Below are 142,642 nucleotides of genomic sequence, written 5' to 3' on the forward strand. Positions count from 1 at the left end.
ACCTGAATTAACAAAGCTGGTGAAGGGTCTGGAGCACAGGTCCTATGAGGAGCAGCTGGGAGAGCTGGGATTGTTTAGTCTGGAGAAAAGAAGGCTCAGGAGAGACCTTCTCACTCCCTACAACTCCCTGAAAAGAGGTTCAACCACCAAGCTGGGGGTCAGTCTCTCCTCCCAGGTAACAAGCAATAAGACCAGAGGAAATGGCCTCAAGCTGCACCAAGGAAGGCTTAAGTTGGATAATAGGAACCATTTCTGCCTAGAGCAGTGGTGGAGTCCCCATCCTTGGAGGGATTGAAAAGCCCTGTAGATGTGGTGTTGAGGGACAAGGTGTAGTGGTGACCCAGCAGTGCTGGGTTAAGGGTTGGTGTCCAGGATCTTAAAGATCTCTTCCAACCAAAATGGTTCTATGACCCTAATGCATGCAGAACCTTAAGCATTCCTTGGAGAAGCAAATAGTACAGAAAATGGCTGCATTAGCATTTTTAGCACTCTTGGTTTCCTTCAAAGAGTTTCCTTGGAGCAATGGTTCACATCTAGATGGGAATCTGCATCCAGGCTCCTATTGTGCTGTCCTGCCTGAAGGGTGCAAAGAGTCAAGGATTAGAATCACAGAATCACAGAATATTAGGAGCTGGAAGGGCCCTCAAAAGATCATCCAGTCCAACCCTCCTGCCAGAGCAGCATCACTTGTACCAGATCACACAGGAACACATCCAGGTGGGTCTGGAATATCTCCAGAGAGGGAGACACCACAACCTCCCTGGGCAGCCTGCTCCAGTCTTCTGTCACCCTCACAAGGAAAACATTTTTGCTCATGTTTCTATGGAACTTCCTGTGCTTCACCTTCCACCAGTGCCCCTTGTCCTGTCACTGGGCATCACTGAGCAGAGCCTGGCTCCATCCTCTTGACACTCACCCTGCACATCTTTATAAACATGAATGAGGTCACCTCTCAGGCTCCTCCCCTCCAAGCTAAATAGCCCCAGCTCCCTCAGGCTCTCCTCATAAGGAAGATGTTCAAGCAGTTCCCTGAGGTCCTTCCTGAACTGAGGGACCCAGAACTGGACACAGTATTCCAGATGTGGCCTCAGCAGTGTAGAGTAAAGGGGGATGAGAATGTCTCTTGACCTACTAACCACTCCCCTTCTAATCCACCCCAGAATGGCATTGGCCTTCTTGGCCACAAGATCACATTGCTGGCTCATGGTCAACCTTCCATCCACTAGGACCTCTGGGTCCTTCTCCCCTTCACTGTCCTCCAATATGTCAGTTTCCAACGTATAGTGGTCCACAGGGTTGTTCTTTCCCAGGTGCAAGACACTTGTTGAATTTGATTCAATTTCTCCCTGCCCAGCTCCCCAGCCTGGCTAAGTCTTGCTGAATGGCAGCACAGCCTTCTGGAGTTGTGAACCAGTGCCATTATCCCTGTGGTTAGAACAAGAATGCAAAATAGCTGGGGAAAATGCAGAAATACTTGATGTGAAATTGTATGTATTACAAAATCCTTTCCAAATCCAGCTTTTGTAATAACACAGAAGGGTGCCTCTAGATTTGCCAAAACCAGCAGCAAAGCCACAGGTTTCCCACTAAACACATCTTCTGCAAGGACAATACACCTGTGGGATTAATGCTTATGAGATCAGCTGAAAGGAGCAAGTTCTGCTCACCTGCCAGCAGTCTTTCCTTCAAGCCCTCTGCCATCTCTGCAGATTCTGAACTGGGCACCTTGCCTTATGCACAGCATTGGCTTGGAAGGTGGAGTTTTATGCAGTCCTTAAAGCCAGACACAGAATGGTGGGCTTTGGAAGAGGCCTCCGGAGATCATCTGCTTCAACACCCCTGCTAAAGTAGGGTCACCCACAGCTGGTTGCACAGGATTGTGTCCAGGGAAGTTTGGAATCTCTCCAGAGAAGGAGTCTTCACAACTTCTCTGGGCAGCCTGCTCCAGTCCTCCATCACCCTCAAAGAAAGTTTTTTCTTATGTTCGGATGGAATCTCCTGTGTTCCAAGTTTGTGTCCACTGCACCTTGTCTTGTCACTGGGCACCACCAAAAAGAGTCTGGCCTCATCTTCTTGACACTCAGCCTTTAGATAGTGACAAGCACTGATAAAGCCCCCTCAGTCTTCTCTTCTCCAGTCTAAACAGCCCCAGGTGCGTCAGCCTTTCCTCCTCACACAGATTCTCCAATCCCCTCAGCATCTTTGTAGCCTCTACTGCACTTTCTCCAGTAGTTCCTTTTCTTTCTTCAACCAGGGTGCTCAGAACTGGACACAGGACTCCAGATGACAGCTTCCCAGGGCAGAACAGAGGAGAAGGAAAGTCTCCCTCCACCTGCTGGCCACACCGGCACCCCAGAATGCCATTTGCCTTCTTGGCTACAAGAGCAGACTGCTAGCTCATAGTGAGCTTGCTGTCCAGGTCTTTCTCCACGGAGCAGGTTTCCAGCAGGTCAACCCCTAACCTGTACTGGTGAAGAGGGTTATTGATCCTCAGGTACAGGACACTACACTTGCCTTTGCTTAGCTGCATACTTCCACTCAATCTTTTCAATGTGAAAAATATCTAATAATTAGCATGTGTTTAGGGTCACGTCACAGAATCACAGAATGCTAGGGACTTGAAGGGTCCTCTTGGCACTCGCCCTTTACATATCTATAAATATGAATGAGGTCACCTCTTAGTCTCCTCTGCTCCAAGCTACAGAGCCCCAGCTCCCTCAGACTCTCCTCATAAGGAAGATGTTCCACTCCCCTAATCATTTTTGTGGCTCTGTGCTGGACTCTTTCAAGCAGTTCCCTGAGGTCCTTCTTGAACTGAGGGGCCCAGAACTGGACACAATATACCAGATGTGGCTTCAGCAGTCCAGAGTAGAGGGGGATGAGAACATCTCTTGACCTACTAACCACTTCTGTTCTAATCCACCCCAGAATGGCATTGGACTTCTTGGCCACAAGATCACATTGCTGGCTCATAGTCAACCTTCCATCCACTAGGACCCCCGGGTCCTTTTCCCCTTCACTGTCCTCCAATATGTCAGTTCCCAACCTATACTGGTCCACAGGGCTGTTCCTTGGCCTTTCCTAACTTAACAGTTAAGTTAGATCTTAGGGCATGGGCTTCAGGAGGAGCTGTGCATGGTGTGGAGAAAACCTCTTGGGAATCACTGTGGGCTTGCCTCTTCTTAATCAAAGCGTTGCTCAGCAAAGCTGACATTTCCAAGAGGAACCAGTAATTTCACCTGGCATTGCATATGTTATACACATAGATACACACACACAGAATGAACCAAAAAGTGGCTTAGAAATGGTTATTCATTAGGCAAAGAGAAGTTCTCCAGGGTGCAAAGACTCTTTTCCCAGTGAGGTTCTTGGCACTCTCAGCTTTCCATTACTTTTTTTTTGTTATTAAAAAAGGAATTAAAACCATATTTTTCTCATCTCACTAAGTACCTTTATGATGTCCAAACAAATCCAACAATGATATCATCTATCTCTTTCCTCCAGGGAGGAATTCAGGCCAGGATGTGATATTCCTGCTTATTCCTGGAGCACAGAGCCTCAAATCAAGGCGAAGGCAGCAAGTCTCAATCCTTGAGGGGAAAACGCATGCCACAGCACCATCCACTTCGTACTGAGCCTCTCCCAGATCCCTCCTTCTTCTTGAGAGCTGTTCAACACTGTAAATTAAGAGTCAAGGCCTGGATCCTGCTAAGCCTGATCTCCGCAGGCAGATACTCAAGGCTGCTCTTCAGCAGGACATGCTCGCAGTGAGGATCTGCCCATATGGATCTGATTTCTCCATGGATACTCTTTTCAGGATATGTGCAACACATGGCATAATTGGGCTGCAGTCCTTGAAGCGGCCTCTGATTTCATAAAACAGATGATTCACCTTCAACTTGTCAAGTCCCTCAGCTTAGGAAGGAGGTCAAGTGTGCCTTTGGTTAGCTGTTTGCGCAATGGTAGACCCACAGGGACAGACACAGGTTCAAGTTCCCCGACACTGTCAGGCTCCTTGCAGCCACCTTGCCTCCATGATTTCTGCAAGGGACCCTTTCAAGCAGTGGCACAAACTCCTCCAGCCTGACACTACTGCAGGCTGGCAGTGGATGGAGAGCAGGACTCAATCTGGGCTTAGCTACGAGTTTATCATAGAATGGTTTGTGTTTGAAAGCAGTGTGCCCAGGTTGCCAAGAGGGCCAATGGCATCCTGGCCTGCATTAAGAAGAGTGTGGCCAGCAGGAGCAGGGAAGTCATTGTGCCCCTGTACTCTGCATGGGTTAGGCCACACCTTGAGTCCTGTGTCCAGTTCTGGGCCCCTCAGTTTAAGAAGGACATTGAGACACTTGAATGTGTCCAGAGAAGGGCAATGAGGCTGGGGAGAGACCTTGAGCACAAACCCTATGAGGAGAGGCTGAGGGAGCTGGGATTGTTTAGCCTGGAGAGGAAGAGGCTCAGGGGAGACCTTATTACCGTCTACAACTACCTGAAAGGAGGTTGTAACCAGGAGGGGATTGATCTCTTCTCCCAGGCAACCAGCACCAGAACAAGAGAACACAGTCTCAGCTGCACCAGGGGAAGCTTAGGCTCGAGGGGAGGAGAAAGCTCTTCACTGAGAGAGTCGTTCACCTTTGGAATGTGCTGCCCAGGGAGGTGGTGGAGTCACCGTCCCTGGAGGTGTTCAAGAGGGGATTGGGCGTGGCACTTGGTGCCTTGGTAACAGGTTGGACTTGATGATCTTTGAGGTCTCTTCCAACCTTGGTGATACTGTGATACTGACCTTCAAAGATCATATAGTGCAAGCCCTTTGCAATGTGCAGGGACATCTCCAACTAGATCAAGTTGCTCAGAGCCCCACCCAAACTAATCTGGAATGTTTCCATGCAGCTACCACCTCTCTGGGCAACCTGGGCCAGCATTTCACCATGCTGTTGAAAGCATAAGACAAATCCTTCTCTAAATGCAATGCCACCAGCATTTACTGAAGGACTATGGCAGTAACAAAATGAATGATTACTGCACTATGGAACATGAACATGGAATTCTATTACAGTGTGGAATTCTATTACAGTGTTGCTTTGCAAGGTAAATTTATAGTGAACACAGATTTTGAATTGCTGTCTAAAACTTCCAGTCCTTTTACATAATCCCAGAATCTAGTCCAACCCCTCTACTAAAGCAGGGTCATCCACAGCAGGCTGCACAAGATGGCACCTAGGCAGGTTTTGAATGACTCCAGAAATGCAGACTCCACAGCCTCTTTGGGCAGCCTGTTGCAATGTTCTGATACCCTCAAAGTAAAGAAGTTCCTCCTCAGAGGGAACTTTCTGTGTTCAAGTTTCTATTGTCCTGTTGCTGGGCACCACTGGAAAGAGTCCGGCCCCATCCTCCTACCACCCATCTTTTAGGTATTTATAAGAGTTGAGATGATGTCATCTCAGTCTTCTCTCCTTCAAGCTAAAAGTCCCAAGCCCCTCAGCCTTTCTTCTTAAGATAGATATTCCAGTTCTTGAGCTGGGAAGGCCAGAACTGAACACAGTACTCCAGATGTAGCCTCACCAGGGCAGAATAGAGGGGGAAGAGAACCTCTGTCCACCCGCTGCTGGCCACAGTCTTCTTAATGTGCCCCAGAATACCTCTGGTCCTCTTGGCCACAAGGGCACATTTCTGGCTCCTGATCAGCCTGTTGCCCACCAGGACTCCCACATCTTTCCCCACAGAGCTGCTTTCCAGCAGATCAGCCCCTAGACTGTACTGGTGCAGGGGCTTGCTCCCTAAGTGCTGGGCTTCACAGTATCAAAGTATAACTAAGGTTGGAAGAAACCTCGAGGATCATCAAGTCCAATCTGTCACCACAGACCTCATGACTAGACCATGGCACCAAGTGCCACATCCAATCCCCTCTTGAACCCCTCCAGGGATGGTGACTCCACCACCTCCCTGGGCAGCACATTCCAATGACGAACGACTCGCTCGGTGAAGAACTTCCTCCTCACCTCGAGCCTAAACCTCCCCTGGCGCAGCTTGAGACTGTGTCCCCTTGTTCTGGTGCTGGTTGCCTGGGAGAAGAGACCAACCCTGTCCTGGCTACAACCACCTTTCAGGTAGTTGTAGAGGGCAATGAGGTCACCCCTGAGCCTCCTCTTCTCCAGGCTAAACAATCCCAGCTCCCTCAGCCTCTCCTCACAGGGCTTGTGCTCGAGGCCTCTCCCCAGCCTTGTTGCCCTTCTCTGGACACGCTCAAGTGTCTCAATGTCCTTCTTAAACTGAGGGGCCCAGAACTGCACACAGGACTCAAGGTGTGGCCTAACCAATGCAGAGTACAGGGGAACAATGATTTCCCTGCTCCTGCTGGCCACACTATTCCTAATGCAGGCCAGGATGCCATGGGCCCTCTTGGCCACCTGGGCACACTGCTGGCTCATATTCAGGCAGCTGTTGATCAGCACACCCAGGTCCCTCTCTGTTTGGGAGCTCTCCAGCCACTCCGACCCCAGCCTGTAGCTCTGCATGGGGTTGTTGTGGCCAAAGTGCAGCACCTGGCACTTGGACTTGTTAAATGCCATCCCATTGGACTCTGCCCATCTGTCCAGTCAGTTGAGGTCCCTCTGCAGAGCCCTTCCACCCTCTAACTGACTTACATCTGCTCCTAACTTGGTGTCATCTGCAGATTTGCTGATGACTGACTCAATCCCCTCATCCAGATCATCAATGAAGATGTTAAAGAGGACGGGGCCCAGCACTGATCCCTGGGGGACACCACTGGTGCCTGGCCCCCAGCTGGATGTGGCACCATTCACCACCACTCTCTGGGCTCGGCCCTCCAGCCAGTTCCTAACCCAGCACAGAGTGTTGCGGCCCAAGCCACGAGCTGACAGCTTAGCCAGCAGTTTGCTGTGGGGGACAGTGTCAAAGGCCTTGCTGAAGTCCAGGTAGACCACATCCACAGGCCTCCCCACGTCCACCAGACAGGTCACCTGATCATAGAAGGAGATCAGGTTGGAGAGGCAGGACCTGCCCTTCCTAAATCCATGCTGGCTGGACCTGAGCCCTTGGCCATCCTTCAGGTGCGCAGTTATCGCCGCCAGGATAATCTGCTCCATCACTTTCCCTTGCACTGAGGTCAGGCTGACTGGCCTGGAGTTTCCAGGTTCCTCCATCTTGACACTTGATACTTACTTTTGTTGAACTTCCTAAGGTTCCTCCCTGCCCAACTCTCCAGCCTGTTCAGGTCTTGCTGGATGGCAGCACAGCCTGAAGGTGTGTCAGCCACCCCTCCCAGTCTTGTGTCATCAGCAAAGTTCCTGAGGGCATACACAATCCCTTCATCCAGGTAATTTTCTGATGCACCACTACCGGTATTCTTTGTAGGACTTGTTTTCCTTAGGGAAAATGGGGAACATTAGAAGTCTGGAAATGATGGAATGTTAAGCCCACATTGGGATAATACCTATGGTGATTCCAGGTTAGCCACTGGCTTTTGGAACAGATCCAGCAAAGAGATTTATTTTTATTTTCCTGGAGTAAGTGGGAAGTTTCTGGCAGCTCCGAGATTTGTAAACAGAGCGTGGGGAGGAAAGAAGAGAACTGCACCCAGAATCATTAAGTAGTTCTGATCCTCTGCTTCTTCACAACAGAACCTTGGCAACCAAACAGGCACTTAAAGGATTTTTGTAGCCAGTGAGAGAAACACCACCACAGGAGATGGAAAACTGCATGGTCCTTCTTGAAAAGGTGATTTCCAACAGGAACTCTGTGCATGGAAACAGAAACATGAGCATGAGTTAAGACAAGCATTGGTTTCACAAAGCACAATCAGCTGAGCAGCTAAGGAAAACCCACCCTCACTACAATTATTTATATCCCAGCAGTGATATTTTAAATAAACAAACTTCAGCATTTCTCCTATGAAGAGAGACCAAGAAATTTGGAGCTCTTTAGTCTTGAGAAGACTTAGAGGGGATCTGATCACACCACTCCCATCCTTCACTCTGCAACCCCAGAAATAAAACAGGAGCCATAACAGTTCCAGTAAATGTTTTTCTTCTGCACAAATCTCCAGAGTTCAGGGTTTCCTTCCATCATAATCTTCTGCCCCTTTGCACCCTGCCAAGCCATCACTACCCAGCCAGCCTGCTGCAGGGCCCTAAGTGATGCACTGATGTGCCTGAAAAATGAGGCATCCTCACCCAAAAGGGCAATTCAGAGGCTAAATAATCAGCTTCTGGCTGGTTACAGAAAATCCAAAGGTCTCTGAGCACACCAAGCAATCTAGGCTCTGGGAGTTTGCTAATCAGTGATGCTAGTCACAACTGCATGTCTCAGCTGAGCTCCAAAAGACACTTCAGTATCTGAAGGAGTGTTCCACAGCATTTCCCTGCTCCAGTTTGTCTCAGTGAATCAGTCATAAAGTCTCATGGATGCAGACAGAAAGTAATCTTCAACCCTTCAGACCAACTACATGGCACTGGGTATCAATTTTTCTTCTCTCTAAAGCTTGAGATTCATCTAACCTTGCTTTCATAGAATAGTCCAGGCCAGAAGGGACCTCCAGAGGTCATTCAATCCAACCCCCTCTGCAGTTAGCAGGGGCATCCTCAACTGAATCAGGTTGCCCAGAGCCCTGTTGAGCTTCACCTTGAGTATCTCCACCTCAGAGGTCACAACCTCCTCACAGGGCTGTCTCCAGATAGGAACTCACAGACATTCCCAGCATGGGAAAGATTCATTTTGTTAGTTCACTAAAATTCTAACTCAAATCTCCTGACACTTTGAGCAGCCTGGTCTAGTACAAGGTGTCCAAGCCCAGGGCAGGGGCATATGAACTAGATGATGTTTAAGGTCCTTTCCAATCCAAACCATTCTATGATTCTTTTTCTTATGACAATTTTTCTATATGATTTCTAATCAAAAGCAGGTCTTATTTTTATGTCACTAATACAATTTTGGTCTATTGCCATAGATTCAGAAGATGCAGAGATCTGGGGCATGGTTTAGCACCAGACTTGGTAAGAGTTAGATTAAACTCCATCTTTTCCAAACAAAATGATTCTAAAACACTTTCTACTGACCAAAACAACAACAGTATTGACATGAACACAGACCAGAAAGCACATGCAAGTTGAAGTGGAAAGAAAGAAAAGATATTACTTGGGGTAATTTTTACTGTTCTAATGTAAATTAAGGCTCCTTAAGATCATAAAAATAACAAAATGGTTTGGGTTGGAAAGGACCTTTCAGAAGTCATCTAGTCCAGGGACATCTTCAGTTAGAGCAGGCTGCTCTGAGCCTCAAAAAACCTGATTTGGAATGCTTCCAGTGGGATAGAGAATCTGCCACTGCTCTGAGCAACCTGGAGCAGCGTTTTACCATCCACATCATCAAACATTTCTTCCTTGTCTCAAGTCTAAATCTCCCCTGTTAGTTTCAAACCATCACCCTTTGTCCTATCACAACAGGCCCTGCTAAAAAGTCTGTCCCCAGCTTTCTTGTCAGCTCCTTTAAGTAATGAATGGCTGCAAGGTCTCCCTAGAGCCTTCCCTCGTTCAGGCTGAACAACCCCAACTCTCTCAGCCTGGCCTCACAGCAGAGGGCTTTCAGCCTTCCTATCATTCCTGTGGCCCCCTCTGACCCTGCTCAGTCAGGTCTATGTCTCTCCTGTGCTGAGGACTCTGGAGCTGGCTGCAGCACTGCAAGTGGGGTCTCAGCAGAGTGCAGCAGAAGGGTAGAATCCCCTCCCTCCACCTGCTGTGTACATGCTGGGCATGTAGCCCAGGACACACTTGGCTCTGGGCTGTGAACACACACTGCCAGCTCATGTCCAGCTTTTCATCCAACAGCACCACCAAGCCCTTCTCTGCAGGGCTGCCCCTCATCCCTTCATCCTCCAGCCAGGATTCATACTGGGAATTGTCCCGATCTGCATGCAGGACTTTGCACTTGGCCTCGTTGAACTCCTTAATGTTCACAGAGGCCCACTTCTTCCAACTTGCCCAAGTCCCTCTGGACAGCATCCAATCCCTCAGGCATGTCAGCCACATCCTCCAGTTTGATGTCATCAAAAAGAGGAAAGAAAAAGAAGGGCTCGTCCGGGATTTGAACCCGGGACCTCTCGCACCCTAAGCGAGAATCATACCCCTAGACCAACGAGCCGATGTACTGCAGCTCTGCACAGACTGCACACAGCCACTCCCACACCTCAGGTTACTTAGTTAAAAAACTTAGAAAAATCTGTATTTTCTCAAATAACTGCATTAAAACATCAAGAACTGCATTTGTCAGGCCCTAAAATCACTGTTCCTTGGGACCTTTCCCAAGGGAGAGATTCAAGGAGAACCATAAGTAAGTTCTCATATGGGCACACATTGGGATAGTGGCGAAAAACTTCCATTTTCCACAGGCAAATTTCATCCATTTTTGCCTGTTTCAGTTAGAACTTCCACAATCCAAAAAGCTGTGTTTCATGCTGTCTCAAAATACTTTAAAGGACCTCCACCAGAACACCTTATTACACAGTTTCCTGCATCTTAAGGCAACGTGCAAGTACGACGGGGAAAAAAAAAATGCCACAACAGAAAGCTACCTCCCAAAAGAACATAAATTCTCCAGGAGGCTCAGCTTGACTAAGAAATCCAGCACCACGTAAAAAGCAATTCACATTTTATTTTGAATGGCAATAAACTGTACAAAAAATGTTTCTGCCTTGCCAAAAATAACAGCAATATTTTCAGTCTCGCTTCTAGACAAAGAACAAACGTTTGTTTTATTCTTTCCTGGGTGAGCTTAACAAATAAGACAAGATGAAGCGTGGGGTTGGGTGAGAGTAATGATAAAACCCAACAGATTTAAATGGTTGTGGAATAGATGTTAAAAGTTTTTAGTGTCTTTTAGGAATTTCAGTACTCCTGCCATGCCTGTTAAAAAGCCTGAAGGAAGAGAGAAAAGAAAGAAAGGTTTTGTGTCTCACACAAAGGAATGTAAACAGCCACCGAGAGATTAAAGAGGTTGACTCTTCCAGCCAAACCGCAGACGTACCTCAATACCACTGACGTTTACTTTACACCGAGCACAGGGATTGCACAAGAGCCGAGTCCACTCTCCACAATGCCAATTAAATTCTACACCAAAGGACTTCTGTCTTTTAAAGACTTCAACGAGACTTAAAATCCTAAGTGACACAGAGCTGAAATGGATTGTACTCCTTTTTTTAAATATTCTGAGGTTTATTTTCCTTATCCTAATTCATGATTAAGTATGTAACAGCCCCATCAGACTTACAAACACAATATTGCTTTCTCCAAGATGCAATAAAGTAAACGAGCACCTAATTAAGTTGATCCTATGTAGGAAGCACCAAGAGCGTGGGCTTCCTACAGGCTTGATTTCGTTTGCGTAACACGTTTAATGCAGACTAACAAAACAGAATTTGGGTCACTGAATGATGCTTCTTCAGTTCAAGACCTAAAATGGCAACACAATTGCAGTGAGTTTTGAGATTTCACAAGGGTTTTTTGTTCCCCGCCCCCCAACTCTTCTCAGTGCTGAAACTTAGCTAAGTAAAAAGCTGTTCTGACAGCTTGGGTGGAGCTTAAACAAAAATTAAGCATTTTCTGTTAGTTCTGAGTTGTTTGAGGGAATAAAGTCTTGAAATTCCACTTTATCTGGATAGAGTTTAATGTAGGTGTCCACCATTAAATCCAAGTCATGTTTTATGTCAAAGTTTATGTTCAGCAAAGCGAGGTTGCTCGACCTCTGCTCTGTCAAGGTGTTTTTGAGGTAAGCCTTTAAGCGCTTACGTCCCATTTCATACTTTTCATTCTCCACCTTCATCACGGGGAGTATGCACAAGACCTTCAGCAAGGCATAAACATTAGGGAAAAACTTGATGTCAGGTAAGTGAAGTACTTCATAAATAGTAGCTGGAAGTTCAATGTCTTTCCCTCGGTGCTTCCATTTGATTCTCCAACAATGAAGCTCAGCAGAAAGCGTATCTGGATTAGGCAGATCATTTTTGTACATGTCAGCGTGATGTTCCTCAGATGTACTGAATTTGAGCTGCCCCATGACCGAGGGCACCAATGATAAACACTTAAGAGCTTTCAAATGTTGTTCTGAGAATATATCTTTTAATTCTTGAATAATATGCTCCAATGTGGGGACACTGAGGACTTCTTTGTAGTAGTTTTCCGACGTTAATTCAGAGTCCAAGCTCCCTTGCTGTGCCCTGCGGAATTTTCCTGGCAGTTTAATTTGTACATCCAGTTTTGCGGCCAAATTTGTGGCTTCCTCAAACCAAAACTCGTGGTAAACCTCAATGTTCTCCATCACTTCATTCAGAGAATGCAACACCGCCGTCAGGCTGCTAGCTGCGAAGAACACATCGGATGTTTGCCCCTGGAGGTTTTTTCCAAATGCTCTCGTGAAAGACAGAACATTTTTCAGAATTACAATGGTGACAATGAAATCAAAGTCTGTTAATGCACTGGAAAGCACAAAGGCTCGGCCGACAATGAAGTTGCTCCACCTGACAGATGTGTCACTGCTCACAGCATCCAAGCACAGAACCAGTGCTTGCAGGAGGTCTGCTAAAACCTCGAAGGTATCGTGCCTTCCTGTCCACTGAGAACGGCATATCTGCTTCAGCTCATTACCTTTCTCCTCACTGTTCTGAAAAAGAACAGAAATGGTGTTGTCCAGCTCCACCAGTAGCTGTGGAGACTGGTGAAACAGACAGCAAACTTCTTCGATCGTTCCCAGCGCAATGGAAACACCAACCACGGGAACGGATTTTGCCAGCCAAATGTTTAAGGCACATGAGGAACACAGTGTATACACAGCTTGTGGATACTTCTCCAACAGTCTTGTAGCCACAACTTTCATTTTGGAAGCAAACCCACTGGAGACAATGTAGGCTTGACCTCGACAGTACTCCATGTTTAGACCCCACTTTTCAGTAATAGTTGTGTGGAACTTAACAGCTAAAATTTCAGGATCAGCCTCATAAGGTAAAAAGCCTATGAATTCTTCTCTTAGGTTATGAGAATCATCAACAAACCTCACCAACACTGGTAAATGTTCCTCTCCAGCTATGTCTACTACTTCATCGGTGACAAGAGAAAAGAAGTGCGAGTCTCTTACTTCCCTCAGTGTCTCTTCTCTAACGCAGCTTTCACAGATCTCAAGCATCTGCTTCTGCTGAGTTTTTGAACAATACTCAAGATTGACAGCAGTCATCTCAAATCGTTTCCTCAGAACTTCATCTCCAGCATTTATTCTGTATTCCAGCAGAGCCTGAAAGTTATCCGAAGTGAAAATACCCTCTGGAAGCTCATCCACGTTATGGCCATCCAAAGAAATATTTTGTTTACCCATTAGGATCAAAATTTCAAACAAGGATTTAAGGTAATCTTTGTTTTCTCTCTCTTCCAGCGTTAAGGGGACAGCTTTTTCCTCTTGTTCTTGCCCTCCTTCCTCCGAGACAGTGTTTTGCTCATTGCTTTCATTCAGCCCTTGAGTTGCCTGCTCACGTTCAAAAGCTTCATCAACTAGAAAAAAGTGTAAAACACTGAGCGTCAACACAACTTGAATCAAACAACGTTTGCTTTCCCCTGCTCCCCCCACTACTTTTAACTTACTGAAAGAATGTTTCTAGCTCCAAAGTGAGTATTTCAGAAACAGTTTAGACTGGCTGTTTGAATCAAGCAGAACTCAATTGTCCTCCTGAGATGTATATAAATTTACAGTTAATTGTCCTGCATTACTTTGGCAGTCTTAGTAAACAAAGCTTTTATGAACCAAATTATTTTGTCCACTTACTCTTTTGTTGCTTCAGTGTTCTTATTTCATCTTCACTCTTAAAAAAAACACAAACAAACAGAACCCCCACTTATATTCATGGTAACATTCAGCACATTACCTTAAAGTATTAAAACACATCAAGAGAAGACACAAATACTGTAGATCAGACAAATACTGTGGAGAAGACCTTATTTTGGCCTTCCAGTATCTGAAGGGGGCCTACAAGAAACCTGGTGAGGGACTTTTTAGGATGCCTGGTACTGAGAGGGCTAGGGCGAATGGAGCAAAACTAGAAATGGGTAGATACAGATTGGATGTTAGGAAGAAGTTCTTCAGGGCAGGGAGATGCCGGAACAGGCTGTCCAGGGAAGTGGTGGAAGCCTCATCCCTGGAGGTTTTTAAGGCCAGGCTGGATGTGGCTCTGAGCAACCTGATGTAGTGTGAGGTGTCCCTGCTCATGGCAGGGGGTTGGAACTAGATGATCCTTGAGATTCCTTCCTGCCCTGACAATTCTATGATTCTAATTATTGACCAAAAAGTGCTAGAAGAGATGGAGGCTTCTTAAATGCTGCAACAGGTTGCCCAGAGATGTGGTTGAAGCTCCATCCCTGGAGATATTGAAGGTCAAACTTGAGGGGGTCCTAAGCAACCTGATCTAGTTTATGTCCCTGCCTACTGCTGGGGGGTTGAACAAGATGATGTTTGAGGGTCCCTTCCATGCATCCTGTGATTTTTCAGGTAGTTTATTGCTACCATGACACATATCCACTAACTCCAGAAGTACAGTTTGCTACTACTGATAAAGTTCCCATTCCCATTCAGAGTTCATTCAGTATATGTTTTATAATTTCTAGTGAATAGATTCTATTAAAGAATTGTTTCAATATGACCAGGCACTATCAGTAGGCAGAACAGTCTTTAACTCTATTTTTAATCAGTAAATAGACTCAAACTCTGGAAAAATACTTAGAAATCGCAATTTTCCAACAATTGTAATTGTCCAAGTTCAGGAGATCAATTCCTCTTAACTCAGAGACCCAGAGACACTTTCTCTATAAATTATAGAAAAGAGGTATCAACAAGAAAACTCCACAAAAAAACACCTCTTGATCTTGATTTCATATATGAATGATCTTCTCAGGACAATAAGCCAAACCAAGCATGTCTCAGCTGGAGACTTCAATGGTTAAACAGGTGAACTCAACATCATAATCAGTATGTTGAAGGAATTTCAAGGTACCAGGCATAAGATGTACTCAGCCCACTGATAACAAGCCAAAGGAAGGTGTGCACTTTCTTTGGAGTACTGCCTCCTGTTCCAGGCTTCCCAGTTTGAGAAGGACAAAGAACTACTGGAGAAAGGCCAGCAGGGGCTACAAAGATGAGGGGACTGGAGGGTCTCTCTGATGAAGAAAGACTGAGAGACCTGAGACCTGGAGAAGACCAAGGGAGCATCTTCTCAATGCTCGCCAGTAGCTAATATCAAGAGAATGGGGCCAGACTCTTTTCAGTGGTGCCCAGTGATAGGACAAGGGTCAGTGGGCAGAAACTGGAACACAGGAACTTCCATCTGAACATGAGGAAGAAAAACTTCTTTCCTGGAGCACTGAATGGGATTCCCAGAGAGGTTGTGGAGTCTCTGACCCTGGAGAGATTCCCAAACCTGCCCAGATACTGTGATCCTGTGCAACCTGCTCTAAGAAACCCTGCTTTAGCAGGGGCATTGGATGAGATGAGCTCCAGGTCCTTTCCAACCCCCACCATTCTGTGATTTGGAAGAAAGAATCAGCTCTGATCACCACACTTCATTTTACAGATTTTTATCTACTAAGGAAAGTGTAATGAAATAATTTCTATCAGCATAGTATTTGACTGTTTAACTTAGAGTCAACAAAACCATACTTCTAGTAGGTGGCAGAGAAAATGCAAACACTTATGTGTTAAATATTATTATTTGACACTTCTGTAAAGAGGTTTTGTATGAATTTGTTTGACTTTTTGGTTTACTATCAAAAACAAACAAAAAACAACCACCATAATAAATCTCTATGAAAAACTTACCAGTTCCTTTATCCTTTTCCTGTGTCTGCTGTGGGGGTTGTTCAGGTGACTTGTGAGGTCAAATATAGTTGGCACAGCATTATCCCGTAAAACTGTTCTGTAAGGGCTCTGTAAGAGAACAAACTTCCCCATTAGGGATTTTTTGAAGGAATTCTCACTCTGTGTGCACAAAAACCCACTAGAATTTCACATGCCATGTACCCACCCACCCCTTTTTCTTTTTTAAAACATTTTCATCCTCATTATCAATACAGACTGGGGGATGAGGTGATAGAAAGCAGCCCTGAGGAAAAGGACTTGGGGGTGCTGGTGGATGAGAAGCTGGACATGAGCAGGCAGTGTGAGCTTGCAGCCCAGAAGGCCAATGGCATCCTGGGCTACATGAGAACCAGTGTTGGCAGAATCACCTCTCTGGCTCTGCTGGCACTTTGCTCTACTCTGGTGAGACCTCACCTGCAGTGCTGTGTCCAGCTATGGGGCCCTCAGCACAGGAAGGACAATAACTTGATGGAGAGGGTTCAGAGGAGGCCATGAAGTTGTCAGAGGGCTGCTTTTGGTACAGCCTAGGCTGCCATTGGCCTTCTGGGCTGCAAGTGCACATTGCAGGCTCATGTCCAGCTTCTCACCCACCAGCACCCCAAATCCTTTTCTGCAGGGCTGCTTTCTATCACCTCCTCTCCCAAACTGTATTGACGGTGAGGTTGTTCCAATCAGGACCCTGCACTTGATTTGCCTGGGATGCTGTGGTGTTTCTCACCACTGGTTGATTTCTTTATCTAGCAGTTGAATGTTTCTAGCAGTTAAATAAAAAAATATTAAGTATCATTTCTATTTGGATATACTGTAAACTTATGTTGTCTACGCTGGCTCATTTCCAGCAAGCACACATTTTTAACTGATGATGCTTATTCCTGTCATGAGACTGAAGGATATTTTAAACAAAGTAAGTTTTATAAAGTTTCATTTCAGATGCAGAATTACTTCCAAACTTCATTTATTTGTCTCTGGAATGCTGGCTAATCAGAGACCCTGTCATGCATAATATCCCAGGAGCTAAAAGCCTGACCTGTGTATTTTAATTATCCTTTGTAACTAAAGAACTGACTTTGCCTATTTATCAAAGTGAAATTCAGCCTAGAAATTGAAACTCAGTACAAAGCCCCATGTCCACCATTTCCTACTGCTCTGTAAGCTGTTAATATCAATGTTATCTTGTTAACAGCAAGAATTAAAAGCTATTATATCATTAACAGAAAACAGTGCCGTGATTTTAATTGAATAAAACATAACAGGAACCAAAAGCTTGACAGATGTAAAGAATGTTTAAATCTCCTGGGCACAGCAGTGCTATTCACCCAAATCACACCACGTACACACTTCAGTAATGGCACATTAATGACTTTAGACAATTAGAGGATGCAGACTTACATATTTACACCCAATATATATACCTAATGCTGTGACATCTAGCGACAATAAACAAAATGAGAATTGTTTTGCATGAGTGAAGAACCGCAGTGAGTGCTCCACAGACATTATGACAGCAGGAGCAGCTCTGCTTCTGTCTTCCCCAGCTGCTCACTTCCACCTCACCCTTTGTGCCAACATCTGCAAGCCTGTGCTGTGCCCTGGATCACGACAACAATCTCAGTTATGAGAAGGAGATGAATTTTCCTAGAATCCAGTTACCCAGGAGAGCAAAGGTTAAAATGCAGCATTCTGCTGAAAAATGCTAGTCACATTTTGCAAGATGGAACAACCAAATGTTTTTACTTACACTTCTACATATCATAGAAGTCTCAAAGTGTTTAGCACACAGTCTGTAATGCTTGTTGAGTTGATCTGGAGTCTTATCTTCCAAGTCTGCCCTTCGACAGTTCTCTACCCATCTTTGACATCTGCATGAAAACAAAAGTATTAGCCTAGTCAACAGACAAGACAAAATCCCCTCCAATTTCAAACTGTACTCAAAAATCAAAGTGGACTCAGCACTGCCCTTTATGCGAGACTAAGGAAAGATGCACTGTACCATAAATCACCATTACAATTTATTTTTCTCGTTTTGTCCACCTACTTCACACACAGAAATCTATTCCCTTTTAGATATCCCGGCCTTTGTCTCACACAGGCACACCAGATTGCAACACAGTTGCTCATGAAGCCAGACTGTTAGATTCTTAAGAATTTAATCTTAAAAAAGAAAGTTATAAAAAGAGATGTGCTCATAGGACTAAAATCATAAAGCATTTAAAGGAAGCTATTAAAAGAGTTGTCTTCTCCACCTCCCTCCACACCACAGCATTTTTCTTATGTACTGTGGTCACTGGGAAAATCAGGTTTTTGAAAAGGGTAACAATATAAACAAAATAGGAACCATTCTACAGACAGTGCTCACACATCCCAAGTAAGTTTCTGTTAGATGCATATTTTACATTTACTTCTGCTTTGGATAAGTTCTCTGAGATAAAATACAAAGCTGCTGCTGTGGTGTGAGTTAGAACAGAATCAATTCTGCTCAGTGATGTGACTTCTCAGCTCAGGCTCTGCTCTGTGAGGGCACTTTCTGAAGTTCAGGGCTGCTGCTTCTAGCAGTGAGAAGCTAATGGGGACAGCTACTGCCAAGGGCTGGGCTGCACAAAGGCTCTGGCTTAGACTGCTCCTGTGCAGACCAAGGGCACTGATAAACCTTGCGCACCACATTGGGGTGCAGGAAGAGGTAGCACCTGTAGAGCAAAACAGACAGAACGGGTGACCCTAAATTGACCAACAAGGGATTGCATCCCTTGGATGTCATCTTCAGGATAAACCTGAGGGATCACCAGAGTCAAGCCTCTTCTTCAATGGCCAATGCCCAAGGAGGACTCTGCCTCTGATCACAATCCAAACATTCCTGTATCCAGTTCCAAAATCCAGCTTCTGAACCTGGTAGCCATATGACACTGAGTTCAGTCTGGGACTTGCCCGGTGCTTGCCCACAGTATCAGTGGTGATGGTGACATAACTGCCATCAGGAGTTGGTTTCATTATTTGTTTCTATCCATTTATATAATTTTATTACTATTTTCACTAAAGCTGCTTTAGTTTCTTTCCCAACCCATCAGCCTATCACCCCCTTATTCCCTTTCTCACCTCCTTGGGGAAGGCAGAGGGGTTCAGAGAGAGCATCTGTCACTCACTTTGTGGCCTGCACAGCCCCAACCCTTGACAGCCACAGAAACATTTCCCCTACTAATCGGCCTCCTTTTAGATCTGCAGATGGTGTTTCCTCTAATGAGTAAAACACTTGCAGTAACTGATGCAAATGCATTCAGTACCTTCTATTTCCCCCAGTGGGGTCCTTGTAATCACTTTCTTGCTATGAGTTTCTGAGCAACAACACGCCTAGACCAATTCTGCACAGTGACTCCAGGAAACTCATCTGCTATTTTACTTGTGCAGTAAAAGTATCTATAAATAAATCAACAAGACTCCAGCAGCTATGGATAGCTCTGGATTTAAAAGTTAAAACAGACAACTCCTTCCTGTAAAACTAATACTGCTTCAAATGATTGTTTTAATGCACCTGCTTACAACCCATAGTACAATACAGTGTGCAGTTTGGGGACCTCACTACAAAGACATGGAGGTGCTGGAGCAGGTCCAGAGAGAGGCAACAAAGCTGGTGAAGGGCCTGGAGAATAGGGCTGGTGAGCAGGGGCTGAGGGAACTGGGCATGTTGAGCTTTGCAAAAAGGAGGCTGAGGACAGACCTCATTGCTCTCTACAGTTCCCTGAAAGGAAGTTGTAGTGAGGTGGGAGTTGTTCTCTTCTATTAACAAGAGAATGGGGCAAGAGGAAAGGGCATCAAGTTGCACAAGGAGGTTTAGGTTGGGTATTAGAAAACACTTCTTCACTGAAAGGGTCCTCAAACACTGGAATGGGCTCCCCAGGAAGGTGGCTGAATCCACATCCCTGGAGGTATTTAAAAGAGGCAGAGATGTGGTACTGAAGGACATGGTTTAGCACCAGACTTGGCAGAGTTAGATAATGGTTGGACTCCATGGAAAACATCCATTCAGAAGTTTTTTTCAAAAGAACACTTCTAAACTGAAGGGAGAATTTTCTTCACACACTGAACTGTCACATACTGATTTTGCACTACTTAACATCACACAGATTTTACAGCAAGGACTCCTCACAAATTAAGACTGAAGTTCAGAGAGCACCAGAGAATCACAGAATGGAAGGGACCTCTAGGGGTCATCTAGTCCAACCTCCCTGCTAAAGCAAGGTCACTACAAGCAGACAGAACAGGATCAAATCCATATGCATATTGAATCTCCCCAGAGAAGGAGATTCCACACTCTCTCTGGGCAATCAGGCCCAGTGCTCCATCACCCTTCAAAGTAAAGTAGTTCTTCCACAAACTGTGGTCATTCTTTTGACCATATGAAAACCTGCAGGTTTCAAAGACAGGGTGGGAAGAAACACCACCAAGAGTGAGTCATACAAATAAAAGTTTTAGAGTAGGCAACAAACTATTTTGATTTCAGTCTTCATTTAAAGCATAAATATGTGTCATATGGATTTGCACTTCAAATCCTTGCATGTGTTGGCATCAAAAAGAGGTCTGGTTACCCCAGCTTGAACACAAGGCAGGACACCCAGGACAATTTTGATTACAGACAGATCTGAAAACGCAGCCTTAAGCAGCAGCTACTACCTATGTGAGCTTCACAGAAATCACAGAATCATTCAGGTTGGAAAAGACCCTCAGGATCACCAAGGCCAACCCAGAACCCTATTCTACAAGGTTCAGCCTAAACTATATCCTCAAGCACCACATCCAAACCACCTTCAAACACATCCAGGCTTGGGGACTCAACCATCTCCCTGCCCAGCACATTCCAGTGCCTGACCACTCTTCCAATGAAAATTTTTTTCCCAATGTCCAGTCTAAACCTACCCAATCACAGCTTGAAGCCATTCTCTCTTGTTCTATCACTAATTACCTGTGAGAAGAGACCAGCACCAACCTCTCCACAATATCCTTTCAGGTACTTGTAGACAGCAATGAGGTCTCTCCTCAGCCTCCTCTTTTCCAAACTAACCATCCCCAGCTCCTTCAGTTGCTCTTTGTCAGATTTATTCTCCAGGCCCTTCACAGTTTCCTTGCACTCCTCTGCACTGGCTCCAGCACCTCCACATCTCTCTTGTATCCAAAATACCTAGGGGTCTTCAAATTTTCCAAAAATCAGGTCAAGCAGCTTCAAGGAAGAAAAGGAGTATCACATATAAATCATTGAAAATGCCAGCCTTAATTATGTTCTGTTAGAAGAGAGATCACTGGTATTGCTCTAGTGTCTATGCACCTTCCAAAAGGGTGAGGAGCCAGTTAAGTCATGGTTTTATGAGTGTTACCTAGATTTTAAGGTGAGCTTCTTCACGAAGGTTTCCAGGTTTAAGTGTACAACTTATTTTTCATGGCATTTCCCACAGCCTCTCACTCACACACTTCTCACTCTAGCAGTGCATCACCACTTTTTAGCATTGATAACTGGAATATGCCATTGCTTCTGCTGCTGGTCATGCTGCTTTGCCACCATCATCCTTGCAATCCAGTGACAGCTGTCACATCAGTGTCCTGTCTGTCACACAACCACTTTGTTGTCCAGCACCACATCACCTCAGCATACACAGAACAACTGACAGACTTCTACCACCTGCACCAGTGCTGGGCTTGTATGGGTTCCCCTGCCTTAGCACATAGCTCCTGCACCCCTCCAGCTGCTCCACTCCTCTAACAGCCATACATCCCATCACTGCTCCACACTCCTAACAGATGCATGCCTTGTCACACAGCTTCCACTTCCCACACAAATCAGGCAGCCCCTCAGAACTCTGCTCCCCTCACACCTTCCCATTCGCCTAAGGACCAGGCAGTCTCTCATACCCTCAGACCCCCTCTCGACTCCTGCTCATGGCCAAGCAGCCCCTCACTCCCTCAGCTTCCCATTCCCCTCACAGGGGACCCCCCATTCTTTTCACAACCATGTCCCCTCTTTCCTCAAGAGCCAGGCAGTCCTGACATTCTCAGATGTGTCCCTTCGACCCAGAGCCATGCAGCCCCTCAAACCCTCCTGCTCCCCTCACAGCCAGGCAGCCCCTCACTCCCTCCCAATCCCCTCGCAGTCCCACGGTCTGTCACACCACACACCCGAACCCCTTCCCCTTCCCGCTTCCCCAAGGGACGTGGGGCGAGTGTGGGAAGCGGCGGCGGCCCCGGCGCATGCGCAGCTGTTCGGCCGCCTCCCCACCGCAGGCCGGAGGGTCCCGTCGAGCCCCGCCCCCCCGGCGCCACAGAGCGGGCGGCCTCCGCCGGGAGAGCCGGTAGCTCTGGGCGATCGCAGGCCCTTCACAACCCGCTGCCTGTCCCGGTCCGCCGCTGACCCTCCCTGTCTCGAACCGCGGCGGCTCCCCGCCTAGGTGAGAAGGCGCGGAGACGGGTTGCTGGGGATGGGGAGGGAGGCGCTTTCCCGCCGCGGTGTCTCCTCAGGCAGAGCGGAGGGCCGGCGAGGCTGGAGTGGTCTGGGGGAGAAGCGAGCGCACCGCCCTCCTTCCCTACCGTTACCCCCTCCCTACTGCTCCTCCGCTGCCTTCCTGGGGCAGCGCCGGCAGTGTCCGGCTGGGGTCTCACCTGACCGGGTCCCGGGGGAAACGGAAGAAGGCCAAGTCGGACTGGGTGCTCTTGCGGGTGCAGTTGGGAGCCGCACAGAAGTTCGGCATGGTCCCCCGGATTGGCGCCGCTGCCCCTTTAAATCCGCGGGCCGGAGGGAGAAGGAGGAGGGGGGGTGTGTGTATGTGGGGTGGAGGAGGAGGAAGACGGGGGGAAGGGAAGGGGGGGGGTAGGGTGGTGGGGGGGGAAGCGGCTCTACACTGCTGTGAGCGGCCGGGAGGATTCACCGCCGGCCTCCGCCGGGACAAGAGCCGCCTCCTTCCCACAGTGCACCGCGCCCGGCCGCTCGCCGGGGAGTACGCATGCGCCCGCTCAGCGCCGGCTGGAGGGGAGGACCCGGATGAATGGGGGCGTGCGTCAGTGGCGGGGCGCAGCGCGGTGGCGCGCCTGCGCATAAGGAAATGTCACCCAGGGGTGGTGCTGCGCATGCGCACGAGCTGCGGCGCGGAGTAACTGGTGCGTGGGGCGTCTATACCTTAAAGATGAGCAGAGACTGTAAAGTGAGGTCATAACCTTTTCATCTTGTCTTGTTTTCTGCTGGTTTACTTCTTAGGAAGATGTTCTTCGACAGCCTGGATGGATAACGAGAGATACCACGAGTTTTTTAAGGAATAAACAATATATCCTGTGTGGAGCCTTTGGTAGGTCTGGCATAGGTAAAAATTCCTATAAAGAAAGAAGCAGGATACTAGATAGTTGGAAGCAGGAAAAGATTTACTTGCCAAATTAGGATGAGAGAAAATGGCTTCAAGTTGCATCAGGGGAGGTTTAGCTTGGGTATTAGAAGGAACTTCCATCACCAAGAGGGTTCTTAAAGACTGGAACAGGCTCCCCAGAAGGTCGCTGAATCACTGTCCCTGGTGGTGTGTAAAAGAGGCAGAGATGTGGTGCTGAGGGACATGGTTTAGCACCAGACTTGGGAGACTTAGAGAATGGTTGGACTCTTAAAGATATTTTCCAGCCAAAAGGATTCTGTGAATCTATTAAATGTGGCCTGCTGAGAATTTGAGAAAATACATATAGAAGCTGTAAAATGTATAAATGGTGATGGCAAATTATGTTTGCTTCAGGTATAGACACATTTGTATATATCTTTAAAACCACATAAGAAGCATTTGGGGCAGGGAGATTTCCTGGGCTTTAGGAAGCATAATCCAGACACATGATATAGCAAAGTTATGTGTCTTTTGAAAAAATCATAATAAAGCAAAATCAAAAAGCCCAAACATTAATTTGATTGCTATTAGCTGGCTTCAAACTTGTAAGTTTTTTTTCATTTGGTATGAGGACAATAAGTTTTTCTATGAGAAAGCCTTGTCATCAGGTGCCCTTTAAAGTAGGAGTCTCCAAGCATGTTTCATTGGACTGTTTTCAATTTATTTGGTGTTAATTCTTTGCCATAATTCTAACTTGGGCATGTGGCTGAGTTCTTTCCTTTTAAATAGTCTGGAGCAGTCATTTAAGCCAAAGCTAAAGGTAAGTTTAGCTGCCCCTGACTGCTTTCACCTCACTGGTCAATTGCCAACATTTCTATACAGTGAACTGTATAAGGAAGTTAATAAAGTAACATTTTATTAAATGTGCTTATTTACCTTTAGGTTAGATTTAATTGAGGTAGCTGCCATCTGATTTGCTGTGCAGCATGGCAAAAATGTCCATGCTGACACAAGGGAACACAAAAAAAAATAGCAGGATCATCTTCAATTGTAGTAATAGTTTAGAAGCGTCGCTGTATGATGTTAATGTGAAGCTCTCGCATTTTCAAATGCTTTTAAAGCCTGTTTCAGTGTGAAAAAATACTTCTTCACCCTTGAAGAATTGTTGTCTTTTACCCAAGATTAAAGAACCTTTTCTTCAAATTATTGCACTAAACAAAAGTTCTTGGGTACTGAAATTGCTTCTTAGGATTCTGAACAAGCAAAACCAGACTGGTGCATAAAGTGAACTTAATGAACTTTGCTGGATGGAGTGTTTGTTGGTTTTTTTTAATGCAGAGACTTAATTTGTAAGTGACTTCTATATAGAATTATAGGATCCATTGTTACAGCTTGGAAGGGACCTCTAGAGGCCAGGTAGTCCAACCCCCATATAATACAAACATATAATGGAAAGAAAATTCACTTAATCATTTTCAAACCTTAATAATATTACTAGAAGCTCCTTATTTTTAAAGAAAAATAGTTTGCACTACTACTTAAATAGAAATTCCAGAGTTACCTTCTGTTACAGAGCACAGCAATCACCACAGCTGTTTTTTGGTGGTGGTGGTTGTGTTTTTTCATTGTCTGCAGAATTGCCTTTTAAGTGCACATATATAGTATCACAGTATCACTTAGGTTGGAAAGGACCTCGAGGATCATCGAGTCCAACCTATCAACACAGACCCCATGACTAGACCATGGCACCAAGTGCCACATCCAATCTCCTCTTGAACGCCTCCAGGGATGGTGACTCCACCACCTCCCTGGGCAGCCCGTTTCAATGACGAATGACTCGCTCGGTGAAGAACTTTCTCCTCACTTCGAGTCTAAACCTCCCCTGGCACAGCTTGAGACTGTGTCCTCTTGCTCTGGTGCTGGTTGCCTGGGAGAAGAGGCCAACCCCTTCCTGGCTACAACCACCTTTCAGGTAGTTGTAGAGGGCAATGAGGTCACCCCTGAGCCTCCTCTTCTCCAGGTTAAACAACCCCAGCTCCCTCAGCCTCTCCTCATAGGGCTGTGTTCAAGGCCTCTCCCCAGCCTTGTTGCCCTTCTCTGGACATGTTCAAGTGTCTCAATGTCCTTCCTAAACTGAGGGGCCCAGAACTGGACACAGGACTCAAGGTGTGGCCTAACCAGTGCAGAGTACAGGGGCACAATGACTTCCCTGCTCCTGCTGGCCACACTATTCCTGATGCAGGCCAGGATGCCATTGGCCACCTGGGCACACTGCTGGCTCATATTCAGGCGGCTGTTGATCAGCACCGCCAGGTCCCTCTCTGTATGCTGGTGGGTTTGTGTTAAATAATCCTCCAGACTATTCAAGTATTGTTCACAGTATATTTCGTAGAATCATAGAATGCGTTGGGTTGGAAAAGGCCTTAGGGTTCATCTAGTCCCAGCCTCCTTGCCATGTGCAGGGCCACCTTCTACTACACCATGTGGCTCAAAGCCTCACCCAGCCTAGCTTTTAACACTTCCAGGGTTTGACCCTCCAAAGTTTCTCAGGGCAATCTGTTCCAGTGCCTCAGCACCCTTGTAGGGAAGAATTTTTTCCTAATATCTAAGCTAAATCAAGCTTCTTCCAGTTTGAAGCTGTTACCTCTCATCCTGCCGCTACATGCCTTGGTAAGAAGTCCCTATATATAGCTGCCATGTAGTCCCCTTCAAATACAGGGAGGTTTCTGTAAGGTCTCCCCAGAGCCTTGGTGAGGCAGAACAACTCCAACTCTCCCAGCCTGTCTTCAAGGAAGAGATGCTCCAGCCCTCTGATCATCTTCACAGCCTCCTCTGGACCACTCCAACAGTTCCATGTCTTCCTTCTGTCTTCCTACTTACATTACCAAGTGTGCCTGTTGCCATCAAATGGAGCTTAGAGGCTGCATTAGTGTTGTATTCTCTGGGTAAATTATTCTTAGAGGAACTTTGTGTGTTCACATGGATCTTTCAGTTGCTTTATTTCCCTGCTGTGCTTTTAATGTCTGTATCTTAAATTTAGGATTGTCTCTAATAATAGGAGTTGTAAAAGAGCCTCTTTACTGTATGTCTGGAAATTAACTTCATGTCGCTTTCCCAAGGTGAAATTCAGGATGCCTTTAACTTCTGATTGTGGTGTTAGAAATATGATTGTACACTCCTCCAGGTTTCCTGCTATTAAAAGTTTATTTGCCACAGAACATTTGAAGTCTGTAATGCTTTAATGACTCTTAATACTATTCTCTTGCAAGCCTTAGGGCCACATTGCTGTTGGGATAAGCAGTCTGTAATAACTAAAATGACATCAGGTTAATCATGTAGAGGTGTTTTTGTGTATCTGTATCCTGACTTGCTGAAATTTACATTGACAGGATGAAAACCAACTTAGTTAGGTTACAGTGATCATTGGCCATGATGGTTAACTGCTTAGAATCATAGAATAGTTTGGGGTGGAAGGAGTCTTTACAGGTCATGTAGTCCACATTCCTGCAATCAGCAGGGACATCTTCAACTAGGTCAGAATGCTCAGAGCCCCAAACAACCTGACCTGAATGTTTCCAGAGATGTGCATCTACCACCTCTCTGGGCAACTTTGGCCAGTGTCTCACCACCCTCCCTGGACAGCTTCTTCCTTGTATCTAGTCTGAATCTCCACTTTTGGTTTAAAACCATCACCCCTTGTACTGTCACAATAGGGCCTGCTAGAAACTTCATCTGCTGCTTTCTAAAAGGCCCCTTTAAGTACTGAAAGGCCACAGTAAAGTCTCCCCAAAGCCTCCAGGCTGAGCAACCCCAGCTATCTTATCCTGTCCTCAAAACAGGGATTCCTGCCCTTGCATTGTTTATGTGACCTCCTCTGGACCTTCTCCAACAGGTTCATGTCTGCTGTGCTGAGAAAGCAGTATGCAGTCTGTTGGTGGATCAAAAGTACAGCTTCAGGGAGAATATGTAATCTCCCCTAGAACAACACAAATCAGGTCCAAGTGTGGCTGAGTTCTGCTAAAAGCTAATCTGGGGTGGGTTCTTTCAATTGCAGAAGCATGCTGGAGCTACTGATGGTTTTTAAGATGTGTGTGTGACCATAGATAAGGACAAAAATTGCACCATGGAGCAATAACTTTAATACTTGGCTTTATTCAGTTCTGAGAATTATTCATTTTCTATTCTGAGGAGCTCCTCAGAAGCTTAAGTATTCTTCACTAGCATACCACACTACAAAGAGGCTGGAGGTTTGTATATGCATTCCTGGATTTCAGAAGGTGCTGACTTCAATTCTCTCTGACTTGCTGCAGAATGACACAATGAAGTTGTGTTGTGTTTTCCTCCCACCCCCACCCCCTCCCCCCCCCACTATCTAAGGTTATATAATCAAGTTTGTGCCTCAGTGTAATGCCATTTAAATGTGCTCAGCTTGATGCACAGTGGTGGTGTGATGGATTTAAGCCTTGCTGATATTAGGTACTTGCAGCACTGAAGCTTTTGTGATTTGTAAATTAAATACATAGAATGAATAAGAATATGTACTGTTGTAATGGGGGGGGGGAAGAAATCTCTCTTAACTGACAACATAAAGCTGTCTTCAGTGAAAGTCACTGAAATAGCTTTGTGGATTTAAATACAAATAGTCCTGGGTGACAGTCTCTGTATCTGACAAATCTTTGTATAAACTGCTCCCTCTGGCAAGCTGCCAGCATCTAAACCTTGCTGAGGCTTCTGCTCTTACTTAGCTAGGAGGAAAAAAAAATGTGATGGGAAAGTGTTTGAGGAGGGAGAGAGAGTTTAGGAGTGACAGAATGAAATTGAAAGAGAGGTGCTTGTGTTAGGAGAGCATATTGAGTCACTCAACCTCTTCAGAGAAGTGGAAACTTGGCCATTTGGCTTGGAAACAAAGCAAGACCAAGACATAATTTAACTTCTGTTGTACTCTAGGCTATTTCTCTTTTATGCAAGACAGGGTGGGGAAAGTATCCTTACATTTCTTTAAAAATTTAAATTGCCTACAATTTGGCCAAGAAGGCAAATGGCATTGTGGCCTGTATAGTGTGACCAGCAGGACCAGGAAAGTGATTGTCCCTCTGTACTCACCACTAAGGAAGCCATACCTCCAATATTTCACTCACTTTTGGAGCCCTCACTACAAAAAGGGCATGGAGGTGCTGGAGTGGGTCCAGAGAAGGATAACAAAGCTGGTGAGGGGTCTGGAGAATAGGTCTTGTGAAGAGCAGCCAAGGGAACTGGGATTTTGTGGCAATGCCAGCGAGGAGCAGTGTGAGCAATCTGGCAGTGCAGGCCTAGAGCCTGACATGGTGGTTGGCCATGCTCAGCATAAGTGCAGAGCCAGCTAGCAGTGGAGCAAAACAGTGCTGTGCCTGCAGCATGTAACTAAAGCAGGACACTGGTAGCTATAAGCATAGAAAGTTATCTTGGGACAACAGGACATGCACCTGCATCAACAACCTCGGTGTGTCATTAGTAGTTGGACCAATAATCTATAATAGTGCCATGTGTGGTCACTCAGAGGGAACCAATGAAGCCATGCCAGCAAGGCTCTCCCAGTTTATATAAGTTGTAGAAGTTCCCTTGCTACACACTTCTGCCTTTCCTTTCTCCTCTTCTTCTACGCTTTACTTTGTTGTGTGATACTCACACCACAGGCCTGCACCATAGGCCTGCGATATTGGGACAATACTCAATCATATTGGTCAGCTGTATTGACTCCAATCTCCGTCCATAGGATTTAGTCTGGAGAAAAGGAGGCTGAGGGGAGATCTTGCTCTGTACAACTCCTGGAAAGGAGGTTGGAGACAGGTGGGTATTGGTCTCTTCTCCTCAGAGACAAGTAACAGGACAAGAGGAAATGGCCTGAAGTTGCACCAGGGAAGGTTTAGATTGGCTGTGAGAAGAAAGTTCATCACCAAAAGGGTTCTGAAACCCTGGAAGAGCCTCCCCAGGAAGGTGGTTGAATCACTATCCCTGAGGGTGTTTAAAAGATGAAGAAACATGCTGAGGGACATGGTATAGCACCAGACTTGGCAGAGTTGGATAATGGTTGGACTTGACCTTACAGGGGCTCTTCCAACCAAAATGGTCCTCTGATTCATCATATAAAGCATAGTAGGTTTCTTATCTCTGATTCATCATATAAAGCATAGTAGGTTTCTTACCTCTTTTCTCAATTGCTGTCAAACTGATAGAATTTTTTTTCTTTGATTTTCCAACTTTACTTTTAAACTTACCAGTGTAAGACTCTAGGAAGATGAAAATCAACTGTTTGTGGCATAAATTTAGGGAACAGCTGTGTGTGGTTCCTTCTAGCACCAGGCTGATGTGCCTTTCTTTTACCTGGAGAAAGCTGCTCTGAAGAAAAAGGATTCTTTTGGTAGCTGTATCAATCAGGTTGAGAGTGGAGTTGCAGTTAATAACCCAGCAAGAACTGCATTGAGGGCTGAGAAGTACAGCTGTGTCCTGGTGATCTGGGCTGCATACAAATCACTTTCTCCATGTGAAAATTGCTGCCCCTCCCTTGGGCCATCTCACTGCTGATGCTTCCAAAGCTCCAGCTCGTTGTCTCCCCCTTGCCATTGTCTTCAGGAATAGAAGGAAACATGGGGAGACATAGATTAGTGCCCTGAAAGATTAATTAACAAGACCACCACGTGTAACTGATGAGAATCATATTTAACTGAAAGATTTAAGGATGTCAGGTTGTAGAGAAGATAATGTAAAGCAGTGCTTGATGGTCACTGTATTTCTTTCAAAACTGGAAGGAGGAACCATTTTTGCTTAAATGCATGTAAGTGAGCAAATCCTTACCAAGAATACCCAGCACTGTGCTGTTAGAAATAATAGCACAAGGCTTTGGGGTATCACTGTCTATCATTAATTTCTCAAATATTTAGGTTGGATATTAAGAAAAAAATTCTTCCCCAAAGGCCCTGGAACAGGCTGCCCAGGAATATGGTGGAGTCCCCATCCCTGGAGAGATATAAAAGCAATGAAGATCACAGGATCACAGGATATTAGGAGTTAGAAGGGACCTCTGGAGATAGAGTCCAACACCCCTGCGAGAGCTGGACCATGGAATCTAGCACAGGTCACACAGGAACACATCCAGATGGGTCTTGAAAGTCTCCAGAGAAGGAGACTTTCCCTGGGCAACCTGTTCCAGTGGTCGGTGACCCTCACAGTGAAGAAGTTTCTCCTTATATTGAGGTGGAACCTCTTGTGCTGTAGTTTACATCCGTTGCCACTTGTCCTATCACAAGGGACAAGAGAGAAGAGACTGTCCCTTCCTTCCTGACTCCAAGCCCTCAGATATTTATAAATATCTATTAAATCCTCTCTCAGTCTTCTCCACACCAACCAGCCCCAGGTCTCTCAGTCTTTCCTCATAAGGCAGTGCTCCAGTCTCTTCATCATCCTTGTAGCCCTCCATTGGAATCTCTCAAGTAGATCCCTGCCCCTCTTGAAGTGGGGAGCCCAGAACTGGATGCAGTATTTCAGGTGAGGCCTCACTAGGGCAGAATAGAGGTGGAGAAGAACCTCCCTTGATCTGCTGGACACACTCCTTTTAATGCACCCCAGAGTCCTATTGGACTTCTTGGCCACAAGGGCACATTACTGTCCCATCGTAGATGTGGTGCTGAGACATGGTTTAGTGGTAATTTGACAGTGATGGGTTAATCATTGGACTTGATCTTAAAGTTCTAACCAAAATGATTCTGTGCTTCTATAAAAATGCTTTATAAATGTAGAAATGGAGGGAGAAGCAGGATGATAAAACCTGTGCAGAGTTTGCCCAGTAGGTCACCATCAGATGAAGAGTACTGCGAGTTCTGATGATCACAGAATCACCAAGGTTGGAAGAGACCTCAAAGATAATTAAGTCCAACCTGTCACCACAGACCTCATGACTAGACCATGGCACATAGTGCCACGTCCAATCCCCTCTTATCCCCCTCTTATCTGATCACCTCCAGGGATGGTGACTCCACCACCTCCCTGGGCAGCACATTCCAATGGTGAATGACTCTCTCAGTGAAGAACTTTCTCCTCACCTCGAGCCTAAACTTCCCCTGGTACAGCTTGAGACTGTGTCCTCTTGCTCTGGTGCTGGTTGCCTGGGAGAAGAGACCAACCCCTTCCTGGCTACAACCACCTTTCAGGTAGTTGTAGAGGGCAATGAGGTCACCCCTGAGCCTCCTCTTCTCCAGGCTAAACAATCCCAGCTCCCTCAGCCTCTCCTCATAGGGCTGTGCTCAAGGCCTCTCCCCAGTCTCTGGACACGTTCAAGTGTCTCAATGTCCTTCCTAAACTGAGGGGCCCAGAACTGCACACAGTACTCAAGGTGTGGCCTAACCAGTGCTGAGTTCAGGGGCACTGACTTCCCTGCTCCTGCTGTCTACACTATTCTTGATGCAGGCCAGAATGCCATTTGCCTTCTTGGCCACTTGGGCACACTGCTGGCTATGATCCCACTTTTCATCTCTGCTGGCTGTAATAGAAAATCTAATGGTGATATGCTATTAACACATTTACAACCAAGGTCTCAGCCTAATATGACCAAGGTACAAAACCTCAGGAATTTACTGCTTGAAGCTGCTTTAATTAGATTCATTCATTTAATTAGCTTGTTTCTACTGCAAACTAAAACAGACTTTTACAAACTATTACTATCTTGCGGGGCTTTTTTTCACACTAGTGAGAACCAATGATGAAATGTTGCTGCTGTTGACAAGTTTCTTGGTTGTTTTGCTTTCTGAGCAGTCAGAAAGTGCTCTGTAATTTTGGACTTCCTGAAGTGATGACTCAGGATGTAAAAAAAAAAAAAAAAGGATAACCAAGGAAGTGATTAACATCTGGAAGGCAAGAAAGGCTAGAAAAAAACGCTGGCATTTTTGCATTTTCTTCCTTTGCTCACAATAAATCCATTTACATGCATTTACTGAGGAAAGCTCACCTGTGGGACATTAAACCATATTTCTTTATTAATGAAGTAAGCCTAATCCAACAGTATCATCTTGATTTTCTTTTTATTAGCTTATAACTGGAACAGTCTTGACACAAAGAAATGCTCTCAAGTCTAAGTCTCCTTCAGGTGACCTCCCCAGCTTAGGCAAGAATATCCAAACTGGCTGTGTGCAATCATTCTGAGTCCAGATAAACCTAATTTAGAAAGAAAGATCTATGCTGCTTCTGGGACTGGTTAGGACTTCCTGACTCAAGAAGACCCTCCTGCCAAAGCCTGCTGGGTTTCAGGGTAGCTCTGATGTATCTGCTGTGATTCATCTTTGCTTCTCTGCAGGGACAGCCTTGGTGGATTCATCTCAAGATGATCAACTGCTGCAGACCTCTGGCCTTGGTTTAGGTTACTTATATTTTTTAGAACTCATTATGTGTTTTGGGGGTTTTGTCTTTGTCTGTGGTATCTCATTTTTATGGGTAATGGAGAATTGACTGTAGGTTAATCTGAAGTAAATGGTAATGTCTTAGAACTTGGCTTTTGGACTTTCTGGACCTCTTGCATACTTCCAAGCCCGGGGTCTCATCCTTAATAAAAAAATAAGGATTTTTGGAAATCATCTTACAACATCTGTAAATGTAGCTTCAGACACTTCATACATAACTGGCTCAGTTTTTACATTGCTCTGCTGTTTCTGTGTGCTGAAGGAAATGAAGCATAGACCAATTTCTTGAGTACATACATATGTACGTGAGAGTCAAAGTGTGTCTGTCCACCTTGCCCATAATAACTATTTATTATCTTAATTACTTTGGATCCTGTTACCCAGTTTCATCCACATTTAAAAAAAAAAATAATCTAAAAAGAAGCCCAAATTGATCTCATTAAATGTAACAAATATAGCAGGGCTGAGAAAAATGTTTGTCCTCCCTCTGAGCGGTGTTGTTAGCAGAGATTTCACTGGAGAGTGTGTACGAGAACAGAATAATTAACAAACACACAAATTCAAAGCAAATGCTCAGCTAAAACATATGCCTTAGTAGATAAATGTTGTTTAAAAAGAACCTTTAGTAGCTTCTTGGTCATGATTTATTCTGTTAAACACCCAGGATGCAATAAAAAGGATGCTCTGCTAGAGCATCACAGTTCTGACTGATGATTAGACCTCAGAAATGTTACTTTATTCTTGTAGACAGCAACAGTGCCCTGCCTGTTCCTACTGATCAGAGTTATCCAACAAAAGGACATTTTTCCCACATTATTTCGGAGTAGAGTCTCTGACCTGCAAAGAAGAGTCTATCATTTGGTGTTAACCTGGTCTGCATAATCCTCAGCTTTGTTGAAAGCTAAGGACATTCATTTTTATTAGGTAGTACTGTGCAGAGATGATGGGCTTGCTTTCAGCTGGTTCTTGTTTAGGAAGGCATTAAAAAATAGTTCTAACTTTGCTGTTCAGCATAATTGTTTTCAAGTACTTGATATGTATACTGCTGTGAGGAACAATAGAAAAATGCCAGTGAGAAAACGCTCATCAGTGATCACAGAGAAGAAACATCTATACTTAAGTGGAAATAACAGCACTTGCATCTCTGGAAATAGGTGTTGCAGTTTGGCATGTACCATCTATCTGCCTTCATCTCAGCAAACATCCAGATGTTTCTAGCATTTTGAAGGCAAATTATAAAACCGTGTTTTCTGAGAGAGAGAGGAATAAAGAGACCTTCCCTCTTCACCAAAATCTCTGTTCCCAGGGCACCTGTTATCACTGAGCCAAGAACACAAATGATCTCCTGGGGTATATTAAGCAGATTGAGGGAGGTTCTACCCCTCTACTCTGCCCTAGTGAGTTGACATGTAGGATTATTGTGTCCAGTTCTGGGCTTCCCAGGTCAAGATCACTCATCATCTAGTTTAACCCCCTACCTCCCCCCACCCCCTTCATCTCCCCAAACAGCTCCTGCTCCCTCTACACCATCCTCCACCCTGCCTAAACAGCTCCTGCTCCACCACCATTCATGCACCCATCCCAGAGCAGGGGGCAGGACCCTCACCAGCCAAGATACCACACAGAGGAGCTCAGCCCCAGCTAAGGAAGCCCAGCCAGCACCCACAGATGATACTGAAGGGGCTATCAAGCCTCTTCCTACTTAACCGGGGGGCCACTAGTCGCCCCCCCCCCCCCGCCTTTATCGTTGTTATTACTACCACTACCTGGTGTGCACCATGGGGACTCACCAGTGATGAGGGGAGGATCCCTCAGCCCACATGGGCTCACCTTAGGGTTTCTGCCTTTCGGGGGTGGGGGAGGGGCATTAAAAAGGGGAATAGGTGGGGAGGGCCAAGTGGCCACACCTGGGGTGGGAGGAGACTCCAACAGAGCCCAGGTGCTCTGGGATTTGAGGGGGAAAAGGGGGGAAATGGGACAGATGAGGGACTTCTAGGGTGTTAGGGAGTGATAGGATTTTGGGGAGTGGAAAAGAAAATAGGAATGGGTAGCTTCAGATTGGATATTAGGAAGAAATTCTTTACCAGGAGGGTGGTGAGACACTGGAGCAGGTTGCCCAGGAGAGGTGGTAGAAGCCTCATCCCAGGAAGTTTTTGTGGCCAGGCTGAATGTGGCTCTGAGCAACCTGCTATAGTGTGAGGTGTCCTTGGCCATGGCAGGGGGGATTGGAACTAGATGATCCTTAAGGTCCCTTCCAACCCCAACAATTCAATGATTCTAAAACAATTTTGCAGTTTAGGCTGGATGTGAGGAAGAGATTCTTCCCAGAAAGAGAGATTGGCTATTGGAAGGAGCTGCCCACGGAGGTGGTGGAGTCACTGTCCCTAGAAGTGTTTAAAAAGAGACTGGATAAAGCACTTAGTGCCGTGGTTTAGTTGATGAGATGGTGTTGGGTGATAGGTTGGACTTGATGATATCAAAGGCCTTTTCCCACCCGGTTAATTCTGTGGTAATACTGTGATTCTGAGGGAATAGGGAACTACTGGAGAGTCCAGCACAGGGCTAAGGAGATAACGATGGGACTGGAGTACTTCTCTGACAAGGAAATGCTGATATAACTGGGGCTGTTTAGCCTGGAGAAGACCAAGAGGGATTCTTATCAGTGCTTACCAACAAGGCTATGGGGCCAGACTGTTCTCAGCAGTGTCCAGTGACAGGACAAGGGGCAATAGGCACAAACTGGAACACTGAAGGTTCTACCTGAATTATTTACTGTGAGAGTGCTGGAGCCCTGGAGCAGGCTGCCCAGGGTCTCCTTCTCTGTTGTGGAGGCTGAGTTGTGGAGTATCCTTCTCTGGAGAGGCTCTAAACCTGCCTGGACATTGTGATCCCAGACAACCTGCTGTGGGTGACCCCCCTTTAGCAGAGGGGCTGGACTAGCTGATCCTCAGAGGTCCCTTGCAACCCCCACCATTCTGTGAAAATCAGAACGCATGCGAGATGAAGCATGAAAAACAAGTGCCTGCAGCAAAATTGAAGCCCTGTGGGATGGAGACCCATGAGCCAAAGCTCATCCTGAATGGGCTTTGCTTTGATTTTTCCAGAGAGGCAGTTACATGGATCAGGATTTTTTCTTTGTCACTGCAACACACAGCCACAATCAGATGCTTTTAAGATTCACTGCATGTCCAAGACCTTTTCTATTTCTCATCGTATCTGAGGACTTTTAAAGAGAGATAATTAACTGGTTTTCTGGGAAATCTGAATAAAAATAAAGTTATAATTGCTGTATTGTATAAAATAGCTGCCAGCCCCCGGGGCTCAGGAATCAGGGCTTGATGCTTTTGGGAGGTGATGGTTGCTCTGCTCAATGCCACATCACAGCACAGAGGAAACCCACCCAGAACCGGTTTTAGGGTGTGGATTTAATGACCTTATTGTTTGCACAGAAGCGCAGTTGACTGCAGTCCTACCCTGCACGGCATGTAACCAGTGCTAGTTTGAAGCTGTAGTGCTGGAAACGGCCAAATGTCAGCAGGGCTGATGTCAACAATTTATTTGCAAGGAGCAGTGTTACTGCCTAAAGTTTAAGGGGACGCAAAATACATTTGAACACACCACTTTCACACCCCCGCCAAGGCGGACAAAGTGCGCGTGGTGTTTTGTCCCCTCTCGCCACTCGTACGCCTCAACCGGGCCATGGCGGGACGCACCAGAACTGCTTCCCCGTCGCGTAGACAAATGCCACAAGAACTACAGCTCCCAGGCGTGCATTGCGCCTTCGCGTATGCGCTTCGTGTCTTCCCCGCGCCATCTTGGCACCCGTTTCTTCCATCTCCTCCCTTGCACAGTGTGAAGAGTGGAGACTACAGCTCCCGTTGTGCTCCGCGGCACCCGTGCATGCGCAGTCAGTTTCGCCGCCATCTTGGCCCGGGGAAGCGCTGCCGCCGCCGCCACTAAACAAACCCGAGAGCGGTACTGGGGGGGAGGAGGGGCCCTGCCGCCGAGGAGCCTTTCGATGTGCCAGGCACGGCCGGGCAGGTGGGTCCCGTTCGCCGATAGCACCGTCGCACCTCCCCGCATTGCCCGGGGCGCTTATCCTCGAGGAGAGGGGCAGCTCCCCTTCTCCGGACGGCAGGGACCCGCCGCCCCTTCACGGGCCCGGGCCCGTGGGCAGCTCTCCGTCCACTGCCTGCAAGCTGCCGGCGCTGCTTCTGCGCCTACGCGGAGAAGCAGCGACCAACACACGCTCGCTCCCTCCCTCCCTGCCTCCCTCCCTGCCGCCGGCGGGGGCCCCGGGGATGGCCGCCCCCGAACCCGTCGGGGACCGAGCGTCGTCGGCTTCCTGCCAGTCCCCCTCAGCGAGGGCCGTGGAGGCCCCGAGAAGGGCGGGCGGACAGTTCCCGGGTGGCGACTGCCTCCGGGCGCCCTTGTAGGAGATCCTCCCTCCCTCCAGCTCCGCTCTGGAAGGTGCGACGGCGCCGGGGCTTTTGTTCCCGGTGCCCACCCCCCCAGCCCTCCTCCTCCGCGCTGTGCTGCTCTCTGCCCGGGGAGCGCGCCGCGGCCGCGGGCTGGCCCGAGCCGGCTAGCTCCGCTCATTCCCGGCTTCTCTTTTTGCTTTATTTTCTTCACGGCACCGGGGAAATGCATCTTTCTTCCCCGCCACCCCCGGAATCTCTCTGAGATGCGATCGGTCGAAGGGCTGTTCTTGTGTTTGGGGATTTTTCAGGGGGTTGGTATTGGTTGGAATGCAAATTTTTCACGGTGTTTTTGCTATTCTGTCGTATTATGGGCTAGTACTAAATACATTCCCCGGGGGGAAGGGAGAGTGTGCGGTTAACTGGAAGAGTTCTTATAATAGGTGCTCTGTGCATAAAGAGAGGGAGGAGACTTGAACATCAATTCGGAGCGTTTCAGCATGGAAAAAAGGCTGGAGAAAGAGATAGGAAACTCGGTAAAAAGGCTCGGGTGATGGATCTGAGCAAGAGAGGACAGGAAGTCCGTGCCCTTGTGAAACTGCTGAATTCCTGCATGGCAAAGCATGCCATTACAAAGGTTGGAGCGGGGATGGGAGTGAATGTGTCTGTGGAGTTGTGAGCAAGCTGAGGAGAGTTTGCATTAATCGGCTTGGGAAATCAATACGTGATGGACTTGGCACTTACTGCATTTATATTCCTTTCTCAGCGAGGCTGAGGTCTGTGGGAGCACAGACAGGAGGCAGAGATGCCTGTGGTGTGGCCAACTCTTCTGGATCTCAGCAGAGATGAATGCAAGAGGATCCTTCGCAAACTGGGTACAGTAAGATGCAACTTGTGGGTCTGTATGTTTGCCCTCTTAGGGTTTTGCCTGCCTGCTGCTTCCATGAAATACTCAAATATATCTACAGGCAACTTACAAGTTATTTCCTGCATTTTGCATGTGTCATTGGTTTGACAGCCCTGGCTTAAAATGATGTTTGGCAGATGTTCTCTGCTTAAGCAAAATGCATAGAGGAAGATTTGGTTTGGTTGAATCTCTCATGGGTGTCCTAGTCCATCTCTGCCTCGGTGTTGCAGTATTGCATTGCTGTTCTCTTCACAACTATTAACATGCAGGAGGAGGGTCTTCATTTGGCCTTTAATTTTGTATTAGACACCTTTTTGTACCACAAAATAAAGTGGAATCATCGAACCCTGATTTAACTGGCATTGTGGATCCGAGTTGAAGCATTAAATGTACTATCCATAAAGACTTGAAAGAGGAGGAACACAAAATGTGATGGTTTGTGATTTTTGCAGTTACACAGATGTGGGGAAGTGTTAAAACAATGTTGTCACTTCACTGTCATAACAGCAAGAGCTTTTGCTTTGTTTCAAATGTAGTTCCACATCTGAGACCCCTGCCTGCTACATACATACTGAGAGGTTGTATTTTGTGCTCTGTCTTAGGAGAGGGTTTATTGTGCTCTGTACAAGGAGAGGGTGATAAAAATACTTGCTCTTTCCTCATGCATCCCTGTTTCTGGCTACCACAGAGAGAAAATCCTTTGTTAGCTCATTGGTCTGACCCTGTGCAGTCGTTACTGAGTTCTTAGAGGTGAATTTCTTTTCATTTAGTTAAGGATTATTTTTTTCCCCAGTTAAATGACACATGATACTAGAAGGGAACTAAAAGAGCCCTGAGATTTCTTTCCAGGCTTTCTTCTGAGGAGCATGATCTGGGAGATGATGTCAGGGAGAAAGTTGTGACTCCCTCTAACTTCCTGTGGCCATTGTCACAGCTATTTTTGTTCTCCTTGTACTTGCATATTAAAAGATGGTGTGCTGTATTTCTTAACTGTTCTGAGGTTCTCCTACGTTATGAAGCCACCCACTTTATTTTCTGAGAGTTGAGAATTTCATTTTCCCTGGCTTTGCTGTTTTTATTTAGTTTCTTGGGAATCTGGGATTTGGTGAAAGAAACTGACGCAGACGCCACGCACATCTTGGCTAAGCTGTACGTCTGTTAAGGTGACAACCCTAGGTCTTAAGTGAGGCTCAAGAAGTACAAAAACTAGGAGAAAGTACAGGATGCCAGAAAATTGGGACTGGATCTGTGCTACAAAATTTTGTTAGCGTAGCTCTGCTGGCTTAGAGCGTGGAAAAAAAACCACAACACTTCCACCCCAGCTGACGGCTGTGTGCTGGCAGAACCTTGCTGATGCAGCTGAGCCAAACAGAACTGCAGCTACACCTCCTTCAATGACATAACCTAGGCTGACAGGAAGGGAAAAAAAATAAAAATAAAAAAAGAATATATTTTTTTTCCCCTGGCATGAGCAGTGTTGCCACAAGGGGGCCTTGCCAGCAGAACAGGATCAGAGCCTGGAGCAGTCGGGTCTCCTGTAGCTCTCAGTTTAAATGGACACACCACAAGCCCTGAGGGTGCAAGGAGCCTGGGCAGCATCTAATGGCCGTGTCCAGCAATATTCATCTTCACTACAGAGTCCCACTTCTGCAGCTCTCAGCCCAGCGTCTCCCTTGTTGACTGTTCAGCAACTTCGTCATGAGTGAAATGCAGTGGTGTAGGTGAGGCTGAAATGCATTCTGAAGTGTGCAGTAGCCTTGTTCTGCAGTACTGGTGGTTTATAAGTGCGTAAGGGGGTGGTGGTAGCACCTTGACTTGGATATAATGATGCTTATTTGTGAAACCTCTTTTGGTTGGCTGTGTTTTGTGTTGGAAAGAGAGAGCGCACCAGTTAGCGATTGATACTTGGATGTAAGGGTGAGGAAGGTAGTTAGAGCTGCTCTGTAATATTTGCTAGCTTCCCAAAGGTCAGACTGTGCCTTTTTTTAAAGTTTCAGTGTGGAGGATTCCCATTTAAAAAATGCAGAAAGGAGGAAAAAAAAAGAGACTCTATTCTTACTAAATAATTACACCGTTGTGTCTGAGAATTACTTAGTGCTGTTAACAGAGGAAAATAATTAGTATCTTAAATATTTTAAAGTGATTGTCTAAATAAATGTTGATATTAGCAATAACCATTACATTAATTAGCAAATGTTGTCTAACTGAAGCTCTAAACGCTTCTGGAGTCACTCAGCATCCCCAGAGCAGGCTGCGTAGTTAACCAAAGCAACTCTGCTTTGTGTTTTGTCTCCTTAATCTGGGCAGGGGAGCAGGGCTTCTTTTCACCACAATTCTTTGATTTGATTTGTAAATTAGCTCTTTGGAATCCTAAACTGAAATCTTTTCAGAATAACATTAGTCTGTCTTTTGCAGCAAACTTCAGAGGTGTGAGGTTTTGCCCAGCCCCTTTTATTCTTGCCTTTCTTTTTCTTTTGGTTAACTGGGATGTGTCCTGGGGTACGTTATGGTGGGCTGCAGGCACGGGGGTGCCGAATAAAAGGCACCAATGAAAGTATCCAAATACACTGGAGCAGGTTGCCCAGGGAGGTGGTAGATGCCTCATCCCTGGAAGTTTTTTAAGGCTAGGCTGGTTTAGCTCTGAACAACCTGATCTAGTGTGAGGTGTCCCTGCCTATGGCAGGGGGGTTGGAACTGGATGATCTTTGAGGTCCTTTCCAACCCTGACAATTCTGTGATGCTATTTCTGGTTTAAAGCAGGAGCTTCAGCAGGGTTTCCTTAATCTCTGCTAAGCATTAGAATAGCAAGTCATCCTTTGGCAAATTAGCAGACTCTGTTATTTGTATTGGGTGTATTTCACCCTGCTTAGTAGGACAAAATTCAGCAGTTGGTAGCTTTTAACTATTTCTTGAAATCCTGATGTCATGATGAATCACCTGAAATTCCACATTTACATTAAATCAGAGTTGTGGTTTTGTGAGTTAATGCTGATTGCTCTGCACTGAAGAATATCCTGGTTGTTTCTCTTGTGTTAAGCAAGTTTAATTCAGTGTGTTGCCTTCTTTTCAGCTTCAAGCAGTTGCACATATCCAGTAAATGGGCATAAAAGATTATGATGATTGTATTTAACAAACTTGAGCTGATGTTCTCCATGCTAATTAAAAAAAGCCATTAAGGAAAAAAAAAAAAAACAGGTGCTGCTTTGATGGGGTATTTCTCTTGCAAGCCAAGCTTTTCCAGGGAACTTTTCATAATGATGCCTGGTAAAGATTTTCTTCTCCTGCTTCTAGAGAGTTCTGAGCTGTTCTTCAAATTTGAGGACTGTTTATTCAAGTTTTGTGGTTGAACTGTCAGCTCAGAGAGAGAGAGAGAGCTTGAAATATGTGGTTGGGTTTATAAACCAGATAATCCTCTGTGATGATACAATTGTTTCATAGAAAAGCTGTGCACTGCAGAGTAATTGACTGAGAGAGTTCTAAATCATCAGTCTCTTTCCAAAAGTACTAAATAATTGAAAGGCATGTTCCTCTTAATGATTTTGAAAATTAATAGAATGCTGTCAGTAAGACTGAAAATAACATTTTATTTCTTTGTGCTGCTTTGCTGTGAGCATTAAATGGGAACACTGTTTGCTCTAATCCTTCAGAACTGGAGGCATATGCAGGTGTCATCAGTGCCTTACGTGCACAGGGAGACCTTACGAAAGAGAAGAAGGATCTTCTTGGAGAACTCTCTAAAGTGCTTAGGTAACCTTGACCTTTGTGAAATAAGAAGTGATGACCTGTTTTCTTCTAAGGTATTGTGTGAATCCCTCCCACACAATCCCAGCATGATAGGGGGTGGAAGGGACCTCTGGAGATTGCCTAGTCCAACTTCCCTGCTAAAGCAGGGTCACCCTCAGCAGGTTGCACTGGATTGCATCCAGGCAAGGTTGGAATCTCTCCAGAGAAGGACATTCCACAGCCTCTCTGGGCAGCCTGCTCCAGTGTTCTGGCACCCTCAAACTAAAGTTTTCCCTCATGTTTAGGTGGAACTTCTGTGTTCCAGTTTGTGTCCATTACACCTTGTCTTGTCACTGGGCACCACTGAAAAGAGTCTGGCCCCATACTTTTGTCCCCCTCCTTTTAGATACTGATCATCATTAGGAAGATGCTCTCTCAGTCTGCTCTTCTCCAGGCTAAAGAGTCCCAGGTCTCTCAGCTCCTCCTCACAGGGGAGACACTCCAGTCCATCATCTTTGTAGCCAGCAAAACTCATCTCAGAGAGAGTAATCTTGTGAAGATATAATTTCTATTCTGCTGTAAGTCTTAATGAGGAAAAGAGGTGTACTTCTGTGCTGGGAGCTTAAGTGTTTTGGTGGTGTTTTGAGAGATCCTGAGTGTTAAAAGGATGACATCCAGCTCAGGAATATGAACAAGCTTGGAGTTTCTTCAAGGCAGGACCTTTTGTGCTGAGGTTACATCAAGAAAGAACTTTCAATGTTCTGTGTAAATTTTTTACCATATGCTTTAAATTTATTGCTCTCATTGGGAGCTTGGATTCTAGTTGCTTTGTAGGGCTGCCCAGTGAGAAGTAATGGCATGGATGAGGGGATTGAGTGGAGCCTCAGCAAGTTTGCTGATGATATGAAACTGCTGGGGTGGCAGACACCCTGTCAGATTAAGCTGCCATGCAAGCAGATCTGGCCAGGCTGGAGAGCTGGGTGAAGGCAAACCTCATGAGGTTCAATAAGGACAAGTGCAGAGTTCTGCATCTGGGGAGTAGTAATAGCAGGCACCCTGGTGTGCGCACAGAGTTTGTCCTGCTGGAAAACATCTCAATGGAGGAAAAACCTTGGAATCCTAGTGGAGAGCAGGTTGTCCATGGGACAGCAGTGTGCCCTTGTGGCAGAAGGCCAGTGGCATCCTGGAGTGCATCATGAAAAGTGTGTCCAGCAAGTCTAGGGAGGTTCTTCACCTGCTGTGCCCTGGTGAGATCACACCTGGAATACTGAGTCTGGTTTTAGGCTCCCCAATTCAAGAGAGACAGGGATCTGTTGGAGGGAGTCCAATGGGGAGCTTTGGAGACTAGGGACATCTCTCCTGTGGAGGAAAACTGAGAGACCTGGGACTGTTTAATCTGGAGAAGAGAAGGCTAAGAGGGGATCTGATCAATGTCTAGAAATATCTGAGGGGATGTCAAGATGAAGGAGATGGTCTCTTTTGGGTCATGCCCGGTGATAGGCCAATGACCAGCAGGTACAAGCTAGAACATAGGTGGTTCTGCCACAACACAAGGAGACACTTCTTTATGGTGAGGATGACAGAGCACTGGGGCAGACTGCCCTGAGAGCTTGTGGAGTCTCCTTCTCTGGAGACTTTCAAAAGCCTTCTGGATGCGTTCTTGTGTTACCTGCCCTAGGTGATCCTGCTTTGGCAGGGGGGTTGGACTCAATGACCACTGGAGGTCCCTTCCAGCCCCTGTGTTTCTGTGATTCTGTGATTCCATGATATTTGGAACCAATACCCTGCCTCATCTTTTTTCTTGCTTCAATAGCAATAGTTGAAGTGACAACCTCTTAAGTGCAAATGCCCCTTTTGTCTCTTTGAGTAGGTTATTCATAAGTTCAGTTTTAGCTAGAAATTGGAGATAAATGTTCCTGTCTCCCTCTGACTAAAATACATGGCTGGTTTCTCTAACAGTATTTCCACGGAGCGACACCGTGCCGAAGTTCGGAGAGCAGTGAATGATGAACGGCTAACGACCATCGCACACAAGTAAGTTAGGGGTCATTTTCTCCATGATTTTCAAAGGTACCCTTTAGGAAATCCATTATCCCTTCACTGAAGGATAGAAGTTGGAAGATGGATGGTGGTTTAAAAGAACAATAGTTACAGCAATTCCTTCGTCTATACACTGCTTTATCAGATTGACATCGTAAGACTGGAAGGAGATCTTTAGTTGCAGTTGGGATCTGAAGGCTTCTCCTTCACTGTACAACTGCAACAGTAGATTTTGATTTAATTTTATTTCATTTTATTTTTGTTTGATCTCAGGTTGCCCAAAGAAATTGTGGAGATTCCAACTCTGGAAGTGTTCAAGGTTAGGTTGGATCAGGCCTTAAGCAATGTTGTCTAGTGGAGGTGTCCTTGCCCATGGCAGGAGGGCTGAAACTAGTAGGTGATCTTTTAAGGTCCCTATCACAGTATCACCAAGGTTGGAAGAGACCTCAAAGGTCATCAAGTCCAACCCCTCACCACTGACTTCATGACTAGACCATGGCACCAAGTGCCACATCCAATCCCCTCTTGAACCCCTCCAGGGATGGTGACTCCACTACCTTCCTGGGCAGCACATTCCAATGGCGAATGACTCTCTCAGTGAAGAACTTTCTCCTCACCTCCAGCCTAAACTTCCCCTGGTGCAGCTTGAGACTGTGTCAATTCAGGGATTCTCTGGAGAGAGTCCAATGGAGAGCTGCAAGCGTGACTGGGGAACTTGAACATCTCTTCTATGAAGAAAGACTGTGAGACCTGGGGCTACTTGTTTTGAGAGGAGAAGGCTGAGAGATCTTATTAATGTCTATAAATATCTGAGGAGTGGATGCCAAGGCTCTTTTGGGTGGTGCCCAGTGATAGGACAAGGAACAATGGGTACAAGCTAGAACACCTCAACATAAGGAGAAACTTCTTTGGTGTGAGGGTGCTGGAGCCCTGGAGCAGGCTGCCCGGAGAAGTTGTAGAATCTCCTCTGGAGACTTTTAAAACTTGCCTGGATGCGTTCCTGTGTGGTCTGCCCTAGGTGATCCTGCTTTGGCGGGGAGGTTGGACTTGATCTCTGAAGGTTCCTTCCAACCCCTGACATTCTGTGATTTTATGATTCAAGAGCTTTCTGTAAGATAGACCAGAAGAAACCACAAAAAATGGAGTGAAACATTTTCCTTATGAGGAAAGACTGAGGGAGGTGGGGCTCTTCAGCTTGGAGAGGAAGAGGCTGAGGGGTGACCTCATTAATGTTTATAAAGATGTGCAGGGTGAGTGCCAAGAGGATGGAGCCAGGCTCTGTTCAGTGATGCCCAATGACAGGACAAGGGGCAATGGTGGAAGCTGAGGCATAGGAAATTCCATGGAAACAGGAGGAAAAGTTTTTTCACAGTAAGGGTGACAGAACACTGGAACAGGCTGCCCAGGGGGGCAGTAGAATCTCCCTCTCTGGAGATACTCCAAACCTACCTGGATGAGTTCGTGTGTGATCTGGTCTAGGTGATCCTGCTCTGGCAGGGGGGTTGGACTGGATAATCTTTTGAGATTCCTTCCAGTCCCTAACATTCTGTGATTCTGTGAATACGTATGAGGAGCGCTGAAGTGTATCAGGATGTAACAGCAGAGCAGATCTGCATTTTCCCAGCTAATTTGTGGTGGATTCTGCTGCAACTTGCCTGCCATAATTCACTTGAGGAGTTGTTTTTCAGCATATATTAATACCTAAAATGAGTTGACTTGCTTAAGAACATAGCAGCATGGAAAAAAAAATCACTTGCAATCTTGGTTTTGCTGATTTGACAAATGGCTGTTGTGAAACAATCAAAGCCTTCTAGATAAGACCATCATTTTTGGGAAACCTTCTTTGTACATACTAGGAGTGGGAGAAAATTAAAGCAGCAGGCTGGTTTCTGTTGAGGGAGATGCTCGGGGTTTATTTCTTGAGCATTCGGTTACTTTGAGACTAGTAAGTCTGAAAAAATTCTGAATATTCAGGTAAAACTAGATTTGTGTGAGGAGGTGAGGGGGCTCCCTATAATATAACCAATTTCAGTAATCTTTTATGAAATCTATTGGATGAGTAGGTATTTCTGAAATCCAGAAGGAGAGAGAGCCCAACAGAGGGCAGCAAAGATGCTGAAGGGCTTGGAGAGTCTCTGTGGGGAGGAAAGGCTGAGAGACCTGGGGCTGTTAAGCCTGGAGAAGAGCAGCCTGAAGGGATTTTCTCTGTACTCAGCAGGGTTGGGTGTAAAGAAGATGGGTCCAGTCTCTTTTCAGTGTTGCCCAGTGACAGGACAAGGGGCAATGGGCACAAATTGAAACACAGGAAATGCCACCTGAACATGAGGAGAAATTTCTCAGAGAGTGACGGAGACCAGGCTGTCCAGAGAGGTTGTGGAGTCTCCTCCTCCGGAGAGATTCCAATCTCATCTGGATGTGATTCAGCACAACCTGCTGTGAGTGACCCTGTTTTAGCAGAGGGTTGGACTAGATGATCTTCAGAGGTTGCTTCCAACCTCCACTGTTCTGCAAGTCTATGGTTCTACCTGAACAGTAGGTAATCTAATCTTGGGGGGGTTGAGTGTGACATCCACACACTTTTGTTCCTTGAAGGGCTCTATAAAACAAAACAGTGTAAGAAGCAGGGACTCTTACATTCTCTGTAGGAGGGTTTCTACATCAGGTAGGAAGAAGGCTAAGGGCTTTCATGAAATGAAGACAGAGGTTATTGCTCGAATAGGGCTTTAGAATCATAGAACAGCTTGAATTTGAAGGGACCTTAAAGATCATCCAGTTCCAACTCCCTGCCATGAGCAGGGACACCTCCTGCTAAACCAGGTTGCTCAGCCTAATCTTAAACACTTCCAGGGATGAGATGTCTACAACTTCACCAAGCAACCTGTTCTAGTGTCTCACCACCTTCATAGTAAACAACTTCCTGACATGCAATCTGAATCTACCCTTGTGTAGTTTAAAACCATTGCCTCTTCCTACCACAGGCTCTTTTAAAGTCTCTCTCCAACTTTCCTGTAGGCACCCTTCAAGTACTGGAAGGCCACTATAAAAGTGTCCTCAGAGCCTTCTCCAGGCTGAACAGCTCCAGGTCTCTCAGCCTGTCTTTGTAGGTGAGGTGCTCCAGCCCTCTGATCATACTTGTGGTCCACTAATGGTTCCATGCCCCTGCATTGGGGGCTGCAGAGCTAGACATGGTACTCATTTGTACCAACCAGGTACCTGCTGTGATGCTTTTCTGGGGAAGGGGGCAGGAACACCTCTACTGCAAGAACAGGCTAGGGGAGTTGGAGTTGTTAAACCTAGAGAAAAGAAGGCTCTGGAGGAGACCTAATGTCCTTTCAGTGCCTGAAGGGGGCTACAACACAGCTGCAAAAGGGCCTGTTTCCAAAGGCCTACAATGATAGGATCAGGCATAATGATTTGAAATCAGAGAAGTGGAGATTTAGGTTGGACATTAGGAAGAAGTTTTTTACTGTGAGGGTGATGGAACACTGGAACAGGCTACCCAGGGAGGTGGTGGAGGCCCCATCCTTGTTGGTATTCAAGGTGAGGCTGGGCAAGGCCCTGGGCAGCCTGGCCTAAAGGAGGGCTTCCCTGCTTGCTGCAGAGGGACTGGACTAGATGACCTGTGGATGTCCCTTCCAACCCTTGCCATTCTATGAAATAAAGGTTGGTGTTCCATGATATAAAAATAAATAGTGGTACAGCTCTGTCTCAGCAGTGTCTGGAGAGCTTGTGGTTCAGAGCTGCTGAAACTGCCTGTTAGCCTTTAGCCGCTTAAGAAAAGGGCACTTCAATAGAATCACAGAATCAACCAGGTTGGAAAAGACCTCAGAGATCATCAAGTCCAACCTATTACCTAATACCTCCTGACAACTAAACCATGGCTCCAAGTGCCACATCCAATCCTTTTTTGAACACCTCCAGGGACAGTGACTCCACCACCTCCCTGGGCAGCACATCCCAATGGCCAGTTACTCCAGGGAGGTGGTTGAGGCTCTGTCCTTGAAGGTGTTTAAGCCCAGGCTGGATGAGGCTCTGGCCAGCCTAATTTAGTGTGGGGTGTCCCTGCCCATGGCCAGGGGGTTGGAACTAGATGATCCTTGTGGTCCTTTCCAACCTTGACTGATACTATGATACTCTTTCTGGGAATAACTTTCTCCTCACCCTCAGCCTAAACCTCCCCCAGCACAGCTTGAGACTGTGTCCTCTTGTTCTGCCACTGGTTGCCTGGCAGCAGAGACCAACCTCCACCTGTCTACAACCTCCTTTCAGGTAGTTGTAGAGAGCAATAAGGTCTCCCCTGAGCCTCTTCTCCAGGCTAAATAATCCCAGCTCCCTCAACCTTTCCTCACAGGGCTTGTGCTCAAGACCTCTCACCAGCCTTGTTGCCCTTCTCTGTACACGTTCAAGTGTCTCAATGACCTTCTTAAATTGAGGAGCCCAGAACTGGGCACAGGACTCAAGGTGTGACCTAACCAGTGCTGAGTATAGGGGCAGAATGACTTCCCTGCTCCTGCTGGCTACACTATTATAAGAATGCTGAGTATTTTGTAAACTCATCAGAGTACTCATAGAAAGTTCTTTTCTCTTTAGCATGTCTGGACCAAACAGCTCTTCGGAATGGTCTATAGAAGGTCGTCGCCTGGTGCCGCTGATGCCCCGGCTCGTTCCGCAGACGGCTTTTACCGTCACCGCCAATGCTGTTGCCAATGCAGCTGTTCAGCACAATGCCTCCCTTCCAGTTCCTGCAGAAACTGGGAACAAAGAAGGTGAGAGAGAAAGCTGGGGTTCTGCCTGCAGTCTGTGGGAATCGACAAATCATGGCAAGAGTATAAATTGGTACCTTGGATTTGCTGTGTTAGATATTTAACCACCCAAATCCTTCTCGCTGAACAGCATTCATAGAAATGCAAATAAAATGCTGGGTGGGTTGGTTGGTTTGTTTTAAAGATGCTTTTGTGTCACCTGCAACATAAATCTCTCAACTTTTGTGTTGGTGAGCACACAGGCAGCTGAAATAAAGACAAATTGCCAGGCACTGGGGAAATTTGCTGGTTACCTTCTGAAACTATAAAGCCATGTAAATGTGGGACACTGGCTTAAGATCTTGTAAAAGTCTTCATGTGATGAAAGATTTTTCAGAGCATTTACAGAATTTAAGTAGTTTTTGATGACAGTCAAGAGGATTTTGTTGGTTTTCTTTTTGTTGTTTATTTTGCTTCAGATTGAAGATGCAGATTTAAGTGTTAAAAGAGTTCTTCCCTGCTTTCCCTATGTCTTTTAAAGCATCCTAGTACATGTTCCACCTAGCTCAGCTGAGTAGACTCAAATTATGCTTCATGGAACTGAAGAATGTGTTAACACTTCTTGAAACAGGCTGCTTTAGTTTGGTTTTGTGAGAAATACTGGATCATTGTACTGCTACTTATGAGCAGCAGTTTCAAAACGCTGAATAGCAAGTCCCTTGTTCATTACTGAAGGAATACTTTGGTTTCTTCAACTGAGGTACCATTGAGGAAAGGCAACTAGCTATTTTCTGTCAGTTACCAATCTAGATGGGATCATTTACAGAAAAGCAAAAAAAAAAAATCAAAATACTGAAGGAATGCTGAAATGAAAAATAGCAAATTCTTAAGTAAAGCATCAGTTTAATACAAATAAAGTCTAGAAAAAGCAGCACAAATTTCTGGGGATGGGGGGAGGGGAGGTTAGGTTTCTATGTTTTCTTTGAAGGTCATTAATTCTATGCTTAGGTCATATTGGGGAGTGTTAGAGAGTAATAGGACTGAGAGGCAAAGATGTGGATAATGGCCAAATAAGCCTTTGGCTTCCATGTCAATTGTTAAATAGCAATAGAATAATAGGATTCTGCACTTCGGTTATATGGAAGGTGTCTTTTCTCCTCTTCAGTGGTGGTTTGCTATTCCTACACAAGTACCACTTCAACCCCAACATCTACCCCTGTTCCAAGTGGCAGTGTAGCAACAGTGAAGTCCCCCAGACCTGCCAGTCCAGCCTCCAATGTAGTCGTCTTGCCAAGTGGAAGTACTGTTTACGTCAAAAGTAAGTGACACTGGCGACTGATTAACCAAAGGGAAAGAAAGGGACAGTCCTGTGGCTGAAGTGTGGACTGATGTAAACACTCTGACACTGGGAAAGCCATTTAGTAGCTTTATGCCTTTGTTTAGTCTAAAGAATGAATTTATTGCTTTCCCTTTCTTCAGAGTACTTGTGTTCAGGATAAACCCCCAAACTTCAAAATGCCTGAAGAGAGCAGTAATGGCGAGGGCAACAAGAGTGAAAAGTGGTTTGCAGATAAAATGTAAGAATTGCTGTGTATCAGTGGATTTCTGATCCAGCTTTGCTCAGAATTTGGCTTTGAGGTGGCTCTGCTGATTGCTTCTGCAGAGAACTTTCCTCTTCCTTCTGCTTAAATAATGCATAGTAGTCATTTGAGTTAAAATGGGTCCCTCCTTTTCACTGTCATATTTGACCTAGATGTTTTTAGAGCACAGTAGTTTGACAAGCATTTGTATGCCTACTTCAGAGTATCAGAGTATAACTTAGGTTGGAGAGGACCTCGAGGATCATCGAGTCCAACCTATCAACACAGACCCCATGACTAGACCATGGCACCAAGTGCCACATCCAATCTCCTCTTGAACGCCTCCAGGGATGGTGACTCCACCACCTCCCTGGGCAGCCCATTCCAATGACGAATGACTCGCTCGGTGAAGAACTTCCTCCTCACCTTGAGTCTAAACCTCCCCTGGCACAGCTTGAGACTGTGTCCCCTTGTTCTGGTGCTGGTTGCCTGGGAGAAGAGACCAACCCCTTCCTGGCTACAACCACCTTTCAGGTAGTTGTAGAGGGCAATGAGGTCACCCCTGAGCCTCCTCTTCTCCAGGCTAAACAATCCCAGCTCCCTCAGCCTCTCCTCATAGGGCTGTGCTCAAGGCCTCTCCCCAGCCTTGTTGCCCTTCTCTGGACACGTTCAAGTGTCTCAATGTCCTTCTTAAACTGAGGGGCCCAGAACTGCACACAGTACTCAAGGTGTGGCCTAACCAGTGCAGAGTCCAGGGGCACAATGACTTCCCTGTTCCTGCTGGCCACACTATTCCTGATGCAGGCCAGGATGCCATTGGCCACCTGGGCACACTGCTGGCTCATATTCAGGCAGCTGTCGACCAATACCCCCAGGTCCCTCTCTGTGTGGGAGCTCTCCAGCCACTCTGACCCCAGCCTGTAGCTCTGCATGGGGTTGTTGTGGCCAAAGTGCAGCACCTGGCACTTGGACTTGTTGAATGACATCCCGTTGGACTCTGCCTATCTGTCCAGTCGGTCGAGGTCCCTCTGCAGAGCCCTTCCACCCTCTAACTGACTCACATCTGCCCCTAACTTGGTGTCATCTGCAAACTTGCTGATGACTGACTCAATCCCCTCATCCAGATCATCAATGAAGATGTTAAAGAGGATGGGGCCCAGCACTGATCCCTGGGGGTCAAATTAAACTGATAAGAACAGATACTACACTTGGTCTTAGCATTTTGAGCATTTTGGGCATTTTGAGATTTATTTGGAACCAAATCTTACCGAGACTTGCATTCCCGTGCAGCTGTGAAAACTCCAGACAAAAATCTCACCAGATACCCATCTTCCTGTAGTTAAATTTGGAAGTCCAGGGTATAACATCTAGAAACAATGATTTTTATAGCCTTCTTTCTCTGAGTAATAAATCAGCTAATGCCAAAAGGAACTATGTCCTTATCCATATCCCCAGCTCATCTAAGATAGCTTTATAATAAAAAAATGTTTCTTTCTGTCTTTATTTGCTGTTTATCAGCATGCAGGTAACAAATAAGGAATGGTGAAGTTGCTAAGTACCGCTAAGTACTGCGGCTGCTTCACACACTTTATAAATGGATTCTTTATTCTCTCTGGGCAGTGTTTATATAAACTTTTTAACTACTCAGAAATGTCACATTGTGCATTAATATGCACAGTGCAAACCTGCAAAGCACCATTTTTAATGGCTGTTCCAACTCACAGAGCCTATTACACCTAAGAATTTTCTTTCTTCTGATTTAATACACTAATCACTCAGCTTTAGTTTAAAGGTTTAGGGGAAAATGTTCTTAACCTCTTAAAAATTTAATTTAGACCCCTGTTGAGTGATTACATGGTAATGAGAATAAAAGTAGTCTAGACACATGATGAAGGGATGAAAGATTCTCATTTTTATTCTGTCCAGCCCTAGATTTTACTTTTTCTTCCTCTTTTCATATGCTGCCTTCTTCCCCCCTCCCACCCCCCCATCATGAGGAACTATGTGTCTTTCAGAATGTGATCTATCGGCCACATTAATTTTAACAAACCTGTTAAAGAGCAAACTCAGGAAGGGCCTGAGTTACAGGTGTGACTTTGCCACTTCTCTGTTATGTGACCTCATCCAAGCCACAGTCTGATTGAGCCATTAACATCTCCAAGCCTCTGCTTCCTTGCTTACCAAGTGTGACTTACAGTAGAGCTGTATTTCTGTTTAGCTAAATGCTTGTGGAAAACCTTGTACAAGTGCAGTTTCCTACATGGTATTGTAAGGGGTCCTACAAGAAAGCTTCTGAGGGGCTTTTGAGGGTGTCAGGTAGTGATAGGACTAGGGGGAATGGAGCAAAACTAGAAGTGGGGAGATTGAAATTGGATGTTAGGAAGAAGTTCTTCACCATGAGGGTAGTGAGACACTGGAACAGGTTGCCCAGGGAGGTGGTAGAAGTCCCATCCCTGGAGGTTTTTAAGTCCATGCTGGATGTGTCTCTGAGCGGCCTGATCTAGTGTGAGGTGTGCCTGCCCATGGCAGCGGGGTTGGAACTAGGTGATACTTGAGATCCCTTCCAACCCTAACAATTCTATGAATCTACGAATTATGTTTTTGCAGAACCCCAGCAGTAACTAACATAAAATAATGTTCTGCTACTTTAATCTCAATTTCATGCTTCTGTATTGTAGTAGTTTGGAGGTTATTTATGGATCAAGGCCACAAATAAATAGTTTTCTCTTATTTCTTGGTAATCCACCAAAAAAACCCTGTGTCCTAACTTCCTGGCTGCATGTGGGTTTTTGATTAAGATGGATTCTGAATTTCCTGCACATTTTCAGTGTGACTAGTGACCTCACAGTTAAAAGTTTGCATAGTGCACTCACAGTAATGGTGTAAAGTCCTTTACTCACAGATACTTAGAATGGTTTAAAGATCATCTAGTTCAAACCACCCCTACCATGGGTAGGGATACCTTCCACTACACCAGGTTGATCAAGGCCTTGTCCAACCTGGCCATGAACACCTCCAGGGAGGAGGTATTCGCAGCCTCCCTTGGCAAACTGTTCCAGTGTCTCACCATCCCCTCTGTCAACAATTTCTTCCTAATCTCCAGTCTGAATCTCCCTCCTTCCAGCTTCAATCCATTCCCTCTTGCCCTATCACTACAAGCCCTTGTAAAAAGTTCCTCCCCAGTTTTCTTGTAATCCCCCTTCAGGTACTGGAAAGCTGCTCTAAGGTTTCCTTGGGGCCTTCTTTTTCCCAGCCTGAAGAGCCCCAATTCTCCCAGCCTCTTCCCTTAGGGGAGGTGTAAACATCAAGCATTTGGTATGAAGCACAAGTGCACGACCCCTAGGTTATTTCCCAAACAAACCCCAAATTCATCAGTGAAAGAGCTTTTATAAATAGAAATGTTATTGCCATACCTTGTGCTACTGTTGACATAACCACTGAGGGCGTTGATGACACCACAGCAGTCACAGCAATAGTATTGGCAGTACAGGAAGGAGTGGAACAGCTGCTACTGCTGCTGCTGCTGGTAGTGACCAAAGAGGACTGGGAAGCTGTTATAACCACTGGCTGCTTCTGAGTAGTTGAGGCAATGACAGATGTTGGGACAAGTTTCGTAACTGCTGCATAGTTGTGGGACTTCGAAAGGATGTTGGGTACAAAAGTTGAGCTTACAGAGTACAGAATTAACCAGGTTGGAAAAGACCTTTCATATCATCGAGTCCAACCTATCACCCAACACCATCTCATCAACTAAACCATGGCACTAAGTGCCTCATCCAGGCTCTTTTTCAACACTTCCAGGCTTGGTGACTCCACCACCTCCCTGGGCAGCCCATTCCAATGGCAAATCACTCTTTCTGTGAAGAATTTCTATTACCACCATCTGTGGTGTCTTGTAACCAAATCTCAGCTTTATCACCACTAGGCTTGCTCAGGGCCATAATGCAAACTGTTGATCAGAGCTTTGAAATCCAGACTCACAGATCCGCACTTCATCTGTGCTGCTACAGCCAGCTATAACTATTGTTGGGCGTTCAAAGCCAACTTAAAATACAGCCTTTGCTTCTCTTTTCTACTTCAATTTTCAGTCCTTTGTGTGGACACAGCTGTCAGCCTTCTGAAGACTACGTGCAAATTAGCTGGTACTTGTACTAAGAGAGGAAACCCATCTTTCAGAAATCCCTTGCTGTGCTACTGGGCACTTTCTCCTCCATGTTGATTCCTGCATCTTCACTTTCCAAATGCCAGAATTTTGAGTTATTTTAATGAGAGATTGACTGTAATTAGATCTTGACCTTAATTAGAGATTGAATGCTAACCAAGTTTGCTTGAGTTATCAGCAAGACTGCTTTTTACCATGACAGCATTTTTTGTCTGTATGCCCCAGGCATACAGAACATCCTCTTCAGTCCTGTTTTATATAAGGGGATTGTGTATTTTCTGCTTATCTATGGTTTTGAACTGTTTAACACAGGCTTCTTTGGCCAACAGAGATACTACCCCATAGCAGTAAGAGATTTTCAAAAGTAATTCAACTATCTTTTAATTAAATCTTTTATGATGACAGTCTTTTTAGCAAGACCTGTTCCAGCAGGACAAGGTGTGGTGGTTTTAAAGTGTAAATGGAGATATTTAGACTAGATAAAAGGAAGAAATATCTTACAGTGAAGGTGTTACCCAGACAGGTGGTAGATGCCCCATCCCTGGAAACATTCAAGGCCAGGTTAGGGCTTTGAGCAACCTGATCTAGTTGAAGATGTCCCTGCTGGCTGCAGAGGGGTTGAGCTAGGTAACCTTGGAATTTCTCTTTACCCTAAATCATTCTATGATTCAGTTTATGAATTCTTTGCCTACTTAAGAGCATTTTATATGGATTGAAGAACCATCAGTTGAGAACTGGTGACACTGCAGAAAGAGTTATCCATAACTCAGCTGATTATTCAGCAGACTTATTTTTCTACACTTGCAGTAGATGATTGTGAGAAAGAATGAACTCCTTTGAGGCTGGAATTCGGTTGTCATGATTCTGTGTGTATCAGATGCTGTTTTATATCGTTGCCCAAAACACACCAAACAAGGCAGAAGATGATAAAGTGCAATTGGACCTTCATAGTTAATTTGTCATGGGGAAAAAAAAGAGATCTCAAGATGCTGTGTTGAGGTGAAAGGAAGAAGGTTGCTGTGATGATATAAGCACGGCATGAAAGTAGGTAGAGAGGTTGAAATAGGAGAAGACTACAGGAGGATAAACTTCAGTTTATGCTTTGTAAACTTTGTAACTTAAACTCTGTAAACAAACCCAGTAACGGCATCAAGCAGCAGTGTGAAGTTTTCATCTGAGATGCATGTCCCTGGTATGCAGAGTCTCATGAGTCAAACTTCTGGAGACAGAATGAAATCCCTGTTTTGTGGCACTTTTAAGTGTGGTCTACTTCCAGTATCTTAAGGAGGCCTACAAGAAAGCTGGGGAGGGACTTTTTAGGGTGTCAGGAAGTGATAAGAGTAGAGGGAATGGAGCAAACCTAGAAGTGGGTAGATTCAGATTGTATGTTAGGAAGAAGTTCTTCCCCATGAGGATGGAGAGACACTGGAGCAGGTTGCCCAGGGAGGTGGTGGAAGCCTCATCCCTGGAGGTTTTTTAAGGCCAAGCTGGATGTGGGTCTGAGCAACCTGATGTAGTGTGAAGTGTCCCTGCCCATGGCAGGGGGTGTGGAACTGGATGATCCTTGAGGTCCCTTCCAACCCTGACAATTCTTATGATTCTATATCAATGACTGAGACCATTGGCGTGGTGCAGGTTAGTGGTGGCCATAAGATGTAATTTTTCCTCTATTTCTTTTTAATTGTATATGAAAGTGGGTGTAAAACTCAGCAAGTGTGTAGTGTGAGAGCTTCAGATGGGGAAACTGTGATTTAGAAGTGCTTCTCTTGCAGGTGTCAGCTGCTCAGATGATGACGAAAAGCCCCGCAAAAGACGGCGAACAAATTCTTCCAGTTCCTCCCCTGTTCTCCTGAAAGAAGTCCCGAAGGCAGTGACTCCTGTCACTAAAACTATCACAGTGCCTGTAAGTGGCAGCCCCAAGATGAGTAACATCATGCAGAGCATTGCCAACTCCTTACCACCACACATGTCGCCTGTGAAAATAACCTTCACTAAGCCCTCCACGCAGACAACAAACACCACAACACAGAAGGTATGTGGGGGAAGCTGCCAAATGTTACTTTGGTTCTTTTTTTTTTTATCCATGAGTAAGATGTGATGTGGGACTCTTTATGAACTGTCTGCCTGATTGGTTTGTGGGGTTTTGTTGGTGTTGGTTTTTTTGCTTTGGTTTGGGTTTTTTGTTTGTTTTGGGGTTTTTTTGGTAAGGATTGCACTTGGGATAAGGTAATCATCCCTCTTAAAGGAAAAAAAAAAGAACAAAGACAAAACCAAACTCTCGTATGACTTTAGTTCACCTGTGTGTGAAAGGACTTGGATTGACAGCTGTGGAGACTGAAGCCCTCTTTTTATCCACAGAACAGGTACAGCACAGGCAGCGGGAGTGCAAGCTTCCCCCAGACTGCCCCACCAATGTGCCTCAACCCTGACCTGAAGGGACCACTTCTAGGGATGAGAGGGGATTCAGTCTCCATGCTCATTCAATTCTTGGCCTCTCTGGTGAGACTGCCAACAAGGTTGCCAGTTAGTACCATTTGTGGTGTTGGGTTTTGTGATATGGACACTAGTCCACTGAGAACTGGATCACATAGGCCACTGAACAGCCTTCAGATGGTAACAACTATTGGTCAAAGGTAATCTTTCTTATTTCTATTTTCCGTATTTATAATAATTCTTTGCAGTAGTAGAATGCCAGGACAGGTGGCTTAGGCTTTCCCTTGCCAAGCCTTTTGTCTGGAGACTGCTTTTTGGGGGTTTACAAAGCTTATTCTTGGAGCTGATCAAAAACTGTTGGGGAGGGGTCTTTTATTTTCCTTTCAGTGCCTGTGTGCCATTTCTCATTCCATATTAAGAGTGTTGCAGTGGTCAGGATCAGTTATTCCAGCTGAGTGTGCCGGGCTTTCACCAGAATGCAGCACGTGGAAAAGGTTTTCCCTCTATTTGACTCAGATTTTGCTGTGCCTCATCCATGATCTGACTATTTTCCCATGCTTGAGGAAGCATTTCAGATGTGTCTACCTTTTTGTTCTTAAGATTAAAAAAAAAAAAGAATGACTCAGACGAAGTTCATTCTTGGTAGGGTTATTAATTAAGGCATGCTTGAGCAGGGGGTGGCCTGTGGAATTAATGTGGCTGTGGTACCAACACAGTGATGGTAGGCTGGTCACTAACAAGCGTATTTCTCCAACTGTGAGAGTCTGGCTGTTCAGCTCAAACCTTCACATGGTATTTGTTACATTAGTCTTACTTGTTTTATGCCTCTGATTGGATTAGGAGAGTTCCCATGTCCTGATTTTTTTGAAAGCTTTGAAAGCAAGGCAGATTAACTGAAGTAGTGTGCAATAAAGAACTCACTTTCTGGCCTTTCCCCACTCCAGAGCTCTTTGATGCTTTTATTTGATTCACTCTTCTTTAACTGTGCCCTTGATCAAATTTCATCTCTCAGTACATGTATAGGAATTCATGACTGAGCATAAACCATCAAATAAAATGTTCTGCTTTCAGTGCAGCGAATCCATTGCTAGGGTAGGGCTTAATTTACCTATCCTGTTGTTCTTGTTAGGATGATTTTGGTCTTGCTTTTTTCCTTTGAAAATCTCTACTGTTGTATTGAGTGTTGCACCTCATGGTAGTCAAAGGTGGAGTGTGTTAAGTCTCCTAAAGGAAGAGAATGGGATATTGAGAGGCTTTTCTGCAGATCTGACCTGGAAATTTTAGGGTTTGCTTTGCATGGGATTCTTCGATTCTCTTGGTAATCTGCAAAGATAGGGAAATAATCACTTGTTTATTTAGGGAGCCAGAGGAGTGTTTGCATCCAAATATTCCACACTGCTCTCTTTTGTTGGATTTAGAGTCAGAATCATAGAATTGTCAGGGTTGGAAGGGACCTCAAGGATCATCCAGTTCCACACCGCCTGCCATGGGCAGAAACACCTCATGCTAGATTGAGTTGCTCAGAGATACCTCCAGCCTGGCCTTAAAAACCTCCAGGGATCAGGCTTCTGCCACCTCCCTGGGCAACCTGTTCCAGTGTCTCACCACCCTCATGATGAAGATCTTCTTCCTAATATCCAATCTGAATCTACCCATTTCTAGTTTTGCTCCATTCCCCCCAGTCCTATCACTCCCTGACACCCTAAAAAGTCCCTCCCCAGCTTTCTTGTAGGCCCCTTCAGATACTGGAGGCTACAATAAGGTCTTCTCGGAGCCTTCTCTTCTCCAGACTGAACAGCCTCAACTCCCTCAGTCTGCCTCCACAGGAGGGGAGCTCCAGCCCTCTGACCATCCTTGTGACCCTTCTTTGCACATATTCCAGCACTTCCAGTTCTTTCTTCTAACAGGGGCTCTAGAACTGGGTGCAGTACTCTGGGTGGGGTCTCACCACAGGGGAGTTAGAGGGGTTGAATCACCTCCCTCGACCTGCTGGCTATGCTTCTCTTGATGAAGCCCAGGATATGATTAGCTTTCTGGGCTTCAAGTGCTGCCTGGTTTCTTATATTGAGCTTCTCGTCAGCCAGTTGTGCTTTTTGTCCACCAGATATGCCAACCTACAGAACTGGATTATTTTGGTGGGAGAAATCCCTCTTGGTAGTTTAAAATTAAATGTCAGACTTGTTACAATGAAATTGGAAATGAACTATTTTAAACAAGTGCAGTTGGGTATGAGTGAAGTTGGTGGATGTAAATGAAATTCTTCATTTCTGCATGCCAGCTCTCTGAATTGTTTTGACATTTTAGTAGGTTGGAGGAAGATTTATCATAACTAATAATGTCAAAGCTCCAGTTTCTGGATCCTCTCATAATAAAGTCCTCTGTCTGGGACACAGAAGGAATCTTACTATTGAAGCTTCTGGCAGTTAATGCCTTTATTTCTTCAGGAATTGAGTTTTGAAGCCTCTCAAAGCAGAGCTGACAGAACTAATTTCCAGTGTATGTTAGGAATTAGTTTTTATTATAACAAAATCAACAACAAACCCCAACTTGTTTATGTTTTTACAAAGGCCTGTAGTGACAGGAGAAGAGGCAATGGCTTAGAAATTAGAGCAGAGCAGATTTAGATTGGATGATAGGAACAAGTTTTGCACCATGAGGGTGGAGAGACACTGGAACAGGCTGCCCAGGGAGGTGGTTGAGGCCCCATCCCTGGAGATACTCAAGGTGAGGCTTGACAGGGCTCTGGGCAGCCTGAGCTAGTTGAGGATGTCCCTGCTAACTGCAGAGGGGGTTGGACTGGATGACCTTTGGAGGTCCCTTCCAACCCAGACCGTTCTATGATTCTCTGATCATTCATGTTGTCCCTGCTCTACACTGGGAAACCAAGCCACCAAGATCATAGATGTTCAAGTGAGACATGGGCTGAGCCTCTGCTCTTGCTCTGCATGTTTCTTCTTTTGTTGGTCCCTTCCAACCCAGACCATACTATGATTTCCCTTCTTTTTTTTTTAATCAGGCAACCTTTCTGCTGTAAAAGATGTGATGCAGTTTTGGTGCCCATGATGAGTTTACATCAGTCATTTCAACAGGCATGAGGAAAAGTATCTCAAAAATACAATTATTGTAATTTGAGCTTTAATAGTTTGGGGATAAAAATTGAAAATTCTATTTCCTGGATATACTTCATATGTGAAGATCACTAAACTTTGTCCTGCTGTGTTTATTTTGAAAGAAAGAGAATTAAGAACCCTAAACCTGCTCAGTCACAGAAGAGCAGCCATTGTTGCAGTATAATGCTTTACAAGCTTTTTCTCCATGCATTATTAAATAGAATGTTATTAAGTGATAATCTTATCTGGGTCAGGGCAATCCCAAGTGCTGATGTAGGCTGGCCAGTGACTGTCTTGAGAGCAGCTCTGAAGAAAAGGACTTGGGGATGCTGGTGGATGGGAAGCTCAACATGAGCCAGCAGCGTGCACTTGCAGCCCAGAAAGCCAAGCAGAGCCTGGGCTGCAGCAAGAGATGTGCAGCCAGCAGGTCAAAAGGGAGGTGATTCTCCCCCTCTGCTCCACTCTGGTGAGTCCCCACCTAGAGTACTGCATCCAGTTCTGGAGTCACTATTACAGGAAGGATCTGGAGGTTCTGGAATGTATCATAGTATCAGTCAGGGTTGGAAGGGGCCACAAGGATCATCTAGTTCTAACCCCCCTGCCATGGGCAGGGACACCCCACACTAGATCAGGCTGCCCAGAGCCTCATCCAGCCTGGTTTTAAACACCCCCAGGGACGGGGCCCCAACCACCTCCCTGGACAACCCATTCCAGGGATTCACCACTCTCATGGGGAAAAACTTCCTCCTCACATCCAGCCTGAATCTCCCCGCCTCCAGCTTCATTCCATTCCCCCTAGTCCTATCACTACCTGAGATCCTGACAAGTCCCTCCCCAGCCTTCTTGTAGGCCCCCTTCAGATACTGGAAGGCCACAATTAGGCCACCTCAGAGCCTTCTCTTCTGCAGACTGAACAGCCCCAACTCCTTCAGTCTGTCCTCATAGGAGAGGTGCTCCAGCCCTCTGATCATCCCTGTGGCCCTTCTCTGGACACCTTGCTGCACCTCTAGATCCCTCTTGTAATAGGGGCTCCAGAACTGGACACAGTACTCCAGAGAAGGGCCACAAGGGTGAGCAGAGGGCTCTCCTATGAAAGCCTATGTCCTCTCCTATGAAGACAGACGGTATCTCAAAGGGGCCTACAAGAAAGCTGGTGAGGGACTTTTTAGGATGTCAGGTAGTGATTGGACTAGGGGGAATAGAACAGAACTAGAAATGGGTGGATCCAGATTGGATGTTAAGAAGTTGTTCTTTGGCATGAGGGTGGTGAGACAGTGGAGCTGGTTGCCCAGGCAGGTGGTGGATGTGGGTCTGAGCAACCTGCTGTAGTGTGAGGTGTCCCTGGCCATGGCAGGGGCTGGAACTGGATGATCCTTGAGGTCCCTTCCAAGCCTAACAATTCTATAATTCTATGAATCTTGGACTGATGTTTTATCCCTCTCTTTAAATGAAGAATAAAAGCCTTCAGGAGTTAGTCATGCTCAGATTCATCCTTCACACCTGTATTTAAGTATCTGAGATGCTGAACTTGCTTTCTTACACTACAGATTTGTATAGGAAGTTTAGTGGGATTAATCTGCCTTTTTTTTTTCAACTGTAAGTTGTCCTTTGACTGTATTCCTAAAATAATTATTCTGGGTGGAATGGATCTGGCCCTAAAATTCAAACACTTGGGAATTATTTCTAGTGTTACCTGGCTAGGTAAGAAACAGCTTCAGCAGGCTGTAGGATCTTTCCCCTGCAAACCTTGTACCAGAATCAAGCTGTGTTGTGTTCAGCTCATCTGCGTGGTTATAGCAATTTCAGAAGGGTGTTTTGATTAAAACAGCTTTAGACAATAAAACTGAACCCTAGGGCAAAAGGAAGAGGCAGCCACGCTGGTGAAATGTGCTGCTTTTATTCCATCCATGTGGTTAATATTTATTTGTTTATTTTTAAACTATTATAAACTCTCAATCTCTTCTCTGTGCTTGAGAGACTTAAGTGTATTTCTGGTGCCATTATGTTATTTCTTTCCTGTCAAGCAAGGTTGCAGTAGTCCTTGGGGTTTTAGTCTTAAGTCTCTTGGCTTGAGCTGACCCAGATCTTCTTTGCTCCTTCTGTACCTGTTGTTTCTGCTTTTGTTACATCAAATCATTAATTCATTTGGAAGGTGTTAATAAATGACATTTGTTTTCTTGGCACAATCACGTGATTATATCATTTCCTCAAATGTTCTGTGCTGTGTGTTCGTATTTTAACCATGTGTTTGTAAATGCAAAGAGGTAAAGCAGAGTAAAAGGAATCTCTTTATGTAAACAGTGCCCCTATTCAGTGCTCAAGAAACAGTGAGTTTTCTAGGTCAGTTACATAAGAACAGATCTCTTCCACTGTTGTAGAGAATTCTGTTTTTCTGTGTCAGGTCAGATTCATGGTTGTTGTAATTGTTACTAGGGGTAATGTTTATTCTCTTTGCACAAATGGTTTTCAGGCAGTTAAGGAGTCAAGAGGACTAATGAAAGCAGAAATTGTTTCAAACCTAAACCAAATTGTTTTTCACTGATGTAATATTGATTGTTTACAGCTTGAGGATCAAAAAAGATTTCCTATTCTTGACCCAGCAACTGCTTGTTAATTGTTAAAGAAAAGGGGGGAGGAGAAAAAGGAAATCTATGCTCTCATAGAGCTGTTTCTTGCGAGGTTTGGGAGAATGGTGTTCAAAACTTGCTGGAAATCTCCTCAGTTCCATTTAAAATGGGTTTCAGGCTTCCTGGCCCATTTTACCAAAGGGAAAGAGTTAATGTCTGTCTGTTTTCAGACACAAGATAATTCTACTTTAATTAGATAGTGATTGTTTTCCTCAGAAAAATTACCTTTCTGACTTTAAGGAAATGTTTATCAGCTCTTCTTCAAACAAATTGAACTTTTTCCTCTGGCCAGCAGATGCGATCATGACACTTTTAAATGGTCTCAATAAACAAGTGGCCCTACAGCTAAATACACACAGACAGAATCATTAGTGAGATTTTTGTTGTGCTTTTGAATAAATGCAAAGAACAAATGAATTTCTTATTGTTCTTTCTCTTCTTTCAGGTGATAATAGTAACCACCTCTCCAAGCTCAACTTTTGTACCCAACATCCTTTCGAAGTCCCACAACTATGCAGCAGTTACGAAACTTGTCCCAACATCTGTCATTGCCTCAACTACTCAGAAGCAGCCAGTGGTTATAACAGCTTCCCAGTCCTCTTTGGTCACTACCAGCAGCAGCAGCAGTAGCAGCTGTTCCACTCCTTCCTGTACTGCCAATACTATTGCTGTGACTGCTGTGGTGTCATCAACGCCCTCAGTGGTTATGTCAACAGTAGCACAAGGTATGGCAATAACATTTCTATTTATAAAAGCTCTTTCACTGATGAATTTGGGGTTTGTTTGGGAAATAACCTAGGGGTCGTGCACTTGTGCTTCATACCAAACGCTTGATGTTTACACCTCCCCTAAGGGGACAGGCTGGGAGAGTTGGGGCTCTTCAGGCTGGAGAAAAGAAGGCCCCAAGGAAACCTTAGAGCAGCTTTCCAGTACCTGAAGGGGGATTACAAGAAAACTGGGGAGGAACTTTTTATCGCTTGTAGTGATAGGGCAAGAGGGAATGGATTGAAGCTGGAAGGAGGGAGATTCAGACTGGAGATTTGGAAGAAATTGTTGACAGAGGGGATGGTGAGACACTGGAACAGGTTGCCAAGGGAGGCTGCGAATACCTCCTCCCTGGAGGTGTTCATGGCCAGGTTGGACAAGGCCTTGATCAACCTGGTGTAGTGGAAGGTATCCCTACCCATGGTAGGGGTGGTTTGAATTTCCAACCCTTCCAACCTAAACCATTCTGTGAATCTCTGTGTAAAGCAGAGGAGATGTGAAAGAAATCTTCTGAAACTAATCCTAGATACTCCCCAAATGGTTTTGTGGAACTCTTTTCCCTCTTTACTTCAACAACTGAAGTGCAGATTGTCTTTTTAAAGAGAATGTGCTGAGACAGGATGGCTTAGCTTTTTATATTGAGAAGAGTTTACTTGCAGTCTCCAGAAGATTTGCTTTAAGAACTCTTGATGCATGGAAAATGGATGTTTGCAGTATTTGAAGATAATTGCTTCTCATAAAGTCTGATTTACAAAAACATGCAAAGTTGACATCAAATAAGCACAACTTACGCTTGTCGTGCCTAGCCTATAGAATATTTCTTGTGGTAGCTAATCTTGATGACAATTTGGAAAGGTACAGAAGCCTTCACACCTCTTTCTCTAGGTATTTTTAAGAGCATGGCAGTCTTCAAATCCTTAAAAATTAAGATCTCAGTGAGCCTGGATTATAATTTCTAGGTTTCTGGAATTTTTAATTCCAACTCTGTGTGCCAGCTTGTTTGAGTCAGCTCCACAGCCAGTAGCTAAAATTTGGAATGAATGAAAGGGCCTTCAGGGACCAACACTTGAAGAATACTCTGCCTGACAATTGCAAGCATCCCATGATGTTTTTTCCTGATTTTGATTTTCCATTTAACGTGAAACTGGGTAATCAAATGAAGCCTGAGATGATATTTTTGCCTTCCATGTCATAGAATGCTCCAGGCTGGAAGGGACCTGTCCAAGCCTCTCTGCAGTCAGCAGGGACATCCTCAACTAGATTGGGCTACCCAGAGCCCTGTCCAGCCTCACCTTGAATATCTCCAGGGATGGGGCCTCAACCACCTCCCTTGGCAACCTGTTCCAGTGTTCCACCACCCTCATGGGGCAGAACTTGTTCCTAACATCCAATCTAAATCTGCTCTTCTCTAGTTTGAAGCCATTGCTCCTTGTCCTATCACTGCAGGCCTTTGTAAACAGTCTTTCTCCATCTTTTTTTTTAGGCCCCTTTAAGGTACTGGCAGGCTGCTATTAGGTTTCCCTGTAGCCTTGTCTTCTCCAGGCTGAACACCCCCAGCTCCCTCAGCCTGTCCTTGTAGCAGAGGTGCTCCAAACCCCTGATAATTTTTGTGGCCATTCTCTGGACCTGCTCCATCAGGTCCATGTCCTTCCTGTATTGAGGGCTCCAGACCTGGGTGCAGTACTCCAGGTGAGGTCTCACCAGAGCAGAGCGAAGTGGTCGAATCGCCTTTCTGGATCTGCTGGCAATGCTGCTTTTGATACAACCCTGGAGATGATTTGCCTTCTGGGCTGCAAGGACACACTGGCTGCTCATGTCAGTCATGAAGTGTCTGCTCACTTCTGTTAATCAGGTCATGAAGATATTAGGGCACAAGGGCTTACAGCAGAATTTCTTACTGTTTGAACTGTGGATTTTCATCTGAATGTGATCATGAAAGACGTTTTAAGTCTAAAATACATTTGGTCAAATATATCTTTAACAGTTGGGTTTTTTTTTCCCCAAGGCTGTTGGTGTCATTGCAAAAGATGCTGGTGAAATATTTTGTGCCATAGTCTTACAATAGTTCCAGAGTGAAGCAGGTTAAATTCATGAGTGAAAAGAGATGACCAAGGAAATGGAGAAACCTTCTTATATAATACAGTGAGAAAAGGGTTGCTTGTTTAGATTGCCAGAATTGTGGTATGTTATGATTTCTATCATCGCCGTGAGGGTGGTGACACACTGGATAAGGTTGCCCAGGGAAGTGGTAGAAACCTCATCCCTGGAGGGTTTAAGGCCAGGCTGGATGTGGCTCTTAGCAACTTGATCTAGTGTGAGGTATCCCTGCCCATGGCAGGGGGTTCGAACTAGATGATCCTTGAGGTTCCTTCCTGCCCTGACAATTTTATGAGTCTATGATTCTATCACTGTAAATGTAGAGAAATGAGATTGGACAAAGCCTTGAGCAACCTGGTCTAGTGTAGAGTGTCCTTGCCCATGGCAGGAGGGTTGAAGTTAGATGATTTTTAAGGTCCCTTCCAACTGAAACCGTTCTGTGTTTTCTTCCATTTTTCTACTACAGCTGGGACTTGGTTAAAAACTGCTTTCTTAAGACATGGCACTTTGTCTTTTTTGGATGTGCAGTTTAAAATTCTAGGTGAAGGCAAATGTTGTTGATGTTGTGACAACTATGTGAGGGAATGACAGAAATAGAGAAGGCTGTGTTGGGACTTTCATTGCAGCTTTTCAAGTATTTAAAGGGAATTTATGAAAAAGCTGGGGATTTATGAAAAAGAGGGGCCAGCCTCTTCTCATTGATGGCAAACAACAGGAAGAGAAGAAATGGTTTCAGGCTGCACCGGGGGGAGGTTCAGGCTGGATAATAGAAAATACTTCTTCACAGAGAAGATTCTTAAGCCTTGGAATGGTCTGCCTGTGGCAGTGCTGGTGTCACCATCCCTGGGGTTGTTCAAGTGGTGTGTGGACCTGGAGCATAGGGACATGGTTTAGTGTTGACCTTTCAGTGCTGGGTTGAGGGTTGGACTGGATGATAGAATAGAATAGAATTAACCAGGTTGGAAGAGACCTTTGAGATCATTGAGTCCAACCTATCATCCAACACTATCTAATCAACTAAACCATGGCACCAAGCATCCCATCCAGTCTCTTCCTAAACACCTCCAGTGATGGTGACTCCACCACCTCCCTGGGCAGCCCATTCCAATGGGCAATCTCTCTTTCTATGAAGAACTTCTTCCTAACATCTAGCCTAAACCTCCCCTGGTGCAGCTAGAGACTGTGTCCTCTTGTTCTGGTGCTGGTTGCCTGGGAGCAGAGACATCTTCCAACCGGATGTATTCTGTGATCTTTTTAGCAGGGCCTGTTGTGACAGGACAGAGAGTGATGGTTTTAAACTAAAGGAAGGGACATTTAGACTAAATAGAAGGGAGATTTTTTTTTTCTTACAATTAGATTGGTGAAACACTTGCTCAGGTTGCGCAGAGAGGTGGTAGATGCCCCATTCCTGGAAACAGTCAAGATAAGATTGGTAGGGGCTCTGAGCAACCTGTCAAAGATGTCCTTGCTGACTGCAGGGAGTTTGGAACTAGATGACCTTTAGAGGTCCCTTCCGACACACATATTCCGTGATTCTAAATAAGTACTAAGATTGATTTGGGAGCTTTGTCTTTCCACCTCACTGCAACTTTGGTTTGGTTAAATTACTTCATTCCTTGTTAGATCACCATCACCTAATGTATGAATCTGTGTGTTCCATACATGGTTTACGTACCATTGCTTGCTTCATTCTTTTGCAGTAACATTGCGCTCATTAACAGCTATTCTTGGCTGATACTGATGAGTTTGATATTTATTATCCACACATCCTTAACATTTTTCACAGTCCTAACTGGAACTGTTTTGCTTGTTGGAAGATCAGGCTTACAAAATATCTGTTGAATTGTTTGCACTACAAAAGGTGTGGGCAGTAGATTGGGATGGTGACATTTCCATTAGGTGCTATTCTGCTGCCACAATGAAAATCTATATAAAGCTCCTTTGTCTCTGAACAGAGCACTTCTGCTATGTGGAAGTGGTCTTTTCCTCATTAACACAAATTACATGTTTTCAAATGTCTATCTGTGCTTTTATTATCAGCAGTGAAAATGCAAAAGGATTTAAGGTGTTGTAATATTTCTTTCATGTTACACTGTTCCATCTTAAACCATTTACTCTTTTCCAGGTGTGTCTACATCAGCAATTAAAGTTGCTTCCACCAGACTACCTTCCCCAAAAGGTTTGGTTGGGAATCCAACTCAGATCTTAGCACAGTTTCCCAAACAGCATCAGCAGTCCCCCAAACAGCAGCTGCACCAAATACAGCAACAACCACAACCGCAGCAGCAGCAACAACCGCAGCAGCAGCAACAACAGCCACAGCAGCAACAGCAGCAGCAGCTGGTGCAGACATCTGTAGCTCAACAGCAGCCACAGCAATCTCAGTTGCCACCTGGCATCAAGCCCACCATTCAGATCAAACAGGAATCAGGTAGTTGGGAGTTAATCTTGGGTCATATTGGTGAGGTCTAAGCACAACTCATGAAAATAGGGCAGAATTCTGTCCCAAAATGTGCATGGGGAGCTTGAGTGAAGGATTTGGCGTTAAGCCTGGATGTAAGCCAAGTAGTGAAGGATGTCTTGATGTGTTTATTTAGTGTTGATTGAAGAGTTTGCTACTGACACTCTTGTTTGCTTCAGGTATTAACAGAGCATGTGTTAGGAATAAATGTTTTATCTTTAAAGAAGGAAAGGTATGTAAATATCTTCAAAAGTAGTGTGATTGGCAGCCTGAAGACACCAGTTCTCTGAAGATCCAAGAGCTGTTCAACTGTATCAAGTGGAAAAAGAAGTTAATCCATGTTTTAATAATTTTCTTGAGTGCAGATATCAAGACCATTTTTGAGGTACTTGTCAAAACAAATGCAATTAGGTGTCAGACTGAAATTTGGACTGAATTGTTTTTGTCACATTGATTCATTCTGTTGACTTTGGGCAAGTCGTGTAACCTTTCAATCTTCGCTTTCCTCTGCTGTAGTTTTTATCTTCATAAGATGTAGCAAAAAGCAATGCTTGCAGAGTTACCTAATTCTAAAGGAAGAAGTGCTATAAAAGTGCAAAGTATTTTTATGTTGATAATTTATGCTAATCATGCAAAGTAGAATAATTTTTATTTAGATCAGAGAATTAAAACAGGCCAAAGGATGGAAAAAAAAAAATAAATAAACAGCCCTACCATGATAAATTCCCTTTTGGATTATAGGAGCCTTGCCTAAGAAAGATATATCTACTAATGAAGATTCAGAAGAGGCCTCTATCCTAATAGCAGCCTTCCAGTACCTTAAGTACCTTCCAGTACCTACAAGAAGGATGGGGAGAGACTGTTTACAAAGGCCTGCAGTGACAGGACAAGAGGCAATGGCTTAGAAATTAGAGAAGAGCAGATTTAGATTGGATGATAGGAACAAGTTCTGTACCATGAGGGTGGTGGAACACTGAAATAGGTTGCCCAGGGAGGTGTTTGAGGCCCCATCCCTGGAGATATTCAAGGTGAGGCTTGACAGGGCTCTGGGCAACCTAATCTAGTTGAGGATGTCCCTGCTGACTGCAGAGGGGGTTGGACTGGATTACCTTTGGAGATTTCTTTCAATCCAGACCATTCTATGATTCTATGATCCTCCAGACACTGAATATTTGATCAATAAGAGCATGCCTGCTACCATGGGGTTTCAGGCGCAGTATGCTTATCAGTTAAAGATTCTTTAGAGGTACCATCTCATATCTGTTCTTTCTAGATGATATGAGTCAATTTTCACTGATACTTTATATCCAGTTTTGTGTCTGGATCATTCAAAGGCTTCAATTTTTCTTTCCTAGCTTCATTAACTAAGTTTGGAGCTCACTTGCTCTGTACTTCTTTTATAGTCAGCATAAAGAAGAAATATCTCAGGAGGATGTTTCATGTCACAAGTGGACAAATTTGTTCACCTTGAAATATTTTTGTATAAATAGAAGTGAATCAATTAGATTCATTGAAGCTGGTTGTTTCATGGCTTTGACCAACACAATGCAATATATTTTCCCTCATCATGGAACAGAACATAAAATGAAGTGTCCAGGATATATTCTGAACAGATGACATGAACCTCCTGCTTTGCAGTTAAAAAGTGAATCGCTGAGTTCCCATTCTACTGCACAAGGGAGAGGGAGCAGAATCCTTGCTGTACTAAGGTGTTCTCATCCTTTGCTCTTACTGATTCTACCCAGAGTTGTTTCAGCCCAGTTCTTTGGTGGCTTTGATAACCAATAAATGAAGAGGAGGGAGAGAGCAGTTTACTTAAGGCATCTTTCTGTAGCCAGTGTTTCAGTTCTTCCATACCCCCACCAATACTCAGTGCAGAAAGCTTGATAAAATTTACTCAGAGGGGTGAAATTCAACTAGGTTAGTTAAGACACCTTAGAATTTACAGATTAAATTGATAAAGAACTGTCAAATTTTAGGTGGTTCATTCTGTCTGAACAAACTCAGTACTGGTTGTAACCTACTGGTTCTTGGAAAACATTTTACTTTTTGAATCGGGGACCAGAGAAGGTTAAAAATTGCTACAACAAAAATCAGTGCTGGAATGGAATCCCATGCCTCAGTGGGAGTAGCTAGGAACTGAAACAGGCACGTGAAAAGCAAAGATAATGACTCGTCTTGTGATTTGCAAAACAAAAGCCAACCAAACAAGCCCTACCCGTTCAAAAACCAGTAAATTCTTTTCAGGATCAAGAATACATGGACTCAGCATAAAAGCCTCGTGAGGCTACTTGCCCACTTGGGCTTGGTCTGAGAAAGCATTTCAGAAAGTAATTTTCGTGCCTGTCTTTTTTTAACAGTGACCTTTCTCCTTTCCTAGGTGTTAAAATAATCACTCAACAGGTGCAGCCCAGTAAAATCCTTCCCAAACCAGTTACAGCGACCTTGCCCAGCAGTAGCAATTCACCTATTATGGTGGTTAGCAGTAATGGGACTATCATGACAACTAAACTGGTCACTACTCCCACTGGTAAGTTTTGATTCTGAGAAGGGAAGGGAGGGTAAACCCAGACATACAGGTGATCCAACACTGTTTTCTTAGGGTGAAAAGAAAGGCCCTACACTCTTTTGAGAACAGTGAGCACAAACGCACATTCATAATCGTGGTGGTGTTTATTCTAGATGAGAAGTTATTCCTCTTAGGATCTTTTGTAACTGATACCAACAATAATGATCTGTCCTTCCCCACTGGGTTTATTTTAAAGGACCTTTTCTTGCACCTTGTACTGATACTTTGCACTTTTGTAGCACCTTTATGTTACACAAGTTACCTTAATTTAACTTCTTTAGGTACCTCGGACAGGTCATTCCTGTTTTATCAGAGTGTCTGGACTTTAAATAACAGACGACTTGCTCATAGTCAATATAAGCCTTCTACAAAGGCCAGTAAATGAAATTTGAAACTCCCCAGTGTTTTTTCTGGGGATCTAATTGTATTTGTTTTCATTACTGGAAATAATGCAGATTTTTCAGAGTGTGAACTTGTGCGAGGGCAACTTGAAAGGCAGCTTCAGAAGACTCTTCATTCATTTTTTAGCATGGGTTGGGAATTTTAGCATCAACTAAAGAAGGGCCATGAAGTTGATCAGAGGGCTGGAGCACCTCTCCTATGGAAACAGACTGAGAGAGTTGGGGCTGTTCAGTTTGGAAAAGAGAAGGCGCTGAGGAAATCTTACTGTGGCCTTCCATTATATGAAGGGGGCTACAAGAAAGCTGGGGAGGGACTTTTTAGGGTGTCAGGGAGTGATAGGACTAGGGGGAATGGAACAAAACTAGAAGTGTGGAGAGTCAGACTGAAAGTTAGGAAGAAGTTTTTCAGCATGAGGGTGGTGAGACACTGGAGCTGGTTGCCCAGTCAGGTGGTAGAAGCCTGATCCCTGGAGATTTTTAAGGCCAGGCTGGATGTGGCTTTGAGCGGCCTGATCTAGTGTGAAGTGTCCCTGCCCATGGCAGGGGGGTTAGAACTAGATGATCCTTGAGGTCCTTTCCAACCCTGACCATTCTGTGATTCTAACGGTTAATACTATTTTTGTAACTTTTGAAGTACTTCACAAAACCAGTCTTAAGTGTGTACATATACACACTTAAAAAAAGAAAGACAGTTTGGGGGTTCATTTAATTGGTTAAGCCTTTATGGTGCTGTCTTGAATTTGAAAATGTGGCTTTCTTGTTGCAACAAACTGGTTTGCTCTGTGAGCTTTAGCAGTCAAGGTCTGTAGTGCACTATCTGCAGCCATGCAAGCAACGTGGAATTGCAGTGTTGGTGCAGCTGTTGACTCATATTACTATTTTGAAAAGGCTTTCTTTTGTGTGTTCTGTTTCCATCCTGAGAAGAAGTAGGTCTGAAAACCCCAGCTTTTAGACCATGTCAGGAGGTTTCTTTTCCGCTGCCAAATGCTAAATCCATAAAGCAGCGTTGTCATTGCAAACCAGCTTTTTCTTTATAGTGATATTTTGACCAGCATTGATGGTGTTCATAGACCCATAGAATGATTTGGGTTGGAAAGGACCTTGAAGAGCATTTAGTTCCAGCCCTCCTGGCATTGGCAAAGACACCTTCCACTAAACCAGGTTGTTCATGGCCTTATCCAACCTGGCCGTGAACCCCTCCAGGAAGGGGGCATCAATACATCCCTGGGCAACCTGTTCCAGTGTCTCACCACCTTTACTGTAAATAATTTCTTCTTAATATCTAGACCAAAGACATGCTTTACAATAAGGATGGTGTGACACTGGAATGGGTGTCTTTATAACATGTTCTTTATAAACAGGTTGTCATACAGAAAAACTGTGAGGGTAGGTCTGCACCTCTTCTTGTTCTTTCATCAGTGTCAGCCTGTCTTCCTTTTACCCTGTGTTCTAACTCAAGTTTCTCCTCCTGGCCCCATCCAGACCCTGCTGCTCCTCTTTTAAGTTTTCTTATAAGAGAGGAAAAGGATGAGTTTTGGTAGTGTTGTCAGATGGCTAAATTTTGGTCATCTAGGGGAGGAAGTGGCAAAATACAGGCATATTCGAAACACCTGTTGAAAATCAAAATCTTCAGCAGAAGGGTGTGAAGTAAAACATGGCAGTCATGCAACATTTGGTAAAATACTTCAGAAGATTCTTAATTTAAAGTTACTTTTACCAAGTTAAGTTAACCATGAGGGTGATGAGGCTCTGGAAAAAATTGCCTAGAGAAGTTGTGGAGTGCTCAAAGCCGGGCTGGATGGGGCTGTGAGCAACTTGGTCTGTTGGAAGGTAGGTGGCAGGTAGATTAAAATCAGATGAACTTTAAGTCACTTCCAACTCAAACCATTCTATGATATACTTCAATATTAGAATCACAGAATTGTTAGGGTTGGAAGGGACCACAAGCATCATTCAGTTCCAGCCCCCCTGCCATGGGCAGGGACACCTCACAGTAGAGCAGGTTGCTCAGAGCCACATCCAGCCTGGCCTTAAAAACCTCCAGGGATGAGGCTTCCACCACCTCCCTGGGTGACCTGTTTCAGTGTCTCACCACTCTCATGCTGAAGAACTTCTTCCTGATATCCAATCTGAATCTACCCATTTCTAGTTTTGTTCCATATCCCATTGTCCTATCACTACCTGACACCCTAAACAGTCCTTCCCCAGCTTTCTTGTAGGCCCTCTTCAGATGCTGGAGGCTACAATAAGGTCTCCTTGGAGCCTTCTCTTCTCCAGACTGAATAGAGCCATCTCTCTGTCATCATAGGAGTGGAGTTCCAGCCCTCTGCTCATCCTCATGGCCCTTCTCTGGACATGTTCCAGCACATCCAGATCCTTCTTGCAACAGGGGCTCCAGAACTGGACACAAGGTCTCACCAGAGCGGAGCAGAGGGGGAGCATCACCTCCCTTGACCTGCTGGCTATGCTTTTCTTGCTGCAGCCCAGGATGTGATTGGTTTTCTGGGCTGCAAGTGCCCACTGGTGGCTCGTGTTGAACTTCTCATCCACCAGCACCCCCAAGTCCTTTTCTTCAGAGCTGCTCTCAGATTCTGCTTTCTGGGTTTATAAAGCACTAGGAGGATTGTAAAGGATGGTAATAAATTGCAGTGAATCTAGTGGCTAACTTTTTTTTTTCCTCAGCGAATTTATTTTTTCACAAATACTAGTGGGGGTGATGTTCTAACAGTGCACTTTCTTCTTCTTTTTAAAACAGGAACTCCAGCAACATACACAAGGCCAACAGTTAGCCCCTCCATAGGGGCTCGGATGGCTGGAACTCCAGGGGCTGCTACCTATGTGAAAACTACCAGTGGCAGCATCATCACCGTAGTACCAAAATCACTGGCTACACTAGGAGGGAAGATTATCAGCAGTAATATTGTTTCTGGTAGGAACATGAGTACTTTGATTAATAAGGCTTGTTTCAAAAGTAACTTGAAACAGGTTTTTTTCTGTGGGGTACACACTCAAATAATTATTAGGACTTTTATTGGAGAGAGGTTAGTTCAGAAGGAATATAGGTGAGAAGAAAGAAAATAGGAATGAGAAGACATTGTGGAGGTAAAGTGTTTTTAAGGATTGTAGGGGTTCTTGTGTTTAAGAAGAAAGCATCTAATAGGAGGGATGACTGGGAAGAAAAGAGAAGTGTGATGGGGAAGATCTACTAAGTTGTCCTCTGTTAGAAGGAGGACGTGAAGTAGCCCAAAGTCTAAAGCATTTTATAAACTTGATGCTGCCCTTTGCTATTCCACTGCATGTCCAAGAAACATAGAATAAAAATGAACTGTGCATTCTAGGGGTGGCTGTGCAGTCTCCACCTCATCTTGATATTTAACCAGTGTCAGCCTGTCTTCTCTTTACCCCATGTTCTAACTTCAGTTTTACCTCCCAGCCTCATGCAGACCCTTCTGCTTAAGTTAGTCTGCTGACCAGCCTTGGTGCTCTCTTCCAGTCCAGCCTCTAAATACAGGGTCTCCTTAGGACCAGGCTCAAGCATACTCACACCACTCACAATTTCTTTGTATCTGTTTTGAGCTTTCACAGAGCTGAAGCAGAGATTTGCTGTGTTTTCTAGCTAGTTGCAACATTTAGGTCTCTTCATCCTGTCTAGTAGTATTTTTAAGTTACTCAGAGGTCCTGTTGGTGTTTAGCAAGGACCTGACATGACACCTACCAGCTCCTGTCACTGGAATGTGCTGCACAGGCTATCCTCTGGTAAAGGTGCCTCAGTTTTTCAGATCCTGGTTTCTACAACATGATATTTAGGGCTGATAAAAGAGTTTCTTTGTGAACAAGTAACTTTTTTAGCCTGTTTTGGGTATGATGAATTGTTAAGATTTGTAGACCTCTTAATGAGTTTAGACAGAAATTCAATTATTATTCCCCTGAGCACCAACTTGTGCAGGGAAACCTTTGGCAGATCCTCATAAGCATAATAATGATTGTCCTGAAACAACATAAATTTGGAATGGGTGCCTGCTGTTTATTTTTGTTATTGTTTCATGGTGAGGTTTTGGGGGTTGGTTTGTTTAGGAAGTTGGTTTTGAGAATTTCTTGCTCAGGGACCAGTCTTTAGATGCCTCTGAAGTCACTAGAATTAAGCAAATCCTGATCTTTTCTCAGCATGTCTTCCCTTTCTCAGAATTAGTAGAACTCTTAATCTGAAAGATGTAGTGAAGTATCTACAGGCTGTGATTCACGAGTAGAAGGTAGTGAGGGGAATCCTTGGGTTTGCAGCTCTTCAGTGATTGAGTGGTGCTTTCTTGAAGGAGATAGTGGAAGGTGTTGATAATAAGCTGTCTGAGTAGATACTGAAGTGGCAGTCTGATAACACTGATGACATGTATTGGTGCATGTAGGCTGTGGAGGGCTCACCTGTCACTGCAGGTAAATAAAGATCTGATTCAGGGAGCGGAGTTCATTAAATACTGAGAGAGGAACAGAAATTGCCAACACAGTAATTCGAATAAAAAACCCAAACAAAACAAAGCACCCCCACACTTCTAAACTCAGCTTTTAAGAACTGATGGTAAAACAACAGCGTATTTTTCTCTTTTCCTTCTTTCAATCCACTACTCATCACTTGTATTACACCAGTTCAGTGCCAGAAAGAGCTGGTGTGTTTCTCTTGACTGGAGACTCATTCTTGGTATGTAAATTCTTCTACAGAGGCTGTCTGTAGCAGAGTGTTTGTCTGTGGAAATAGGACCCTGAGTTGAGTATTAGTGGTGTCCTTATTCCCACCCCCCCTAATTCTAGCCTTTGAAAAGTTAGATGTGTTAGCCTGAGAAATGCTCTGTAATTTGTGAGGAGGGGCTGGCTGTCCTAATAGAGAATTAATTACTTTGTCTTGGGCATTCCTCTTCTAACTCTAGGTGAAAGGCTTGTGTATTGGGCATCTAAATCTTTATGTTGAGTGGGGTAAAATAAATTCCCATTCCATGTACTACCCTTCTGGGTTTTCTGTTGTGCTGTCACATTTAAATACGATGAGACCTGTATAGCTCACCAACTCCTACAGCAGTAAGAAATACATGTGTGATACACTGCACATTGTTTCTTTTCCCCACCAAAAAAAAAAAAATATGTAGGAACTACAACCAAAATCACTACAATTCCAATGACATCCAAACCCAACGTGATTGTTGTGCAAAAGACTACTGGAAAAGGAACCACAATTCAAGGGCTTCCAGGCAAAAATGTTGTCACAACGCTGTTGAATGCTGGGGTAAGTAAGAGTTTGAAATCTCAACTCAGTAGCTGAGTGACAAGGCTGTGTCATGGCTGCTGCATTCATTCTGCTAAAGGCCCTCTTGAAGCCAGCTGTGCATGAGCTCTTTAACAGATACAGCATGCTTGAGTGTCAGGGGTGTTTTGAAGAACAAGTAGGTTTTGCAGGATATAAAAGATGATTCAAACAATTTGGGAATGTTCTCAAAGGAAAAGAAAAACTTAACCAGCTTGCCTTTTTTCTTTTTTTTTTTTTTTTTTTCTTCCATGGATAATAATTTTGTAATCCTGAAGGGATTAAGTAGAAGAAAATTGCTAGAATCTTAGCCTGTTTGTGCTCTAGTGAGAACTCTGGTCCTTTCTTATTAACTTACACCTCCAAGGATTTAACGTTGGGGTATAAAGGGCAGAAATCAACTGTCCCTTTGCATTAGGAGGGGTCCTACCTTTCTGCTGATAGGCTGTGTAACACTGCAACATCCTGTACCTGGGCCTTGTGCAGTGCTGAATTATGTTTTGGATAACCTGAGGAACAAACTCCAGTTTCCAGCTTCAACTGAGTTTCTCTCTTGAGTGCTAGTGACCAAAAATGATGAATGTGCTCTGTGTGGTTAGGTAGAAGTGGGAGATGCATTAATCAGGTAATTTTTTAAGTCTACTCAAGTAGCAAAGCTGAGCAGGCAAGGGTTTTTTTTTTTTTTTTTTTTTTTAAACCTTGTAGGATTTTTGAACTTTCCTAGTTGATAAAACTTAAATCTGTATTTTCACATGGAAATCTCATGATGTTACACAGCAGGAACCACCAGAACACGATGATATGTCTCAAACAAAGATGGCTTTTGGGATTTCCAGCTACTTGATGGGAACTGGTAGGAATACTGAGAGAAGAGGCAGCCAATCTTGTTCCTCACCTGGTTTGTTACTGTGCAGAGCTAAAAAACCCAAACATGTTCAATGTCTTTGCTCTTCTTAAGATCTCAGGTGTCTAGTCATATGTCAGCACTATTCCCAAGTCAAATGTTTAGTGTGAAACAGCAGAGGATTGGCATTTTTTTAACTAAGTAAGCTTTTATTAGTTTTAAAAAAAGGGGGGGGCGGAAATCCATACATAATTCATGTCTTGGTCTTGAGCATAATACAAAGATCTATATTTAGATAATTTCTTTTTAGAATCTCAATCCCTATATTTAGATAATGAATTTCTTTTCAGAATCTCAATTCAAGTTTTGTAGCTGTCTTGCCAAACTTCAGTGTTAAGAGAATGAAGAGGTTTCTTAAAAAAAAAACCAAACCTTTGCAAAGGATTTGAGGAAAGTTCCCATTTAATGGGAATTCTTTGAAGCAGCTTCAAAAGAAACTTGTCAGTGTCTCTTAGTTGCTCCTTTGTTTTTTTTTTATTTATTCATCCTTTCAGAGCTGCTCAAAAGGTAAAGTAATGGAAATGGGGATTTTGGTAACGTAGCCATTTAAAGCCAAAGGAGCTCTTTGTTCTTGGTCTTTGAATACTTTTTGTTATCAAATAAGTCTAGTTGCAGCAGCAGGTGGATTTCCTGGTGCACACTCACCTCTTAACTGTGCATTTTTTTAGAGAAGTGGGTCTCTCTGAAGAATTTCACTAAGTTAACCTGTAAACTTTGACTTCTCTACAGGGGGAGAAAACTATTCAGGCAGTGCCAGCAGGAGCAAAACCTGCTATCATCACTGCCACAAGACCCATCACAAAAATGATTGTTACACAGCCAAAAGGAATAGGGTCCACGGTCCAGCCAGCCACCAAAATCATCCCAACTAAAATTGTTTATGGTCAGCAAGGGAAAACGCAGGTACAGTGAGGACCCATTTCTGTCTTGAAATATACCCCTAAGTTTTAATGGGAAGTACATAATTTTTTTTCCACTGTGTTGCCACATTTGTTACAGGTTTTGATATATGTCTGTGGGGAACGAGACTCAGGGGTGTAATGAGGTGGCCTTAATTCTAAAGAACTTTGTGAGCACAGCATTTGTGTTTGTTAGCTGTTTCTGGAGGCCTAGAGCAAGCCAAAAGGATTTACTAAGCCTTTTACATAGTTGAACAGGCTGCCCAGGGAGGTGGTAGAGTCACCATCCCTGGGAGGCCTTCGAGAAATGCAGGGGCACGGCACTTTGGGACATGGTTTAATGGCCATGGTGCCCTTAGGTCGACGTTTGGACTCAATGATCTTAGAGATCTTTTCCAGCTGAAGCAATTCTATGACTTTATGATACTGAAACTGTCTGATCATGGCTCTAGATGCCTGTTTAAGTCCTACAGCTAATAGCTAGATCATAAGAAGTAAAGACACAGAGTCCAGACATAGATCATCCTTCAGATATCAGCTTTTATTGATTTCCTGGCTAATGTATGCTCAGGTTGTCACTGCAACCTTGTGTAGTTGTGGGGTTGTATCTAGAGGATCTGGATTATTTCTGGATGCTTTCACTTTCAGTTTCTTTTCTGTTGCACTTAGAGATCTAAACTTCTATTCAGATGTAATATTTTGCATGTCTTGATTGTTCAAGACTGTATTTATTGTGGGTTGCAGAAGAGAGGTGCTTCTCCTTATCAGTGCAGTGCATGTTCCAGCTCACTTGTGTAACTTTCGCTTGTCACAACAGCCCTGAAAATTGACTCTAGTGATTTATTTTTTTTTGTCTTAAGAACTCCAAATTACTAAGTGAGAAGTACATTCTTGAGCCCTGCCATTTACTTGAGCTTTGTGGTTTCATAATCAGTGCTGCTGAATTTACAGGTAGCCTGGATCAGTAAATTATTAATATTAATGTAGGCTTTGAACATTGATCTATATGAGTGGCACCCCATACTCTTGATTGCTCAGGTTTGTTTACTTGAATGCTCTTAACTATACACAAAATTTCTCTTCCTAATTAGGTTCTCATAAAACCAAAGCCAGTGACATTTCAAGCAACAGTTGTGAGTGAACAAACTAGGCAGTTGGTGACAGAAACCTTACAGCAGGCATCAAGGGTAACAGAGACAGGAAATTCCTCTCTCCCAGAAGTGAAAGAAGAACCACAAACCTACACTGATAGCAGCTCTTCTTCTACAGAGTCCTCCCAGAGCTCCCAAGGTGTGTATAAGTGCCATATAAAGTACTTGGGAGCTGTCTCCCAATCATGCTGGCTGGTTTCATATAATCACTGTTTCCTTTTAGCACAGGTTTTCAGCCAGGCTGTTAGCAGTGAGTGTCATTCACTTAGCCACTTCCCTTATAGCTTTATTTATTTTTTATGAGCTATTTAATATATGCCTCCATTTCCGATGTGAAAACTGGACTTAATGGTTTCTTGCTGGGCTCTGACTTACTGTTACAGTGCCTGTGGCCTGCAGCCTGTTCCCTCTTTTTGGGTAGGTTTTATAGCAGGTTTGGCAGTGAAACATGCATTTACATGCCTTTCTGTCCCCTTTTCTATATAATTGTTAGCTGTTGCTCTATGCTGCCATTTAAAGTAAAATTTTAGAAAGTTCTGAAGGTTCAATAGGCTTAATGAAATTTAGAGCCGTTAATTCAGAATGATGAATAGAGATTGATCAGATGAACTACTAAAACCTTCTGAAAAAGAGTTGAGCCCAAGGCAATCTTATCAATGCTGATCGATATTTAACAGGCAGGGGGACAAGAGGATGGTGCCAGGCTCTTTTCCATGGTGCCCGGTAACAGGACAAGGGGCAACAGGCACAAACCGGAGGACAGGAGGTTCCATCTGAATGTGAGAGGAAAATTCTTTCCAGTGAGGGTGCCAGGGCACTGGAACAGGCTTCCCTGAGAAGTTGTGGAATTTTCTTCCCTGGAGACTTTCAGCGCCTTCCTGGATGTGGTCCTGTGCAACCTGCTCTGTGTGAACCTGCTTTAGCACGGAAGTTGGACTCAATGATGTCCAGACATTTCTTCCGACCCCCACCATTCTGTAATTCTGTGTGTACTGACCATGCAAAGAAACCTGCTGAATTTTGGTTGTTCAAACCAAAGCAGCTACAAACAGTTAAGATTAAAGATTTTACTAATTTTTTTCCTGGAAAATGTTCATAACAGCAGCAGTATTTTACTTCAAGAGTCAATTGTAATAAACCCTAAAGTATTCCAGGATGAGAGTATGGATCTGTGGCAGTGTTCAACATGCAAATATATGGGGAGTAACCTGGTCCGATTTTGAATTATAGCCCTCTAGGCAAGTGTAGTGGTGTGATGTTTTAGCCCACATGCACCAACAATAAAGCACAGCTAACCCAGTTAGAGAAGTGAATGGAGGCTGTATTTTACAAGCAATAATGAAATTGCAATGAATATATACAAAATATATAGTATTTACAATATCATACAAGAATTTATAGGAAAGAACACAACACAGATCCTCCCTCACAGGAGGATCCCACCTTGGGTTCCCCCTGAACCTCTTTCCCCTTCCTTCCCTTTCCCCTAGTAGTTAATTAGGCAAAAAAAGGAGAAAAAGAGAGAAAAGGATATTAAGGGAAATTCATTACCTCAAAGCAGTTGTTAAGAAAGTTAGTTTCTCTTACCAGTTTCAGTCCAGCATCAGTTGCATGCTCTCTTGCCAAGAAACGAAAAGTCAAGACAGACTGAAGCTGGAGTGAGGGAGAGAAAATAATGTTAAAGATATTTGCTATGATACATCTCACATCTGACCAATGAAATTCGTTTAGAATTAATCTTTGTTTTCCTTTTTACACCTAAACATTCAGCTAGAGAATTCTGCAGCTGTCTTTTCTTAAAAGCACAGCCTAAACTGTCACAATCCACCCCTTCTAAACCATTTCATTGGCTGTTAGCACTGTCCATCTTATCTAAAACAATATCTACAATCGTAAATAAAGTTCATAGTCCATCCCGGTTGTTCTCAAGTGTAGATGATTCAGAAGTCCATGAAAAATCAGGAAACGAGAAAACTTCTTCACTGTGAGGGTCACAGAGCACTGGAACAGGCTGCCCAGAGACATTGTGGAGTCATCTCCTCTGGAGACTTTCAAGCACTATCTGGATGCATTCCTCTGTGACCTGCACTAGATTCTAGCTCTGGCTGGGGGTTGGACTTGATGATCTCCAGAGGTTCCTTCCAACCCCTAACATCCTGTGATTCTGTGAAATTGAAGACACCTTCTACTCACAACGTTTCTGTGATGACTTAAATGTTTGTTATTTTGCAGATTCTCAGCCTGTAGTCCATGTGATCGCTTCAAGAAGTCAAGATTGGTCAGAACACGAAATTGCTGTGGACACGAGCCCTACAATTATTTACCAGGACGTATCCAGTGAATCTCAGTCAGCTACTTCCACCATAAAAGCTTTGCTGGAGCTTCAGCAGACAACAGGTGTGAAAACATATGCATTTGTTTAGGATAACTTCAAAGCTTAGTACCTGCTTAAACAGCAGCTTGTAATGTTTTGTAATTAAAAAGCAACTCTCTTGAACCAGCTTGATTCCTTTCTTCTTAACCTGTAAGAGTTAACTTGTATCTGCTGTAATATTTAATTAAGCTTTTGCATTTATATTGGAGGTTTACTCTGGAGGTTTCTTATATTGGAGGGTTTTACGTTGGAGGTTTACATATAGGAGTTTTATTTTATGTTTTTCTTTCCTCCTAAAACAGTGAAGGAAAAGTTAGAATCAAAGCCAAGGCAGCCTACAATTGACCTGAGCCAAATGGCTGTCCCAATCCAGATGACACAAGAAAAGAGACATTCTCCAGAGAGTCCTTCAATTGCTGTAGTAGAGTCAGAATTAGTTGCTGAATACATCACAACTGGTAAGTGACGAAGATACTGCAATGGTGGGTTTGCTTTTACAGTCTGGGGACTTAATTTTGGAGTTTCCTTACATTGGGTTTCAGTTTGGTGTTTTCACTATAATTTACTGTAGAGGAAATGAGTCTTTTCTTCCACTGTTGAGACCCTGTGCAGAAGACAGAGATAACATCTGCTTTTCTGGGGCTTAGTGGAGGCTGTTTCTATCTGAAACAAAGGGCTGTTGCTTCAAGGCATCCTAGCTGAACAGATTTTTCTGTTCCCTGATCTTGCTGGAGAGGACAGGCTGTCCCACTTGTCTTTAAAGAAAATGTTTTGTGTGGAAGAAGTGGGAAATTACAGGAAGTGTGTACTTGGTGCACATTGAGAGGAGTCAGACTTTGAATTAGTTTAACATATATCTACAAAATTCTGTTTGCTTCTCAGGACTAAGTGGGTGTTTTGAGTCAGGTATGCATGTAGCATGCATTTGTTTAGTCCCCTGTTTCTTCATTTGCTGGAAGCCTTTGAGCTGATAAATTTGCACTTTTGCAACAAATAAATTATTCCAGTTGAAGCCAGGTTTGGGATTCAGCTCTTAAAACTCTTGACATCATCTACCTGGTTGCCCATTTTGTCTAAGTCCATGAGTCTCCTGTCTCTATGATGCTTGCTACTACTCCACAATGCTGGATGTGAGCCACTTCTTATAGATTCTTGAGAGGATCAAATTTCCATTTTAGTTTTTTAACTCCATGTTATTATCTCCCCACTTTCTTTGGAGAATAAACTAAAAGTGTGGTGAAAATCCACATTGTCAAAGAGGAGTAAAACTTGATGAGGTTAAATTGTATTAAGTGCATATCTACAGCTCCAGTGCTCTTAGTCTAATCTGATATTTTCAGTTCTTTCTTTTGCCTGCTCTGTACCGCCTCCCCTTGCTCCCATCCCTTGTAGGGTGTAAGTTTAAATTATGTGAAATTGGGGCAGGGGGAGGGTGTTATTGGAGTCTTTTAAATAACATTTACTGTATCTGGCTTGAGTTTTGAATATTTGAGTTGTGCTCCCTTGGATCTGTTTGAAAACAGACTCAAAAGTACAATAAGAAGAGGTCAAGTGATCTCCAGTTTACAGCCAGTTCTCTTCACTGTCACAGATGCTGTGCATTGATCTTCTTTCTCTTCATGGTTCCAGTTTTTGTTGGGCCTTGATGTAAAATAAGGCCCTTTGCAGGGTGAATTGCACAGCACAGTCAGTATCTCTGTTCACTTAAGCCCCTTTTTTGCAGCTTAGAAGCCATGCAGAGTACAAAGGTTGAGCATTTCTTGAGCCATGATTGATTTTTGAAATCCTGGGATTGTTACAAACATTTGAATCGATAAACAGGAATCTTAACAGGGAAGTGCAGGCTGATTTGGGTTGACAAAGCAACAGTTTAATCTACAGCACAGAAATGGTTATTTTGCTGTTAGGTTTTTTTTTTTTTGGTCCTTTCTCCGGGTTTCTAAGAACGCTGCTAATTTTAATCTGTACTCTCAGAACTCATCCATGTGGCTTTACTTTCTGCTCAAAATCCAGTAGTAAGATAGCAACCAGTCTACAGTCTTGCTGTTAAGATTATCTGCATGGAACTAAACCAAAGCACTAGGCACACTTGAACCTGTGTGGGAGCTGGGATTCATCATGTGCCTCCTGGTGAGATGAAAGGAGCGGTTCACACATCTTAGTGTCACCATTTTTTGTCTGTCTGCAGACTCAGGAAGACAACACTGTATTGGGTCACATTCGGAAGAATATCTGCACAACCACATAGGTTAGAAACTTTATTTTTCAATGAAGCTTTGAATTGTGCAGGAACTGTTGGGGGATGTCCATGATGGATCTGGCACAATCTGCAGGCTGGTGTTGACGTAATCCAGCTCCTTCCTTGGAGTGGGAGAGTGAAGTTGTTGTATTAATTTCAAATAAGACCTTTCTTTTAACTTTCAGAAAGGTCACTAGAAACTTAAGTTCTGTTCCAACTGAATTTAAGCTTTGCTCGCTTTCCTTATTTATTATTTTGTAACTACATAGTAAATTGAAGTGAATATTTGTTTGTTAATATGGACAAGCATAAAGGAAAGGAGATTCATGTTTTACCAATATAAAGTTGTTTGTGGGTTATTTCTTCTTCTCAGCAGCAGACCATTTCTCTGTCAATGCCCTATTTAAGTACGGAGCCATCACTGTAGCTCCATACTTCACACTGGATCTGGTTTAGAAAGTGACAAAGACCTATGACAAGGTCTTCATTTTTTGGGGTCTGTGATTTCTGATCAACTCCACTTCCTTTCATAATACCCAACCATTTCCTGATGGCTGATGTTTCCAATTTAGCCTATGGCCTGGAGTGTATTTCCTGTAGAAATTCCATGAGCGAGGCTTGTTGTTATTCTCGATTACAGTCAATTGGGCAGCTGCTTTTAACAGTGGAACAACCACTGAATAATTTGTGCCCTGCAGCTGGTGCTTTATAAAGAACTCAGTTGAGAATTGAGTCTAAATTCTGCTTGTTAAGTTGGTGTATTGGGAGAGACAAGCCAGAGGAGGTTTGGACCAAGCATGATTATAGAATCATAGAATGTTTTTGGTTGGAAAAGACCCTTAAGGCTGTCAAGTCCAACCATGGCCACCATAGCCATTAAACCATGTCCTGGAAGTGCTATGTCCACACATTTCTTGAACACCTCCTGGGATGGTGACTCCACTACCTCGCTGGGCAGCCTGTTCTAATGCCTGACCACTCTTTCTATAAAAAGAAATTTCTTTTAATACCCAGCCTCCCCTGGCACAATTTTAAGGCCATTTTCTTGTCTTATCGCATGTTACTTGAGCAAAGAGACCAACCTCCACTTTACTTCAGCCTCCTTTGAGGGAGTTGTAGAGAACAATGAGGTCTCACCTCAGCCTCCTCTTCTCCAGACTAAACACTCCCAGTTCCTTCAATCACTCCTCACCAGACCTGTTCTCAGGACCCTTCATCAGCTTTGTTGTCCTTCTCTGGACATACTCCAGCACCTCAGTGTCCTTGTAGTCAGGGGTCCAAAACTGACCCAGTATTTGAGGTGTGGCCTCACCAGTGCCAACTGCAGGGGCAGGTTCCTTACTTAGGAAATGGAGTCAAAAGCCAACCCCTGAGTTGCCAGTTTAAGAAGGCTTCTCATAATAGACCTGCACTGTAAGGCTGAAGGTAACATGTAGTAAAAGATGAGGGTTTTTTCCCACACCCAGATCTTTATTTCACTCATAGATACGCTTTCAGTTGAAGCTTAAAAGCAAAGCAGCTAGTTCAAAGTTACTGCAGTCAGTTCTGGAGGAGTGCCACTGACCTCTTTACTTTCAGTCAGCCATCGGTCCCAGCCCCACCAGCAATCATCTCAGCCCCAGAGGACTCTGCTGCAGCATGTGGCTCAGTCGCAGACAGCAACGCAGACTTCTGTTGTGGTGAAATCTATCCCCGCATCCTCCACAGGCGCAATTACCCATATCATGCAGCAGGTTGTACCCTTTCTTTTCCCAACAAGTCTATCAAACAGCAGTTAGATGGTGTGGCTTATGTAGGAGCAAGGCTTGTTCTGCAGGACTGTGTCACATTGCTGCCACTGAAAATGCTAAATGTGAGGGCAAGTTAATGTTTCAGTGCCACCCGTTTTGGCGGTGAGGGTGGTTTGATGAAAGGGAAGCAGTTGATGAGATTACTTGAGGCTATTAACTAAGAAGTATTAACAGCCATTGTGGAAAACATGATGCTTCCTGGGTGAGTTCTTGTTGTCTGTGTGTCGCCTCCTCAACAGCAACAAGCTGCTTGTTTTCAATATCACAGATAGGTTTTGGTTAGAAAAGACCTTTAAGATCATCAAGTCCAACCATTATCTAACTCTGCTGAGGCTGGTGCTATAACCATGTTGCTCAGCACCACCTCTCTGTGTCTTTAAACACCTCCAGGGATGGGGAGGTTCAACCACCTGCCTAGGGAGGCTATTTCAGTGTTGGAGACCCTTTCAGTGAAAAAGTTTCTTTTAATATTCAACCCAAACCTCCCCTGGTGCACCTTGAGGCCATTTTGTCTTGTACTAAAGGGCATAGCCTCTTTAGATTATCACAGAACTGTTTCAGTTGAAAAAGATCATCGAGTCCAATCTTCAGCCAAAGACCACAGCTGTGGTGTAAGTTCAGGGGAAGAGGAGTGAAGCAGAATCTGGTTAGTCTACACTGCACAGTGTCTTGGTCACTGTAGGGCTTTAGTTTATGAATAGGCAAATGTTTCTGAATCTCTAAGATCATATTTAGATCAGTCCCATGGGGATCCCAGACACTTCAAATAAACAGTGTAACTTGGGGTGAAATCTTACTGAAGCCACTCAAGTGCAAGAACTTGCATTCAAGAGCTGCTTAACTGCAGTGCTGTAAGTTCCAGAAGCTTCAGCTCTACTCCAGGACAGTTCTGTGTTAATGTTATAAACCCACTTCAGAGAGTGTGTTCACAGGTGTTTGAATAGGCTGCTTCATCTGTCTAAGGGAATTAATTTTACTATATTTATACCATGGTATATAAAGCATAGTAACGTAGATCTCTTGCTCCCTCAGATCCCTCAAAACATGAAACAGTATTTGTGCAGTGCCCAAGAAAAAAATGCAGTGAGCTATTGAGGAAGGAAGGAGAAGAGAGGATCTCTGCTGAAATAGGGTAATCTGTAGGCATATGGGAAGCTGCAGAAGACATTGTGGTGAGGATGACTACATTCTCAAGAGGCAGAATAAGAATTTATTGCAGAGAGGCTAACTCTAATGAGGAGCTACTGATTTAACACCCTGCTAGTACCTCCTGCTTTATAGCCAACTGCCATGTGACCTCAGGGGCTTTGGACCTTATTCTGACACACGAGGGCTACATAATATGCACTGAGGATTAGATGGACAGTTTGTTGTCACTCAGAGGTGTACCACACTCTAACGTGATGAAAATAAATGTTGACTGCTTACACGTTGCAGAATCTCCACATAATACATGATTTGGGAGACTGTAATGGTGAAATAAGTTGTTCCAGGTGAAACATGACAAATAATTGTGTGATTGTGTATTCTTACAGTTTCTATTTCTCTACTAACTTGTTTTAACTTCTTCTTGTTAAGGCCTTAAGCAGTCACACCGCATTTACCAAACACAGTGAACAACTTGGAACTGAGGAAGGAGAAGTGGAAGAGATGGACACCTTAGATCCTCAGACTGGCCTGTTTTACAGATCTGCCCTGACACAATCCCAGGCACAGAAACAGCAAAAACTGAGTCAGCCACAGCTGGAACAGACTCAACTGCAAGTGAAAACTCTGCAGTGTTTCCAGACTAAGCAGAAGCAGACAATCCACCTGCAGGCCGATCAAATCCAGCACAAACTCCCACAAATGCCCCAGCTTTCTATAAGGCATCAAAAGCTAACCCCCCTGCAGCAAGAGCAAGCACAGACCAAACCAGATGCACAGCACCCCCCCCACCACATGATGGCCAAAGAAAGGCAACTCCCTACCTTAGTGGCGCAGCCACAGCAAACTGTAGTACAGGTGCTGGCAGTCAAAACCACGCAGCAGCTGCCCAAACTGCAGCAGGCACCAACGGCACAAAAAATCTACGTGCAACCCCAACCCCCCCAGAGTCAAATGCAGCTACCTGCCTCTTCAGAGAAACAGCCAGCAAGCCAGGTAACGGAATATTGATAGCATGCAAAACAAAATAAGTAACAAAATAACACGTCGCTGTTCAAGGAAAAACAAACCAAACCAAAACACAAAACCAAACCCACAAAAGTATTAATGCCAAACACCAACCCTGTTGCTGTAGCAGTGTTTTGGTTTTTTGTGTCCTGGCAAGAGAGAAACTCCTCATCCCGCTGGGATTAAATTACCCCATCGGAAGGTTGCCACTAGGAAAGAGAAGCACATGGTTTAGGGGGGGAAAAAAGCCCCCAACCACCCCCGAAAATACACATAAAGCTCAAAAATGTGTTTTATTGGACAGCTTGGATGAATTTCTGCCACCCCCCTGTCCCCTGATTATTTAAGTTGAGGTTTTTTTTTTTAACTAGCTCTGACATGTTATTAATTTCCATTCCCCTAACACTTCATTTTTTTTCTTTCCATGGAAATAAAGGTGAATGCACTGCAGTCTCTTTAAGCCTCTCCACTGTACATCTTTCCTTTGCAGTTTACATCTTCCTGAAGGTTTTTTTCTGGACAGGAATTGTTTGATTTTTTTTAATTGTTTTTTGGTGTCTCTTGGGAGGGAAATATGTAAAGACTGAGAAAGATGGGGGAAAAATAATTAACATTTTAACTCCAGCAAAATACTATTCTATTTTATTTTGTAATTTTTTTGGACCCTTTCAGTAACACACATGTGAAAGCAAAAGGGTTAACAACTGTGGGGATGTAAATCCCAAAGGAAAAGGAGGCTGCTGTGGTATTATACTGCTGCAATTCTTATCTAGCAGCCTGAAAAAAAAAAAGACAACCAAAAAAACCCCAAAACAGCAAAGCTGCTTTTCCCCCAGGCTTCAAGTAACTGTTCCCATCTTGTTGTTAATACCTTTGTTAAAACACTTTGAGTTTCAGCTGTCTTCCTAATATCAAGTCTGTTGTTTGTGCCATACTGTCCTTGGAAATAATTGATTAGAGTTGGATTTTTTTTATTATTATTATTATTATTATTATTTTTTTTTCTCTCAATAAAATCCAAAATCTAGCTGTAACATGCACAACAAAAATTTGATTTTCAGGTGCAGCATCCAATTGTAACGCAAGGATCCACTGTTACAAAGATAACTTTTGAGGGGCGTCAGCCTCCTTCTGTTTCAAAGGTAGCAGGTGGCAGTTCTGTGCCCAAACTGGCGTTGCCGGTTCCCAGCCTGCTTCCCACGCAGGCACCCGTGAAGACAGCAGTAGCAGATGTTTTGAGAGTGTCTGTGGTGGAAGCTCAGATTGATACAAACGTAGAACAGACCTTAGTGGATCCCCCAAACAAAGCCTTGGCCACTAGTAACCTGGCTAGCGAAGCAGAGTCGTCACCTTGTACCCAGGTGCCGAGGGTGACTGCAACTTCCATCCCCCAGCAACAGACGCGTACAGAGTCCGGGTCAAGCCCTCCTGCTGTCGGTCCTGCTTTAACAGAGAGGAAACTCGATGCACAAGGAATGCCTCCAACAAACCAGTTTGTACACATTCAGAACCTGTCACAAAAGAAAGCTGAAGAGAGTGCATCAGAAATTGTTATCCAGGTAAGAGGAAAGCAGAGCAAGTGAGGCAAAGGTTGAGCCGAACAAACTCCTGTCTGATGTGGTTGATAGTAACTGAACAGCATTCAAGTGTTTTTGTTTCCCATTTCCAGTTTTTTGTTCTTTTTATGCTCTTGTAATGGATCCTGGGTTGTGTCAAGAGAAGGGTGGCCAGCAGGTCGAGGGAGGTGATTCTCCCCCTCTACTCCACTCTTGTGAGACCCCACCTGGAGTTCTGCATCCAGTTCTGGAGTATTGCAGGAAGGATCTTGAGGTGCTGGAAGGTGTCCAGAGAAAGGCCATGAGAATGATCAGGTGGCTGGAGCTCCTCCACTATGAGGACAGACTGAGAGAGTTGGGGCTATTCAGTCTGGAAAAGAGAAGGCTCTGAGAAGAAATTAGTGGCTTTCCAGTATCTGAAGGGGGACTACAAGAAAGCTGGGGAGGGACTTTTTAGAGTGTCAGGGAGTGATGGGATTAGGGGGAATGGATCCAAGCTAGAGGAGGGGAGATTCAGATCAGATGTCAGTTCTTCACCATGAGGGCAGTGAGACACTGGAACAGGTTGCCCAGGCAGGTGGTAGAAGCCTGATCCCTGGGGGTTTTTAAGGCCAGGCTGGATGTGGCTCTGGGCAACCTGATGTAGTGTGAGGTATCCCTGCCTATGGCAGGGGGGGTTGGAACGCGGTGATCCTTGAGGTCCCTTCCAACCCTGACAATTCTGTGATTGCTTCAAAGTATGCGATGCTGAAATTGACCTCCAGTTTCTCTAATGCTACATCCTTCGTTGTGTCCTCAGTGCTCTCCTTTTTCTGTTCAGAAAACAAACCAGGCTCATCTAATTTTACTTAGAACACTTCAAAATGTGACCTTCAACATTTGCTGTGGAACTATGATCTGTATTTTTTTCTTTAATGGTGTCTATTAATGTGATCTCTGAGTATGAAATAAGAACAGCAAAAAAATATGAATTGGGTTCTGTTTTCTGAGATATGGCTTAAGAAAGCTTCATTTGGAACCGCTCATTCATTGATTTATTCTTTTGTTTTTGACCTAAATGCTTCAGGTCATTACCTGATGATTGATCTCTTCCCTGACTCTCCTGTCTTGAATATGTTTTATGATGCAAGAATTCATGATCAGAATGGCAGCTGAGGAAATATTGAAGTCATCCAGCAGTGGTTTCACCTGCATCTTTGTAGACAAGCTGGCGTGGTTTAATGTTCACCACACAAATGCTGGAGGCGATTGAAATGGTTTTATTTTGTATTTGTGTTACAGTGAAAAATCCTTCTGCTGTGGGGGATTGCTTTGTGTTCAGAGCTTCCCAGTTTTTCATCCTACTTTGTAAATTCTTTATTGCATCCAACTTGGCTTGGGTAGAAACCTGAAGGGAGGTTGTGGACAGGAGGAGGTTGGTCTCTTCTCCCAGGCAACCAGCACCAGAACAAAAGGACACAGTCTCAAGCTGCGCCAGGGGAGGTTTAGGCTGGAGGTCAGGAAGAAGTTCTACACAGAGAGAGTGATTGCCCATTGGAATGGGATGCCCTGGGAGGTGGTGGGGTCACCATCACTGGAGGTGTTCAGGAGGAGACTTGATAGGGTGCTTGGTTGCATGGTTTAGTTGATTAGGTGGTGTTGGATGATAGGTTGGACGCGATGATCTCGAAGGTCTCTTCCGGTCTATTCTATTCTATTCTATCATTTTTATATTTGTTTTTAGTTCTCATTTCCCTACGTAGACAAAGGTAGATGGCAATTTTGCTTGAAATGTGTCTCTTTTGAGAATCCCTGGGGTTCGACATGCTGCAAGCTGTTTCAGAAGTCAAATACTGCCCAGAACTGCAGTCAGTAAAGCTGTAGATTCAGTTTCCAGAACCTGTGAAAGTATAACTGGAAATAAATAGCTTAGATTTATTGTGTTTCCTCAACGTCTTGTATATAAAAATGTCCTTAGATGTGAACGTCATCTGCAAAAGATAAGAGATAAGGCTGACAGAAGGGCCATGAGGACGATTAGGGGCCTGGATCACCTCTCCTGTGAGGACAGACTGAGGGAGTTGGGGCTATTCAGTCTGGAGAAGAGAAGGCTCTGAGGAAACCTTATTGTGGCCTTCCAGTATCTGAAGGGGGCTACAGGAAAGCTGGTGAGGAACTTTTTAGGGTGTCAGCTAGTGATGGGACTAGGAGGAATGGGGAAAAAAAAGGAAATAGATTCAGATTGGATGTTAGGAAGAAGTTCTTCAGTATGAGAGTAGTGAGACACTAGAACAGGTTGCCCAGGGAAGTGGTGGAAGCCTGATCCCTGGAGGTTTTTAAGGCCAGGCTGGATGTGGCTGTGATCAACCTGATGTAGTGTGAGGTGTCCCTGGCCATGGCAGGGGGGTTGGAGCTAGATGTTCCTTAAGGTCCCTTCCGACCCTAACAATTCTATGATTCTATGATCTCCCTGCCTTTGAGCAATGATGGGTGGTGGACAGTGGTGGTTTATCTGTTGGTTGTACTATCACAGAGCTTTACTGAAGATCCAAGGCTCGAGATCAGTGCAAAATAGTTCAAATTTTGTCTTTCACAACCTTACCTGGTTCATAGGTGCTTTGAAGCTTTGGCTGTTGTAACATCCAGTGGGTCTTAGCTAGGGCATACTGCTCTTGGAAACCAAGTCTCCCTTCTCCACGAGAACCTGCGCTGCTGCAGACATACTGACCTGAAGAAGCCATCAGTGTTAAAACACAAATGTTTTCTTTCTTACAGACTATCCCTCACTATTCCATCCCTTGTCACTCCAGCTCCAACGTGGTAGTAGAACCCAGTGGGCTTCTGGAGCTCAACAACTTCACCAGTCAGCGCCTCGACGACGAGGAGACAGCAATGGAGCAAGATGTGGACAGTAGCACCGAGGACGGCACTGAGCCCAGCCCCTCTCGAAGTTCTGCTGAGCAATCCTAAGGGAATTGGGACACTTGGAGTGCACTTTAAAAAAAAAAATTATCTTGGGATTTTTATGTTTTTTTTTTAAAGTATCCAAGATGCCCTTTGTATTGTGATGTCTTAGAGCACTTTGCCTATTAGATTTGTTCATTGGACCCTCAAAGCGTCAGCGTGTTTTAACAAGATGGGATTACAAAAGCTGCATCTTCAAAATGGTTTCCAAAAAGAGGAACAAAATAATCTGATGGTAGTCACTGAGATTTAGTTAAACCTGTGACAGTGGAATGTACTCCTGTTAAAAAGAAAAGAAAAGCAAATGACAGCAAAATTCTCCAGCTCCTGCTATTGAGAAGCCCTTGCCCGGATAAGTGAGACAGCTTTCAGTGCAAAAGAGGAGTGGTATTTTGCTGTGTCTTTTTGTTAGCTGTTGAGCAAAACACCATCAAAAAGGAGAAAAAAAAAAAAAAAAAAAAAAAAGAAGAATGTTTAATAAATATTTGTATTTTTAAATAGCATGTGAGAGAAAAAGTGTCTCTGACAGTGCTGGAAAAGCCCCAGGAATTTTTGGGATTGTTTGGTTAGGTGCAAGCTTTCTTGCACTTCTGCTCAGTGAAAAGAGTTAAGGTTATATTTTTTTCCCTATAAGGCTAAAAATGTAGTTTCAGGGTGGGTTTGTTTGTTTTATTTTGTGTTTTGTTTTGGTTTTCCATTCTTGTTGATGGATGTTTGGAAATGAGCAAAATCACTAACTGGTAGCAAAATGGGTTTGCTAGTGGATATATTTTTGTTGTTGTTTTTATGCTTTACAAAAAGTAGAGGTAAGGGTTGGATGAGGCATTCCGTTGTGCCCTAAGCCCATACAATGCTCATCTGCTCTTCTTAATCTTTGGTTATTTATTGAAATAGAAGATCTGACAAGAGAGGCCAAGTTTTTTAAAACGTTCCTGTGAAACAGGCAGGTGTGTGAGTTCTAACACAAACAGGGTGGTGGTGGAGGAGGAGTTGGAAGGGGAGGGGGGTTTATTTTGTTAAAAGTCTCTTTTTCAGGTTGGGGATAATGTGATTCAGCATCTTCCAAAGCTGAACCTCTTGAGTTTAGAAGTTAAAAAAAAAAGGCAACCTGTATTTTACATGCTGGTTTTAAAATATTCTAGTTTGGGAGTTTCAAAGCTGAACTGGGTGTCCACACCAGGTTTCAGAAACCAGCCTTATGTCTTGGCTTGTTGGAGCAATACTTTGTGGTAGTTAACAAGCCACTCAGAGAAGTTGGGGCTCAGGTGGGAGGGGGGAAGAACCAGTTTAATGCATTCTGCTAATGAAGGCAACACCTTTTTTTTTTTTTTTTTTTTCTTTTCCCTTTTTCCCTTTCTTTTTTTTCCCAACTGTGTATAAAAAAAACCCCAACGTTTTTGACTGTTTTGTATAGATTTCATTATAAATAACTAAGCAATTTCAGCCTATGACATGCCGTTTAATTGTATATATGCATCTATCCAGCCTAACTGCCCACTTTTTGGTGCTGAAGTCCTACTGTAAGTAGATTCCATCCAAAGTCTAATACAGCTTTTTGCATCAGACTTTCTATGTTTTTAAGCTGTGATTTTCACTCTTGATGCTGTAGCTAAGGTGAGATACCAATTAGGGTACCCCATCCTGAAAATACAAGAGTCTAAACCCCCATTTTTATCTTCACTGGTCCAGAGTATCCACCTATGTAAGACCATGCAGTAGCCCCTAGATGGTGCTGCTGGTTTTTTATTTAACCTCCAGTTTATAAAGCAAGTCCCTATGACTCCTATGCAGTCTACACACAACCCCTTCTCTTCTCTTTACCATCACCATTAGTTACAAAATCAAGTTGTCCATTATGGTAAAGTGTTCTGATAAATTCAACCTGCAAATGCCAGAATACTTGGTTAGGAAACAGTTATTTTTGTTTTATGTTGGAATAGGTTTGGTTTCTGCTGTCTGTAGTGTTAAAGGATGGAAGAGACTAATCTATATGAAATGAAACATAACCCTACCAGGATGCCGTTCTAGATGGTTCAAATGGTGATAGCTGCTTGGGAGTTTTTACTCTTGTTGTAGTGTAATAACAATGGCAAATGAGAGTGATCAAGTTGTAGAATCATAGGATGGTTTGGGTTGAAAGAAACCTCCAAAGGTCATCCAGTCCAACCCCCTCTGCAGTCAGCAGGGAAATCCTCAACTAGTTCAGGTTGCCCAGAGCCCTGTCAAGCCTGACCTTGAGTATCTCTAGGGATGGGACCTCAACCCCCTCCCCGGGCAACCTGTTCCAGTTTTCTGCCACCCTTGTGGTAAGGAACTTGTTCCTAATATCCAGTCTAAATTTAATCTCTCATATCAAATCTTTGCCCCTCATCCTGCCCCATCACTGCAGGCCTTTGTAAACAGTCCCTCTGCAGCCTTCTTGTAGCCCCCTTCAGATACTGGAAGGCTGCTGGAGGAGGTCTCCCTGGAGCCTTTTCTTACCCAGGCAGAACAAGCCCAGCTCCCTCAGCCTGTTCTCATAACAGAGGTACTCCAGCCCTCTGATCATCTTTGCAGTCCTCCTCTGAAAGGCACTCTGTCAGGTCCATGTCAATCCTGTATTGATGTCTCCAAGACCTTGAAGTTTCACATTGCTACAGAATGGGGAAAAATTGTTTAATACACTGTTGAATTACTGCTGGTAGGATTGGGCAGTCTTGTGCTTTGCAGATGCCAACACAAGGCATAGTCTGTGGTTTTCCACACACAGCTATGAAAAACCCAGAGCAGATGACACATGATTCTTCCTTATATCAGATGTTCATTGTCACCTGGGGTTTTGCTGTTTTGAGTGTCCCTTATGTATGTAGGACTGAAGGACCATGGGAACATAAAGTAGAGGAGGATTTTTCTTAAGTGCTTTTGCCCAAGGATTTTACCTTAAGTTATGCTTTCAGGTTTGGGTGGGGGGGGAAAAAGGGGATATTAAGGGTACTAAGATAGGGCATAAGGTGAATTCAGCTCTCCTAAAGTATTGAGTATGTTGTTGAGTTCTGGTCCCGTTGATTCTTATCTTTTATCTAAAACTTCTGTTTGCTTCTTTCAGGGATGACTTGACAGCAGCAATACAAACAACTACAGTGATCTATCCAGGGGTACATTAAGGAGAATGTGGCCACCAGGTTGAAGGAGATTCTCTTCTCATTCTACTGTGCCATAAGGAGGCCACCTTGGGAGTATTGTATCTAGTTCTGGACTCCCCAGTTCAAGAGAGGCAGGGAACTACTGGAGAGAGTCCAGTGGGGGCTACAGACATGCTGAGGGGACTGGAGCATCTTTGTGAGAAGGAAAGGCTGAGAGAAGTGGGGCTGTTGAACCTGAAGAACAGAAAACAAAAGGGATCTTCTCTGTACTCAGCAAGAACTATAGGGAGGGGACAAGAGGATGGGACCAGATTGTGTCACTGGTGCCCAGTGACAGGGCAAGGGGCAGTGGGCATAAACTGAAACACAGGAGATTCCATCTGCACATGAAGGAAATCTGTGCTGGGGGGGTGCTGGAGCACTGGACTAAGCTGGCCAGAGAGGTTTTGGAGTCTTCTGTGGAGAATTCAAAACCCTTCTGGACAAGATCCTAGGCATCCTGCTCTGGGTGACCTTGCTTCAGCAGGGGATTGGACTGGATGATCCTCAGAGGTTCCTTCCAGCCTCCACCATTCTGTGATTCTGTGACACAGTGATAGGACCAGAAGTAATGTCTTCAAACTGAAAGAACTTAACTTCAGATTGGGCATCAGGAGAGAAGTCTTCACTGTGAGGGTGTTGAGACAGTGGAACAGGTTGCCCAGAGAAGTTACAGATGCCCTCATTGTAGAATTGTTGAAGGCCAGTGTGGTAGGGTTGGAAGGGTAAGGCCAAGAAGCCTCCTCCCTTCCCCCTTGTAAAGTAAAGGGAAAGAAAATTGAAGGGAAAGGAAAAAAAAACTCACAGCTGAATTAGCAAAGCAGTGGAGCTGTATATTTACAAAGCAATGTAGGATATGCAGGGGAATATATACAAATTTACAGTATGTACAATATATACAAAGATATACAATAGAGTAGCACAGAAATGAGAGTTCCCCCCTCTGCTGAGGGGGGTTTCCCACCTCCGCTCTCCCCTCTTTCCCCCTTTCCCCAGAGTGGGTTAGAAAGAGAAAGAAAAGAGAGAAAAAAAGTTAGAAGCAGTTTGTGTTAATTGGAAGGGAGTTAATACAGGCCTTGGTAGCTTGTCGGTTTCAAGGCCAAAGCCTTGGCCGAAAGCCCAGGAGCTGCAAGCTGCTGCCCAAAGGAGAAGCAGAAGCAAGACTAAAGATAAAAGTGCCGGAGTGCCCAGGATACCCTCCTGCACTCCCAGTTCAGAAGGTGCTTCCTCCCACTTTACCAATGAAATTAGTTTAGATAGTTCTTTTCATTTACCAACTTCCGTCCACCATATTCCCTTTCTTAAGGGGACAGCCCCAACCGGTGACAGTCCACCCCTTCTAAACAATTTCATTGGCTGTTCACACTGTCCATCCAATCCAAGACGATATTTACAGTTCGTGAGCAAAGTTCATAGTCCATTCCGGCTATGCTCAGGTGTAGATGATTCAGAAGTCCAAGAAAATCAGAAAGTGAGAAAAATGGAAAACAGTTCATTTCTTCACCGACGAAGCAAAGAAAAGGGAAACAGGGAATCTCAGGGTCCCTTAGTTGACTCAGGGCTCTCAGGGATCTCAGGGTTCGTGCACCGTAGATTCCTTGTTGATTCTTCCTTTGGATGCGATGTAGCTGTACAACAGTTCGAAATTAACCTCTTTCAGCTAAAGTTAAATTTCTTTGTGGTACACACTGAATTTCACCATTCTCTTGCATTACCCAATAAGTGTGACCCGGACCTTCAGCTGAAACCACCCCTCGGACAGGTTTAGCCTCTCCTGAGGGTGAAAATACCCAAACAGTTTTACCTAACAGATTCTCTCTAACGACAGGAACTCTGTCACCTTCTACTTTCCGTAGCAGATCTGAATGTGCAGGTCCAGCTCGGTTCACTGAACCTCTACTATTTACCAGCCAGGTTGCTTGTGCTAAATGTTTCTCCCAGTTTTTCAAAGATCCACCCCCCATAGCTTTAAGAGTGGTCTTCAACAAACCGTTGTAGCGTTCAATCTTCCCTGAAGCTGGTGCATAGTAGGGAATGTGGAATATCCACTCAATACCGTGCTCTTTTGCCCAGCTCTTTACAAGGTTGTTCTTGAAATGAGTTCCGTTGTCTGACTCAATCCTCTCTGGAGTTCCGTGTCTCCATAGGATCTGTCTCTCCAGACCGAGAATGGTGTTGCGTGCAGTTGCATGTGGAACTGGATAAGTTTCCAACCATCCAGTGTTTGCCTCTACCATAGTAAGCACGTATTGCTTACCAGAACGAGAACGTGGTAGAGTGATGTAGTCAATCTGCCAGGCTTCACCATACTTGTATTTGGACCATCTGTCACCATACCACAAGGGCTTAAGTCATTTTGCCTGCTTAATAGCAGCACAAATGTCACAGTCATGGATGACTTGTGTGATAGCATCCATGGAAATGTCTATGGATCTGTCACGAGCCCATTGGTATGTTGCATCTCTGCAACCTCGGTGTTTCCAGTCGAGATCGAGATTAGAGTCCATGTCTACTTGAGAAACTCTTACAGCTAGATCTGCCTGATGGTTGTGTGGCTGTTCCTCAGTAGCTTTGCTCTTAGGAATGTGAGCATCGATGTGTCTCACTTTCACTGGAATTCTCTCGATTCGATCAGCAATGTCCTGCCATAGGTTGGCTGCCCAAATGGGTTTTCCTTTCCTCTGCCAACCACTCTTCTTCCAGTTCTTTAGCCAACCCCATAGAGCATTGGCTACCATCCATGAGTCGGTGTAGAGATAAAGCTTTGGCCATCTCTCACGTTCAGCCACGTCGAGAGCTAGCTGGACAGCTTTTACCTCTGCGAACTGACTGGATTCTCCTTCTCCATCTTTCGCCTCTGCAACTCGGCGTGTTGGACTCCACACTGCAGACTTCCACCTTCGCTTGTTTCCAACAAGACGACAGGAACCGTCTGTGAACAGAGCATATTTCTTTTCATCATCAGAAAGGTCATTGTAAGGAGGAGCTTCCTCAGCACGAGTTACTTTCTCCTGTGGAGGTTTAGCACAGTTGATACCTTCAGGCCAACTTGAGATCACCTCCACTAGACCAGGTCTTTCAAGATTTCCCATTCGAGCTCTCTGTGTTATCAGAGCCATCCACTTAGACCAGGTTGAGTCTGTGGCATGATGTGGTGTGGAGCCTTTGCCTTTGAACATCCAATTCAAAACTGGTAATCTGGGAGCTAAGAGAAGTTGTGATTCAGTTCCAATCACTTCAGAAGATGCTTTTACTCCTTCATAGGCAGCTAGAATTTCTTTTTCTGTTGGAGTATAATTAGCCTCTGAACCTCTGTAACCTCGACTCCAGAAACCAAGAGGTCGTCCACGTGTCTCACCTGGAGCTTTTTGCCACAAGCACCAGGTTGGACCATTGTCACTCGCAGCCGTGTACAAAATGTTCTTAATGTCTGGACCATCTCAGACAGGTCCCAGACCCATGGCTTGAATCACCTCTTGCTTTATCTGGTCAAAGGCTGCTTGTTGTTCAGGTCCCCAGTGGAAATGGTTTCTCTTTCGAGTCACATCATACAGAGGTTTCACAATCTGACTGTATCCAGGAATGTGCAGTCTCCAAAATCCCACTATCCCCAAGAAATGTAGGGTCTCTTGCTTGTTGGTGGGATTTGCCATGGTAGAGACTCTATTTACCACATCCACTGGAATGTGTCGGCGTCCATCCTGCCAGCGCACTCCCAGAAATTGAATCTCTGTGGTAGGTCCTTTCACCTTGTCTCTCTTGATGGCAAAACCTGCATTCAGAAGAATGTCAATGATTTTGTTACCTTTCTCGAAGACTTCCTCAGCAGTTTTACCCCAGACGATGATATCATCGATGAACTGGATGTGTTCTGGAGCACCGCCTTTCTCCAGAGCATCGTGGATCACTGCATGACAGATGCTTGAGCTGTGGATCCAGCCCATTGGCAGCCTGTTGAAAGTGTACTGGATTCCTCTCCAGGTGAAAGCAAACTGAGGCCTGCATTCCTCTGCTATGGGAATAGAGGAAAATGCATTAGCAATGTCTATGGTAGCATACCATTTGGCCTCTTTGGATTCCAGCTCATACTGTAGCTCCATCATGTCTGGTACTGCTGCACTCATAGGTGGTGTCACTTCATTCAGGGCTCGGTAGTCTACTGTCAGACGCCAGTCTCCATTCTGCTTCCGCACAGGCCACACTGGACTGTTGAAAGGTGAATGAGTTTTGCTGACGACTTTCTGACTCTCCAACTGACGAATCAGATTCTGAATGGGCAACAAAGAGTCACGGTTGGTTCTGTATTGTCTGTGATGCACAGTCTGAGAAGCAACCGGCAATTTAATGTCCTGTATCTTATGTTGTCCCACAACTGCAGATTCATCAGAAAGCTCAGGTCTAGCAGACAGCTTCAATTTTTGTCCATCAATTTCTACAGAAGCTACTCCAAAAGCCCATTTGTAACCTCTAGGGTCTTTGAAATGCCCTTCTCTCAGAAAATCAATTCCCAAAATACAAGGTGCATCAGGTCCGGTCACAACTGTGTGCTTCCTCCATTGTTTACCAGTTAAACTTATATTAACCTCTACCTTACTTAACTCTTGAGATCCACCAGTGACTCCCAGAATAGTTATAGACTCTGATCCCTGATAATTTGATGGTATTACGGTGCACTGAGCTCCTGTGTCAACCACATAGAGCATAGAGCAACCTGCTCTGGTGGAAGGCCAATGGCATCCTGGCCTGCATTAGGAATGGTGTGGCCAGCAGGAGCAGGGAAGTCATTGTGCCCCTGGACTCTGCATTGGTTAGGCCACACCTTGAGTACTGTGTGCAGTTCTGGGCCCCTTGATTTAAGAAGGACATTGAGACACTTGAACATGTCCAGAGAAGGGCAACAAGGCTGGGGAGAGGCCTTGAGCACAGCCCTGTGAGGAGAGGCTGAGGGAGCTGGGATTGTTTAGCCTGGAGAAGAGGAGGCTCAGGGGTGACCTCATTGCTCTCTACAACTACCTGAAGGGTGGTTGTAGCCAGGAAGGGGTTGGTCTCTTCTCCCAGGCAACCAGCACCAGAACAAGGGGACACAGTCTCAAGCTGCACCAGGGGAAGTTTAAGCTTGAGGTGAGAAGAAAGTTCTTCACTGAGAGAGTCGTTCGCCATTGGAATGTGCTGCCCAGGAAGGTGGTGGAGTCACCATCCCTGGAGGTGTTCAAGAGGAGATTGGACGTGGCACTTGGTGCCATGGTCTAGTCATGAGGTCTGTGGTGACAGGTTGGACCCGATGATTTCTGAGGTCTCTTCCAACCTTGGTGATAACTGTGATACTGTGAAGGTGTCCCTGCCCATGGTAGGAGGGTTGGAACTAGGTGATCTTTAAGGTGCCTTCCAATCCAAACCATTCTGTGACTGGACAGTTCCTTGAAGACATCAAATCTCTTTTAAAAACACAAAAACTTGTAGTGTTTGTACAGAAGGTACTTGTTCTCAGACTGCCAAATTAAAGCACATTGGTGGGAGTACTGAAGTCATGTAAAAAACATGTAGGAAAAAGCCTTTTGCAGTCAGTGCTCTCGTTTGTGAAACTCTTTTCATGCTGCTTTAACAAACTGAGCTGAATCTTTTTCAGATTCTGTTTAATTACTCTGTTCCAGCTCCTCACCATATAAATATCTTTCATAATAAGGAACATACAAGGTGAGCTTAAAGTTAAGGTCAAGTTATGACTCTATGTTTTTTAACTGCTTACTTGATTTCTTTTTGAGAACAACTCCAAGAGGACTTGCTCAGAGCATTTGCCCTTCTGCCCTTCTTCATGAACTCCAGGCGGTGCTGCCTGTTCCTTATCCTGCCCTGCAGTTGGACTTGATCTTAAAGATCTCTAACAACCAAAATGAGTCTATGTGCAAATCTTTCATACCTGCACCTGGGATACTTAATTTCATCCTACTGCAGCCATATAACCACTCCTCAGGGCCTCAGAATCATCGCTGAGCTGCTAAAAATAGAGCATCAGTGTGTAAGATTGCTTTTGCATATCCCTTCTCCCTAATGAGCTGCATCCTTCTTCCTGATAGGAATTTGATGTCTCTCCTTGGAACAGCAGAAAGGTGAGCTGTAGTGGTGATGATGATGGTCTTTGCTGGTAGGAATCAGTAGTTAAGAGGCTTGCAACTTGGGAAGAAGCTGTGGATGAGTTAGGGGGCAAATGAAACAGCATCAAAGGACTGCTTTGAATTCAGCACTGTAACAAATGAGCTCTGGCACTGCAGTAGAACCTAGATGAGCTTTTACAAAAGGATACTAAAAAAGTTGAGTCATGGAAAGGTTTGGGCTGCAAGGGACCTTAAAGATCATCTAGTTTCAACCTGCCTGGTATAGGCAGGGACACCTTCCACCAGACCAGGTTGCTCAAGGCCCTGGCCAAACTGGCCTACAGGGAGGGGACATCCACAGCATTCCTGGGCAACCTGTTCCAGTGTCTCACCACCCTCACTATAAAGAATTTCTTCCTGATCTCCAGTCTAAATCTCCCCTCTTCCAGCTTCAATCCGTTCCCCCATGTCCTATCACTACAAGCCCTTGTCAAAAGTCCCTCCCCAGCTTTCATGTAGGCCCCCTTCAGGTACTAGAAGGCAGCTCTAAGATCTCCTTGGAGCCTTCTTCAGGCTGAACAACCCCAACTCTCCCAGCCTGTCCCTACAGTGGGAGGTTTTTCAGCCCCCTGCTCATCTTTGTGGTCCTCAATGAAATGAGAAGCACTGGAACAAGGGAGAGTTTCCATGCACTTCAAAACTGTGTGAAATCACAGGGCAATAAACATTGTCTGGGAAGACTTAACCATCAGAGTAAAGGTATTTTGAGCCTCACTCTTTCTCCCACTGACAAAACAAGCTTTTTCAGACAGAAAAACAGAAGCTGCTTGCTGTTGTGTCATCTTCCATGTGGAGGGCCCTTTGAACAGATTGTGTGACTAAGTAAATGGGATTTTAAAATCCCCTACCTTAAGAACTTTAAAACAATCAGAAGTCAGGAAACTTGAAGACTGTTTGCTTTTGTTTGTAGTGTATAAATAGTTCTTGAAGTTCTTCACAGGTGGAGGTGGTTATGTATCAAGGGGGATCACAGAATATTAGGGGTTGGAAGGGATCTCCAGAGATCACTGAATCCAACCCCCCTGCCAAAGCAGGATCACCTAGGGCAGGCCACTGGAGCAAGTCCAGGGAAGGACAATGAAACTGGTGAAGGGTCTAGACAATTGAGTCTGGTGAGGAGCAGTAGAGGGGACCTATGGTTCTTCAGCTTGGAGAAAAGGAGGTTCAGATGAGACCTTGGTCTCTACAGCTCCCTGAAAGGAAGTTGGGGTGAGGTAGCAGTCAGTCTCTTCTCCCTAGTAACAAGTGATAGGACAAAAGGAAACAGCCTCCAGTTGCACCAGGGGAGGCTTAGGTTGGATATTAGAAGAAACTCCTTCACTGAAAGGGTTCTCAGACACTGGAACAGGCTGCTCAGGAAAGTGATTGAATCCCCATCCCTGGAGGCATTTAAAAGTGGCAGAGGTATGCTGAGGGACATGGCTTAGCACCAGACTTGGTAGAGTTAGAGAATGGTTGGACTCAACAATCTTAAAGGTCTTTTCCAACCAAAATTATTTGAGTCTTGCCAAGCTGAGTCGTCTCAAATTGAGTTGTCTTAACAAGCACAGAGAATACAGGTTGAAATCCAGTGGCTTCATGCAGTGGCCGTGAAACTTGACAGTTGCACTGATATATGGGGGCTTTAAATGATGAAGAAAAATAGTACTTGGTGCTACCTTGAGAGCTGTGACTGACAAGTGACAGTGACTGCTGATCTTGGATGGGTTGTCATGGTGGAGGTTTGGACTTGTTAGGGTGCTTGGTTGCATAGTTTAGTTGATTAGGTGGTGTTGGATAATAGGTTGGATGCAATGATCTTGAAGGTCTCTTCCGGTCTAGTCCTAGTCATCCTATCCTATCCTATCCTATCCTATCCTATCCTATCCTATCCTATCCTATCCTATCCTATCCTATCCTATCCTATCCTATCCTATTCCTCCAGTACTTTGGGTCTTCCTTCATGTCAGTCTTGATCAGAGGCCATCTGAAGATTCTGGAAGTCTCTTTGCACAGGCTTTTAGAACTGTTAAGGTGAATGGTTTTTGTATACCTACAGAGGAGCATGGTTTGAGTTGGAAGGGACCTCCAAAGGTGCTCTAGTCCAACCTCTCTGCAGTCATCAGGGACATCTTCAAATAGAGCAAGTTGTTCAGAGCCCCAAACAACCTGACCTGGAATGTTTCCTTCCTCCTCCCTTTTCTTCCTCCTCCCTTTTCTTCCTCCTCCCTTTTCTTCCTCCTCCCTTTTCTTCCTCCTCCCTTTTCTTCCTCCTCCCTTTTCTTCCTCCTCCCTTTTCTTCCTCCTCCCTTTTCTTCCTCCTCCCTTTTCTTCCTCCTCCCTTTTCTTCCTCCTCCCTTTTCTTCCTCCTCCCTTTTCTTCCTCCTCCCTTTTCTTCCTCCTCCCTTTTCTTCCTCCTCCCTTTTCTTCCTCCTCCCTTTTCTCCCGGTCTCTTCCCCCTGGTCTCTTCCCCCTGGTCTCTTCCCCCTGGTCTCCCCCCAAAGCAAACCCATGTGCAGGGTCTCTTTTGCTTGATGTCTGTTTCAGGTTTCTCTTTTCCTCATTGTCATTGTTCTTAGGAAGCTGCTTTCCCTGTAAGTTGAGCTTAGCCCTATAATCTGCTCTGCTATTTCCTGTGCTTCTTGCAAGAAGTGGACAAAGGATAATCTATGGATCTGATGTATCTGGACTTCTGCAAGGCCTTTGACACTGTCCCCCAGAACATCCTACTCACCAAGCTGGTGAGATGTGGATTTGATGGGTGGGCTCTTCAGTGGGTAAGGAATTGCCTGGATGGTTACATCAAGAGGGTGCTGCTCAATATCTTGAAGCCCAGATGGAAAGCAGTGACAAATGATGTCCCTCAGGGGTCTGTACTGGGACCTGTGCTGTTTAATGTTTGTATCAATGCTATAGACAGTGGGATTGAGTCACTATCAGCAAGTGTGCAGGTGACACCAAGCTGAACGGTGTTGCTGATATGCCAGAGGGACAGGATGGCATCCAGAGGGACCTGGAGAAGCTGGAGAGGTGAGGCCCAGGTGAACCTCAGAAGGTTCGACAAGACCAGGTGCAGGGTTCTGCCCCTGGGCAGAGAGGTTGTGCAGTCTCCTTTGGAGACTTTCAAGACCCATTTGGATGTATTCCTTTGTGACCTGTGCTAGATTCTATGGTCCTGCTCTGGCAGGGGGGGTTGGACTTGATCTTCAGAGGTCCCTTCCAACACCTAACGTCTTGTGATCCTCACTGGCAGGAGCATTTCAGCTGCAAGCAGTGCAAAATCTGCTGTTTTCAGTGCAGCTCTAACCATTACGAAGGCAGCTTGGAGGGGTGACAGCCATGGGGCTGTGGGGAGTGTGAAAAGAATACCAGGAAATAGCTTGAAATTATACTCAGAGAGGCTGAAAGAAGATTTTCTTGTTGTGTACCACATGGAGATCATCTGCCTTCTCCAGAGTCAGGATCAGGCACTTTCTATGGGGTGTCTACATGTCCCAAAGAATGGAAAACAGGATTTTGTTCAAGCTGCTGAATTTACCCAGAAATTAATTGCCCCCAGAGATGCAAGAACTCATTATCTTGTGGTTTTGTTGTTTTGTTTTCCTATTTTATTCTTTGTATTTTTTGTTGTTTGTTTCCTGTCAAGATGTATTTTTATTTTCCCCCCTCCTTCTGCTTTGTTTTGAACTAAATGTCACAGTGAAATGTCATAGCAAGCCTGGGCTATTTATAGTGGAAAGGAGCACAGTGGCTTTGAAAGTCTCCAGCACAGAATTACAAGAGCAGCTTTTCTGGTCAGGAAATGGGAAAGGTTTGTTTTGCAAGAAGCAGTAAAAGCAGAGCCTGTAGGATAAATGGCTACTTTGGGGTACTGCCTTTATGGGCACAGGGAGTTACTGATCCTGAGCCAAAAGGGAGATTATTTTTCTTCTGGGATTGCCGTTCTCCTTGTCCTGACAGGTGGTTGGAGAGGTTGCTTTTCCCTCTGTCTCTTTGGGACCTTCTCTCCTTTCATCAATTTTCAGCCCTTCTGTTAGCATCTGCTGAGAAGGATGTTCACAGGAAGAACAAATAGAAGTTACTTCCCTCTCATCACAGAGAAGACTGGATGTGTCTTACTGATGCAGCTGGGAATGTGGCTGCCTCATAGACTCACAGGATGTTAGGGGTTGGAAGGGACCTCTGGAGTCCAACCTCCCTGCCAGAGCAGGACCATAGAATCTAGCACAGGTCGTGCAGGAACACATCCAGATGGGTTTTGAAAGTCTCCAGAGAAGGAGACTCCACAACCCCTCTGGGCAGCCTGCTCCAGTGCTCTGTGACCCTCGCAATGGCTTGGATTGGAAGGCATCATCTCCTCCAACCCCTGTTTCCACTCACAGCTTTATAGAGAATAATTGCAGAAAAAAACAGAAAGCTCCCCCTCAAAAATAGAAGTTATGTGATGAAATCCCACCAGAAAGATCAGAGAATCACAGAATCATTTAGGCTGGAAAAGTTCTTTAAGATCATGGAGTTCAATCATTAACACTACTAAGTCTAGTCCAAGATCACTCACTAGCAAGATCAGGCCCAAACCGAACCAAGATCTCATCCCCTTCAACTCTAGCAGCTCTTCATTTGCTGCAAGTCATACAGTCATAAAATGGTTTGGGTTGGAAGGGACCTTAAAGATCATCCAGTTCCAACTTCTCTGCCATTGATAGGGACACCTCTTCCTAGAGGTTTTAAAGGCCAGGCTGGAGGTGGCTGTGAGCAACCTGATGTAGTGTGAGGTGTCCCTGCCCATGGCAGGGGGGTTAGAACTGGCTGATCCTTGAGGTCCCTTCCAATCCTAACAATTCTATGATTCTATGACACCTCCTACTAAATCAGGTTGTTCAAAGCCTCATCCAGCCTGGGCTTAAGCACTTGCAGGGATGAGGCACCCACAGCTTCTCGGCAACATCTTTGCCACCCTCGTAGTAAAGAATTTCTTCCTAATGTCCAGTCTAAATCTAGCCTTGGCTAGTTTAAAACCATTACCCCTTGTCATGTCACCATTGACCCTTACAAAAAGACCCTTCCCTGCATGTTCACCTGATCATGATGGGTTTAGATCATAATGTTGAAGTTCTTCAATGGTTATTTGAATAAAATCCCAGAATGGTTTGGGTTGGAAGGTACCTTAACAATCATCTAGTTCCAAGCCCCCTGCAATGGACAAGGACATCTTACACTAGATCAGGTTGTCCAAAGCCTCATCCAGTCTTGCCTTGAATGCTTCTGAGAATGGACCATCCACACCTTCTCTGGTCAACCTGTGCCAGTGTTTCACCATCCTCACAGTGAAGAATTTCTTCCTTCTGCCCAACCTACCCTATCCTCTTGCAGTTTGTAACCGTCACTCCTTGTCCTATCATAAGGAACAGTAAGAGCTTATTTCAGTAGTCCCTGATGGTTGGAAGTCCTGTCCTACATTACCATCTCTCTTCTGATCCTTAGCAAATTCTGCAGTCTTCCTGCAAACAGTCTGTATAAAAAATTAAAAGGCATCCTTAAGGGACACTCCAGCTGTGAAAGGACTGAGTATGAAAGGTCTTCTGTGGAGGATCTCACTGTGGTTGAAGTGTAACCCCCTTCTAAAGGGTCAAGGAAAAGAAATGTTGCTTCAGTAGCTCTTAAAAAATACCCTCTTTTACCCCTTGGGTTTGCCTGTTCCCAAAGCACATGGGGTACAGCCTCTTCTCAACCCATCTGACCAGGTTTTGTAATATGAGGATGCAGTAATCACAGAATGGTAAGGGCTGGAAGGGACCTGTGGAGATCATCTAGTCCAACACCTCTGCTAAAGCAGAGTCACTGAGAACAAGTTGTCCAGGATTGCATTCATAGAATCATGGAATGGTCTGGGTTGGAAGGGACCTCCAAAGGTCATCCAGTCCCATCCCCTCTGCACTCAGCAGGGACATCCTCAACTAGATCAGGTTGCCCGGAGTCCTGATTCAGCCTCACCTTGAATATCTCCAGGGATGGGGCCCCAACCACCTCCCTGGGCAACCTGTTCCAGTGTTCCACCACCCTCATGGTGCAGAACTTGTTCCAAACATCTAATCTAAAGCGAATCTCTAATTTCAAATCTTTGCCCCAGACCCTATCACCACAGGCCTTTGCATGCAAACAGTCTCTCTCCATCCCTCTTGTAGCCCCCTTCAGGTACTGTCAGGCTCCCTGGAGCCTTCTCCAGGCTGAACACCCCCAGTTCCCTCAGCCTGTCCTCATAGTGCTCCAACCCCCTGATCGTTTTCATGGCCCTCCTCTGGACCTGCTCCATCAGGTCCATGTCCCTGTACTGAGGGCTCCAGACCTGGACACAGTACTTCAGGTGAGTAGTGAATTGCTCCAGAGAAGACAACTCCACAACCTCACTAAGTAGTCCAAGATCAGAAAAATCACCTTGAAAGCAGACTGTTTACCCAGAACTTTATCTTATTATTGTGATCATTTTTTCCCCCCCAAACCCAACCATTTTGTTATCTAACTGGAAAATAAAGCCTAACCTTTATTTAGAGCCACAATGGTGCTGTGTTTGGTAACAAGTTAAAATAAGAGCATGTGAACTCATTAGGAATAGAAAATAACAAAAGGAATTGACCTAAATTGTGGTTAAAATCCTTTTGGGAATGAAAAGGTTTCTGTTCAATTGTTTTTCACTATGTGCTGTGTTTTCTGTTGTGGGTTTTTTTTCCCCCTCTTGGTTTGTTTTGGACATGGAATAGAAATCCTATATTAGTTTGAGAGGAGGTTAAAACCAGCATGAGAACAAACCACAAGAAGTAGGAAGTAGCACAAGTTTAGTGAGAACAAAGTTTTGTAGCTGCAGTGTTCCCAGAAATAGGAATATTTGTTTTCCTCTCCAGACTTTTCCTCACCCATTCTCCCTGCAGCCACATTTAGACTGTGGTGACAGAGGGCACTAACAAAGCACTGCACTGGGGTCTCACTTTCTAGTAGTTTTTAATGCTGAAAAAGTCTCCAGAGGAGGATTTGGGTGCTCAGAAATGGTTTTTCAACTGCAGCAATCTGCAGTTGGATGCAGAAGTAATGCAGATTGGTGAGGCTGCATTTGGAATGTTGTGTCCAGTTCTGGGCCTCCCAGTTCAAGGAGGACCTCAGGGAACTGCATCAGAGTCCAGTGCAGAGCCACAAAGATGCTGCAGGCAGTGGACCATCTCCCTGCTCAGGACAGGCTGAGGGAGTTGGGGCTGCTTAGCTGGGAGCAGAGGAGCCTGAGGGGTGACCTCATTTGTGTTTATAATTATGTGAAGGGCAGTGTGGGGAGGAGGCTCTGCTCAGTGATGTCCAATGATAGGACAAAGGACAGTGGGGGCAAGCTGGAGCAGAGGAGGTTCCACATAAATGTAGGGGAAAACTTTGTGAGGATCACAGAACCCTGGCACAGGCTGCTCAGAGAGGTTGTGGAGTCTTCTTTGGAGACTTTCAAGACCCATGTGGATGTGTTCCTGTGTGACCTGTGCTGGACTCTATGGTCCTGCTCTAGCAGGGGAGTTGGACTCGATCTCCTGAGGTCCCTTCCAACCCCTAACATCCTGTGATCTTTGAGTCCCACCATGGCCATTAAACCATGTCCTGAAGTGCCATGCCCACACGTTTCTTGAACACCTCCAGGGATAGTGACTCCACCACCTCCCTGGGAAACCTATTCCAATGTCCTTCATTGCAGAGCATGCATCACTCATTGCCACCAACCCACTGTGAGAAGCTCAATTAATCAGAGCAGTGTCACTCCTGCAGTTCACACTGTCTGGTGTGACCTGCACAGCAGATGTGTCTTCTCCTTCCCTTGGTCACAGGTGTTGTGTATTGCAGCGTAGTAAATAGCAACTTAGGTTAACATAACACTCACTGTTGTTGCTGTTGAAGTATGGCCAAGAATATTGTTAGGTTTATTTGTCAGATTTTAATACCAAAACATAAATAATCCAACCCAAGAGAGCTTAGTGTAGCTACCTTCTGGCTGGCTTGGCAGGCACCCAGCCTAGCTGTGTGTTGACACAACACACTCCATGCTGAGCACAGTGGCCCTGAGCTCGTGGCACTGAGCTTCTCCCTTTGCTTTGTGTCCAGTTTTGGGCTCCCCACTTCAAGAGAGACAGGAATCTGCTGGAGAGGGTCCAGTGGAGAGCTCTGAGGATGATTGAGGGACTTGAATATCTCTCCTGTGAAGAAAGGCTGAGAGACCTGGGGCTGTTTAGTCTGGAGAGAAGAAAGCTGAGAGGGAAATCTTGTTAATGTCTAAATATCTGAGGGGTGGGTGTCAAGATGAAGGTGCCAGGCTATTTTCAGTGGTGCCCAGTGATGGGACAAGGAACAATGAGTACAAGGTAGAACCATGGAGGTTCCACCTCAACGTGAGGAGAAACTTCTTTATGGTGAGGGTGCCAGAGTCCTGGAGCAGGCTGCCCAGAGAGGTTGTGGAGTCTCTTTCTCTGGAGACTTTCCAAACCCACCTGGATGCGTTTCTGAGTGATCCTGATTTGGCAGTGGGGTCAGACTACATGATCTCTGGCGGACCCTGCCAACACCCTTCCAACATTCTGTGCTTCTGTTATAGACTGATGTGCTGTCATGGTGTGATCAAATTCACCCTGTTCTTCCACAAACCACCAAATTTTTAAAAGTTTATTCTTCATGGTAGTGCCTTGTGCTGATCCATCTTCTCCTGACCAGAGAGAAATCACCACAGAGCCTTTGTGGTAGAAGAAACTCAGGGATTGCTCCTGCTTCCTCTCATTCAGTCTTGTATTAACACAGAGTTTTAGTTTTCCATTATTGTTTAGGTGGCACCACCCAGAACACTGGAACAGGTTGCCCGGGGAGGGGGTTGGGGCCCCATCCCTGGAGATATTCAAGGTGAGGTTCGACAGGGCTCTGGGCAACCTAATCTAGTTGAGGATGTCCCTGGTGACTGCAGAGGGGGTGGGACTAGATGACATTTGGAGGTCCTTTCCAACCCAACCCATTCTATGATTCTTCTGAACTACATAAGATACTGCTTTCTCTGAGCTTTATAAAGCATGAGGACAATGAGGAGCTCAGAGACACATCCATCCTTTAATTACATAATTATAGAATGGTTTGGGTTGGAAAGGACCTTTAAAGGTCAAGTACTCCAGTGCCTCTGCAGTCAGCAAGAATATCTTCAACTGGATCAGGTTGCTCAGAGCCTCATTCAACCTGATCTGGAATGTTTCCAGAGATAGCGGTTGGAACTAGATGATCCTTGTGGTCCCTTCCAACCCTGACTGATACTATGATACCACATCTCAGGGCAACCTGGGCCAGTGTCTCACCACCCTCAGCATGAAAAATTCCTTCTTTCTATCTGCTCTAACTCTCCCTTTTATAGATTAAATCCATCCCCCTTTGGCCTGTCACAACAGGCCCTGCTAAAGATTCTGACCCCATCTTTCTTCTAGCCCTCCTTTAAATACTAAAATGCTTCAAGGAGGTCTGCTCCAGAGCCTTCTCTTCTCTAGGCTGAATGACCCCAACTCTCTCAGCCTGTTCTCACATCGTTGTGGCTTCCCCTGGACCATTTCCAATGTGCTCTCTGTGCTGAGGACTCCAGAGCTGGACCCAGCACTGCAGGTGGGGGCTCAGCAGAGCAGAGGGTCACAATCCACATGCTCAACCTGCTGCCCACACTGCTGGGGATGCAGCCAGAGCGTGATTAACCTTCTGGTCTGCAAGCGCACATAGCTGTCTCTTGCCTAGCTTCTCATCCACTAAGTCTTTCCCTGCAGGGCTGCTCTCCATCCCATCATCTCCCAGCCTGTATTGATTAGAGCCACGAGGATGATTGGGAGACTTAAGCATTGCCCCTGTGAAGAGAGACTGAGTGCCCTGGGGCTGATTAGTCTGGAGCAGACTGAGAGGGGATCTGATCAATGTCTGTCAATATCTGAGGGGTGGGTGTCAAGTGGAGGAGGCCAAGCACTTTTCAGCAGTGCACAGTAGTGTTGCTGAGGAGCAACAGGTTCAAGCTTGAACATAGAAGGTTTCACCTCAACATGAGGAGAAACTTCTTTACAGTGAGGATGACAGAGCACTGGAACAGGCTGCCCAGGGGAGTTGTGGAGTCTCCTTCTCTGGAGACTTTCCAAACCCACCTGGATGCATTCCTGTGCAAACTACCCTAAGTGATCCTGCTTTGGCAGGGGGCTGGACTGGATGATCTCTGGAGGTTCCTTCCAACCTCTAATGCACTGTGTACTGTGAATGCTGGGGATTGCCCCAAACACAGGTGCAGGACCTGCCCTCATGAAGTTCACACAGGCCCACTTACAGAATACAGAATTAACCAGGTTGGAAAAGACCTTTGAGATCATCAAGTCCAAGCTACCACCCAACACCATCTCATCAACTAAACCATGGCACCAAGTGCCTCATCCAGGCTCTTTTTAAACACTTCCAGGGGTGGTGACTCCACCACCTCCCTGGTCAGCACATTCCCATGGCCAGTCTCTCTGGGAGGAATTTCTTCCTGACATCCAGCCTAAACCTCTCCTCGCCCTGTGAGGAGAGGCTGAGGGAGCTGGGATTGTTTAGCCTGGAGAAGCGGAGGCTCAGGGGTGACCTCATTGCTGTCTACAACTACCTGAAAGGTGGTTGTAGCCGGGAGGGGGTTGGTCTCTTCTCCCAGGCAACCAGCACCAGAACAAGGGGACACAATCTCAAGCTGTGCCAGGGGAGGTTTAGACTCGAGGTGAGGAGAAAGTTCTTCACTGAGGGAGTCATTCGTCATTGGAATGTGCTGCCCAGGGAGGTGGTGGAGTCACCATCCCTGGAGGTGTTCAAGAGGAGATTGGACGTGGCACTTGGTGCCATGGTCTAGTCATGAGGTCTGTGGTGACAGGTTGGACTTGATGATCCTCGAGGTCTCTTCCAACCTTGGCGATACTGTGATACTGGTGCAGCTTGAGACTGTGTCCTTTTGTTCTTTAGCAGATTGCCTGGGAGAAGAGACCAAGCCACACCTGGCTACAACCTTCTTTCAGGTACTTGTAGATGGCAATAAGGTCTCCCCTGAGCCTCCTCTTCTCCAGGCTAAACTCCAGCTTGTCCAGGTCTCTCTTGATGGATCCTATTCCTCAGGTGTGCCAACTGCATCACTGAGCTTGGTGCCACCTGGAAACCTGCTGAGGGTGCACTCTATCCCACTTTCTATGGAGCTGATGAAGATACTAAAAAGTGTAGCATGGATGAGTCAAACCAAGAAACTAAAGGCCATTCTTTCTGTGGATTCCTGCAGGTTTCTGTGCCACAGCTTCCATTTATGTCATTTATGTTTGCTTTTAGCTTCAGCTCCTGAGAATCTCTTGTTTCACAAGAGAAAAAGAAAACAAAAATAGATGGGAAACAGTTTTGTCAAAATAATGGAACTTGATGATGATGATGGAAAGGGAGGAAGGAGGAAAATTGGTTTGTCAAAATGGAACTTGATGATGATGATGGTGGAAAGGGAGGAAGGCTGCTGTTTAGGAAGGACTGACTCGCTTAATTGGATGGTTTCTGTCTGAAACATGAGCCCAGCGTGTTGTGTGTTTGTGTCTTTCTGCTGTGGATGCTGAAGGGCAGGGTTGGCAGACACTGGCTATGAGTTTTGAGGCAAACATAATCGTTCCCCACCCTGGAAAACGACAACTTCTTGACGTAAAAGCCAAATCAAAGGTTCAGGTGTCTTTATGGGATGCCACCTGTGTGAAGCTCCCTAGGAATGCAGCCAGGCTCCTGCAGCTAGGTTCCTGCAGCCAGGTTCCTGCAGCCATCCTCCAAGCTCTTGTTTTGCAAGGAGCATAAACAACCCTCTGCAGATGTTTCAAAGCAGTCCCAGGCTGCAACAGCACAAAGTGCATCCCACTGTAGAAACGGTTTCCTGGGAAAGAACAATAATAGTTAATCACTTCTTCATGCTGCAGTTGGAGCTTGGTGGCAGGCTGGTCTCACTTGACAAAGGAAATAGCTCAAAAGAAAAAAAACAAACAACCAAGTAATTTAAAATTGCTAGCAGCATGCCCTGAAATTCTTTCATCTGGTCACAATGTCTTAAATGTGAACACTTTGCTTCTTTCCCAGTCTCAGCTGGAAGGGCAAAATCATGCTTCACAGAATCATAGAATGGTTTCAGCTGGAAGGGACCTTGAGATAATCTGATTCCAGCTCACAGGCAGGGACACCTTTCATTACATCAGGTTGCTCAAAGCCTTATCCAGCCTGATCTTAAACACTTACAGGAGTACTTACCTGGAGTACTGTGTCTGGGTCTGGAACCTTCAACACAGGAAGGACATGGAGCTGATGGAGCAGGTCCAGAGGAGGGCCACAAAAATGAGGCCAGGCTGAGGGAGCTGGGGGTGTTCAGCCTGCAGAAGAGGAGACTCTGAGGAGACCTTCAGGGGGCTACAAGAAGGATGGAGACTGTTTGCAAAAGCCTAGAGTGGCAGGACAAGAGACAATGGCTTCAAACTAGAGAAGAGCAGGTTTAGATTGGATATTAGGAACAGGTTCTTTATTATGAGGGTGGTGGAACACTGGAACAGGCTGCCCAGGGAGGTGGTTGGGGCCCCATTCCTGGAGATATTCAAAGTGGGGCTTGACAGGGCTCTGGACAACCTGTTTTAGTTGAGGATGTCCCTGCTGACACAGAGAGGGTTAGACTTAGATGACCTTTGGAGGTCCCTTCCAACCCAGCCCATTCTATGATTCTAGATACCCACAACTTCTCTGGGCAGCCCATTCTATTGTCTGACCACTTATACAGTAAATATCTTTTTACCTAGCTGCATGTAGTTTCTTATTCTGCCATTCATGCTTTGAATGCTGCCCAGACAGATTGGGAAATCTTCTGTGGACACTTTCAAAGCCTGCCTGGATGTGATCCTGTCCAACCTTCTGTGGTGCCCTTGCTTTAGCAGTGGTGGTGAACTAAAGAACCTCCAGAGGTCCCTTATCATTATTCTCAGCCAACCTTCTCAAATAAATACCAGGAGGTTTCTCCCCAGCTTCCCTCCTTTGGGGAAAGCATGCCTTTGTGGTGAAGACACTGGACATCAGCAGGGTTAGATGGTCTTCATGACCCCAGGCAGACAAATCTCTTGCTCTGCTCTCTGCCTTGGCTCCCCAAGAGTTTGGCCACCTCCCTGCTGCAGAGGGTAATGTAAGGATAAAATCCATTCGTGATCCTTTGTTGCTTGGATACTGTCAGGGCTTAGGGCTAAAGAAAAATTAAAAAACAGGTGAAAGGCATCTTCTGGAGTCTTCCCTCTGGCCTCCAGCCCTCCTCATGTAATTAATCAACTGCTGTGCCTTTCCTTGGGCCAGTTTGCCATCCTGAGCTGCTGCTCATCTGCTCTTCTCACTCAGCAGCTCCCCAGAGGGCCCTGTACCTTCTCTCCCTAATTGGCAGCTTTTAATTGACAAATCATTGTCCTCTTCCAGCAGGATTCCTCCCTTCACTGCAATGTCCCTGGGTGATGCCTAAAGAATAAAGCATGACTGATGTCCTCTTCCAGGGCTTTCCCTGCATCATCTGCTCCTCAGAGGGAGCCTTGTCCTTGGTAATGGATGATGCTCACTTTTAGTCTTATTTTGTTATGCATAAAAAATATTTCTACATGTAACTTTTACTACATAATTCCAGGCCAAGATGATGAGTTAGCCTGAAGAATCCTTAGAAGCCATCCTCATTATAGAATCACAGACTGGCTTAGATTGGAAGGGACCTTAGAGATCATCCACTACAACCTCCTGCTTGGGCAGGGATACCTCTCAATGAGGCCTCATCCAACCTGGCCTTGAACACGCCCAGGAAGGAGGCATCCACAGTCTCCCCAGGAAGCCTCTTTTTGAGTCCTACCTCCCTCATACTGAAGAACTTCCTCCTAAGATCCATAGCTACAACAATAGAGATATCAGGGCTCAATGTTGGGACCGCTTCTGTTTAACATCTTTAGTGATGACCTTGATGAAGACACAGAGTGTGTCAGCAGTGAGTTTGCAGATGACACCATGTTGGGTGGGAGTGTTGACCTGCACCAGGGTAGGGAGGCTCTACAGAGGGACTTGGATAGGTTGGATCCATGGCCAGTGTTAACAGGATGAGCTTCAACAAGGCCAAGTGCCAGGTCCTGCCCTTGGGTCACAACAACCCCAAGCAATGCTACAGGCTTGGGGCAGTGTGGCTGGAAAGCTGCTGGCAGAAAGGGACCTGGTGGTGCTAATGGACAGGCAGCTGAAGAGGAGCCAGCAGTGTGCCCAGGTGGCCAAGAAAGCCAAAGGCCTCCTGGCTGGGATCAGCAATGCTGTGTCCAGCAGGAGCAGGGAGGGGATTGTCCCCTGGGACTCAGCTCTGGTCAGGCCACACCTCCAGTGCTGAGTTCAGTTTTGAGCACCTCAATACAAGAGAGATGTGGAGGCGCTGGAGCCAGTGCAGAGGAGGGCAAGGAAGCTGGGAAGGGCCTGGGGAATAAATCTGATGAAGAGCAACTGAAGGAGCTGGGGATGGTTAGTTTGGAGAGGAGGAGGCTGAGGGGAGACCTCATTGCTGTCTACGACTGCCTGAAAGCATGTTGTAGAGAGGCTGCTGCTGGTCTCAAGCTGCCACTGGGTAGGTTTAGACTGGGCAATAGGAAACATTTTTTCATGGCAGGAGTGGTCAGGCACTGGAATGTGCTGGGCAGGGAGGTGGTTTGAGTCCCCAGTCCTGGATGTGTTTCAAGGTGGTTTGGATGTGGTGCTTGGGGCTATGGTTTAGGGGTGAGCCTTGTAGAGTAGGGTTCTGGGTTGGCCTTGGTGATCCTGAGGGTCTTTTCCAACCTGAATGTTTCTGTGATTCTGGTGCAGAGATGTCACAGCTATTTGTGGTTCTGATATAAGCTCAACATCAGCCACCAACATGTTCTCTCAGCCAGAAACCAGCTGTATCCTGTGCTGCATCTCCAGCAGCAGGGATTGCAGGTGGAGGGAGAGGAAGTAAAGTAAACCCCAAGTGTTTGCTAAAAACATAGCTAGAAATTATTATTTCTTTATAGTTCAAAGCCAATTCTTACTTCAAAATATATCTCTTCATACAACAATTTTAAACTAAAAGAGGGGAAATTTAGAGCAGGTGTAAGGAAGACTGTTTTTCTGGCAAGTGTGGTGAAACACTGCTCCAGGCTGCCCAGGAAGGTGGGAGATGCCCCATCCCTGAAAACATTCCAGGTCAGGTTGGATGAGGGTCTGAGCAGCTTGACCCAGTTGAAGATGCCCCTGCTGACTGCAGGGCAATTAGACTGGATGAGCTTGAGAGGTCCCTCCCAACCCAAATCATTCTGTGATTCTCTGTTACTGAGATGTTCTTTTGAGTTTTTAAATGGTTAACTTCACATCTTAGCTGCTCCTCCTCATACTTTTGGAGCTGATCATAAATACACTTCAGTGAATTCCATTTATTAGATAACAGCTGGGGAGGTGCATGGATGTGAACAGTGTTGTACAGATTACAGATAAGCCCTACTCCCTGTCTAGGAGACACTGATATCTGAAGCAGTCAAGCTGAACACATGGCAGAAGATGAGAAAATATTTCATCAGAAGGATTTGCTGGGGTTACCAGTGACTAGGCAAGAGGAGTGCTGCTTGGAAAGCTGGATTTTAGAGCAGTGCTTTGAAGAAAAGGGGGCAGATAGACACAGGGAAAGGGTAAGGACACAAAGCCAGGAATGTGAAGAGACAAAAAGAGAAATTAGATGAGAAGACAGCAATAAGCCACTGACAAATAATGGTCTAGATTGTGATCCTGGGAGGAAAAATCTCACAGAATCACAGAACATTAGAGGTTGGAAGGGACCTCCAGAGCTCATCCAGTCCAACCCCTCTGCCAAAGCAGGATCACCCAGGGTAGTCTGCACAGGAATGCATTCAGGTGGGGCTGGGAAGTCTCCAGAGAAGGAGACTCCACAACCTCTCTGGGCAGCCTGCTCCAGGGCTCTGGCACCCTCACCATAAAGAAGTTTCTCCTCATGTTGAGCTGAAACCTTCTGAGTTTAAGTTTGTATCCATTGTTCCTTGTCCTATTGCTGTGCACCAACCAAAAGATCTTGGTCCCCGCCACTTGACAGCCACCCCTCAGAGATTGAGAGACCTTGATCAGATCCCCTCTCAGCCTTCTATTTGAGTTATGGGGGTTCAGGGGTGGTGCAGGTAGAAAAGAAGAGGCCTTAAGGCAGCTGTGTTTATAAGTTCAAGAGTGTGATTACATACTGTGTGAGGTCTTGGTCTCCAAGAGGGAAGTGTGGTCTTGGGAACAAAATCAAAGAGCAAGTATCACAGTATATTAGAGGTTGGAAGGGACCTCCAGAGATCATCCAGTCCAACCCCCCTGCCAAAGCAGGATCACTTAGGGTAGTCTGCACAGGAAGGCATCCAGGTGGGTTTGGAAAGTCTCCAGAGAAGGGCACTCCACAACCTTCATGGGCAGCCTGTTCCAGGGCTCTGGCACCCTCACACCAAAGAAGTTTCTCCTCATGTTGAGCTGAAAACTTCTATTTTCAAGTTTGAACTTCTTGTTCCCTGTCTTATTAGTGCATACCACAGAAAAGTGCTTGGCCCCCTCCACTTGACACCCACCCCTCAAATATTGATAGACATTGATCAGATCCCCTCTCAGTCTTCTCTTCTCCACACTAAACAGCCCCAGGGCTCTCAGTCTCTCTTCACAGGGGAGATGCCCAAGTCCCTTAATCATCCTCGTGGCCCTCCCTTGGACTCTCTCCAGCAGGTCTCTGTCTCTCTTGAGCTGGGGAGCCCAGAACTGGACATAGGATTGCAGCTGTGGTCTCACTAAGGCAGGGCAGAGTAGAGAGGTAGAAGAACCTCCCTGGCCCTGCTGCACTTCCCTTGCTGCACCCCAGGATCCCATTGGCTCTCTTGGCCACGACGGCACATTGCCGTCCCCTGCAGAACTTGCTGTCCACCAGCACTCCAAAGTCTTTCTCTATGGAGCTGCTTTCCAGCAGGGCAGCTCCTAACCTGTCCTGGTGCCTGCTGTGAGGTCTTGCAGGAACCTACATTTATCCTTATTGAACTCCATGAGGTTTGCCTGCACCCAGCTCTCAGCCTGTCCAGATGTCACTGGATGGCTGCACAGCCTGAGAGGTGTCAGCCACCCCCCCCAGTTTTGTATCATCAGGAACCTGCTGAGGGTACTCTCAAAGGAGTCAAAGGTCTGAAAGTCAATGAATGGTGGAGAAGTGAGATCTGGAAGGAAAGTGGAAAAAATGGGTTTGAAATGCAGGTTCTGGTATAGGAAATCCCCATGGAAAGTGTCAGGATAGGGAAAGAATAGAGGCCAGAGCCCAGTGGTGTTGTTCAGTGTCACAGGATCACAGGATATTAGGGGTTGGAAGGGACCTCTGGAGACCTTCCAGTCCATCCTCCTGCCAGAGCAGGACCATAGAATCTGGTGCAGGTTGTACAGGAACACATCCAGATGTGTCTTGAATGTCTGCAGAGAAGGAGACTCCAGAACCTCTCTGGGGAGCCTGTTTCAGTGCTCCATGACCCTTACAGCAAAGAAGTTCTTCCTCATGTTGAGGTTCTTCCCATGTTGTAGTTTTCATCCATAGTGTTGTGGCTGCATGGCAAGAGAAGCAGAGATTAAATACTTCAAGGAGCAAGATGGATAAAAGTAAACACAGAAGATCAAAATCATCATTCAGTCCCACACCAATACACAGAAGACTGGAGACAGAGGAGCCCTTGTGAATAACCATCAGGAGGAAAATGCTCAGGGACTCCTGCTCCACCCCTGTGCTGTGCAGACATTGTTTCCTCTGCCTTCTTACACCCAATGTGTAAAGACCAACTGCTGTTGCCTGTTTGTGGCTATCACTGCTTATCTATTAGACTTCCAAAAACATGTATGTGCTTTTCCATTCTGTGCCTTCTCCCTGATAAAATTCCCCTGTCGACAGATCTGCATCGTCAGTGCATGCAGAAACCTTGATGACTTTCTTGGGCATGATTCTTGCTGGTTGCTCTCAGTGTGTCCTTGTGCTCCCCTGGCTGCATTCATCTCTTGTCCCCTTGCTTTATTCTTTGACCGTGAGTCAAGCTGACCCTCCGTAGACCTCTCTCCCTCCCTTTGCTCCTCTTTCTTTCTCCCTTTTTTTTTCTTTCTCTCTCCCTTTAGTTGTCCCTTCCCTTCCCTTCCCAAACCTTCCCTTCCCAAACCTTCCCAAACCTTCCCTTCCCAAACCTTCCCAAACCTTCCCTTCCCAAACCTTCCCAAACCTTCCCTTCCCAAACCTTCCTTCCCCCTTCCCCTCCCTTCCCCTCCCTTCCCCTCCCTTCCCCTCCCTTCCCCTCCCTTCCCCTCCCTTCCCCTCCCTTCCCCTCCCTTCCCCTTCCCCTTCCCCTTCCCCTTCCCCTTCCCCTCCCCCTCCCCTCCCCCTCCCCCTCCCCCTCCCCCTCCCCCTCCCCTTTCCCCTTCCCCTCCCCCTCCCTCTCCTCCTTCCCCTTCCCCTCCCCCTCCCCCTCCCTCTCCTCCTTCCCCTTCCCCTTCCCCTTCCCCTTCCCCTTCCCCTTTCCCCTTACCCAACCTTACCCAACCTTCCCTTCCCAAACCTTCCCTTCCCAAACCTTCCCAAACCTTCCCAAACCTTCCCTTCCCCTCCTCTCCCCTTACCTTCTCTCCCCTCCCCTCCTCTCCCCTCCCCTTCTTTTCTTTTCATCTTTTTCTTTTTTGTTCTTGGTGCAACGATTCCCAGAAAAAACAATCGAGGGTAGACAAGTAACCCCCTTCCACAAGCCAAAATTTGATTAGGAGTGGAAAAACAAACTCTTCTAAGCAGCTGCTGCTTTATATGTTGGCCATAAAGCAAGGAGTGTTATGAAACTTGTAATAATATTTAGCAACTGCAGGAATCTGGTTAATTTTTATTTTTTTTTTAATAGATATTCACTTGCATCCTGTTTATAAGATGTCTCAGAGCATCTGCAATCCTCCAATGATGCATTGTCATGGCAAGGTGATTAGAGGAGGTTTGTTTGCTTGGGCTGCTGGTGACTAGAGACTGATTTACAGCCTAGAAAAGAAGTGGAACAAGGAAAAGCTTTGGCTGACCCAAAGACAGATCTTCAGCTAGTCCAAGTTGGCCTGGGTCATTTGAAGGTTCAGCTCTGGTCTGCCTTTCTCTTCTTGCTTTGAATCAAGATCATGTCACAGACTCATAGAATCATAGAGTCATAGAATCGTAGAATGGTTTGGATTGGGTGACCAGCAGGAGCAGAGAAGTCATTGTGCCCCTGGACTCTGCATTGGTTAGGCCACACCTTGAGTCCTGTGTCCAGTTCTGGGCTCCTCAGTTTAAGAAGGACATTGAGACACTTGAACGTGTCCAGAGAAGGGCAACAAGGCTGGGGAGAGGCCTTGAGCACAGCCCTGTGAGGAGAGGCTGAGGGAGCTGGGACTGTTTAGCCTGGAGAAGAGGAGGCTCAGGGGAGACCTTATTGCTCTCTACAACTACCTGAGGGGGGATTGTAGCCAGGAAGGGGTTGGTCTCTTCTCTTAAGCAACCAGCACCAGAACAAGGGGACACAGTCTCAAGCTGTGCCAGGGGAGGTTTAGACTCAAGGTGAGGAGAAAGTTCTTCACTGAGAGTCATTCACCATTGGGATGTGCTGCCCAGGGAGGTGGTGGAGTCACCGTCCCTGGAGGTGTTCAAGAGGGGACTGGGTGTGGCACTTGGTGCCATGGTTTAATCATGAGGTCTGTGGTGACAGGTTGGACTCGATGATCTTTGAGGTCTCTTCCAGATCATCTGGTCTAACCCCCTCTGCAATCAAGAGGGACACTTTCAACTAGAGCAGGTTGCTCAGAGCCCCATCCAACCTGACCTTGCATGCTTCTAGGAATGGGGCCTCTACTACCACTCTGGGCAACCGGGGCATCTTCAACTAGAGCAGGTTGCTCAGAGCCTTGTCCAACCTGACCTGGAATGTTTCCAGGAATGGGGCATCTACTACTACTCTAGGCAACCCATGCCAGTGTTTCCCCACCCTCACTATAAAATTCCTAACTGGAACAAATTTCTTCCTTCTTTCTAGTCTGAGTCTCCCTCTTTTAGTTTAAAACCATCAGTCCTTCTCCTGTCACAACAGGCCCTGGTAAAAAGCCTGTCCCCAGCTTTCCTGTAGCTCCTCTTAAGTACTGAAAGGGCACAATAAGGTCTCTCTAGAGCCTTCTCTTCTCCATGTTGAAGAACCCCAACACTCTCAGCTTGTCCTCATAGAAGAGGTTCCAAAGTCATTTTACAATACCTTGTAATGTGTTTGCTTGTCTGCTTTAAGGTTCTCAGCCTTATCTATAGCCATGGTTTAGCAGTCATGAGGTCTTGGGTGACAGGTTGGACTTGATGATCCTTGAGGTCTCTTCCAACCTTGTTTATTCTACAATTCTATGATTCTATGATTATTGTTCTGGTGTTACCCAAACCACATAGATCCAACTGGGAATTGACCTTGAGTGTTTCTGAAAACCAAAACCCTCAGAGGTTTTGTCCCAAGATGTCTCAATAATCAGGAGAGAGCTGCATAAAGATCACAAGTTCACATTTACGAGGGTTATAAAGTTCTCAGCTCCATTTCTTACTGACCTGAGCCCCTGGGCAGCTTCACTAACTTCACAGAGGCAGTGAGGTGCAAGTCACCCATGGATTTAGTAGGGTGGAAAAAGCTCATGGCCAGTTTCTGTGCAGGTAAAGCTGATCTTGCCACTTGTTGCAACAAAAGTAGGAAAATGCAGAGCAAGAGCAGAGGCTCAGCCCATGTCTCACTTGAACATCTATGATCTTGGTGGCTTGGTTTCCCAGTGTAGAGCAGGGACAACATGAATGATCAGAGAATCATAGAACGGTCTGGGTTGGAAGTGACCTCCAAAGGTCATCCAGTCCAACCCCCTCTGCAGTTAGCAGGGACATCCTCAACGAGATCAGGTTGTCCAGAGCCCTGTCAAGCCTCACCTTGAGTATCTCCAGGGATGGGGCCTCAACCACCTCCCTGGGCAGCCTGTTCCGGTGTTCCACCACCCTCATGGTGCAGAACTTGTTCCTAACATCCAATCTAAATCTGCTCTAATTTGAAGCCATAGTCTGTCATCATAGTCTCTCCTCCACTCATTCTGCAAACAAGTAAGAGGCTTCTTTCCCAGGACACATTTGGCAGCTTCCAACAACTCCAACATTTTTAGCAAAGAACCAAGGAGGGGAAACCCTCACCCTGATCAGTTTCAGAGAATCACAGAATGGTGGGGGTTGGAAGGAAGGGACCTCTGTGGGTCATCCATTCCAACCTCCCTGCTAAAGCAGGGTCACCCAGAGCAGGTTGCTCAGGATCACATCCATGTGGGTTTTGAATCTCTCCAGAGAAGGAGACTCCACATCTTCTTTGGGCATCCTGCTCCTGTGCTCTTCACCTTCACAGGAAGGGACTTTTTTTTCCTTTAGTTTTACTGTGTGCTCAGTACCCTTTGTCCTGTCACTGGGCCCCACTGAAAAAGATCTGGCCCCATCCTCTTGACCCTCACCCTTTAAATACTGATCAACATTGAGATGATCTCCTCTCAGTCTTCTCTTCTGCAGGCTAAACAGCCCCAGGTCTCTCAGCCTTTCCTCCTCAGAGAGATGCTCCAGTTTCTACAGTAGTAGTAGTAGTAGCAGCAATTGTTTGTGATAGCAGCCCAACAACTGTTTCTCCTCTTCTGGTGTGTGGGGGTGTGCAGGAGTGAGTCCAAAATCAATAGTACCCAGAAACATAACAACAATTAGCACACAAACATCATTCAGCCTCCCTGCCTAAAATATCAGCTCGGAGCACGTATTTACCTACTCATGCTTCCCACTAAAAATAAACAGATTGAAGTCACAAACTTACTGTGTGGGGAGGTGTGGGGGAGGAGAAAACCACCACATGTGAAGCACAGCATGTGATTGAAATTCCTCTGTGCAACATGTTCAGGCTGCCTCCCCATCTCACCCTCCCTTCAGCAGTTTGGGTTGAGTTGCCGGACAGTTGGTGCCAACAAATCCTGGGCCAGGCTGTCTGCTTTGTGTCTGTATTGTTATCAATTACCCACAGCCACTGCAGCCACCTTTCCAGGCAGAATTTATCCAAATTCTTCTTTTTTTTTTTTTTTTTTTTTAATTGTATTTGTTTCCTTTTCTTTTTTTCTGTCTTCCCCTTTTTCATCTTTTTTTCCTTTTTTTTTGTTTTAATTTGCTGGAGACACCAGAGCACCAGGTTAGGACTCAAACCCTAAGTTTGTTTTTTGGCTTTGCCACTGACTCACTGCCTTTGTCAGGAACATGTTTACAGGATCACAGCCTCACAGGATCTTAGGGGTTGGAAGGGATCTCCAGAGATCTTCAAGTCCAACCCCCTGCCAGAGCAGGACCATAGAATCCAGTACAGGTCACACAGGAACACAACCACATGGGCCTTGAAAGCTCCCAGAGAAGGAGAATCCACAGCCTCTCTGGGCAGCTGGCTCCAGGGCTCTGTGAACCTCACAGTGAAGAAGTTCCTCCTTATCATCTTTAAGGTTGGAAGAGACCTCGAGGATCATCGAGTCCAACCTATCAACACAGATCCCATGACTAGACCATGGCACCAAGTGCCACGTCCAATCCCCTCTTGAACACCTCCAGGGATGGTGACTCCACCACCTCCCTGGGCAGCACATTCCAATGGTGAATGACTCTCAGTGAAGAACTTTCTCCTCACCTCCAGTCTAAACCTCCCCTGGCACAGCTTGAGACTGTGTCCTCTTGTTCTGGTGCTGGTTGCCTGGGAGAAGAGACCAACGCCTTCCTGGCTACAACCACCCTTCAGGTAGTTGTAGACAGCAATGAGGTCACCCCTGAGCCTCCTCTTCTCCAGGCTAAACAATCCCAGCTCCCTCAGCCTCTCCTCACAGGGCTGTGCTCAAGGCCTCTCCCCAGCCTTGTTGCCCTTCTCTGGACATGCTCAAGTGTCTCAATGTCCTTCTTAAACTGAGGAGCCCAGAACTGGACACAGTACTCAAGGTGTGGCCTAACCAATGCAGAGTCCAGGGGCACAATGACTTCCCTGCTCCTGCTGGCCACACCATTCCTAATGCAGGCCAGGATGCCATTGGCCTTCTCAGCCACCTGGGCACACTGCTGGCTCATATTCAGGCAGCTGTCAATCAGCACCCCCAGGTCCCTCTCTGTTTGGCAGCTCTCCAGCCACTCTGACCCCAGCCTGTAGCTCTGCATGGGGTTGTTGTGGCCAAAGTGCAGCACCTGGCACTTGGACTTGTTGAATGCCATCCCATTGGACTCTGCCCATCTGTCCAGTCAGTCGAGGTCCCTCTACAGAGCCCTTCCGCCCTCTCACTGACTAACATCTGCTCCTAACTTGGTGTCATCTGCAAACTTGCTGATGACTGACTCAATCCCCTCATCCAGATCATCAATGAAGATGTTGAAGAGGACAGGGCCCAGCACTGATCCCTGGGGGACGCCACTGGTGACTGGCTGCCAGCTGGATGTGGCACCATTCACCACCACTCTCTGGGCTCGGCCCTCCAGCCAGTTCCTAACCCAGCACAGAGTGTTGCGGCCCAAGCCACGAGCTGACAGCTTAGCCAGCAGTTTGCTGTGGGGGATGGTGTCAAAGGCCTTGCTGAAGTCCAGGTAGACCACATCCACAGGCCTCCCCACATCCACCAGGCAGTCACCTGATCATAGAAGGAGATCAGGTTGGAGAGGCAGGATCTGCCCTTCCTAAATCCATGCTGGCTGGACCTGAGCCCTTGGCCATCCTTCAGGTGCGCAGTTATTGCCGCCAGGATAATCTGCTCCATCACTTTCCCTGGCACTGAGGTCAGGCTGACTGGCCTGGAGTTTCCAGGTTCCTCCATCCAACCCTTCTTGTGGATGGGGACTACGTTGGCCAGTTTCCAGTCATCTGGGACCTCACCTGTGAGCCAGGACTGGAGGAAAATGATGGAGAGCAGCTTGGCCAGCTCATCTGCCAGCTCTCTCAGCACCCTAGGATGGATCCCCTCCGGTCCCATGGACTTGTGAATGTCCAAGTGGCTCAGCAGGTCCCGAACTAATTCCTCATGGATTTCCGGGGTATTACACTGCTCCCCGACCCCATCGCCCAGCTCAGGAGGCCACTCCTCCTGAACTCCTGCCTTGCTGTTAAACATTGAGGCAAAGAAGGTGTTCAGGACCTCAGCCTTTTCCTCGTCTTCAGTCACAGTGTTCCCCTCCAGGTCCAATAAGGAGTGCAGGTTCTTCCTGCCATTCTTTTTAGTGTTAATGTATTTGTAAAAACACTTTTTATTGTCTTTCACAGAGGTGTTCAGCTTCAGTTCCAACTGGGCCTTGGCCTCTCTAGTTTTATTCCTACACAATCTAACAGCTTCCTTGAACATACCTCGAGAAGCCTTCCCCTCCTTCCAAAAGTGATACAGCCTCTTTTTTCCCCTTAAATCCTCCAGGAGCTGCTTGCTCATCCAGGCTGGTCGCCTTCCCCGATGGCTTGCCTTTTGGCACTTGGGAACTGCCAATTCCTGTGCCTTCAAGAGCTCCTGTTTGAAGTAGGTCCAACCCTCCTGAACCCCTTGGTTCATGAGGGCTGGCACCCAGGGGACTTTACAAATAAATTTCTTGAACAGGCTGAAGTTCACCCTCCGGAAGTCCAAGGTGAAGGTTCTGTTGGTGCTCCTCCCTATCTCCCTGCATATTGAAAACTTCACTATCTCGTGGTCACTGCACCCTAGGCAGCCTCCCACGATCACGTCTCCCACCAGCCCTTCCCTATGGGAGAGCAGCAGGTCAAGCAGAGCCTGGCCTCTGGTAGGCTCACTTAACAGCTGTGTCAGGAAACAGTCCTCCATTTGCTCCAGGAATCTTCTGGACTGCCTCCTCCCTGCTGAATTAAGTTTCCAGCAGATATCTGGCAGGTTGAAATCACTCCTTATGTTGAGGTAGAATCCCCTGTACTGTAGTTTATATCCACTGCCCCTTGTCCTATCCCAGGATACAACTTAGCAGAGCCTGCCCCCTCCCTCTTGACACCCAGCCCTCAGATATTGATAAGCATTTATTAAATCCCCTCACAGTCTCCTCTTATCCAGGCTCATTGCATGTAGAATAGCATCAATCAGTGCCCATACCCATGGTTTTGGATTATGGTTTTTTTAATCAAAACCAAAATTGTTCCACATGTGTTGGAAAGCAGTGAAGGGGAAAAGGACCTGGGGGTCCTAGTGGATGGAAAGTTGACCATGAGCCAGCAATGTGCTCTTGTGGCCAAGAAGGCCAATGCCATTCTGAGGTGGATTAGAAGGGAAGTGGTTAGTAGGTCAAGAGAGGTTCTCCTCCCACTCTGCTCTGCCCTGTTGAGGCCACATCTGGAATATTGTGTCCAGTTCTGGGCCCCTCAGTTCAAGAAGGACCTCAGAGAACTGCTTGAAAGAGTCCAGTGCAGAGCCACAAAAATGATGAAGGGAGTGGAACATCCTCCTTATGAGGAGAGACTGAAAGGCTCTGTAGCTTGGAGAAGAGGAGCCTGAGGGGTGACCTCATTCATGTTTACGGTGAGTGCCAAGAGGATGGAGCCAGGCTCTGCTGGGTGATGCCCAATGACAGGACAAGGGGCAATGGGTGGAAGTTGAGGCATAGGAAGTTCCATGGAAACATAAGGAGGATTTTTGTTCAGTGTGAGAGTGACAGAACACTGGAACAGGCTGCCCAGGGGGGTTGTGGAGTCTCCCTCTCTGAAGATACTCAAAACCCACTTGGGTGCCTTCCAGTGTGATCTGGTATAGGTGATCCTACTATTGCAGGGGGGACTGGACTGGATGATCTTTTGAGGTCCCTTCCAGCCCCTAACATTCTCTGATTCTGTGATGTGTCAGCACTGCTCCTTCAGCTCCTTCTTTATTGACTTTGTGTAGCCAGGGCCAAACTTCTGAAATGGTAGAAAGTGGTGTTTGAACAGCAAAAACAAGGGAGGATTTGATGCTGGTGAAGCTCCTTGTGTTCATTTGGTTTGATCTCAGAAGCTGGAAGAAACAATTCATTATCTTTTGGTTGTGACCTCCATATTCAACCCAAATAGCTAAATGTGTTGGCATTTCTGCATGTCCCTTCCCTGAAGGCACAAGTATTGTTTCTGTTAGACTCAGGAAATGAGTTTTGACCCTCTCATTCTTTTTGGGTTGAAGTTGCACAAGAGCTGTCCCATCCAAGAGCCCCAGTTATTTTTGTATTCTGAGCGTGCCTTATGTATTTCATTCTCCAAGGCCATGTCCATACTAGCAAATTGTACTTGCCCATGGACCTGGGGGATTAACCATGAGCTTAGTGATGTGATGGTGTCTCAGTTTAAGGAGTGAGTCAGGCTCTTTAACTCTTCCCACAGGATCAGAGGATGTTAGGGGTTGGAAGGGACCTCCAGAGACCTTTGAGTCTAACTCCCTGCCAGAGCAGGACCATAGAATCTAGTGCAGGTCACACAGGAACACATCCAGATGGGCCTTGAAAGGCTCCAGAGAAGGAGACCCCACAACCTCTCTGGGCAGCCTGTTCCAGGGCTCTGTGACCCTCACAGTGAAGAAGTTCCTCCTCATGCTGAGGTGGAACCTCCTGTGCTGTAGTTTACATCCACTGCCCCTTGTCCTATCACAGGGTGCAACTGAGCAGAGCCTGTCCTCTCTTGACCCCCAGCCCTCAGATATTTATAAGCATTTATTAAATCCCCTTTCAGTCTTCAATTCTCCAGACTGAAAAGCCCCAGGGCTCTCAGCCTCTCCTCATAGGCTGAGACACCTGGGGCTTTACTCAAAGCAGTTAAAGAAAAGCTCCACACAGGATTGAATAGAAATACAGAATATTATTGGAAATTTGAATGGGAGTGCTCTTCATAAACTACATTCTGCAGTGTGAAGCATAGAACATACACAAAATCCATAGTCTGGGCTTAGCACAGAGCCCATTAAACAAAAACTTTCCCCAACCTCCACCAAACCTGGCCAAAAATTCATGCCTTAAATGTTCCCCCTCAAATGGTCCCTCCCCATGCCTCTCTACCCCCCACTCTACCTGAGTGATGCTACTAAAATTCATCTTGCCAGCTTCAGGGCTCTGCCAAGGCCACTCAAGTCCTCACTCTCCTGCATTGTAAAGATAAGGGAGCAGCACTGGGATGGAGAGAGAGGGAAAGGGGAAAAAAGGGAAGAGGCAGCTTGTGCTGTCCCTTTTTAAAGGCTAGATGCAGGCATTCTGGGTATGAAGTAACAAAAATCACGCTATCTGCATCTTCTTTTGGAATGATTGTAGGTTTTCCTAAAGTTCTAAATGCTTTGTCATCAAGTCAGAAGACACAATTATGTATATGAATATATACATACGCCTGCTACCAGGATTGGGGGGAGGGGAATTTATAGGTAAAAATGATGTTTTCAGGTAAATTAAATGTGTAGATTGAAATGGTATCACTGAGAGAATTCAGCTTTCGTTTAAATACTTTTTCTGGACTTAATATTATGGAATTACAGATAAAAAAACGCAATTGTTTGAAGCTGGAAGGGACTTCAGAAAGTCTTTTGCCCAACCTCCTACTCAAAGGTCAGCTGTGATGTCACCAGGCTGCTCAGGACTTTATCTCTATGTTCATATACTCATAAATTCCTCTTTCCTCCACAATGGCTATGAGGCCTGATTTCTCGGCAATGCTGAGGCCAGCTGATATGGGACAGCCCATGCCTGTACTGCTGGTGGCCCATGGCTTATACAGGTGTGCTCTTCCCTGGCCAGTGGTGGACAGAACTAAATCCAGTTGGCAGCTGATCACTAGGGGTGTTCCCCAGAGCTCAGTTTTGGGACCAGTCTTGTTTGATATCTTTATCAGTGATCTGGCTTAGGGGATTGAGTGTTCTCTCAGTAAGTTTGAAGACAACACTCAATGATAACAGTGTTGATCTGCTCAAAGGTAGAAAGCCTCTGGACACGCTGGACTGCTGGATTGAGGCCAAAGTTAAGAGGTTCAGCATGGCAAAAGGCCAGGTGCTGTACATGGGCCACAACAGCCCCATGCAACACTACAGGCTTGAGGAAGAGTGGCTGGGAAGCTGCCCAGCTGAAAAGGACCTGTAGATATGGTCAACACGCAGCTGAAGATGAGCCAGCAGTGTGCCCAGGTGGCCAAGCAGGCCAACAGCATCCTGGCTTGTGTTAGGAATATTGTGACCAGCAGGACTAGGGAAGTGATTGTCCCTCTGTAGCCCATTTGGCACTGCTGATAATACACCTCAAATCCTGTGTTTAGTTTTGGGCTCCTCACTTCAAGAAGGACATTGAGTTGCTGGAGCACATCCAGAGATGGACAGCAAAGCTGGTGAAGGGTCTAGAGAACAGGTGTGGTGAGGAGAAAAGGAGGCCGAGGAGAGATCTTACTGCTCTTTGTAACTCCCTGAAAGGAAGAGGAAGATCACCTAGTCCTACCCTATACTAGAGAGGGTCACCCACAGCAGGTTACACAGATGGGTCTGGAATCTCTCCAGAGGAGACTACACAGCTTCTCTGGACAGCCTGGGATGGGGCCCTGTCAGAGTCACAGGAAAAAAGTTTTTTCTTATGTTCAGATAGAACTTCCTGTGTTTTAGTTTGTGCCCAGCCCTGTGTCCTATCACTAGGTACCCATGAAAAGACTCTGGGCCCATCCTCTTGACACCTGCCCTTTAGATACTCATAAGCCCTCTCAGTCTGTACTTCTCCAGGCTAAACAGCCCCAGCTCTCTCAGCCTTTCCTCAGAAGTGAGATGTTCTATTCCCTTAATCATCCTTGTAACCTCTGTTGGACTCTCTCCAGCAGTTCCTTGTTTCTCTTGAACTGGGGAGCCCAGAACTAGACTCAGTACTGCAGATGTTCCCTCACTAGGGCAGAGTAGAGGAGGAGGAAAACTCTCCTGTTTCACTAACATCATGAAAATAGGTAACAGACATCTTAAGAACTAAAATGTAAAACCCATCATGCAGCAAAAAAAGAGCTTTGCATGATATCTTCCAGACTGAGTCTGGGAAAGACAAACAGGTCCCTTATTTCTTAGTAATCCACAGGCCTGACCATCTGTCCCAAAATACTCAGGCTCCAGGCTGCCAGCAAAAGCAGGTCTGGAGGTTAAGGGCTTGACCTTCCTGAAGAAACTCTACTTGGCCAATAAAGACTTTGGCTCAAAGGCTTTAGTGAGAGATGGATGAAGACTCAGCTCAGAGCGGAAAACGATGCCAGGAGTTTACACAAATGTAACATTTTTACTGGAAATTTGTTGAGTTTGTTGTGTTGGGTTCTCTTTTTCCTTGTTAGTTTTTGTTTGTTTCTTTAGTTTTGTGAGGTTTTTTTCCTTCTCATTTTGCTTCCCTTTGCAAAGCTGAAACTTGTCCAGCAATGGTCCCTTTCAGTCTTTTGTATGGAGCATCAGAAACCTTATAGAACCAAACAAAGAGTGATGCAATGTGCTGGCCAAATCTGCAGCTTCTTTTAACAAAAACCAAAATAAAAAGAGAAAAATGGAAGAGAAAGAGGAAAAGAAAGAGAAATAGGAAAGGAAAGAGAAACAGAAAGACAAAGAAAATGAGGAAGAGAAAGGAAAAGGGAAAGAAAAGAAAAAGTAAAATAAAAAGGAAAAGAAAGAGAAAAATAGAAAGGAGAAAAAAAGGAAAAGAAAAAAGGGAAGGGAAAGGAAAGGAAAAGGAAAAGAAAAAGGAAAAGGAAAAAAAAAAAAGGAAAAAAAGTAAAGAAAACAAAAAAACAAAAAGGAAAAATAAAGATAATAGAATAGAATAGACCAGACCAGACCAGACCAGACCAGGTTGGAAGAGACCTTCAAGATCATTGTGTCCAACCTATCATCCAACACCACCTAATCAACTAACCCATGCAACCAAGCACCCTATCAAGTCTCCTCCTGAACACCTCCAGTGATGGTGACTCCACCACCTCCCCAGGAAGCCCATTCCAATGGGCAATCACTCCCTCTGTGTAGAACTTCCTCCTAACCTCCAGCCTAAACCTCCCCTGGCACAGCTTGAGACTGTGTCCTCTTGTTCTGGTACTGGCTGCCTGGGAGAAGAGACCATCATCCGCCTGTCTACAACCACCCTTCAGGTAGCTGTAGAGAGCAATAAGGTCACCTCTGAGTCTCCTCTTCTCCAGGCTGAGCAACCCCAGCTCCCTCAGCCTCTCCTCACAGGGCTGTGCTCCAAACCCCTCCCCAACTTTGTTGCCCTTCTCTGGATTCATTCCAGCAAGTCAACCTCCTTCCTAAACTGAGGGGCCTAGAACTGGACACAGGACTCAAGGTGTGGCCTAACCAGTGCAGTGTACAGGGGCAGAATGACCTCCCTGCTCCTGCTGGCCACACTGTTCCTGATGCAGGCCAGGATGCCATTGGCCCTCCTGGCTGCCTGGGCACACTGCAGGCTCATGTTCAGCCTACCATTGACCAGTACCCATAAGAAAATTAAAAAGAAAACAAAAAATGAAAAGAAAACAGGCAACAGAAAAGGGGAACAGGAAATGTAAAAACTAATAAATAATAAAAAAAAAATAAACAAAAGAAAAAATATAAAGAAAATATTTAAAACAATAATAATAATGAAAAAGCACAACAAAAACAAAGAAGTTGAGAGCCTGCTCATCTGTAATGTAAGGAGGTGAACTGGGAGATCACAAACATTCAGCTGAGATCTTGGCAGCACAGGAACTCAAGAGCTGTTTTCCTTTGTTGCTGCCAACATTTTTAATGTCTCCACCAGCTTGATCTGGTATCAGATGGTCACTAAATTTGGATGCTACAGTTTCCAGCACACAGCATGATGCAGACTCCGGGGAGAAGGCTGTGTTTGTGGGAAACATTGTACCTCGTGGGCTTTAACTAAACACAGGTGAAACACTGAGCTGTTCCTCAAGGCTGGGATTACTTCAGGCCTCTTGACAGCACAGAAAGATTAACAGAGATAATACAGCAACAGAGCTTTAAAAAAACCCTCTTGAGACTCCAGCCCATCTCTACATTGCTCAGGCAGTTAACAGAAACTGCACATGGGGAGCAAGAGGAATAGGGACTCTAAAGCTAGTTGTTGGGGCTTCGTGACACTTGTGGGCACAACTCTTTCCTTATGGCTAAGGTAATGCCTATATAAAGGCATTCCTGAGTCTGTTCTACTGCAGAAAGGGGAATCACTGACTTCAGGACCATAGAATCATAGAATGGTTTGGGTCGGAAGGCACCTTAAAGATCATCCAGTTCCATCCCCCACTGCCAATGGCAGGGACACCTTCCACTAGACCAGGTTGCTCAAAGTCCTGTCCAACCTGGCCTTGAACATGGTCAGGGATAAGGCATCCACCACCTCCCTGGGCAACCTGTTCCAGTGTCTCACCACCCTCACTGTAGAGAATCTCTTCCTAATATTCAGTCTAGATCTACCTTTCTCCAGCTTAAAGCCATTCTCTCTCATCCTATCACTACAAGCCCTTATAAAAAGTCCCTCCCCAGCTTTCTTATAGGAGCCCCTCACCTACTGGAAGACCACTATAAGGTCTTCTTGGAGCCTTCTCTTCTCCAGGCTGAACAACCCCAATTCTTGCAGCCTGTCCCCATAAGCGAGCTTCTCCAGCCCTCCGATTATCTTAATGGCCTCCTCTGGACTCACTCCAGCAGTTTGATGTCTTTGTGTTGTAGACTCCAGAGCTGTACCCAGTGCTGCAGGTGGGTCTCATGAGAGCAGAGAAGAGGGGCAGAATCACCTCCCCCATCCTGCTGGTCACACTTAGTATCATAGTATCATAGTATCATTCAGGGTTGGAAGGGACCACAAGGATCATCTAGTTCCAAGCCCCCTGCCATGGGCAGGGACACCCCACACTAGATCAGGCTGGCCAGAGCCTCATCCAGCCTGGGCTTAAACACCCCCAGGGACGGGGCCTCGACCACCTCCCTGGACAACCCATTCCAGGGTTTCACCACTCTCATGGTGAAGAACCTCCTCCTCACATCCAGCCTGAATCTCCCCACCTCCAGCTTCATTCCATTCCCCCTAGTCCTATCACTACCTGAGATCCTGAGAAGTCCTTCCCCAGCCTTCCTGTAGGCCCCCTTCAGATACTGGAAGGCCACAATTAGGTCACCTCAGAGCCTTCTCTTCTGCAGACTGAACAGCCCCAACTCCTTCAGTCTGTTCTCATAGGAGAGGTGCTCCAGCCCTCTGATCATCCCTGTGGCCCTTCTCTGGACATGCTCCAGCACCTCCACATCCCTCTTGTAATAGGGGCTCCAGAACTGGACACAGTACTCCAGGTGGGGTCTCACCAGAGCTGAGTAGAGGGGGAGGATCACCTCCCTGCATCTTTTGATGCAGCCCAGGACACGATTGCCCTCTGGGCTGCCAGAGCACATTGCTGGCTCATATTGAATTTTTCATCAACCAACACCCCCAAGGCCTTTTCCTCAAGACTGCTTTCAGGGCATTCTTGAGGAGAAGGACCTGGGTGTGTCATCAGGACCAATGATGACAAAGTTGCAGTGACTGAATCTCTGCATGGATTTAAGATTAATTTTGTTTATTTAAACCCAAGCTTTGTTTCCCAGTCCAGTTCAGATGTAACCTAACATCCTACTGACTGCCCAATTATGCCTGTGCATTGATTGGCTGCTTCTCTCCAGCCCTTTAGTCCTATTTCACCATTGGAAAGCCTCACAAGTCTCTTTTTAGCTCTCTTTGAGTGTTAACTTTTGACCTGGACTAGCTGGGGAATTGCCATTGAACAATTATTAATCAGGAAGCCTACAGTGTCTGGTGGCTTGTAAATGTCACAGCCTCTCAATCTGGAGCACAAATCTTATCTGCTGTGTAACAATAATGTGCAGGGGTTGCTGGGCAAGACATTTAATTTAAAAATCCTTTTTTCAAGGTAAAATTGTATAGATTGGAAAAGGCCTTTTGAGTTAATTGGGTCCAACCATTAACCCAGTATTGCCAAATCCACCACTGAACCATGTCCCTAGACCTTTTCAGTTCACTGAATCCAGCCATTAAGGCAGAGCTACCAGGTCCACCACTGAACCACGTCCCTAGACTTTTTGAGTTCATTGAGCCCAACTACTGACCCTGCAGCACCAAATCCACCACTAAACCATGTCCCTAGAACTTTTCAGTTGATTGAGTCCAACAATTAACCCAGCACTGCCAAATCCACCACTAAACTAAATCATGCCCCCTAGACCTTTTTTTTAGTTAAATGAAGACAACTATTAATCCCGCACCACCAAATCCACCACTAAACTATGTCCCTAGAACTTTTCAGTTGATTGAGTCCAACCATTAACCCAGCACTGCCAAATCCACCTCTAAACAATGTCCCTAAGCACCATGGCAACCAATCTTTTAATAATAAATAAATACATAAATACAATGTAAATAATTAATAAAGTAACTTCAGGCTCTGCAGCTGTATGAAAATTGTTTGGTAAGCTCCTCTTCAATCACCTGTAAGAGCAAGAAGGGTACCCACAGTATCTTTCAGTATCTTCTAGGCTCCTCAGTTCAAGAAGGACCTCAGGGAACTGCTTGGAAGAGTCCAGCACAGAGCCACAAAGATGACCAAAGGAGTGGAACATCTTCCGTACAAGGAGAGCCTGAGGTAGCTGAGGGCTCTGTAGCTTGGAGAGGAGGAGCCTGAGGGGTGACCTCATTCATGTTGGTAAAGATGTGCAGGGTGAGTGCCAAGAGGCTGGAGCCAGGCTCTGCTGGGTGATGCCCAATGACAGCACAAGAAGCAATGGGTGGAAACTGAGGTATACGAAGTTCCGTGGAAACATAAGGAAGAATTTTTCCCCTGTGATGGTGACAGAACACTGGAACAGGCTGCCCAGGGAGGGTTGTGGAGGCTCCCTCTCTGAAGATACTGAAAACCCACTTGGGTGTCTTCCAGTGTGATCTGCTCTAGGGGATCCTGCTTTGGCAGGGGGGGGTGGACTGGATGATCTTTTGAGGTCCCTTGGAGGCCCTAACATTCTCTGATTCTGTGATTGTGCATCAAAATACATCAAACCAGCATTATTTCTGTTGTGCCTGGTAGGTCCTGTGGAGCAAAGGGAGTTGGCACTATTTCTTAGCTTTCCATGAACAGCCAGTGTCATTGCTTCAAGGGGCCCCATGTGCTGCACTGTGGTTGAATTACTGCTTGGGCAGGCTGCTGAGAACCTCCTCAGTAGTTTCACCTCTTGTGGTGGTTTCCTGCCCATTGATCAGCGTGCACACAAAAACAGCCTCCAAGGCAGCACCTGGGGATGTCCCCATCTTACAGACATTGAGGCCACAGAGTATTTGTTCAGAGGTGTTGAGATCTACACAGATCGGAGAATGGCTTTAGTTGGAAGGGGTCTTAAAGATCATCTAGTTCCAGCCCCTCTCCCATAGGCAGGGACCTAGAATCAGACAATCACAGAATTGTCAGGGTTGGAAAAGAACTCAAGGATCATTCAGTTCCAACCCCTCTGCCATGGGCAGGGAGACCTCACACTAGAGCAGGTTGCTCACAACCACCTCCAGCCTGGCCTTAAAAACCTCCAGGGATGAGGTTTCCACCCCTTCCCTGGGCAACCTCTTCCAGAGTCTCACCACCCTCATGGGGAAGAACTTCTTAACATCCATTCTGAATCTACCCACTTCTAGTTTTGCTAGACCCACTAGACCAGGTTGTTCAGAGCATCATCCAGCCTAGGCTTAAACACTTACAGGGATGAGACATCCATAAGATTCTTGAAGCAATATCAGGAGCCAAACCTGAGGCTGGTGCAAGCCCAATCCCATTCCCTTCTTGTTCAGTTCAACAGAGGCAAAGAGTGATGGAGGAGTATGAGTATAACTGAGCCAAGATCTGTCCCCATGCTGTGACTTAGGTGTCATTCCACCTGAGAGAGTTGGGGTTGTTCAGCCTGGAGAACAGAAGGCTCCAGGGAGACCCTGTGGCCTTTCAGTACTTTTAGGGGGGGGGCTACAGGAAAGATAGGGAATAGTGAATTTTTATCAGGGCCTGTTGTGGCAGGACAAGGGGTGATGGTTTTAAACTAAAAGAAGGGGGATTCAGACTGGACAGCAAGAAGGATTTTTTTACACTAAGAGTGGGGAGACACTGTCTGAGGGTGCCTAAGAAGGTGAATCTCTCTTTCAGAGGTGATAGATGTCCACCCCTGGAAACAATCCAGGTCAGGTTGTCTGGGACTCTGAGCAACCTGCTCCATTAGAAGATGTTCCTGCTGACTGCAGGGAGGTTGGACTAGATGGCTTTTAAAAGTCCTGTCCAACCCAAACCTTTCTGTGATTCCACAGACTTGCAGCCTTAGGAGGTTTAGCTGGACTTCCAGCTGTTTTCTCCTGATTTCTGATAACTATTTCTGAGAAGGGCAAGACTTATTACAAATGCCTTGCTGCCTTCACATGCAGGTAGAGCTCTGTATGAGCCTAAGCCAGTCTCACAGGATCACAGAATGTCAGGGGTTGAAAGGGACTCAAAGGGACCATCGAGTCCAACCCCCCTGCTAGAGCTCAGGAACACATCCAGATGGGCCTTGGAAGTCTCCAGAGAAGGAGACTCCAGAACTTCTCTGGGGAGCCTGTCCCAGTGGTCTGTGACCCTTACAGTAAAGGAGTTCCCCCTTGTGTTGAGGTGGAACCTCCTGTGCTGCAGCTTACATCCATTGCTCCTTGTCCTACCACAGGGAGCAGTATTCAAGATGAGGTCTCACCAGGGCAGCATAGAGCGAGAGGAGAACCTCCCTTGATCTGCTAGACACGCTCTTCTTAATACACCCCAGGATCCCATTTACCTCAGTTTCCATGACCCCTCTGCTGACAGATCTGGAGGGGAAAAACTTGCCCAAAGCTGCTACAGCCGCTACAGCTCTGCTCCACGGCGGATGATGCCAGTCGGAAGTCTGATGAGCAGCAAGGTCTCCATTACATAGGCTGCTTCCATTTCTTCATTTCCTCTGCTCTACCCTGACGCCGTCTTCTGCTTTCACTCCTACCTAATGACCTTTGCATCCTCAAAGCAGCTTTTGTTTCATTTGCTTTCATCAGTGTTCGCTTTCAGACCAACAGCACAAGATTTAACAAGTCCTAGTGCCGGGTTCTGCACATTGGCCACAACAACCCCATGCAGTGCTACAGGCTGGGGTCAGAGTGGCTGGAGAGCGGCCAGGTAGAAAGGGACTTGGGAGTACTGGTTGATAGTAGGCCGAACATGAGCCTGCAGTGTGCCCAGGTAGCCAAGAAGCCCAATGGCATCCTGATCTGGATCAGGAATGGTGCGGCCAGCAGGAGCAGGGAAGTCATTGTGCCCCTGTACTCAGCACTGGTTAGGCCACACCTTGAGTGTTGTGTCCAGTTCTGGGCTCCTCAATTTAGGAAAGATGTTGAGATGCTGGAATGTGTCCAGAGGAGGGCAACAAAGCTGGTGAGGGGTTTGGAGCACAAGCCTTATGAGGAGAGGCTGAGGGAGCTGGGGTTGCTTAGCCTGGAGAAGAGGAGGCTCAGGGGAGACCTTATTACTGTCTACAACTACCTGAAGGGAGGTTGTAGCCAGGTGAGGGTTGGTCTCTTCTCCCAGGCAACCAGCACGAGAACAAGAGGACACAGTCTCAAGCTGTGCAGGAGGAAGTTTCGGCTGGATGTTAGGAAGAAATTCTTCCCAGGAGGAGAGATTGGCCATTGGGATGTGCTGCCCAGGGAGGTGGTGGGGTCAGCGTCCCTGAAGGTGTTTAGGAAAAGCCTGGATGAGGCACTGAGTGCCATGGCTAGATGATTACTTAAGGTTGGGTGATTGGTTGGGCTTGTTTATCTTGGAGGTCTCTTCCAACCTGGTTGATTCTGTGGTTCTATGACATGTCATGTCTGTGTCTGGTGGAGGCTGGATCCTTGTTCAAACAAAAAGGGCTAAAGTGTAATATTGCAGCATCACACCCATTAGACACCTTTTGAAACCCACTGGGTTATGGATCTGAAGGCAACAAACATATCAATCTTTGCTCCTAAGACCCCTAAGAGGTGCTTGCAGCTCCCAGCATGGGATGGATTCACATCAAGTTTTGCTGAGAGGTTAAGTTGCTGAAGCTGCTGTTCCAAAGTTGACAGCAACTGAACACAAAGTAAGGGAGCTGCTGTCGTGTTGTCTGACAGTACAACAATAAGCAGAGCAGAACAGATATCAACCTACAGAGTATTAAGAAATGTTAAATCATAGAATCATAGAATGCATTGGGTTGGAAGGCACCCTCAAAGGTCATCTTGTCCAACCCCTCTGCAGTGAGCAGGGCCATCTTTAACTAGAACAGGTTGCTCCAAGCCCCATCAAGTTTGATGTGGCCTCAACCACATCTCTGGGGAATCTGTTCTATCATGTTACCACTCTCATAGTGAAGAGCTTCCTTGTTATGTCTAACCTAAATTTACCCTGCTCTAGTTTCAAACCATTGCCCCTTGTCCTGTCAGCACAAGCCCTTCTAAACAATTATTCCCCAGCCTTCCTGCAGATCCCTCTCAGATACTGAAATTTTGTTATAAGGTCTCCCCAGAGCTTTCTCTTCTCGAGGTCCAACTCTCCCAGCCTGTCTTTGTAGGAGAGGTGCTCAAGCCCTTGGAATGACACTGATGTCCTGAGCTGTGTGCTTCTCCCCAAGCAGAGGTCTTCAGCTATGACCCTCCAAACTGTGAGGAGCCTGGACATCTGGGATGTGTCCACAGTGAGCTGCAGTTTTTTCCTAAGGAATTACTTTTGCCAAGAGAAATCATCTCATATTCCCTTGAGTAGAAAATCAGGTAGATGTGCTAAGAGACCTGCAAGGCTGAACAAGGAGCTCCTGAAGGAAATCTCAGGGAAGAGAGAAACTTACAATTCATGGAAGAAGGCAGTTGTCGATTGGGAGAGCTATAGAAAAGTTGTCAGGGCACTTAGGAAAGCAATAAGGAAGGTCAAAGCCCTCTTGGAGTGGAAACTGGCAAAAGAAGTAAAAGAGAACCAGAAGGGCTTCTTCAAATCTATCAGTAGGAAAAAGAAGAATAGGGAAGGTGTGAGGCCACTGCTGAATGATGATGCAGCCCTGGCAGCTGAGGATGCAGAGAAGGCAGAGTTGCTCAATGCCTTCAGTCTTTACACCTAAGACTGAACTACCCTATGAACTCCAGACCCTGGCTGAAGGAGAGGAAGCCTGCAGGAGGAAATGCTCCCCACTGGTCAGTAAAGGATCACAGGTTAAGGATCAATTACACAAATTGAATATTCACAAGTCCATGGGCCCTGATGAGATGCACCCAATTTTGCTGAGAGAGCCGGCTGATGTTACTGCTCTGCCACTCTCCATCATTTTTGCCAAATCCTGGCAGACAGGAGAGGTGCCTGAGGACTGGAGGAGAGCCAATGTCACTCCACTTCAAAAAGGGCAAGAAAGAGGTGCCTGGGAACTATCAACCAGTTAGCCTCACCTCCATCCCTGGAAAAATGATGGAGCAGCTCCTTCTGGAGGGCATCTCAAGACACTTGGAATAGAAGAGGCTTATCAGGAGTAGCCAGCATGGATTCTCCAAGGGGAAATCCTCCTTGTCTAACCTCATAGCATTCTATGATGCCATAACTGAATGGGTAGATTCAGGGAGACCAGTGGTTGTAGTCTACCTTGACCTTGGCAAGACCTTTGACACTGTCTCCTATGACATCCTAGTAAGCAAGCTCAGGAAGTATGGGATGGAAGAGCAGACAGTGAGGTGGATTAGGAACTGGTTACAAGATAGAGTTCAAAGAGTGGTGATCAATGGTGCCAAGTTCAGCTAGAGAACTGTAATTAGTGGAGTGCCCCAAGGATCAGTGCTGGGACTGGTGCTGTTCAACATCTACATCAATGACATTGATGAGGGAACAGAATGTCTGCTCAGCAAGTTTGCTGATGACACCAAACTAGGAGGCTTGGCTGATATATCTGAAGGCTGTGCAGCGAGACTTGGACAGACAGGAGAGCTGGGCACAGAGGAACCAAATGAGGTTCAACAAGGACAAATGCAGAGTCCTGCATCTGGGGAAGAATAATAAACTGTACCAGTACAGGCTGGGAGCTGATCTGCTGGAGGGCAGTCCCTTGGAGAGAGACCTGGGACGTGCTGGTGGATAACAAATTCTGCATGGGACAGCAATGTGCCCTGGTGGCCAAGAAGGCCAATGGGATCCTGGGGTGTATTAAGAAGAGTGTGTCCAGCAGATTGAGGGAGGTTCTCCTCCCCCTCTACTCTGCCCTGGTGAGACCTCATCTTGAGTACTGTGTTCAGTTTTGGGCTTCCCAGTTCAAGAGGACAGGGATCTGCTGGAGAGGGTCCAGCAGTGGGCTGCAAGGATGATTAGGGGACTGGGGCACTGCCTTGTGAGGAGAGTTTGAGAGACCTGGGGCTTTTTAGTCTGGAAAAGAGAAGACTTGGAGGGGATTTAATAAATGTTTATGAATATCTGAGGGCTGGGTGTCAGGAGGCAGGGGACAGGCTCTGCTCACTTGCTCCCTGTGGTAGGACAAGGAGCAGTGGGTGTAAGCTGTAGAACAGGAGGTTCCAGCTCAACACAAGGGGGAACTTCTTTACTGTGAGGGTCACAGAACACTGGAAGAGGCTGCCCAGAGAGGTTGTGGAGTCTCCTTCTCCGGAGACTTTCAAGGCCCATCTGGATGTATTCCTGTGTGACCTGAGCTAGATTCTATGGTCTTGCTCTGGCAGGGGGGTTGGACTCCAACCCCTGACATCCTGTCATCCTGTGATCTTGTGCCAGTCTTTGCTTTCTCAGCGTTGTTCCTTCTTTACCACATTTCCCTGGGCTGATTTCCCACCACAAGGCTAGAGGAAAGCAAGTCACCTAAGCAAATTGTTGACTCATACACTTTCACCTCCAGTTGGCAAAGATTGCTCAATGCTGGGCCAGACACATTTGTTGCACAAACTTAACTCACTTGCAGTAAGATTTTTGCCTGCTTTCCCTAGGGTTTTTTGGGTTTCTTTGGGAGAGTGTGGGGGGGAATTCTTTTCATACTTCAGATGCAGTTGGTTAGAGCTCATTTGGGTGCTTGATTTCTAATGCTGCTATAACTCCTTGGAGGTCTGTGTTATTCATATGGCTGTTGGTTCAAAGAGAATTGTGTCTGCATGACTTGATACAACACTTAGAATCAGAGAATGGTCTTGCTTGGAAGCAACCTCCAAAGTTCATCCAGTCCAACCCCCTCTGTAGTTAGCAGGGACATCCTTAACTAGATCAGGTTGCCCAGACCCCTGTTGAGCTTCACCTTGAATATCTCCAGGGTTAGGGCCCCAACCACCTCCCTGGGCAAACTCTTCCAGTGTTCCACTACCCTTGTCATGCAGAACTTGTTCCTAACATCCAATCTAAATCTGCTCTTCTCTAGTTTGAATCCATTGCCTCTCATCCTGTCAGTTGCAGGCCTTTGTAAACAGTCTCTCTCCATCCTTGTTGTAGCCTTCTTCAGGTAATGGAAGGCTGCTATTAGGTCTCCCCGAGCCTCCTCTTTTCCAGGCTGAAACTTGGCTTGATCCCAACACTGTCTCCCTAATGCTTGTAAGGAGTGTCTGAGGGAGCTAGAGTTGTTTATCTTGGAGAAAATGAGTCCCAGGGGAGACCATCTTCCTCTTTACAATTCCCTGAAAGCAGGTTGTAGTGAGACTGGTGTCAGTCTCTTCTCCCACATATGAAGCATTAGGACAAGAGGGAATTGCCTCAGGTTGCACCAGGGGAGGTTTCGGCTGGACATGAGGAACAATTTCTTCCCTGAAAGGGTTGTCAAGGCCTGTAGCAGGCTGCCCAGGGTATTGGTGGAGTCACTGTTCCTGGAGATGTTTAAAAGCCATGTAGGCGTGGTGCTGGGGACGTGGTTTAGTGATGTCCTGGCAGTGCTGGGTTAATGGCAGGACTTGATCTTAAAGGTCTTTTCTGGCCAGAATGATTCCTACTGGAGCCACACCACATATTCCCACCTCTTGGTGATGAATGAAGGAACTCAACAGTGTTTTAAGATAATACCTGGGTGCATGTCCTGTCAGAGGGAAAGGGATGGAAAGCAGCCTCAGGACAGATCATCTAGCCCATTGGCTTGTTCCATCATCTCAGCAGATCATACTACAGCTGATATACAACCCCAAAGCTCTGGTTGGCTTGCTCTGAGGAGCAGGGGACTTCCA

General features: G+C 45.6%; 2 protein-coding genes and 1 non-coding gene across 10 annotated transcripts; 1 reads left to right on the forward strand and 2 right to left on the reverse strand.

The window, feature by feature from the left end:
- Nucleotides 1–7,014: 7,014 nt before the first annotated feature.
- THAP12 (THAP domain containing 12) lies at nt 7,015–22,813 on the reverse strand. 2 transcript variants are annotated; one of them, XR_010987479.1, is made up of 6 exons: nt 22,534–22,813; nt 17,636–17,756; nt 15,859–15,966; nt 13,816–13,852; nt 11,035–13,544; nt 7,015–7,753 (listed from the first exon to the last, which is right to left on the reverse strand). XR_010987479.1 is itself a non-coding variant. In XM_068139373.1 (5 exons), exons 1-5 carry the CDS (start codon nt 22,620–22,622, stop codon nt 11,599–11,601), a joined length of 2,301 nt encoding a protein of 766 aa, XP_067995474.1. In that variant the 5' UTR covers nt 22,623–22,798; the 3' UTR covers nt 10,744–11,598. The 2 variants fall into 2 exon arrangements, 1 of the variants encoding a protein (XP_067995474.1); XM_068139373.1 differs by lacking the exon at nt 7,015–7,753 and having other exon boundaries at nt 10,744–13,544; nt 22,534–22,798.
- On the reverse strand, nt 10,081–10,152 carry TRNAP-AGG (transfer RNA proline (anticodon AGG)). Its single transcript has one exon. It is a non-coding gene; the product is annotated as a tRNA-Pro (tRNA).
- A 13,760-nt stretch (nt 22,814–36,573) lies between the features above and the next one.
- EMSY (EMSY transcriptional repressor, BRCA2 interacting) lies at nt 36,574–93,433 on the forward strand. Of its 7 annotated transcripts, none has more exons than XM_068139385.1 (21): nt 36,575–36,694; nt 37,838–37,946; nt 41,626–41,725; nt 43,661–43,735; nt 48,332–48,507; nt 49,649–49,801; nt 55,998–56,257; nt 62,841–63,120; nt 67,383–67,688; nt 70,099–70,248; nt 73,444–73,617; nt 75,821–75,957; nt 77,609–77,782; nt 78,870–79,068; nt 81,162–81,326; nt 81,606–81,761; nt 83,492–83,551; nt 85,121–85,275; nt 86,911–87,474; nt 88,548–89,045; nt 91,797–93,433. In XM_068139385.1, the coding sequence occupies exons 2-21, from the start codon at nt 37,877–37,879 to the stop codon at nt 91,989–91,991; spliced, it is 4,047 nt and encodes a 1,348-aa protein (XP_067995486.1). In that variant the 5' UTR covers nt 36,575–36,694; nt 37,838–37,876; the 3' UTR covers nt 91,992–93,433. The 7 variants fall into 7 exon arrangements, with proteins under 7 accessions (XP_067995496.1, XP_067995520.1, XP_067995486.1 ...); XM_068139439.1 differs by having other exon boundaries at nt 88,881–89,045; XM_068139395.1 differs by lacking the exon at nt 83,492–83,551 and having other exon boundaries at nt 36,574–36,694.
- The last annotated feature ends 49,209 nt before the right edge of the window (nt 93,434–142,642 follow it).

Source organism: Melanerpes formicivorus, unplaced genomic scaffold (assembly GCF_026170545.1).
Source record: "Melanerpes formicivorus ecotype bairdi unplaced genomic scaffold, bMelFor1.0.p_v2 SCAF_1, whole genome shotgun sequence".
Taxonomy (NCBI): domain Eukaryota; kingdom Metazoa; phylum Chordata; class Aves; order Piciformes; family Picidae; genus Melanerpes; species Melanerpes formicivorus.

Bases quoted from the DNA above. Each gene is read 5' to 3' on its own strand.
- THAP12 (XM_068139373.1), bottom strand. From the start codon at position 22,622: ATGCCGAACTTCTGTGCGGCTCCCAACTGCACCCGCAAGAGCACCCAG. The intron at 17,757-22,533 runs GTGAGACCCCAG...GTTTTCATGCAG, and splicing joins TTCCCCCGGGACCCGGTCAG to ATGTCAAAGATGGGTAGAGA. The intron at 13,853-15,858 runs GTAAGTTTTTCA...GTTTTTTTTAAG, and splicing joins GGAAAAGGATAAAGGAACTG to AGTGAAGATGAAATAAGAAC.
- EMSY (XM_068139385.1), top strand. From the start codon at position 37,877: ATGCCTGTGGTGTGGCCAACTCTTCTGGATCTCAGCAGAGATGAATGC. The intron at 37,947-41,625 runs GTACAGTAAGAT...CTAATCCTTCAG, and splicing joins GAGGATCCTTCGCAAACTGG to AACTGGAGGCATATGCAGGT. The intron at 85,276-86,910 runs GTTGTACCCTTT...CTTCTTGTTAAG, and splicing joins TTACCCATATCATGCAGCAG to GCCTTAAGCAGTCACACCGC.